General features: G+C 43.8%; 1 protein-coding gene, 2 long non-coding RNA genes and 1 pseudogene across 7 annotated transcripts in view; 2 read left to right on the top strand and 2 right to left on the bottom strand.

The window, feature by feature from the left end:
* Positions 1 to 12,896: 12,896 nt before the first annotated feature.
* On the top strand, positions 12,897 to 119,709 carry Hycc1 (hyccin PI4KA lipid kinase complex subunit 1). 3 transcript variants are annotated; one of them, XM_017592774.3, is made up of 11 exons: positions 12,897 to 13,188; positions 36,215 to 36,293; positions 45,603 to 45,704; positions 49,227 to 49,406; positions 50,048 to 50,128; positions 50,606 to 50,721; positions 51,008 to 51,103; positions 52,801 to 52,917; positions 56,663 to 56,750; positions 57,582 to 57,741; positions 119,446 to 119,709. In XM_017592774.3, exons 2-11 carry the CDS (start codon positions 36,243 to 36,245, stop codon positions 119,565 to 119,567), a joined length of 1,113 nt encoding a protein of 370 aa, XP_017448263.1. In that variant the 5' UTR covers positions 12,897 to 13,188; positions 36,215 to 36,242; the 3' UTR covers positions 119,568 to 119,709. The 3 variants fall into 3 exon arrangements, with proteins under 3 accessions (XP_017448263.1, XP_006236023.1, NP_001178898.1); XM_006235961.5 differs by lacking the exon at positions 119,446 to 119,709 and adding an exon at positions 71,192 to 71,489; NM_001191969.1 differs by lacking the exon at positions 119,446 to 119,709 and adding an exon at positions 72,228 to 72,802 and having other exon boundaries at positions 12,985 to 13,188.
* On the bottom strand, positions 43,546 to 44,300 carry Ube2i-ps6 (ubiquitin-conjugating enzyme E2I, pseudogene 6; annotated as a pseudogene).
* On the bottom strand, positions 57,250 to 69,476 carry LOC120102210 (uncharacterized). The gene is made up of 2 exons (XR_005503406.2): positions 69,256 to 69,476; positions 57,250 to 58,506 (listed from the first exon to the last, which is right to left on the bottom strand). It is a non-coding gene; the product is annotated as an uncharacterized LOC120102210 (long non-coding RNA).
* A 19,748-nt stretch (positions 119,710 to 139,457) lies between the features above and the next one.
* The window catches only part of LOC102555004 (uncharacterized), a 15,714-nt gene continuing 10,992 nt past the window's right edge, over positions 139,458 to 144,179 (top strand). The window contains exons 1-4 of one of the 3 annotated variants that reach the window (XR_010066061.1): positions 139,943 to 140,030; positions 140,638 to 140,782; positions 141,692 to 141,729; positions 143,486 to 143,631. This is a non-coding gene — a long non-coding RNA (uncharacterized LOC102555004). Of the gene's footprint in view, positions 140,031 to 140,637; positions 140,783 to 141,691; positions 141,730 to 143,485; positions 143,632 to 144,179 lie in introns of those variants that run through there. The other 2 variants (XR_010066063.1, XR_010066062.1) reach the window with 2 other exon arrangements.

Consider the following 144,179-nt stretch of genomic DNA (forward strand, 5'->3'; position numbering starts at 1 on the left):
GCTCCTGCTTTGATGCAACTGCCTGCTCCCACCTGCCCTTGTCAATGAGATCTGTGCCATGAGTCAGTGAAGCCAGGTGTCAGCGACTGCATGGAAACTTGCACAACACCACTTGTACTTCAAACTCCAAATCCATGAGCAAATGAACCCCAACTTCTGAATATCATGTCAGATATTCAGTCTGGTGCTACGAATCTCAGCAGCACAAGCCTAGACGGTACTCTTCGGTCCAGCTGGGGGCATCTGAAAAACGGACTCACCAAGATCGATCAATACGATTCCTTTAACTGTGCCCAGGGGCGCTGCCTGGCACTTTGAGTGGGTGCTTGGGGAAGCCAAAATGTTGGTTTTATGAGGGCTTGTCACAGCTCCGGCTGTCCAGGGGGGAGATCTTTAGGTTGGAGGCTGGCTTTAGGGGAAACTGAGGAATGGGTGATTTCTATGGGTGACTGTATGTTCATCTCCTTCCAACCTCCCTTTCTTCCCTTTCAGTCCATCTCTTCCTCAGCCCGGAGCCACCCTCCTTCCCCCTCACACTTTAGGCTGCCCTTGGCCCTCTGTCAAGATCTGCCTGTCTTTAGGGTTTCCTTTCCAGCGAGATTTCAGCAGTGAATCTGCTAAAGAGAGGTGTTCAGCCTGCCCCCTGACCCAGCATAACTGTAGCCATCTTGCTCCATGCCGGTCAGCTATTTCATATTGTGGCTGTAATGTGTCTGCCAGTCATTGACACAGAAAAATAACTAACTTGACTCAGAGCAGGGTCATGCTGACCACACGTACCCTGTTAATTTCTGTTATGTTCTGAGCTTTGTTAATCCTAAGGAACTCCACAAGGCTTTATGCAGGACCCATCAAACTAAAAGTCAATATGAACCGTTATGTCTAAAATGGTCAGAGCACCAGGCAGCACTTCCTGGACCTTTGTATGAGTTCACTGTGGTGTTTTGTTTTGTTTTGTTTTTCCTTTATAAGCTGACAGAGAAAGATGTTCAATGTTGTGGCTCAGCCTCTGTCTGAGCTATGGTCCTAATCAATGAGTCTTGGAGTACACGTTCAATAACCATCCCTGTCTGAGATTGGTGTCCGGGGGGTTTGTGGGGCCACTCATGGAGGTGTAGCTGACCGTTCACCTTTGCTTAGCATGCAGTTCCAAATGCTCTCCTCCATTCTCAGTCCCCGCTACTCTTACCACACTGACTCCATGTCAGTCTGGTCTTACATGGAATTGTCAGTCATACACTACGCTCAGTCAGGATTCGAAGCGGCACAGAGAGGCCCCACCAGATAGAGAGGTATCACTTTTCTATTGAGGTGCCCTGGAGGGAAATTCAGTGTTTTCAAAAACCACCACAAGCCTCTCACGGGCTTCCCCACCGTCTCCACGAAAAACTACTAGGTAGGATTCAAGACCAATTAACCACGCCTGGCTCTCAAAGTATGTCCTGTTACCAGGGGTTTGCCCATAATTTCGGAGAGCTTGTTCTGTCTGAGTCATTCACCATCAAGGGCTTCCTAGGCCACTCTCATTACCACCTATCCCAGTTCAACTCTCCCTCTTCTATGAGAACTGGTGTCCTTGGTAACACTGTTAGTTACCCTCCTGTGATGACACTTGCTAATTACACTCTCGTGTGTTCATGACTGACACTTGGACTTTTACAAACTGTCCCCCACTCTTTCAGAGCTGTAAGGTTTGAAAGTCCATCTCTTTGTCACTTCCCACACTCAATCCCATCCTGCCCTGCTGCCGTCCGTCACCCGTGCTCGGACGTTCTTCACTTGGAATCGCTTTCTACGCGATGTTCGTGATAATATACGGTTCAGCTAACCAAGACTGACAAGCAAGGAATAACCACCCAACCAAGAAGAAGCACTCAGAAGCATCACAGACAGCAGGCTCTAAACACAGGTAGACTGTGACTACCCACTGGGACTTAATAAACGATTGTTGCTTCTGAATCTAAATGCTGCCAAGCAGTAATTTGCAATAAAACGGACGTGCGGAGATAGTTTAAAACAGCATCGCCTGAAAAGGTAGAAGTTAGTCATCACGGAAATGCAAATTAAACCCACAATGAGATAGTGCTACACACGCCTACTTGGAGAGCTGGGGTTTAAAAGACTGATACTTCAAATATTGGCGAGAATGTGGAGCAGCTGTGGGTGTGTAAGAGGTACGAGTCCTTTGGAAAGCGATTTGGCAGAATCAGTAAAGAAGAGAGTGTGCCGCTCCTCCAGCCAACGTTCTCGCTCTTGGCTGTGTACCGAGAGGCGCATGCGCACGTGAACCAGAGGCGTGTGCAGGAATGCTCTCAGGGACACTCTCTGCCACGGTGCCTTCCCCAAGGTTGAGAAACCACGCAGATGTCCCCTCAGATGTCCAAGGAGCCAAAGCATAAGGAAGACACCATGCAGCGATAAATAAGAACAAACCCAAGCTCCAAGACACATGGAGTTTGCAAAAACGCTATCGAAAGACCAGGCCAGAGCGGAAAGTCTAGGTTCCATATGATTCCGCCACACGGGATTAAACCGGTAGAAGTGAGCTAAAGTGATCTTCCGGAGAGGAGAGTGGTGATGGCGGCTGGCAACAGATCCAGCCAGGATATTACTTGGTCAGCATGTTTCTTTTAAAGTTAGTTGCAGAGTATCCCCTGTGATAATGTTCAGTAAACTGTAGTTTTTGTTTTTCGCTTTTTTTTTTTTTTTTTACTTTTTAAATGTATACGTTGTACAGCAGTTCCCCTGCCTCACCTAAGGTTTTGTTTTCTAACTTTTCAGTTGCCCGTGGTCCATGGCATTATGGAAATATTAAATGGAGGATTCCAGAAATAAGTCACTAAGTTTTAAATGCTGAGCCACTCTGAACAGCATAGTGAAACCGTATGCTTGTCTGCTTGTGGTCCCCTAGACTGTGAAGTATCTATTTGTCCAACACCACATGTGCTGCCTGCCCATTGGCCCAAGTAGCTATCTCAGAATCTGGACTATCTCCGTGTCGCAGACTTGTTCAAGCACCCCTCACTTTATTTAATAACTCCCAGTGTATAAATATAGTGACGGTGGTAATAAAATTACAGCATATTGCTGTAATTATTCTTTTATTATTGTTGTTCCTCTCTCAGTTTGCCTAATTTATAAGTTAGACTTTATAGATGCACTATGTCGAGAGAAACCACGTATATATAGGGTTTGATACCGGGGTCATATATCCATTTTGCCTTGGCGTTGAAATACATCTTCTGTCACAGAGCAGGGTATTACCATATTTTGATATTATCTTAGTTTTTTAAAAGGTGTTTTTGTTGTTTTCATGTGTATGGGTGTTTTACTTGCAAGTCTGTGGACCACATTTTATGTTGTGCTTACAGAGGCCAGAAGAGGGCTTCAGATCTCTGAGAACTTGAGTTACAGAAGGTGTGAGCAGCCATGTGAGTGCTGGAACTCGAACCTGGGTCCTCTGAAAGAGCAGGCGGTGCTCTGGAGCTCTATGCCACATCTCCAGCCCCTGTGTTTCCCTTGTAGGAGGTTCCAACAGCAGAGCTGGTGGGACCGACCGAGCGGAGCTGGTGGGACTGACTGAGCCGAGCTGGTGGGACTGACCCTGCTCCGTACAGCCTGCCGCACCTCCGTCCTTCGTTTCCCCTGCTTTCTTTAATGGTCTCCCCATTCTTCACAATCTCGGGTCTTGTCTTCTTGTTCACAGTCTCCAGAGCTCTCTAGCCCTGTCCAGTACAGATTTCTACACTTTTCTTTCCAATATCCTTTCTCAGGGATAATCGGAGAATCTTCCAAAAGTTTTTGGCAGCTGATCTTGCTAAAATAAATAAATAAATAAATAAAAATCCAACGCTGCATCAAAAAAAAGCATTGGGTGACTTTAAGGCTTGTCGCCATGGTGCAGCCTAGAGGCATGGAGGTTTCAAGAATGACACCCTACAAATAACTGATACAGCATAGCAGGCTAGACCACGTCTCTACTGAGGTAAGAAGAGAAAGTGAAAGATTATGGGCTTTGCCAGCACAGAGGCTGAGAGACATGGAGTGATGATGAACTGGGTCGCTTTTACAGGCAGAAGGAGAAGCAGAAGCTGGCTTTTCTAACTGATTCTGTGGCCATGTTGTGCTCTGTTTTGGACACTTCCTTGGCATAAATATTAGGGCGTGGTAATGACTAAGCAGATGAGAACAAAATTAAATCATGGAAGTATTATTCATAGGATGGACTCCCGTGGCCTTTAAAACCCACAGCTGCTGTAGGGTGTGCCTCTCCTCACTATCCAGTTCATCCCTCTCTGGGCAGCTGGACTCATGACCTTCCTCCAGCGTTGGTGCTTATTCGGTTGTTTTGGGCATTGCGAAGAACTCGTCAAGACAACCAAAGAAGTGTGTTCTTGCTACTTCTGCATTCTAACAGAGAGATCAACCCATGGGAGTTAAGTATTTTGGAGGTATTTAAGGTGGCAGCCAATGAAATATGAAGGTGAACATAATTGCAATTCATCATTCTTGTGAACGGGGCACGTGGTGGGAAACAGGATCCCTCCCATTTCCCAGCACACACCCTGTGGCTGTAGAGAAGTGTGTAAATCTGAAAAGAAGCCACCAACTAAACTGAGGCAGGGGAAGAAAAGTTGCCATCATTTCATGTGCTCCTTTGTGTTTCTGAACTTCCTCTGTGGGCCAAGCATTTTAATCCTGCAGGGGACCCAAAGCAGACAAACCACAGTTCAACTTCCTCTCGGGCAGTCATTGTTTATTACATTCACCAGCACGGTTTCAGTCGCTTGGGTTCTCATCTGGAAGCGAACACTGATAGACAGGTTCGAGGTTCTATGCTGAACATTCCCTATCGAGGTCTTTTGCCTGCATCCATCAGTGAGAGCTTCTCTGTAGGATTCAGGAGTAACTTTGTTGGTTGGTGTCTCCTCTCCTCTCCTCTCCTCTCCTCTCCCCTCCTCTCCCCTCCTCTCCTCTCCCCTCCCCTCCCCTCCCCTCCTTTCCTTTCCTCTCCTCTCCTCTCCTCTTCCCTTCTGAGCCAGGGTTTCTCTGGAACTCACAGAGATCCTCCTGCCTCTGTCTCTACCTCCAGAATGCTGGAAGGAGTGTCTTTTAGAGAAGTTTGACCAATGCATTGGCTAAGAGTGAAAAAGGAAGAATGTTGAACGGAAGTTCACTTAGGTAGAATTAACAACCAGCAATGTACAGTCTGATTTTGCCTCATCTTAAAAAATAATTTGTACTTCCTCTTATTTTGTTATAAAGCTTAACACTGTGGGCTGGATCTGAGATGGCTCAGTGGTTAAGAATGCACACTGCTCTTTTAGAGGACCTGAGTTCTATTTCCCACACCCACAGGCTGCCCACAGCAACCTGTAACTCCAGCTTCAGGGCCATCCATGCCCCCATGGGCACCTGCATACACACATGCCCATACCCACCCACAGACACATACGTACATACATTCATACATACATACATGTATATACATAATTAAGAATAAAATAAATCTTATACAAGACATCTTTTAGAATATTTAGTAAAATGAAAACACACGAAGAACAAAGTTTATGATTTCTTCATGTTTGTACAATGCTGGCTTGTCTTCTTGTGAAACTATGACACTGTCACAGTTACTATAACCGATATAAAGTTGTTATAAAGCTTCACACCTTTCTAGCACGATGAAGAAAATAAAATGTCTCTTTACTAGATCACAAATATTTTCAAAAGGACAACTTACAGAAGAAACCTGATATTCTCCTTCAACAGTAATTCTCTTGGGAGACATTGGCTAATGTAACACCTTCAGAGATAACGTGGGTGTTTTCATTTTCAGTTATGTTAGAGAAGCAATTAGTCAATGGATTTCTCAGCCTTATCTTTATGGCTTACCAGTAAGTATAACCGAGGTGAACTCCTTTCCTAAAAGACAAGACGTTTCCCCTTTCAGATTCCTGTAATGACAGTTTAACTTAAGGCGCTTGCTGCTCTGGGGGTTTAACCCAGGGCTTTACACTCGCCAGACAAATGCTCTGCCACTGAGCTGGGCCCTAGCACAGGCCTGTTCTCTTCCCCTTAAGATTTGGGGGCTGGGGATTTAGCTCAGTGGTAGAGCACTTACCTAGGAAGCACAAGGCCCTGGGTTCGGTCCCCAGCTCCGAAAAAAAGAACCAAAAAAAAAAAAAAAGATTTGGCATTCAGGGGTTGGGGATTTAGTTCAGTGGTAGAGCGCTTGCCTAGGAAGCGCAAGGCCCTGGGTTCGGTCCCCAGCTCTGAAAAAAAAGAAAAGAAAAGAAAAAAAAAAAAAGATTTGGCATTCAATCCCTTCTTGCCAGGATATTATTTCTAGGAAAAATGTATAAGGAACCTTGAAGGGTAAATTCTCTTTGCAAGGAGATCCAACTGGCTGTTTTCAGTTTGACCTGTCTGAAGAGATGGAAACAACCCAGGTTCTCTTCCTACACACCCTCGACATGGATCATCCCCCAGGATCCCAAAGTGTGTGGGGATGTCTCCCTCCCCAGCAAGCCAGCAAACAGCTGCACAGCAAATGGCGGCTGAGTGTCTTCTAATACACTTCCTTTCTGACTTTCTTTTTCCCTACCCGGAGATAGTAATTGATCCAAACGCTGAGAGGCTCAGATACCAGGGGAAAAAATACAGGCCTCCAAAATTTCTGATCGTCAGACTTAAATTTGGAGCTCTCATAACCTCTTCCTAGGCTTGATTAATTCGCTTTTAAAGCCCCACAGAGCCTGGGGAAACATTAATATTACTATGCCTACTGGCTTCCCACAGATCTTTAAAGGCAAACAGAGAAGCAGGTAGACAGAGAGATTGCTCGAACCAGGACTGGGGGAGTCTCTAGATCAGGAGCCTCTGTGCCATGCATTTGGGTGCACTATGCTTTTGCATGAACATGAGTTCTCTCGGATTTCTGCGAGTCTCCGCACCTTCAGCTGTGCAGACTTTCCCGAAGCCTGCCCTTTTGGGTTTTCATGGGAGTCTGTTGCATAAGCAGGACTGAAGTATGGACAGGCATGTAGAAGTGTGACTAGACAGAAAGGCATGATCTAATGCTAACGGACAGAGGGGGAATCCCAGCAAAGCTTGTCTGTTCAGACTCTTCTTGGTGTCTCTGTGGTGTCTCTCAGGTGTATGACAGAACCCTTCTGAGGATCTATCAGTCAGGGAGTGTGAAAGTATATTCCTATGCCCAGCTCTAAGACTGAAAAACAGGGAGTGATTAGGGATCGTTTCTAATTTGTATGGCTGAACTTGGGGAGAAAAGGGAGCGGGTGAATGAAAGCTACGAGAAGGTTAGAAAGGCTTTGCGGAAGCCTGCATCTTAGTCCTAGGGAACCACACCGGCATGACAAGAGATAGTCCTTTATCCCTTTCATGTCATTTCAAAGTTACTTTAGAACCCAAATCAAAAGGGTGAACACCAGGACTATAAGAGTTCCTAGCCAGGAATGAAGACAAACCCCCAAATGTGTTCACATCACAGGCCACAGTTCTGGAAATCTACTTACTGCTTTCTCCAGAAGCGAAAGCAGCATGAGTTGAGTCGAATGCTATAGGTGACAGAGATGGGAATCTTAGGGGGCTGTGTGAACAGCTGCAGATGACTCTCCCAGATGTGCGGTGCAAAGATGGGGTAGGACTGCATGTGCACTGATCCGTAAGGCTACAGGAAACAAGACTCTCTCGGGGTTCCTGAATAAGTCTGATAGGTCCCCATCTCCACAACAGTGGCTTGCTGTCTGTCTTCTGCGCCCTCTGATGCACAGGCCCATCTCTCCCTCTCAGCACTGCTCTGCTCATTAACTTGTCCCTCTTCTGCGTTCTGAAGTCCTCACTCCCCACTGTGTGATTGATCTTTTTCCTTCCAATTGTCAACTCAAGTTCTTAAAAGGTGCCAGTCTAGAGTTACCTCTTAAGCTCAGCTGCCCCAGGATATATGTTCCACGAAGTGGGTCGTATGAGAATGGGGTCCAGCCTCTGACACTGCAAAGCCCCTGACTAACACTTTAGGCACACTAAGCTTTTAGACTGTACTATGTTTAACACACTATTGAAGCAAAACTTGGGCATAATCTTACTGTCTCTTGTCTGTTTGGTTGTTTCATCCAGTAGTTCACTTTGCCACCACCGCTGACCTGGTGGTACTCACTGTGTAGCCCACAGTGGCTCTGGCTTGTGGAGGTTCTCCTGCCCCTCCCCCTCCTGCTGAGGTAACACGTGTGCACCACCATGCCTGGCCTTCCCATGTTTTTCAAAATACAATTCTTTCTTTCCATTTTAAGGTCATGTTATTTTCTTGTTTCCAGGCAACTTTAATGGAAGTACATTTTAGATACCCCTTTTCTTGAAGTTCCTGGGATGTAATACCACAGGGAAATGTTCAACTGGCCTTCTCAGAGGTCTGCTGTCAGGATGGTAAAGCCATTTAATAGTCTTAACTTGTCCCCACAAACACCGGAGACTGGCAGAGATGGGCAGGAAGGGCCTGGAATATGATGACTTCTGTAAAGTGTAACCCATTTTTCCCCTTTAAAACATTAAAGCATTTCCCCCTTTAAAATAGAATGTTCTTTTAGGCTTCCTCCCCTCTGTTGTTTTGCTACTAAAATATAAATGGTTCTGTGTAACGGTTAACTTATTATTAGATTCTTATTATTAAAAATTAATGTGTACAAGTTGTGATGCAAAGTAGAAGCAAACAGAAGTTTGTTCTTTGGTTTGGTTTTGTCTCAGAGGAAGGTGTACATTGATTTTATATGAACTTATGACTGTAGAACAGAAGGAAGGCAGCATACTGTTTCCTGTCTTCCTGGAGGAAGACAACAAACTTATTTAAAGGACACTCAGACTTCAGTGTCCCTCCAGTCAACCCATCCACACAGTCTGAGTTTAGCATTAGGAAGATGTCCCAGTGATCCCTTGACCTTGTCCCCACTCCCCAGTTCTCTGATTGGGTTGGTTGAGCATTAGTATTTTGGGGAAACATCCAAAGTGATTCTAGTGAGTTGACAGAGACCAGAGAAAGAATATTATCTTCCAGAACTCTCGTACTTGTACCCAGGGTACAGTGTCCATAGCTGAGATGCCAGGTTGTGTCTTACTGCAGCCAGCGCCTGCCAGGCTGCGGCCACTCATGCTGCAGCTAGCGCCCTCCAAACACAGCTGTGCTGGTCCCCACGTTTCTTAAGTTTCCCAGGCTTATCAACCGTTTCCTCCTCAGACTCCCCGCCCCCTCCCTGATTCGAATTCCTCCCCCCGCCTTTTTTTTCAAGAACAGTCCAGCTGATAGCTCTTGCATAAGTCTCCCCTCATGTCTTTGACTAGAGGGCTTGCTCCTCTGCTGGCAGCAACGAACTGATTGTGTCATCTCACTGACTGTTGCATCTGTTGGTGAGGCTCATGTCTTCAACTATTGGAATTTTGCCCTGGTCCTGTCTTTCTTTCCTGCCACCAGACACCCTGGTTCCTCAAACCCGGGTGTCAGTGACCAGCATGGCCAATGGGTGGTAAAACTGATGGTGTGAGTGTCTTATCCATATCTTGTTTATCTGTTTTATGGCCTCGCTGAGTCTCTGGATTTCCTCTTCTCTCTGTCTTTCACACTTCCACCTCTACTCCCCACCCCCATTCCCCAGGTCTTGTCTCTTTATACCAGGGCAACAGAAATGATCGTGTCAGTTCTGCCACAGACTGGGTTGGTCTGTGAAGATTTCTGTTACAGGGAATAGACTTAACTGTCTCCAGATTACATTGGGGGGGGGTGGGGAGAACAGGGGAAAGATAGGATTTCTCTGTGCAGCCCCAGCTCTGCTGGAACTCACTCTGTAGATTAGGCTGGTCTTGAACTCAAGAGACCTATCTACCTATCTCTGCCTCCTGAGTGCTGGGATTAAACACATGCGCCACTATGCTTGGCCTAGATTCTTACCCTCTAAGCAACATTATATTAGCCACATTATTTAAAACTTCTGTTGGGCTGGACTGGGAAGTGGATTCCTGGAACAGGGCAGGAAGCAAGCTCAAGGCAACCCAGTGAAACTATGTTTCCAAAAGGCCTCAAGCAAATACCTCCAGCCGGCATTTAACGTAAACCTGAGGTGTTCAACAGGGCTGTTATTAAAATTTATTAAAACCAGAGTTCCTGGGCTGGCATCATGGCTTACTGGTTAAAGGCACTTGCCACGCAAGGCTGAAAACCTGAGTTCGATCTCTGGACTCATATAGAGATAGAAGGAGAGAAACAATTCTACAAAAATGAACTTCACACACATACCACAGCACATGCACACCCATGCACATGTATCACACACACATGCACACATAAACACATACAAATATATACATAAACACACATAAACACACATACACACATAAACACATACAAATATATACATAAACACACAATGCACACACATACATATATACACATACACACATATATACATATACATATATACACATACACAATATACACACATACACACATATACACATACACACACATATATACAATATACACACATATGCACACACATATAGATACACACACCAATAAAGTTTTAAAAATGTAGGAGTTAGATTACTTCGTCTTCCCAGTCCTATGCTCCCAGAAATAAGACTCAGACTCAAAATATTTACAAATACCTTGGTCAAATAGCTAGTTTCTTCTCTAACTAGATATAACTTAAATTAACCCATTTATTCTAATCTACATTCTGCCACGTGGTTGGTTACCTGTACCTGTACCATGTGTCCATCTCATCACATCTTCCAAGGTGAATCTCCCCTTTCTGTAAAAAGACAAATCTGTTTCTTTCCTGTCGCCCCTGCTCCTGGTGTGTGGACTCTGAGACTAATTGTTTATTTTTAGATGCCTTGGCCATTAGCTTTGGCTTGTTCTCTGACTAGCTCATAACTTATTTAGCCCATTAGAGCTATCCTATGTCTCCCTTCCGCATGGTTAGTTGCCGCCCCTTCAGTCCAGACCTGCTTCTTTCTTAGCATCTTCCTCCTCGTCTCCCTCGAATCTCTCCTGTTTCCCAGAATTCTCTTTCATCCCTACAGTGCTCCACCTATTTCCCATTTCCTGCCTCAACTCATTGGATATATATATGCTTTTTTATTGACAGGTGGTGCCTAGAAGAGATTCTGTCTACAAAGCAAAGCAAAACCCAAACCAAACGAGAACACACCCTACGTTACCCTAATCATACCATATCCCAAGTGCTCAATACCCAAATTTACCATTGTTACCGTTTTGGACAGTACAATAGAGAGACTACCAGCATTGCAGACATCACTGTGAATGGTAAACATCTTTATCAGGCCTTTAGGTTTTTCATAGACCCATCTCAACTTCTGCTGTAGGCTGGTTTGTGACTTCTCATCTTTTACCGTACTCATTCTTGTGCTTCCTGACCACTCTGGGCCCTTTCCTAAGTCTATGACTTGGGGCAGGCTGCTCTCTTTCAGAAATAGCCCTTAACTTAAAACATTTTTGGGGCGGTTACTAAATATTGAACTTGGGGCTTAGCATATACTAGCAGGTGGCTCATGGCCAACGTTTACCTTCTGCCCTTTTTAAAAATAACTTTGATGGGTTCTTACCAAGTTGTCCAGGCTACTGTCAAGCTTGTGATCCTTCTGACTCTACTTCTCTGGTAGCTGGGAGCAGAGGCTTGCCCCTTCATCTCAGATGTACCCATCTTCTCAGATGTACCCATCTTCTCAGATAGACTAAGACGTCTTCCCTGTCCAGCACTTGACTTTTCTTGCCTTGTGTTCTTTTTGCGCATTGAACATGGTTGTGTTGGCTTTAAAGCCATTGGTTTTGCAATGTGCTTAATGAAACCTAACATGGTTTGGTTGACTCATTGATTTTATATATATTCTTTGGCATGTTTTAAAAACTTGCTTAGTGCTTTGGGAGAAAGTTTGACATCTCTAGCATTCAGTTAGACTCTCTTCCTGTCTTTCAGATTGGAGTTTGCTTTTTCTTTTCTTTTTCTCTTTCTTTCATTTCTTCTAATTCAACCAGAGTTGAGTTGAGAGGGCTGTAATAGGGGGAGCTTGGAACGTATGCAGTACTGGTTCACAGTATACATAACATTATCTGTAGGATAAGTAGGAGTGGAAGGTGAAAAATGGCTTATGGAAAAAAGCGGAGAAATATATTTTAAAAGATTTATTTTTTTCTTTAGAAACTAAAGTCCTGATGTGGGTGTTGGGAACTGAGCCCCATTCATCTGCAAGATCAGCAAGTTCTCTTAAGCTCTGAGACAGTTCCCTCTTTCCCTCTTTGACTATTAAAATTCTTTTAATTTATGTATGTATGTGTTAGGTGTACGATTGCCCGGATGAGTGCAGGAGGGCAACTGATCCCCTGAGACTGAACTTATAGAGGTTGTGAACGCTACCACCAGCTTCCACATGGGTGCAAGAGCAGCAAGTATTTTTAACCCCTAAGTCGTCTTTTAAACCCCATATTTGAAAATTTTAAGGCTAAGGTCAAAAGCAATGAACATAAGAAAAGGAAGTATTTTTATCTCTATCTCCAAGCACACACATACACACACACACACACCCCAGAATCTGATCAAATTTTGATATACTTTTTGTGAAATGATTTGAGTTATTGAATATTAGCTTGCTTTTCTTTTCTGATTACGTTTTATAGCATCTGGTAACACTTAAGCTCTAAAGGTCTCCTGAGATCCTGAGACCTTCACAGATCATCTTAGTTCCACCACCACTCATCTCTCCTGGGCGTTCCCCGACCACGCCCATCGCTCAGACCACGCCCACTCGAATCGCCCCCTCCTCCAGTACCAGTAGCTGCAGATTCTCATTGGTGGAGAAGTTGTTCTGGTCCCACCCTAGGGGTCAGTGATAGGCTGGTGCAGCGTGGGGCGGTGGTGGTTGGCTGCTTGGGGACGGGTCCCTGGTGGTGCCTCTCAGAGCGGCTGGCGGCAGTGGCGGCTGTCCGGGCTGGGTTGTCAGTCAGAGAGAGGAGGGAAGATGGCTCGCCCGGACTCGTGCTGCTAGAAGGAGAGGGGCAGGTGGCTCAGCTGCCGGCGGAGCGCCGTCGCCGGGTCGCCGTAGTCGCAGTGGTCGCCGTGGTCGTGAGGGGAGGCCGCGGTGGGTTCCGGAGCTGCTCTGGTGAGTCTGCCCGGAACGGCACGCCGGCCCCTGGGGCGCCGAGAGACCGAGAACTTTCTTTGGTCTGGGAGGAGCGGGGCTGAAGCAGTTGCCGGCGGCGGATAGGACTTCGTCCTGGGGCGGCGGCCCGTTTCGGGTAACGGCTCCGGCGCGAGGCGCGGCCCGAGAGCCCGAAGTTGGCCGCGGCCGGCTGCCTGCTGTGGACGAGGCTCGGTTCCCGGTTGGGCAGTGAGCTGGGGGCGCCCCAGGGTCGGCCTAGCGCGGAGCCCACCGTAGCCTATGGCCGCTGCCCACCCGTTCGTGCCGCCCAGAGTCCGCCCCGTGGCCCACGCGGGCTCCGCAGACCCCGGTGTTCTTCAGAGCCGTGCTCGCCAGGGTCTTGAATCCCTTGGGGCGGGGGGGTTCAGAGTGCCAGCCGGGTCTGTCCATCACCAGAAGCTCCTCTTCTGCCTGTGCCGCGCTGGACCCCGGAGTTCTGCCTCTTCTGAGGCTGCTGTAACCGCCCTCGAGGATCGACAAGGCTTTCTTTCCACAGAACACAGGGTTTTGTTTTTTGTTTTGTAAGCTTTCTTTCTTTTTTTGCACGAAAACACCCCAGGTTTGCATGCTTCGGCAAAACTGGGTCCCTGCCCTGCAGCGTGCAGGCGTTTGCTTTGTACCTTTAGAGTTTAGAGGTTCCTGGAGGATTTAAATTTGGCCCTAGTGGTTTTGCACTGCACTGAACCGCTTCTGGGATAAAACGCTATCGCGCGCGGGCAGTGGCTCCGCTGCTCAGGTAGGGGGAGTGCTGCTACTACACAGAGACTGCTACTGGTTGCATGCCGGGTAACACTGGCTTTTTGTAAAGTGGATGTCCTTTGGGTAACAGTAGGTTTTGGAGGAGATGTAGCAGCCCTGTGGTTCATGCCACGCGTTGCAGTTTGAGGTTTACAGTTGTTACAACTTTATCTACATAAAGCCACAAAGATTAGGGTAACCTTGAAACAGTGCGATAGTTCTGGGAGGTGTGTTTTCCTAAGGCTCTGTTGCCAATAGCACCAGCCTCTCTCCCCACCCCCACCCCCTATCATTTGTGAGCACTTTCCCCCTTTTGGTGAATACATTTTAAGGTTTACAGGATGAATCTGTGTACCATGTTTTGAAGTACAGGGAAGGACAGAAAAGAAAAAAGGCTTCTTTGTCAGGAGTAGACTCAAAGTCAAGTATTCAGATAATAACACTTTAGTAGCAAGAGGGAAGCCCTGTATGTATTTAGAAAACAGATTCTACAATTGACTCATTTTACAGTCATTTGATTTATTAACATTATTTCCAGAAACAGACTAGAAATCCTATTAATAGTCGGTAGCAACAGTCGCTGGACATGAATGCTGCGTGGGGAATGGGTTGGGTCAGCTCACAGTTCCTGTTGTCTGTCCTTTCATCAGGCTTGGTGGCAAGTGCTCTTACCATTGGGCCAGATCAAACGACCCTGCTTTCCTTCTTGTTGTTTGTTTTGATTCCTATATTTTATAAAATCCCTTTTGGTTGCTTTTTTTTTTCTTTAAAGAATGGTGTAATTTTGACAATATGCTTAAATATATCTTCTAGTTCACTCTTATCCAGCATCCTGTTGCCTATTATTTATTTTGTAATCAGACCTAAGAACTCTTCCTAGGTGACTTTTAAGAGTGCAGCTCAGAAACCAGTCATCAGATAACTGGTGGCACTAAAGTAGAGACGTGTGAATAAGGCTTTTCAAGAAAACCACAGTAAAGAAAGGAGAAAATGCTGGCAATGGAACAGCACTTCTCTATCTTGGCCATACATATATAATCTTTTGCAGAACTTAACATTTTTTACTCTGAGAAGGAGCCTTCCCACCCTCTTTCCAATGAGGCAGGATAGGACCTACACAACAGCAATTATTTAAACAAGAACTTTCTGAAGTATAATTGGCATGTAATAAACCATACGTATTTCAGTTGTGCCATTTAATGCTTAATATGTTTATATTTATTACCATAATTAAAGTAACGAACCCATACGTTACCTCCTAAGATTTGTTTATATCCTTTGTTAATGTCTCCTTCTGGTTCTCAGGGAACACTTACTTTCTGTTGGTATAGGATGCTTGCCTGAAGATGTTTACATCTCTTGGAAATATTATTGATTTCCTACATATTTTAAATGTGTGAACATGATTGAAAAACCACTTGAAGCTGGAGAACTGGCCCAGCAATTAAGAGCACTTGTTCTTGCAGAGGACCCTGGTGTGGTTCCTAGCATTCACATGATTGCTATTCCCAGTGATTCTTAACTCCAGTTCCAGGAGATAAGATGCCTGCTTACCTTCAGAGGTATCAGGCGCTCACATATGCAGACAAAACACTCAAACTGTAAAATAAGTCTTCTATAAAAAGCCCACCACAGTAGAGCATAGGTTTAAAGAGTTTAAGGTTTGTTTGTACATGCATGAGGAAAGAGAGCAGAGTTGAGGTAAAACATTTGGGGGTGGGTATGAGGCAGTTAATACACACTGAGTCCTTGGGGGGCTGGAAAGAAAGTTGACCAGTAAGAGATGCATTTCTAACAGGGAACAAGCTGATAAAGACAGTGTAGTTCTTTGTTATAATTGTCAGTTACCAGCAGTACTAAGTTTGGTTTCCTAAATTGCCTTTTAAAGGTCCTCACAAAGGTTAAGAAGGCGTCCTAATATTGTGAGAACATCCTTCAGAAGAACACCTTCTGTGGAGCCTGACACCCGTAGCATCAATGTGTTGTGGGGGAGAGTGGGGGATTAGCAGTTTGTTGTTCTTTTTGAAATTCAAGTGCTGCCAGGCAGTCCTTTTAGTCTTCCAGAGTTGGGCTGCTTATCTGAATGGAGGAAGGACATTTAGTAATTGAAAATCCTGTTTAAATTGGCTATGGGGTGCTTAGCCCCAGCTAATGCATTTCAACACCTTCTGTACACCTATGGCTCAGAGGATGTCATGGAAAAGGGGGTGGAAAGATTGCTTGGAGTCAGAGGACAGAGCTGGAATGTCTGCTCTAAGTGTCTTCCATATATGACAGAAATCTTATGCATGCACCTGGAAATTGCAACAATATGGTTTCCTAAACCAGACCAAAAAAATAACTGTACCAATTGGCATGTCAAGTGTCATGAGTTTTTTTCCATGAAAGAAGAGCTACAGGCATTGGTAGGTGTTTGAGAGAGGAAGAATCAGTTTTCCCCAGGGATGAGCTCTGTGGTAGGCTAGATAATCCCAAGAAGTCAGCCCTAAGTGTACAAGAAACCTTTAGGGCTACACAGTCAGATGTTCGAAATTTTCACCTAAGATCTGTTTTTAAAATGCTCTTTTGGGGCTGGGGATTTAGCTCAGTGGTAGAGCGCTTACCTAGGAAGCGCAAGGCCCTGGGTTCGGTCCCCAGCTCCGAAAAAAAGAACCAAAAAAAAAAAAAATGCTCTTTTGTCTCTTTCTTTGTTTGAAGTGAGACATTAAATCTGGTCACATGCCCTCAGAATGTATGCTGAGATGCCCTTGTGTCTCTATTTTAACCTTTTGGTGGGTGGTTGTAGTAGACGTCTCAGTAGACTCCAGGGCTCTTCTGGGGATAAGACATCTTGATAGTAGTTTGTCTCCGAAGTGTATGAGAATGATCTATCTCATAGTGTACCATTTCCCCCCCACTATAAACTTTGTAGTGCATTGTTTCCTGAATACAAAGAGAAAGCTCGAGCAGAGGACTTGAAGGGACTTTTTTCTCTCTTCCTCGGCAGGTTTGAAGTAGTTTAGCTGAGTAAGTGTGTAGGTCTTCCTTGTAGCTTGTGGAGATCTCAAATTTGGCTTGTCTTTTTTTAAGTACTTTAAATTTAATTGTAAACTTTATGAAATAGGGAATTATCATTCCTATTTTACAGTCAAAAATGGAGACTCAGATGTTAAGTCTCAGCTAAAGTTAAGTATAGAGAGATGAAACCCAATTTTTGTCTCACAGCTTCTATTGTGTGTGTTGTATATGTTCCTGTAGGCTAGATGTCAGCATCAGTTGGCTTCTTCAGTCATCCTCTGTGTTATATTTTGAGTCAGGGTCTCTTGCTGAACCTGCAGCTGGTCAATTAGGCTAGACTAGCTGGCCAGCAAAGCCATCGAGGTCCTCCTATCTCCAGCACTGAGATCTCAGGCATGCCGGTCTTTACTTGGTGTGCAGGAGACAAACTCAGGTCCTCACCCTTGTGTAGTAAGCATTTGGCCCACTGAGCCATTTCCCCAATCCCTGTATTTTGCAGCAGTCCCCTAGCATGTTCCTGACTGGACACTTTTTGCTCTTCTTGTTACTGAGAAATAAATATAATCATTTATGTGAAATCTTACTGTTTTTCTTCTTTGTATAAATATATTTTTGTACCCCCATCATAATTATCCCTGGTCTCTTCTGTGTTAATGTTGTCTCTTCTGGTACTCTTAACGAGTACTGCCTAATAGTGATGGTAGTAGGTGACTCTGAAGTGGGTGAGGTGAGATGGGAAACTGAAGATTTGTGTAAGACATATACAACATGTTTAACAGTTTAAAACGCGTGCCCAGACAAAACTAAAGCTTAAGACCTAGGCTTGTTGGGTCCAAAGATTTATTTATACTCCCAAGTCCTGTGTGTATGTTGTCAAGAATGTTACTGTAAAAGTATTGTTCATAAGAGGTCTATGAGTTTGGAAAACAGTGCTTTTTCACTGTGGTCCAAATGTCTGTTCTCGTAGAGCTTTGTGTCAGCAGCATTCAGTAGTAAATGTTACGTTTGTTTCCCGTTTTCTTGAACAATGAATCTAAAGATTACTTGATGAACATTAATAGTTTCTCGTTCTATGCTAAGAATTTATTTAGCAATTTGTATTTGACTTAATAAACTGTGTATGAGTTCTTAAATTTATACTATGAAAATCATGTTGAGTTTCAGCTGTTGGAAGATTTATATTTATTTGTGTTTATGTCTAGTAAGAGCCAGGCACTATGACGAATGTCAGCTAGTCTGGAGGCTGAGATGGGAGCTAGTACCTAAGCCTATCAGACCAGCCTGGGCAATATACTGAAGCCCTGTTTTAAAACAAAAAGAATAGAATGATGTAATGTGTAGGCTAGGAAATTTAATAGAAGAATGTGAGCTTTAAAAGCGCTTAAGTTGGGCAAAAAATTAATGCGCTTTTTAAACTCTCCCTCGCCTTGAAATATAACTGAAGAGTTTAGAGCACTGGTTCTGATCAGTATCCATAGACTGTCTGTCCCTGTCTGCTATAGAAAGTGGCCATGCAGACATCTCTGAACTGCTAGATGTACTACTTACTCTTTTGACCTAAATGTCAAAGTTCACAGTGATTTGTTACTTGGTGGCTGTTGCAGACAGAGTGGTAGGCAGAGTGACAGCACTGTCCTCAAAGCAGCACACATAATTAGAAAAGGGGAGGGGGTTGGGGATTTAGCTCAGTGGTAGAGCGCTTGCCTAGGAAGCGCAAGGCCCTGGGTTCGGTCCCCAGCTCTGAAAAAAAAAAAAAAAGAAAGAAAGAAAAGGGGAGACCATTCTGGGAAATTACGAAGCATGAGGTTGATCTTGCTAAGGGAATGGAGAGGAAGGTAGCAGTGGTTTAGAATGAGTGGAGAACCTAAAACACACAAGTCAAACAGATGTGCATAGGAAACAGAAAACAGTCACATGGATGATAAAAACCAGAGCATTATCATCTGAGGTGGAGATAGAAGGTCAGTGTGGAAGAAGGGTGCTTGGGGCAAAGTTGCAGCATGAACCTGGAGGAAAAACTGCCTGACTTGCTATCTGTGAGGCCATGGAGAGCTTATTTTGGAAACCAAAGTTAGCTGGTACAGGGTTGATTACGGGAGCAACTGACAGCAAGCAGCTGGAGGCAGTAGATGAGGCTGCCGGTCAGATGTCAGTACAGAATGACTTAGGGTGGAAGTGGCACTGGGATTGGGAGACTTGGTCTTCTGACGCTGTAAAGTGTTGGACCACATTCTCAGTTGTCCAAATGGTAGATTTCATATTAGTTACCGTATAGACTCGCCTTTTCTTGAGCATCTACAGTGTGCCAGTTTATTAGTTAATGCTAGGTTGAGAAATTTTTGTTTGTTTGTTTGTTTGTTTTTTTGTTTGTTTTTAAAGGACCAGCCAAGAAAGGCTAAGAAAAACAAAAGTTTTTCTCCTTGTTGTTTTCTCCCTGAGGGCTACAAATGTGTTCTGCAGGATTAGGTCACTCCGTAGAAAGGTCAGCATCATCATGGAATAAGACTCAGCTGGCTGAAGAACAGTAATTGGAGCAGAAATTCTCCTTGCCATCATATTATAGACTTTCCAAGAATTAATTATAATATAATCTGATTTATTGAATTGGAATTCCACCAGCCACAAATTAATTATTGCTAAAAATTCAAGCAGGCTTTAAATTTTCTTTTTTTTAAAAAAAAAATCACTTCCTTCAGAAGCAACACATAGTTGAAAAAGAAATGCTTAAAATACTTCAGAGATTAACAGTCCTTAGAGAACTTTTAAGTACTTTGGGTGAAGCCAAGATAAAAACTTTTGTGGTGCCAACTTTAGCTTCCTATTCAGCCATAAGCAACATTTTATTATATTAGTGTAAAACTTAATATTATTGGAGACTATTTTTAAAATTATTTTATACAAGTGTCTACTAAACCAAATTCTGCTAGTCAGTGCAGTCACAGTGCTTTGATTACTGTGTAACTGTTAAGACAAACACCTGTCCTAATGAGACCCTCCACCATGTTTCTGATTTGAAAGATCCATTGTTTCCTGTCTTCCACTGACTGAATCTAGGATGAGGGCCTTTCACAAGCTAGCAGGTGCTGTACCCCTGAGGCAGCCTAGATCTGTTGCATTTTAAAAGTATGTCTCATTAGTAGGCATGCATGCCATTAACAATGTTTTCTTGCATTTTCTCATTGTATTGCCTTGTTACTCAACATTTTCCATTGAACATCTGGGCTCCACTGGCGAACTTCTCTAATGGTTAAATCCCATTCCAACTTACTAAAGGGCAGTGACTCACTCCAAAGCTTCAACCCACAAGTTAATCAGAATTTGGTTCTCTTGACATTTCCCTCTTGCTTTTGTCCCTAGCAGTAAAAACTGCCACTTAAAATGCAAAAAGCTTTAGGAAGGTAAAACAACTGTGCTTTGAAGACTGTATTTTTGTGTGCTGTTATGTTTGGGAAAGAGAAAGGATGGGGAGTGATAGCAAAATGATAGGAACATACTTGCTTTGTGGGGTTTTTTTTTCTATTCTTTTTTTTTTTTTTTTTTGGTTCTTTTTTTTCGGAGCTGGGGACTGAACCCAGGGCCTTGCGCTTCCTAGGCAAGTGCTGTACCACTGAGCTAAATCCCCAACTTTTTTCTATTCTTTTTTTTTTTTTTTTTTTTTTTTTTTTTGAGCTGAGGACCGAACCACTTTTTTCTATTCTTAAACCTATGTAATGAGTTTTTACTTTTATTGTCTAATTTCACTGAGTACACCCTGATTCATCTTGATTTATTTCAAAAGGGATAAGGAATACTTGCTTCTTGTCTCCACTAATAGACTGTGAATCCCTTAGGTCAGCTAGTGTGTCACATCCTTTTCTGTGGCAAGTAAGATAGAGTGGACAGTTAATAAATATGAGTAAGTGGAAGATATTTAAACATTAGTATAAGAAAAGAGCCAGGTTGATTGTTGGATCTTGGTTGATTGTAGCTTTGGTGCTATTATGGGCTGACTTGTGTCCCCTTCCAAAATATATGTCAATTCTCAACTAGCTCCTTCAATAAAACTGGTGATAGAATCTTTACAGAGGTAATTAACATGAAAATTAGGCCATTAAGGTGGGTACTAATCCAGGAAGACCAGAGTCCTTGAAAGAACTGGAACTTTGGACATGGCAGTTAAAGAGGGACAGGATGTGAAGATGGCAGCTACCTCCAGGCCAGAGAGAAAAGCTGAAGGCAGATCCCTGTTTCCTGGCTCTCAGCAGGAACCCACCTTGATCTCAGACTCTAGCCTGGAGCACCCTGGGAATGTACATTTCTGAGCTTAATTCACACAGTCTGTGCTGCTTCACTACACTGCTGTGTTAATACAGCTCTAAGAAATGTGCGTGGCTTAACCAGCAACATCTCAAAGCCCAGCACTTGCTTATTCCCAAGAACCCCCCCACCCCCAAACATTTCAAGTTTCCTCTAGGCGAGATATAACAGAGAAACGGACAGAGCTATTTACCTCCTCTGTCAGCTTCCCAGTACAGGACTACAGTGGCAAGTGGCTAAACTTTTAGTTTGATTGAATTTGTTGGATTTGACCAAGAGAAGGTGTTCATGAGCTTCTAGGTTTGTAAGGGCGCTGGAGCCGCAGACAGCAGACCTGGTTGGGTTTTCGAGGCAGGGCTATCTAGTATGATGTTAGTTCAGCTGACTGCATTACAGCTGCAGCTCACTCTTGTCTCTCTTCTGCCCGAGGTACACCCAGCCGAGAGCACAGTGTGTCTTTTGGTTCACGTCCATTTCCTTGATGATTTTGGTGCCCCCTGGTCACCAAGCATACTAAGTTACCACAGCCATGTATCAGTTTTTCATTCATGCTTTAGCTATACGCTATGTAAAGCTGTGTAAATTTTTTTTTACCATTTCTTTAAATTAAGTTATATCAAATAGTGCTGTGTTTAGTCAGATTTTACAGATTCCTTGCTGAAAACCTAGTTTTGAATATGTACAAAAGAGTTCTTTCATCATGTGAGGCTTCAGAAAGTAAATGTGATTTACTACAGAATGGAATAAAAGTCTTGGTCCCCAAGGGAGCACTTTTGTTTGTCATTCAACAAAGAAAAAGCAACAACTCTGACAGGTGAGAAAGTAAGACTTCTTACTTGATGTTGACATAAACTTGTCACAGCCTGTGCGTCTATGGAGCATCCTTACTGTTGATATGTGAGCACCCTGGTAAGCAGTGATGCATTGTAGTGTTTATTTTCTGATGCTAGAATTGATCCTGTATCTAAGCTCATAGAAGCAACGTGCTCCTAACTAATGGTGCAGCTTCCATAGGCCCTTTCCTTTCTTTTGTTACAACTGAAGAAAATACTGAAACCAGGGCTTTCCCCCAAATCAGATGCAGGTAAGTGGCAGGTCTGAGTCTTAGCTGAAGACCTTCCCTCCAGTTCTCTACCATGTCCTTTCTGTGGTCCTCTCTTGTTCTTCACTTGGCTAGGTCTCTCTACCCCCTGGCCTCCCTCCCTCCCTCTCTCCCTCTCTCCCTCTCTCCCTCCCTCCCTCCCTTCCTCCCTCCCTTCCTAGTGAAAACAAAATAATCGTGTCAGTAGGGATACTGAGGCAGGAAAACTGTTAATTTTCGTTTTAGCCTGGGCTATGTAGAGGCAGCAACTGAGAGAGAAATAAATCAAGCCGAGCTGGGCATATTGCTTATGCCTGAACACTCAGCACTCAGGAGGCTGAGGCAAGGGCTTTGCCGTGAGTTTAAGGCCAGCCTGAATTTTATAGAGAATCGGAAGCCACTAGGACTCCACAGCAATCAGAAGTGTCTATGAGGATCCAACTGTTCAGCCAAAGCATTAAAGAAGTTTGTAGATATGTGAGGCAGTGCTGCCCATCTCAGTAGGGTTTTTGTTTTATATTGACATGGGACAGGCGTAACATTTTATCTTTAAATGAGCACTTAAGATCTTAAAATATGCTTTTAAAATTAAATATCATAAACATTAATATAAAAGTAAGTATAACTGCCTAGAGTTTTCAATAAGCTTTTTTAAAGGCATTGGTGAAGGCCAACAGTTTTTTGTGTTTTAAATAGTGTCCTCTTGTCAAGTGCTGGGATTACAGGTGTATACTAGCATGCCAGACACACGGACACACGCACGCTCATACACACAGATCAACATTTGATAACTGCTGCTAAGCACTTGTAATCAGCCCACCACAAAATGGCCAGTACCCCATCGATTGATGTCTTTCCTCATGTACTGCCCTCCCTTCCTTAGCCACCTGCCTTAGCCACAGAAAGCAGACCTTAGGGTCTTTTTGCCAATAGGGCAAAGTAATGGAAATCCTTGCGTTGTACTCTATAAGCAATCAAGGACTTGTTGAATTATTATGTTGCAATTTCAATATATAGTAATATTGACTTTTTGCAAGTATAAAAATATTACATCCCTCCTTAAGAGAATCCCCCCTGGCTGTCTGTTTTTGCCTATTCATAGCCTCTTTCTTTGTTTCTACTCTGGTGCTGCCACCCTGTAGTCTGCATAGATTGTATGAACTGGACAGGGGTTGAATGACTGAAGTGTCAGCCTGAGGCTCTGGTCTAGTCAGTATGTGAAAAGCATTCCTAACGACTGTGCATCAACACAACAGTCATGGCAGCCAGTGCTCTTCAGGTAATGTTTGTAGCCCACTTTGTTCAGCAACCTCATTTTTAGCCTCCTGTCAGCAGCCTTTAAGATTTCTGTGTCTTCATCATTAGAGCTGGGTGAGGTGCGTTTGACTGAGTCAGTACTTGAGTACCCAACATGTACAACAATTCTATTTTATGACAGCTGATATAGATATTTTAGAAAAAAATCTTAATTCCTCCAATAATTGCTCTTGTAGATGTCTACCTAAAGTATACTCGAAAATGTTATTTATGGTTTCTTATATTTAATGAAGTACATAATTTTATTTCTAATAAGAGATCTTCTAAGTGGTTACACATGTCAATCAGTCTCTGTTGCCTTTGAGTGAGGCATTGGAGGCCCACAGATTCAGTGCCATGACACTGCCCTAACATTTTCCCTTGCACACACACACACCTCATCAGCATGAACCCTGAGTTCTTTCTGGACAGACTGTAAAAAGCTGACAAGCAAAAGGGAGGCAGAGCAGAGAGAAGTGTCACACAGAGGCCACAGTGGATGAGGGGAGTAAAGAGAAGTAGACAGACGATGCCTGTTTCGTGGGGTGAGTTTGATGTGGAGGGCCGGAGATATGGTGGTCGCATCTGAGATAGCATGACGCTTCAGCAAGATCAACATGGCAGCAAGTGTATGGTGCACTGCACAGGGAGGAGTCCAGAACAGGAGTGCTGCATGAGCAGCTGTGCAGACAGTGCAGTGCAGGCTCTCTGTTGCTGTGGAGATGGGAAGCAGATGGCAGATTTGACAAGCGTCCCTGTGCTGGGTGGGATCTACTCCTTCATTCAGCAGATATTTATTAGATACTGTATGCATTTGTGCTATTAATATCTGAACCTAGTTTTCTATAATTACTAACATAATTTTAAGCTCTAAAATTGTTGCATAATTTTATATTTTTTATTTATGTTTTTATTTTATTGTGCTGTTGGAGACAGAACCAGGGCTTGTGCACATCAAGCAAGCAGTCTCCTAACTGAGCTATATCTCATACCCAAAATGATTACATAATTTGTATTTGAAGACATATTACATTAGCTTAATGGGGGTGGGGGGGCACACTTTCAAGATGTGGAGGCAGGTGGATCTCTGAGTTTGATGCCAGCCTGGCCCACTATAGCAAGTTCCAGGTCAGTTGAGGCTACATAGTGAGACCCTGTCTCATCTACCCACCAAAGCAACAACAACTAGAAGTAAAATATTACTAAAATAATAAAATTATGAATTGGGCATGGTGATGCTCACTTGTAGTCCTGTAATACCAGCCCTTGGAAGGCTGAGGCAACAGAATCACCATGAGCTCCAGGCTAGCCTGGGCTACATGAGACCCTGTCTTTAAAAAAGCTGAAATTAAATACATAATAAAGTAAAATGACGAATAATTCACTCTGGTACTAGAATTTTTGGTATGTACTTTTGTGGAGATGTGTGCTTTTAGATGAATGTTCTAGGTCCTTCAAAAATGAAGAGCAAGGCCCAGAGAAATGGCCAGCAGTTGAGAATGAGTGCTGCTCTTCCAGAGACCTTAATTTGGTTGCCAGCGTGCACATTCATTACAGCCACCTATAAGTCCAATTCGGGGAACCTGATGCCCTTTTCTCACTCTGAGAGCAACCTTTCCAACATATACAGAAATAAATATTTAAAAAGAAAAGTAAAACATTTTTCTCCAAATATTTAATAGTCTATTCGATTAGCAAATGGGAAGGCAGCTACTTAATCAGATAAGAAGTCTTCTGTCAAGAACAAAAAAGGAAAGAAAAAAAGGAAGGAAGTTCTTTACTGGAGAGTAGAACTTAAAACTTAAGCAGTACTTCAAGCTGTGGGATAGTTTAAAAAAAAACAAAACTAAGAAGTCCTTTTAAATTTAAAGTAATTTTCTCTGCTTAGAGCCAATAACAAAAAAAAAATGTATGAGGCCACTTAATGGTGTTAGCCATTTTTATAAAATAGGGTTTTCCTTAAGTAAATGTTGATTCATATATAATCATTACATGCTGGGTACATAGGACCTAATGGGGCCGAGAAGTTATGAACCTCGTTGTTTATTAGTTTGTTGATGAGAAAGTTAAATGGGAACATTTTACTACAAAAACAGTACCTTCTTCTTACCGTCTGTGGTGGTTTGAATGAGAATGGTTCCCATATAGGTTCATATGATCAAATACTTGGTCCCTTGTTGTTGGAACTGTTTGGGAAGGATTAGGAGGTGGGGCCTTGTTGAATTTCAAAAGACTGAATTGATTCCCAGTGTCTCTGCTTCCTGTTTGTGATTCTGCTGCCATGTTCCCTGCCATGATAGTGATGGACTGCCATTTCTCTGTAACCATAAGACCAAAACAAACCTTTCCTTTTATAAGTTGTCTTGGTTATAGTGTTTTATCACAGCAACAGAAAAGTAGCTAATAAACTTTCATAGTTGTAAATGTGTTTCCAACTTACTTTCTTTAAATTTTCCCTCCATTAGAGCTCAGTGAGAACCTGGCTTCCACTGACTCCATCCCAATGACATTGTTCTAGTGTATGCTCTCAGGCCATCACTGTAATCAATGTCATCTTCTGTAATCAGTCCTCACAGTTAATGCTTTCCCCCTTGACATTGTTCCTATTTCCTCATTCAGAGATTTCTATTTCATTGTCTTATCTGGATCTATCATCAGCATAAACCCTATACCATTTCTATATTACTATACTGAGACACAGATTTTTGACATGAACACTTACTTAGTTTGACACTTCCTATTCTCAGATTACACCCAGTTTGGATAAATCATTTGCTGGCATTACACTAACACTTATTGTTGGATGACTTGATGTGTCTCCAATTATGATCCCTACTTTTTCTTTAGCATGAAATTCCTGTGCTGGTAGCTGGTAATAGGGCTCAGTAGGATAAAAAACCATTAAGCCTAATGACCTCAGTTAGATCTCCTGAACCCCCATAGTGGAAGGAGAGAACCGACTCTACCAAGTTGTTTTCTGACTGTCATATACATATATTGCAGGTGTAGGTGTGTGTGTGTGTGTGTGTGTGTGTGTGTGTGTGTGTGTGTGTGTAGACACTTTCTTTTTCTAGGATGACTTTTTATTGCATGCAATGATGTCACCTATCTTGGGATGGTTAATTAATGAAGTAAATGTACTATTAAAACTGAGAATGGGGCTGGGAATATGGTTCATTTGGAAGAGTGTGTTCTGAGCATGCATGAAGCCCTGGGCTTGTTCCCCAGCACAACATAAACCAGATAAAGTTGCTTGAGTCCATAATCCCACCACTTGGGAGGCAGAGGCAGAAGACCAGAGTTGGAGGCTAGCCTGAAACCAGAATCCATGCCCCAAACTAGTAAAAACAATATATGTTTATATAAGTATTCATCCATGAAATAAGTATTTGCATACCTATTATGTGTGAGCCAATGTCAAGGCTATCTTGTAACTTAAATGTTAAAAATATGACTAGGTAAGTACAAGAAAATAGTGAGCTGTTTGGCTGCTCTTTGTTTTGCTTTTTTGAAGACTTCGAGGTTTTACCAATTCCAAGCCTAATGTGAACTCTTTCTGTGAAACATTGGTTGCTAAGGAAAGTTAATAAAATTTTAGGTTTCCTTGATAGAAGTATTGTATCTTGTTAGATTTTTTCGTTATTATATTTACACAAATACTAGATATGTTTACCATTTCTATACTTTAAAGGACTCTTCTAAACAAACTTTTATCTACTCAAGTCTTTACCTTGATCTCAACTTTTGGATCATAGTTAAACATCTGTTCCAGGGAGCTAGTCTCTGTGATAGCAAGGAGCTGGATTCAGGCTGAATATAAGGAAATTAGAGTTTCAGAATTAGGAAATTGAGACACATAGGTTTGATGTAGAAGAATCGCACTTTAGTTAGGAAGCCAGTGAGCAAATAACACAGCAAAATAACAAGGACTGACAGCAGACGAGCGGGTCTGCCCTCTAACTTTTATGTCAGTCCAGTTTCCTCAAGAGGACTGTTCCGCACTTCTGTTCCTTGTGTGTCCGTCAGATTCCCTGCAGGCATTCTCTCTGAGAGAGCGCCCAAGCAGCCTTTCTGGAACTACTTCCATTTCTTGACCAATTCTTTTAAGAGTCACACAGATGTTGAAATGAGCACTTCTTGTTACTATGAGAATAGCTTATGCCTCAGGGGTTTAGCATTTGTTCTAAAAAGCATTCTAGGGCTGGGAGCATAGCTTAGATGCTAGAGTGTCTGCACAGCATGTACAGAGTTCTGGGTCTGTACAGAACTAAAAGAATCCTGGCATGATGGTGCATACTTGCAGTCTTAGCACTTGAGAGGTGGAGACAGGAGGTTCATTCCCAGCTATATGGGAAGTTTGCCAGCAGCTTGGACTACGTGGAACTCTGTCTCAACATTAACACCCCAAGCATCTGCTTCATACTGTGAGGTTGATGTTTCCTGGTGGCAGAAAACCATATTTTTTTTTTGTGGTAGTTTTATTATATAGTTTCCAAATCTGTTGAGATTATCTTTTTTAAGTCTCAAAATTCATACTTTTAATTTAAAGATATTATGTAAAATTGTGCACTGGGTTCTGTCATCAAAATTAATTACCCCTTGGGAAAGTATTAACATGTGAGAACTATCTGTATATTCATCTTTTAAGATAGTATGGGTTGAGATATGGATTTTATAGTCTTTCACATATGTCTTTTACTGAAACATTAAGATGTTAAAAATTAACAATGTCTAGACAATGTAATGAATTTTTGCATTATACATTTTATGTAGCTCATTCTAATGATACACTAAGAATATGAAGACACTAAGAACATCTTTTATTACCTGTTTTTTTTTTATTGTTTTTTTTTTCCGGAGCTGGGGACCGAACCCAGGGCCTTGCGCTTCCTAGGCAAGCGCTCTACCACTGAGCTAAATCCCCAACCCCTATTACCTGTTTTTTATTAGTTATACTTAGTCAATCCTAGACAGATGATAAATCTATCACTGTATTGTAGGGGAACCTTGTGAACTTTTCCTCCAAATTACCATTTAAATATTATTATTATTATTATCATCATCATTATTATTATTCTCTGTCTCTGTCTCTCTGCTGCGTGCGCATGTGCGCGCGCGCGCGCGTGTGTGTGTGTGTGTGTGTGTGTGTGAGAGAGAGAGAGAGAGAGAGAGACAGACAGACAGACAGACAGACGGATGGACGGACGGACGCCTGGGTACCTGTGGAGGGTAGTAGATGGTGTTAGTGCCCTGGGAGCTGGAGTTACAGGCAATTGTAAGCCCTCTCACATGGGTGCTGGGAACTGAACTTAGGGTCCTCTGGAAAGCAAGTGCTCTTAACTGCTGAGTCATCTCTAGCCTTCTAATGCCCATTTTATACTGAAAACCATAGTAATCATGATTTTTAATTACTCTATGAACCCTGACCTTTTAAAAGTCTGTTGGGGGGCTCCTGTACAGGGATGGTGTGTTCTAAGTGTTTTAGCTAGGTGTGATGTCAGACACCTGTGATCTCAGCATTTGGGAGGCAGGGACAGAAGGTTTGCCAATTTGAGGCCAGCCAGCCTGAGCTGCATAGTGAGACAGAAGACAAAAGAGAGGAATGGGGGTCGGGAGCTGTGAGGGTAGAGACACAGAGAGGGGATAGTGTTTTGTGGATCTGTTGGTCCCTGTCAAACCACCATCCAGTTCAGTGGCTTAGCCCAGCAGGACTTCTGTGTGTAGGCTTCACATGGCAAGGGCATCTAAGATTGGCAGGAGTCTCATGACTGCAGCTCTGTAGGGCTCCAGTTCTTTCCCACACAACCTTCCTGGTGGTTTGGGCTTCATTAACTGTGCGGTCTGAGTTGCAGGAGGAGGAACCATAAGTGCAGTCTTTTGGTGGCGTGCTTAGCACGCTCGCTGTGTTGGTTTGGTCAAAGCAGCTATAGGACTAGTTCAGATATAAGCATGGTTGTTGATAAATACTTCTTACTTCTCATTTAGACTTCATATCAGATATTCTCTTCCTGGACAAGGTATTTTTCTGAAGTCCTGGAGGATTTGAAAAGAATAGGAGATGGAAATGAGAGGCAGGCTCGCCATATCTCCTTCTATTGTCCTGTCTTCCCACAGCACCCTTAGGGCTGGTTGCCATAGCACGCTGACTTTCCAACAAGTTCTTATTTGTCCTTGGATTAGGCAAATGATGTTTGATTCAAACATACTTCCTTGAGTTATAAAAAAAAAAAAAACGCTCAAATTTCAGTAACCAGATAGGTAATTTGTGACTTATAGGGAAACCAGGCTTACACAATGGATGCTTGGAGTCCCACAGTCTCCTTCTGCTGTTCCTTAGGTGTTGAGCAGTTCCTTTATGGGCAGCCAGCCCCACTGCATCCTCTGCTTCTTTATACATTTTATTCAGACTCTTAGCTGTAAAATCCAGAGATGGAGTCAGTTTTGTTCTGTGACATAATTTGAACAGTTACCTCTGCTTTGTTTTCCTGAATTTCACCTTGTAACTGTGAGAACATTCTGACAGCACTTAATTAGCTGTCACAATGGGTCCTTTGAACAGGGAAGAAGTTTAAACTTTAATGGCATGGGGCTGGTGAGGTGGCTCAGTGGGTAAGGTGTTTGCTTCCAAGCCTGACACCTGTAGCTTAATCCCTGCAACCCACAAGGTTGATGGAGAGAACCGACTCCTGCAGGTGTCCATTCACCTTCACATGTACCCACACCCCAGTAAATGAATAAACTTAAAAAGTCATGATGTATCACTGCCCGTGAATAGAAACTCGATTGTCAAAATCATAAGATGAATATATATACACATACATACATACATACATACATACATATATACATAAACATTTTGTTTCACTTTGTAATGAGTACCTCATGATGAAGGGGGTTGTATAAAATTATATAGTATATATAGAGTAGTAATGAAGAAAATATTAGCTTCATAGTTCAAGTTTTTTGTATTCTTCAGTTGACTGATGATAAAACCAATGAACCAGCCTGCTTCCATCCTAGGCTTGAACGCTATCTTACAGTAAAAAGAAAGTAGGTTCATTCCTGTTTAAGATTAAATCTCTGCTTCTCAGGACTTGGCTGTGCCCCGCCTGTAACCTTAGCTACAGATGATTCCGTACGGCCTGTCCAGGAACTGCAGCCGTGTCTGTTTAAAAGGTTGTTATAACCATCTTGCAACCCTCCCTTTGTTTCAAAAAGTTGTTAGGACTACTTGGTTATACTTCTCCTGTAACCCCACCTCCCAAATCCCCATTTAGATGTTCCCGGGTCCTTGTATGAACGAACGTCTTGCTCTTGTTCAATGCTGACTTGAAGGGAGGGGGAGGCAGCCTGTGTACACAAGTTTAAAAAACAGCTTACTTTAATTAATTTGGCCACGATGATTTGGTTGGTGGTCTTTTTCCTCACACCTTTGGGATTAACAAAAACAATTATAATGCTGTATGTCTTTGGAAACAACACTTTTAAATGATGAATTTTAGTCAGAGTGTGAGAACGGAATACAATGATATATTTGGGAAGGTTTTATTATGTTAGAATATATAGCAATTAATTTCATAGACTACACTTGTTAAATGCTACTTAGAATCTTACTGAACTGTCTAGTATAATTTTAACTACTGTGCTCCAGAACATATTAGAGAAAAATAGGAAGTTAGTTACCCAGCAGGGAATTTGTATTTTAATTTTGTTCCTTTCACCTTTGAAAAGAATGAAGCATTTAAAAAATATAAGAGTATATTTTGAATACTTCTTGATATAACCAGTTTGTAGGAAGCCAACAGTTACATAATCAAGGCTTTGCTGTGGTGTTAATAGGTTCCATATTCAGTAGGCATGCAAGGGTGGATAGAGTAGCGACTATGGAAAGTCTCTTGCTGCTGGTGATAGACAGAAAGTCTCTAAGTTGTTGTTTTATTCTGTGGTCACTTTCCATTTTTCCCTACATAGTCTTTAGTGATGCTTTTAATTGTAACTGTGGCTCATCTTGGAGCTGGGCCTGTTTAAAACAATGAGATAATGTTATGAATGTGGGATACAGACAAGGAAGAGCTTCAGTCAGTCAGCCAACACTGATGACTTTTCTTCTTCAGTTCTTTATCTAGCCTGTTCTTATAGAATCTTTTCTATAAAATATATTAATTATTCAGATCTCCTTTTTAGTATTAATATTCCTTTTTTCTTATGAATTTTGTTGTTGTTGAGACAGAGTTTTTCTGTGTAGCATGGTTGTCCTGGAACTTGCTTTGTAAACCAGGCTGGCCTCAAACTCAGAGATCTGCCTTGCCTCCCCAGTGCTGGGATTAAAGGTGTGCACCACCATTATGATGAAAAATTTTAAAAGATCACTTTGATACAAATAGGAAAGGAGAAGTCAAAGTATCTCTATTTGAATATATGGTTTTATACACAAAATCCCCTAAAAAGAAATCCACCAGGAAAATTCTACAGCTGATAAATACTTTCAGCAAAGGAGCAGGATACAAAACTAACACACAAAGGTCACTAGCCTTCTCATATGCAAATGACAAACAGACTGAGAAAGAAGTCAGATACTTTTCACAATAGCCTGAAAAAATATCGTGGGATAACTAACCAACCAAGTGAAAGACTTGTAGAATAAAAACTTTTAAGACATTAAAGAAAGAAATTGAAGACATAGGGAGCTGGAAAGATGGCTCATGATTCTTGGATTGGCAGGATTAATAGAGTGAAAATGGGCATCCTGTCAAAAACAGTCTGCAGTTTTAATGCAGTCCCATCCAAATCCCAGCACAGTCTTCACAGAGATGGAAAGGACAGTTTCAGCTAGGTAGCCAGGGTAGTTAAACCTTCCTGAGGGATAAAAGGACTTCTGGAGGCATCACCGTTTTCTATCTCACACTGTATTACAGAACTATATACTAAAACCGATATGTTATTAGCATTAAAACAGACATGTTGATCAATTCATTCAAGTTGCATACCCAGACATAAGGCCAATGAACACCTGATTGTTGACAAAGAAGCAAAAAAAAAAAAAAAAAAAAAAAAAAACCTAACTGGAGGAAAACCGGAACCTTCTTTAGGAGGACGGAAGGAGGAAGGTGGGAGGAGGATAAGAGTGATCCCAAAGGATGCTCTTTAGGGAGGTGAAGTGACACAAAAGAGGGCAAAATAGCAATAAGGGTGTCTGAAACAGCTACGCAGAAACCTATCATTAACTATTCATCTGGAAAAATCCATATTACATGTAGTTGTGCATATTAGTATCATCTATAATTTTAATGAACTTTTCTTACACGGGTTAATGGTGCTCCCTCTAAGAGTCAAAGACCACCTAACAAATACCAGCCATGAAAAACACTCCTGTGAGTTGTTGGCCAGAGCTGTCCAAGACACTCATAAAATACACAACCTATTGTTGTCTTTGACTGCTCCCCAGAGACGGAATGTAAGTTCTTGTGCTGAAGACATCATGTACTTCAGAAACGGCCCAGAGACCCTTGAACTGAGCTGACCTAGATCCCTCCTTTCTGAGGACTACCTTTCATGGAGCCAGTAGGCACCATGTACTACATAGTCACTAACAACAATTTTTAAGTGTTTATCTTTATACTCACAGTAAGTGTAGTCCTCACCTCTCCTCAAGGAAACTTCTCTTTGCCAGACATGGAGATCACTACAGAAAACCACACCAATCAGTGTGCAGGATTGTGGAGCCTAGTCCCAATGGATACATCTACAAAACACTCCCAACCCAAGGCTTGCAGAACTTGCAGAAGGGGTAGAAAGATTTTAAGAGCAAGAGGATCAGGAAGTTTGCTGTGAGATGTGTCTCCTGATAATATCAGAAGCTGCATCCATATAAGTCTTGACTTCCCAACATGATCCAAGCAAGAGTGACACCAGAGGACATGCCGAAGTGGGCAGGGAAAAGTCGCCCAGGTCTCACTCAACCTTACTGAGGCAGCAGAGGAAAGCTGAGAATTGTAGAGATGATCTTTCTTAGGGAAGAGCACAGCAATTGGTTGTCCAGTGTGAAAGGGTGAACCCTGAAAATGTACATACAAGTAACATTATACAGACTAAGCATGCTATATTTAGGAGTGTATCTCTTTATCAATATCCATGTCTATATCTAATCTATCTATATCTCTGTATCTATCTGTCTCTGTCTCTGTCTATGCATGCATGCAAGAACTAATGAAAGAAGAGTCCATGAATTTGAAGAAGAGTGGGAAGGGATGTAGGGGAGGGTCTGGAGGAAAGAAAGTAAAAGAAATGTTAGAATGAAAATCTCAAAAATTTTCAAAAAGTTAAAAATAATCACCTTGAAAGGATTTTTATTTTTAACCATGTATACATTGGTTCCTTCAAAGCTTCACTAAGCTGCAGTTCACAAATAAAGTTTGTGTATGTTGTACTCAGGGGGTAGAGGCAGCTAGATTAGGACTTTGAGGCCAGTCTGGGCCAGACCCTGTCTCAAAAAAAAAAAGATGTATATGTTTATTATGTATACCATGTTTCTGACTTTTGCTCACTTGTTTTTTTTCCCTGTTTTTGAGAAAAGATCTTCCTATGTAGCCTAGACTTTAAATTCGCTATGCAACCCAGGCTGGCCTTGAATTTTCCTATCTCAGCCTCCCAAGTGCTGGTATTACAGAGTTGACCAACATAACATTTTGATATATGTCCACATTGTAAAGTGATGAAATGGAACAGAGCAAGGCTTGCATCACTTGTTTTGTATGTGTGGTGAGAACCTTTCACACCTACTCTTGATGGTTTTCATGTATGCCTAGTCGAAAGCTGGGATGCACTCTCCTCTCCAGCATCCTCATTGGTCATTGCCATACTACTCTGTTTCTGTGTTTCAGGTTGCTTATTTCTTACATAGTATCCTCTAGCTACTGGATTGACTTTGTAATTTAAAGCTGCTATGGGTTCTGAGTGTTATCATGCACACCTGTAATCTCAGCACCTGGGAAACTGAGGAAAGAGAATGGCTAAGAGTTTGATGTCAGTCTGTGTTACATAATAGTTTAAATCCAGTCTGAGCTACAGAGCAAGACACTGCCTCAAAGAAATAAACAGCAAAGGGTTTCCCCTTTGCTTATAGAAGCTTATAGAGGGAAGGGTCGTTTGTGGTTTATGGTTCCAGACATAAAGGAGTCGTATCACTGTCATGGTGGGAAACATGGCAGTAGGCAGTCATGGCACTGGAGCAATAGATGAGAGTTCACATCTCACTCCATAAACCAGAAGAATAGAGAGTCAACTTAAAATGGCAGGAATCTTCCCTCATCAAATCACACCTTAGTCCCCCCCAAAACAGACACAAACTGGAGATCAAGTATTCAAATGCCAGCGATTTATAGGAGACATCTTATTCATACTGTCTCACTGGTATCATCAGTCTTTCGTTCTAGTTATGTTGGTGGGGGGAGGGGAGAAGGGGGTGAGAATGAATGTGTGACGCTTGATCACACACTATCACTGACTTCCTTGATGACTAGCAAAGTTGAATGTTCCCTTGTCATTTGTTAAGTTTCTGTCTGTTTAACTGGGTCTTGTTTTCCTACTGGGTTTTCTGCCTTTTTCTTAAATTGATCTTTATATATTCTGGACTTGAGAGTTTTGGTTGTGTATGTACATTATGAGTTGAGCTGACAACAATTTCTTTTACTCTATAAGATTGCCTGAGCCTTTTAGTGATATCTTTTGAGGAATAAATAATTCATTTGTTTGGTTTTTTGTTTGTTTGTTTGTTTGTTTGAGATAGGGTTTCTCTGTGTAGCCCTGGCTGTTCTGAACTCACTCTGTAGACCAGGCTGGCATCAAACTTTGAGATCTACCTGCCTCTGCCTCCCAAGTGTTGGGTAAGATTTTAACATAATTCCAAACCTTGTTTATCTAAACAATTCTATAAAATAAAAGGCACAGTACAAATGTGTGTTTTTCTGATAATCTTGGCTTGATAATGGACTTTGTTTTTATTAAAAAATAAGCCATATATCACTCAAGTCACCATGCATTAATATATGTGTTGGCAAGAACATGTGTTTTTCATTTAGGTTTGTCTGTAGACTTTGAAAGACAGTGGGACCCAGGTTATGTGAGTTTGTGGTGTTCTATATTACTGAGTGAGAACAGTATTGCCCGGCACCATAATGAGTGCTTTTAGTTGCACTATAAAATTTAATCCAAGAAACAGTCCTTGTAATAGAATGCATAGTTAACACATCTTTTCAAGTATTTTTCACAACTTTAAGATGATCTTTTTTAAATTATACAATTTAAAGTAAAGATTGTTTGAATGTTTTACAACTGGCATTCCTGAAAGCTGAATGAAAATTGTAGAGGCAAGTTTTTATTATTTTATGATATTGATACTTTTGTTAGAATCTTGCCTTAAGGTTTGCCTGTGGACATTGGTTTTAAATGAATGTATAATTTATGTTTGCAGCTAATTTCCCAAGTAAGGAGTAACTAGCTGTAGGAGCACCTCTGAATAAAGTATTAAGGCTGAAATAAAATTAATTCAAATATCTCACACTACTCTGTGTTCATTTTCAGGTTGAAGGTTTGGAACAAATGTGGAAAAATGTTCACCTCAGAGATAGGGGTTGTAGAAGAATGGCTGTCAGAATTTAAGGTAATAACAACTCTTCTAATACAGAAATTTTATCCTAAACAAACTTTGTCTGGGTTGAAATTCTAGTGGTGTTTTATATTTTATGTGACTACCGTATCATCTGTGGGAAAAGAATGCTGGACTGGATCGTAGTAGGAGCTATTTCTGCACAGTGATCTTTTGTGGAAGAGCAGTTCCTTTCCCCCCAAGTCACTCAAAGGGCTTATTCATCTGCTTATTCTCTTCCTTCCATGTGACATTACCATGGCCTTGAATGTTGATGTCACTCCCCGTGGCCATCAGTGACCTGTTGTCAGACATGGGGGAGTAGTGGAACGCATGACAGATAGAAGAAGGCAGCAAGGTATTTCCTAATCTCCACCAAGAGGTCTTCTAGAAGGCTGGCATAGGAGCTGTGCTAGTAGAGCTGACTTAGGCTTTGTGGTCTCACGAATGCTTCTCTGTGATAGCTAAACTGTATTCCTTAAACCTGCCAACCCTTTCCTCCTCTCCCCGAGGAGCACTTCATCATCCTCAATCACTGACAGGAACCCAGACATGGGGACAGACTTACAGTACAGTATCACCAGTTTCCCTGGCTTGCTGGGGGAAGGAAACCGTTGCCCAACAACAGTGACGTCACCAAACAAAGGAAAAGATAAGGTTTGGATAGCATTTGGAGGAAAGGCATTTTAGGTGAAATTTAAATGAAGCCATTTTTGATAGGTTCATATCAAAGCAGGTCTGTGTGTAATATATATAACTAGTTTTCAGTCTAGCCTGGACTTGAAACTGAACTCAGGATCCTGCTATCTTGGTCTGAAGCCTTCATCTGTGATGGAAACCAAGGCTTCTCCTCCTTGACAGTAATTTAGACTCTCCAGGCAAGAGGGGTGTGTGCCATTCTTATTGGCGATACATGTTCAGATGACAGAGTTTGGATGATCTGTGGTTTCAGGCAGGGATTCTCAGAAAGGGTACAGTAGTAGTCACTCAGAGGAGTTGTGCCTATACGCCAGTTGCTAAGCAATCATTAGAAAAGCCACATATGTGTCCTGCTAACCTGCTGGCTTTACTTGATTCTTTATTCTAATCCTCATGAGCAGCGGACAGGCTGTGTTACTGTGTTAGTACCTATTGCCACCAATTGAGTGTGCGAAGGTTTCTTCATTCACCATGAAGCAGTGTGGAGTGCAGAAAAGTACACTGTTTGACACTTTTTGCAGATTCTAATATTTGGATTAAATTTTATATGTGCTTCGCACTCGTTAGCTTTATAATGGTCCTTAGGAGTTTTTAAGCTCTTCTCGGCTTCAAAGGTATTTATTTATATGTTTTGCTATACATTGTCATGATTTTGGAGTGAGGGCCAGTTGATAGAACTTTGCTGATTTAACTATTGAGTACCATTTTTTTTTGTCAAATGTGGGAAAGCCAACATAGCCAGTTACTGATTCCTTAAAAGGGAAGTGTGCAGAGAAGTATGTTAACTATTGGCCATTGGGGAGGGGGATGATTACGACCAATGTTTAAGATCATAGTGCCTGTGTTAGCCCTGTGTAGGCCACCTTGACACAAGTGTAGTTACCTGAGAGGAGGAAAGCTTGGTTGAGAAAATGCCTTCATGAGATCAGCTGTGGAGCCAGGCCTGGTGGCCCACGCCTTTAATCCCAGCACTCAGAAGGCAGAGGCAGGCAGATCTCTGTGAGTTCAAAGCCAGCCTGGTCTACACAGTGGGTTCCAGGATACCCAGGGTTACATAGAGAAACCCTGTCTCAAAAACCAAAAGCCAAAACAAAACAAAACATTGGCTTGTGGTTCAGACTATAGAGAATTTTCTTCTTTAGTGATTGATTGGGGAGAGCCCAGCCTATTGTGAGTGGTGCCATCTCTGGGCCGAACGTCTTGAGGTCTATAAGAAAACAGGCCAAGCAAGCCATGTGGAGAAAGCCATGCTTCCACAACCTCTGCATCAGCTCCCGCCTCCATTTGGAAGTGTAAGCCAAATAAATACTTTCCTCCCCAACTTGCTTTGGGTCATGGTATTTATCACGGAGATAGAAACCCTAAGATAATGCCTATCTGCTAATTCTTTCCCATTCCTTCCATAAAGTTCAGATACCCAGGGAGTGCAGTAGCGAGGATAGAGAGGGCAGGCAGAAGTATTGGCAATAGTGTGTTCCGGTGTCTGAGGGGAGAGGAAAGTTATCTGGTTAGCAAGAAGATGCAAAGAGGACTTGTGCAAGAGCTAGCTGGAGAGGCTGTGTTGGCAGATTAGTGCCATTGGGTAAATAAACATATATTAAGGATACAGGGATTCGATTTCACTCTGTCTGAGAAAGGCATTGCAAACCTGGAATGGAGATTGTCGTCGATAAGAAATCAGGGAGTGGAGTTAGACCAGAGTTGGAAGACGGGGTGTGAAGTGTGGGTTCTCAGGTGCGTCAGATACGTCCTGCACTTGTACATTTTTCTTGGTGCTGTGCCTAGAGGACCTGTGCGTAGTGGCACCCTCTCCCACAGCAATGTAACAAGCACCAAATCTTGCTTTCTAAATACCGTTGCTCTGAAAGCAACCAAGAGTATGAAAGCATAAGTATCCTCTAAGTCATGCTTTGTCATTAAGATGCATTGCTATGGCTTACAACATTTTGTGACATTTAAAAAATTTAATATAAAGATAAGGAAACTTTTCCATTGAGAGAGGGAGTGACAGAATCATAGGCCACACGAAACAAAAAGTAATGGTAATTCCTTTCTCCCTGTTCAAATTAAATTTACCAAGCAAAACTCCAATCGATTTGTCTCTGTGATGCTGCGATGTTTGGATGCTCTCAGATTTATGTTATTACCAATTCAAGGGGTTTCCCATCCCTTGTCCCACCCCTTGTCCCACCCCTTGTCCCACCCCTTGGTTACTTTGGTGAGCGTTCTCCAGTATGTTAATGTGTGTTGCACTCAGCTGTTGGTTTGATAATGAAAGCAAGATTATCAGCAGTAAACCAAGTAACTCTAGGTAGAAGAATGCTTGGGAACAAATATGTTAAGTGACATTGGAATGAGACCACCTTTTCCAATTATTTGTGATGCGAGACTATGTGTCTTAGTAAAACATTTTAAGAAAGGAAATTTGTTTTGATTTTTAATTTCTGTATACATTATATATACATATATATATGCAAAAAAAAGCTTCTTATACCTTGGAGGTGACTGTGCCACTGATGGGCCCTGGAACTCACATGTGGATTCTGGGGTTCAAACTCTGGTCCTCTAGAGAATAGCAAGAACTCTTGATTTCTGGGCTGTCTTTCCAGCTCCCACTCTTCCTCTTTTACTTTTTGTTTAAAAACCATTAAAGAAAATCCCATTATTGGCCTTTTGGGTTTGTTGTTTGTTTGTTTGTTTGTTTGTTTGTTTGTTTGTTTGTGTAGCACAACTGTGCACCATTATTGTAGTTGACTGGGTGGGCTGAGTGAGCACGGGGCTGACTGGATCCCAGCGGCAGGGGTAGTTTACTGAGTAACCATTGCAGCTCAATGAGTAGCATCAGGGTTGCTGCAGTGCTGTCCCTGCTCACAGTTTGAACTCCTCCTTTCACAGTCAGACTCAGCAGAGACAATAGAGTTTGCTTCCTGTAAAGCTCAATCCAAAAACTTACACGCCATATAAACTCCTGTAAATTATTTTCTAGTGGACTGGATAGCTTGGGGTAGGGTGAGGTTAGGAGAAAAGGTACTTGCCACCAAATTTGATGACCTGAGTTATAGCCTGGAATCCACAGAGAGAACTGATGACTCCCACTGATTGTTCTCTGACTACACACTAAATAATAAAAAATAAATGTAAAAGTTTAAAATAAAATATCATGCTTGTAGAAAAGCAGTGTCTGTACTAGCTAACATATTGTAGTAGTCTCTAGGTAGATACTCGGTCTCTGTAATAGCTAAGGTGTTGGGAGTAGTCTCTAGGTAGACTGACAACGTGACTAAATAAACTAGGGTCTCATGAATATTAAATATTTTCAATGACTTATTCATAAAAGTTTCAGATTGCTTTGTATTTTTCTTAAAGCTCTCTATATATTATAGAACAGATTCTAGGCTCCTACGTTTTTCAGTTTTCTGATACTCAATGTGTGCTTAAAAATCCATTTTCATGTATGGAGCTGTTGATGGAGTTTGCCTGTTTATTGGATCTTCACCCATCCGCCTGTCTTCATTAATTCTGTTCCATCCAGTCCATGCCACTCCTTACATTTTGAAGCCATCTGCCAAATGGTACTTTAGTAGGAAGCGTCTGTTTTCTTTAAAAATGTGCCAAGAATAATTTCAATTTTTTTAATTTTCATCTCCATTCTGTGTTCTACAGTATGAGAAATCTGATAATTGAAAAGGCCAACAGTTCTTGAGTTCATGGAGTCCTTTAAGATCAGTTCTTCAAAGCACCATTTGTTTATTTTCATGGTTATGTATTTACCATATGCATATGGGTGTTTTGTCTGCATACATGTCTGTGTACTGAGTGCATGTCTGGTACCTGCAAGATCCAGGAGAGGAGGTGTGACCCTTGGGACTAGAGAGAGAGCTGTGAGTCCTTACGTAGGTGCTGAGAGTAGGAACCGTGCCAGGTCTCCCGTGTTCCTGATGCTGAACAGTCTCTCTGTCCCCAGCCTAACGCACCATGAGCGCAGTAGTTAGACTCTCTCCCTCTGTAGGACAGTGACTGTCCTCATCCAGACTGTGAGATACTGATGGCATTTTGAGCTGTGTCTGGTTTTAAAGGCATTCTTTTTCTCATTTGTTAACAGAAGCTCCAGGACTCTATGCTTAACAGAGTTTGAGATTTTAGGAAAAAGATGTCCTTTTATCTCTGGCTATTTCTTTTTCTCTTTTAAAAATATTTTATTTAGTAATATTTATATATGCATGTGTGTTTTGATCAAATCCTTCCCCAGTTCTCTCCCCTGCAGTTCCTCTCCTATCCTTCTCTCTTACTTTGTGTCCTAATTTCATGTTTTTACCTTTAAAAATTAAATACCCACTGGGTCATTTAGCCCTGCCTGTATGTGTATGGATGTGGGACCATCTACTGGAGCATGGGCAGCCTCAGGATCAGCATGCCTGAAGAGAATTGACTTTCTCACACCCCTGCAGCCATCAATAGCTAATAGCTCCTCAGATGGGGGCAGGGCCTCAGGCCCCTCCCTCTCCCTGCTAGGACTTTGGCTGCCTGATCTTGTGCAAATCTTGTGCTGTCTCAGATGCTGTGAGTTCACATGTCAACTGAGCCGTCATGTCTGACAAATGCTGTTTCATGCTGACATCCCGTCTCTCTGGCTCGTACAGTCACTGTTGCAGGTTCATTGTTCACAAGTAAACTATTGATGACTTTCCCCCCCCAGAGCATAAAGCCTTCCTGCACCTTGAGAGCTAGGAAGTAAAGAAACATCCAGGATGTACAAGCTTGGCTTTTTCATAGCTTATTACGTAGATATGTGGTATCTTTAACAGTTGAGTTTTACCCTAAGTTCTGGAGGGTAAACAAGAGCAATGGCAACAAAACAAGACAACAACAAACAACAAACAAAAACAAACAAAAAACCACACACACAAACCACCAAAAAACAACAAAAACCCAAGAAAACAAAAAAATAACCCTGGAATTTGGAGAGTGTTGTCTTTGTGACCCTATTAAATAACAGCTCAGAAGGGCATGGCGCATAGCCTGTATTGGGCTTTTTACTAGATAGCCGTGGCTCTCTAGGGGTGTCACTGTCCCCATTAGAAGGTAGCTCATTTTATATATGGCTATGGATACATTTTAGGAGACTTCTATGGTAGGTTTCCTTAGGACATTTCAAAGGCCTTTAGTGTTGAGAAATAGGGTGAGGGGTAGGAGGACAGGGGAAAGAGGGAGTGTGGGGAAGGATAAGTAACCCTGGAGCCTCTGGCTGACCCACAGAAAACACTCTATGTGCTCCTATAGACTGCACAGTGTGCTTCATTTGTTCTAGGGACAAAACAGTGTGCTTTATACATGTCTTTAAGCTTGTTTTAATGAGATTAGAAGTCTGATGCCTTTATATAAATTTTTCCAGCGTTAGGTTACTCTTGATTACATGACAGAGATGGAATGTTGTCTGGAGGTCTTTTGTTACTTGCCTTTGAAATACTGAAGAATGCCCTAATCTCTGCTGTATGGAGCAGTGCATGGAAACTGCTTTTGTTGAGGCGGCTGTTGGAGCTGTTGTTCTGGAGAATGGTGGAGGTTCCCAGATGGTTCACATTGACTTACCATGCTGGTAAACAAAACTTTCTTATTAAATTAGGAAATCCTAGTCACTGATGTGTCTTCAGGCAAAATATGACCTGTTTTTAAAGAATCTTCCTGAGAACAGACAATGGTAGTTCATTTCCTTCTGCCCTCAGTGCTCTCCCAGCAGAGGTTTGCATCTGAGGCTTTTTGTGCAGTGATGGGGATGGAGAGGGGAAAGGACAGCTTTCCCTCAGGGAGGAAGAAAAGTAAGAACGAATCAAATAGCCTTGCTGTAAGAAGCCATGCAGCTTAACTTTCTATGCATACTTGCACACACCTAAAGCTGTGCGTTCCAGCCACAGCCATGTTAGATCAGGAAATACTGGGCTATGGGGCATGTGGAGAGTGCATAGCGTGACTGTTAGGAGTGTTAGTGGTGCTGTGTCTGCTGTGGGAATGAGTGAAGGGACCTGAGTGAGCAGTGACTTGGGGGACAAGCACTGCTAATGAGAGAGGGTTTAGAGGGTCCTTTTTATTTTTGTTACGGTAAATTTTCTCTTCAGTTTTTTCTGCCACTTTTTCACCCACAGTTATATGAGTTACTACTGAGAGTGTCCCTCTTTCTTTTTTTTTTTTTATATAGACAGTTGATTTACTCTAAACAGCAACACAGACAAAACGCCATATAAACACAAAGGAAGTGGTGCAGAATGCAGATGCTGGCCAACTTTGGATCTGAGGCTCATAAGCAACAGCCCAGGTTTCTGAGAAAGATGAGGGTAGGGAAGGAAGGAGGGACAGTGTGGTTCTGTCATACAGCCAGCTGGAGGCCAGAGCTCTGAACGATGGGAACCATGCCTGCATCCGAGCGTGACGCAAAGAAACTAGCTCCTAGGGGCTTACCAAGTACAAAAGTTTATCATTTTACAGCAGTTGAAATACTGACATCAGTATTAAAATAAAAGCAAGTTTTACTCAATAATCAAAAATACAAAAGACTGAATATGCCAGCGGCGGAAATGGAAAATGGCGCCCGCTTAACCCTCCCAGGCTACTAGTAGCTGTACAGAGTGACTTAGATCTGCAAAAGGTTGTAAACAAGTTCTTGCCAAGCCAATCCCTTTCTCGTCATGGAGCCCGGGGCCACTGCTTATGAGGGGGCAAACTTCTTCGCTTGTGCTTGAACCCTTTTCTCATATTCCACTCTGTTTTGGCAGTAAATTGTATAGGCCTCTGCTTGAGCTGGGTCTTGAATATTTGGTTCGTTTAGAAGGTCTTGTATTCCTAATAAGACCTGTTTGATCATGATAGCTGGCCGCCAGTCCCTGTCTGCCTCCAGGATGGACAGGCATACTGTGCCAGAAGGATACACGTTTGGATGAAACGGTGGTGGCTCAAATTTACATTTTGGTGGTGAGGACAGATAGTCATCTTTGAAAAGCATCCATAGCTTGAACAAGGCTCCTTCCCACGGAGTCTCCTTCTTTCCAGGGATAGCGCACTCCCAGTTCATCAGGTTCATTGTGCCATCAGGGTTCTTTGTTGGGACAGCCACAAAGCCAAAAGGATGGTCCTACCTCCAGGCTTTCCTCTCCTGCGCAAGTCGGTTGAGGGCAGTCCCCGACATATTCAAAGTCCCTGGGCGACTACAGCCTGGACCGTCGCGGCGGCAGAGGCCCCCTCTTTCTATTCCTCTCTCTGGGGTGTAGGGTCCCTGTGTGAAGAAGTAGTGCTAGCAGGCTATGGTTGATGGTCTGTGTGATGCTTTGTGTATGTTGGACCCAGGGAGTGGCACTATTTGGAGGTGTGGCCTTGTTGGAGTAGGTGTGTCACTGTGGGGTGGGCTTGGAGACCCTCCTCCTAGCTGTCTGAGGATGCTCAGTCTGTTCCTGGCTTCCTTCAGATGAAGATGTGGAACTCAGCTCCTCCTGCACCATGCCTGCCTGGATGCTGCCATGCTCCCGCCTTGATAATGGACTAAACCTCTGAACCTATAAGCCAGCCCCAAGTAAATGTTGTCCTTGGTCAGTGTCTGTTCACATGGGGAAAACTCTAAGACTGTCTGTATTATATCTGGCAGATTTAATTTGTTGTACTACAGTTCCGAGTTCTCAAGTTCTGAGGAGTCTAGGTATTCTGCCCAATCCACAGTGTAGACTCAGTACTGACAGTAGCATGGAACTCAGGGGTATTTGGATCAGCTGGACTGTGGTGTACAGGTTAGACACATTATCAGATCCTCATAGACCTAAGGAGATCCATCACTCCTGATGCTTTGAAGACAGAACTCTGTTTTTACATGTCGTTCAATTTTGTTTCTAATCTAAAACGCAGTTAAAGGTGAAGGTTTTTTCATTTGTTTATAAATGTGTGGGCTTGCATGCATGTGTTCCTGGGTGTTTGCATGTGTGTGGGTACACTTGCACATGTGGGAGTGCATGTGTAGGTCCACAGTTGAGACTAGGTATCTTCTTTGATAGCTTTGCACTTAACTAATGAGAGGCAGAGTCTCTGGTTGAACACAGAGCACACCATTTGGCTTTCCCTGGTAGTGCCCCGTCTGGGCTCCACCTACAGAACACTGGGGTTACAGTCAGCAGCATGCCTGCCCAGCGTGGCTGCCCAGAGTGCCTGCCCAGCGTGGCTGCAAGTAGGAGCTGGAGATGCTAATTCCGGTCTTCACGTTTGTGCAGCAAGTGCGTCACGCCTGAGCATTGCCCTGGTCCCAGTGTGAGTTCTGATGGTGATATACCCTGTTGGTAATAAGAGAATAAAACTATATTTTAACTTGTTGTTTAGTTATAATTTATTTCACATAAAATTCACTGTCTTAAGTAAGGATGCAGGGTTGATTTTATTTTATTTATTTGTGTTCTTGTTCTTTGGATATTTTTATAAAGTTACACCAAATGCCAGCATGGAATTCTGGAAATACTGTGTCTTTTAGGCAGTGTTTCTTAGTTTCCCTCTCCCTGCTCTAGGCTGTGTTAATGACCCATCTATATTCTTTTCTTTTATATGAATTTGTCTGATTTAAAATTTCATAAAAATAAAAGTTTTTTTCAATTTGTTTAGACACTCCCAGAAACATCTTTGCCAAATTATGCCACAAATTTGAAAGACAAGAGTTCTTTAGTTTCATCTCTCTATAAAGTTATCCAGGAGCCACAGAGTGAGGTAAGTACATTCCAGTTTGTATGAATTCAATTGATTATTTTTGTTTAATTATGAAATATAACACACATATGTAAGAAAATGTATATATCTGCAAAACAAAAATAAAATGAATTTCAGTGTATCATTGTCCAGAACAAAAACTAGAATCCTTACTTACTGTATCGCCAAATCCATCTTTCTCTGTTTTCCTTCTCTGTGTGTCTGACTCTCCATCGTCTTGAAATATCTAAGTAACTTCAAACAGTCTTTTTTCTTCAGCAAATATTTATGTGCCTGCTGTAAGCCATCACTGTGGTGGGCATTTGGGGCTCAGAAAGCAGCGATCTTCCTCCTGAGAGAGAGAAGCGAGGCTGAACAGCCATGCAGGACAGAGTCTCGGTGGTTTACATGCTTGTTCCCTCTAACGGTCATCTGGGAACATACTTACCACTGTCACAGATATTAAGAGAGGGCCTGGGATAGGTTTCAGTGGGAGAGGTCATGCCTAGCACACACTAGGTCCTGGGTTCAGTTCTTAACGTAAAGAGCAGGAGAAAACCCTGGGACAAATATGGGGTTGGTGCTGTTCACAAGGTGAGCTGGTACCTTAGCTTTCTTACCCATCTGTCTTGTTGTGAGGTGATGCAGAAAGACGCTTGGTCTTGGACTACCTAGTTTGCAGAGCTGGGAAGGAATGCATTCTTTATAAGTTACCAGGTATCATAGCAACAACAACAATAAAAAAAAAAAAGAGAAAACAGAAACAGAGAGAGCAGACCATGGACAAATACAGACAAGTGACCCAAACACTCCTGGCAGCAGGGAGGTTAAGGAGGTGCGGAGGTGCAAAGCATTCAGTGACCGCTGCAGTTTGGTCTGCTCGTGCCTTTCCTTTCTGGGACTAGAGGGAGACAGCACTGGAATAGAGGGAAAGGGAACGAGTTGCATAATTCCTTTTGTTTTGAGTTTAGGAAAAGATGGGGCAGGTTTACACTCAATCACAGTCTCTCTGTCTCTCTGTGTCTGTCATCTGTCTCTGTGTCTCTCTTTGTCTCTCTGTGTGTCTGTCTCTCATGCCTGCCCTCCTCTCTCAGCAGGGTCTCACTTTTTAGCCCTGACTGTCCTAGAACTCACTGTGTAGACTAGGCGGGCCTCAAATTCATGGAGACCCATTACCCCTGCCTCCTAAGCCTTGACATTGCTGGCCTGCTGCTAATCTCTTACTCAGTGGTAGATAACACGCCACATGGATCCACGGGCCTTGCAGCAAGACTGTACGATGCAGGAGATGCTGTCTTCTGAGTAATTACTTTGTGTTGGAGGGAGTACAGAGTAGCCTAGATTCCACTTAGTAGGCTGTGGAATCCACTGCAAATGCGACGCTAGCAGGCGTAGGGATTTTCCTGACAAGCCCAGTCTTCATCTGGGGTAATTTAATCAGTTACGTTTGCCCGCTCTCTCCTCACCACAAAGCATCTCCTCTTTTCTCTTGTTGCCCAGGCCTCCTTTACATGCCGCCCTCCACTGCCAAGGAGTTTGTGCTATGTTTCCATAGGGAGATACAGTACAGACTGCCACTGGGCCATTAGCAACCCAACACGTGCAGTTGCCACCTTACAATACAGTCATGTTATCTATACCTGCATTTCTCACATTGTATATTGTTGTTTTCCGACATTTATAAAAGTCAGATCTCTCTCCTTTCTGGCTCTTGTGAGTGTGTGCTGTCCATCATGGTATGTAGCCTTTCTGTCTCCATTTCCTTGTATGAAGAAATGTGGCTAGTCATAGTCTACTTACAGTAGAGTGGGATTGATCGTGTTTCTGTGTAAATAGTCTTTTGCAAGCTGTAAAACAGCAAACAGATGTTGGCATTTATCTGTATTGACTTCAAATGCGTAATTTTAATGTTTTTGCAAGATGGTTTTTTTCTTTTCTTTAAATCTGTCTTCACTTAATCATGCTTTCATTAGGCAAATTTTTTTTTAATTTGGGATTTAAAACTGGTCATAAAGACTTTGAGTGTATTTTGATTAAAGATGATTATGTGTTCTTTCAGAGTGTCTTGAATGAATTTTCTAGCAAGGTTTATAATTGAAAATGCTTGTTAAACTTACCAAGCTTCCTGGATTGAGACAATTAAAGCTTGCTTGGGGATTTGGAAATGAGAGTGTTGGAGCACAGGGCAGTCACTTTGGGCTTTCCTTCCGTGTGAGATGGTCTCAGCCTTGCTTTCTAACCACCGTTGTGGTGTGTAAAATATCTTCATGAGTAAGTAGCTGACAAAAGGTGGATAATAAGGAAAATATCCTCATGAGTAAGTAGCTGACAGAAGGTGGATAGTTTGTTGGTTTTTTTTGTTTGTTTGTTTGTTTGGTTTTTTTTTTTTTTTTTTTTTTTGAGACAGGGTTTCTCTGTGGCCTTCATTGTCCTAAAACTCACACTGACTGGCCTCGAACTCACAGAAATTAACCTGCCTCTGCTTTCCCCACCCTCTACCTCGCTGAGTGCTGGGATTAGAGGCATGTACAACCTTTATAAAGTCTGCTTGTCTGGTTTTGCTTTTTTTGTTTTGTTGGTTGGTTTCGCCTTTGTTGTTGTTGTTGTTTTGGTTTGGGTTTGTTTTGTTTTGTTTTGTTTTGGCACTGAGAATGGAACCCACAGCCCTGGGTACGCTGGGTGACACTCTGCCTGAGCCGCATTCCCAGCCTTGATTTTAGGAGAGGCTGGTTTGACTATTCCTTACCTTATTTGTTTAGTGTATTTGAAATAAAAAATGTCTACTCTTCGTTGGTTTCTCTTTGCTGTAACGATTGGTAATAGAAGTCTGCCTGGTGTCTTGGTTTAATCTATTTGGTAACGAAATAGATAGTTTGTTCAGGTTTCCGTGAAAAGCAGTGCCTGTGAGTCTCCTGACACATTTGACCATGTTTGCTCTCAGTGCACGACTTAAAGGAGCAGTTGAGAGATATGGGAGTCTTTTAACTTGCTTCTCTGGTCTTTAAGAGTCTTTAATAAAGATATAGTTATCGCTACTAACATAATTTAATTGGTAGTGTAGTGGGAAAGAAAAAGGCGGTAGATGATTCTTATCTGTGTATAAAAGGACAGTAACCATGGCTTCAGCAGTGGTTTGGTGTAATGGCTCTGTAACTGCCCTGCTACACACTAGCCATTGCACACATGGGAGCAAGCTGTGGGCCAGGATTCCTGTTTTAGTTCCTTCTGCCCTGCGCACAGACCGTTATGTGTTGACTTACTAAGAAGAAAGGCATTAAAGAAGAGGCTTCCACAGCTTGGCCAAGAGGTAAAACTGCTGCAGACCTGAGTAACAGCAGTTGCTAAGAGCAGTAGAGCGTATTGCTGACGTGTTATGGTGTCCCGTCACTAGAATCTAAACTTTCTGAAATAGCTGGCCAGTGACTAGGTTTGCTTCAAGATTAAAACATTTGTATATTTCAGACTTAACTGCTCTGAGAAACCTTCTATAATGCATACAATGATGTCATTCACACACATGTTCACCATGTCATCTTCTTCCAGTTACTAGAGCCTGTGTGTCACCAGCTCTTTGAGTTCTACCGCAGTGGGGAGGAACAGCTGCTGCGGTTCACTCTGCAGTTTCTCCCCGAGCTGATCTGGTGCTACCTTGCCGTGTCAGCCAGCAGAAATGTGCACAGCAGCGGCTGCATTGAGGCCCTTCTTCTGGGGGTTTACAACCTGGTCTGTATTTCACAGATAACAAAATGCTTCTCATTTTAGTAAAACTACTATTCATTTAACATAAAAAGAACCTAGGGGTATTGGGGCACTCTATAATTAAAGAAGTTTTTATGGGTTGAAATGAAAGCTGAAACTTTCATAGAGATAATAATTTAATAATAGTAATAATAATAATAATAATAATAATAATAATCATTATTATTATTATTCCACCACGAGTGGGGTTTTATTTTATTTTGTTTTGAGACAGGGTCTTGCAATGTAGCTCTCACTTGGCCTGGAGTTTGTTACGTAGAATAGGCTGGCTTCAAACTCACGTAGATCGGCCTGTCTTTCAAGTGCTATGCAGGACGGAAGGCTTGTGCTGCCGTGCCTAGTTACTACTATTGCTGAGTTTTCATGTTTAGTATCTGTTTAAGTGTATTTGTAAGCTGGTTTTTGCCTTCACTAAATAAATAAATAAAGCCAGTAGAAAGACCTACTCTGAGATTCACTAGTCACTAGAAGAGGGAGAGATGTTGTAATTAATATTATAACCTCAAAAAATTAAACCTGGACAAATTGTCCTAGTAACTTAATTTTATTTTTAAAATGTTACGTGTAAAGGGTGACCTTTAAGATATTTCCTTTTCCTTTTGTAGGAAATAGTTGACAAACATGGACATAGTAAAGTACTGAGTTTTACAATTCCGTCTTTATCCAAACCATCTGTATACCATGAAGTAAGTAGCTTCTTATCAAAGGGTATTTGCTGGGTCCTAAGCTCCAATAGTCCCACAAGTTAGGTGCAGTTACCTGTGCACAGAAGTGAATTATTAGTACCTCAAAAGGTACTGATTATCACCACAGAGTGTTTACCCCTTCAAAAATTAAGTCAGAATCACTACAGTATCGAACTGAGATCTGATAGTGAGAGCCTTGTTGGAGGCATTTTGTATCTTTGTATAATGGGTAAGGCTCATCTTAATTTGTGTCTGGGTGGGGGCATGGTGGATAATTGTGTACTCCATGATGGAATTTTGGTAATTAAGCATTTTAATTTTCACTTGTGGTTTAGTTTTTAACTTTTTATTAAATCTTGGAGTAGGAATGTGATAGGCAGTCTGACTATCCCTACGCTATATGGTGTGCTAGTAGGCAGTCTTCATGCTTTGTGCATTCTCAATATCACTTTCAACAAAACAGCCTCTTTGCTCTAGCCTTCCAGCATTGGGTCTATGGCACTGACCGAGAGTGCACTCTCCCAGCATGGCTTATCAAAAGTCGTGTACAGTGGCCCCCATCCTCAACGGGAGATGCTGACAGCACAGAACAGGTATACTGCAAAGGCACAATTCTAGTATGCTAAGTTGTTTAAAAATTGTTTCAGTAAATGTATAATGATTAGTGAGCTAAATGTGGATATCAAGTCATTTTATAAAAGAATCAGACCTACCTAGACGTACCCCTGGGCTTTGCTACAGGCATTATCTGGAGTTTTGAGGATGCATGACTGTTACTTGCAGACTTCTTTTTCCTTTGAGTTTCCTTACTGTATCTGTAATGTGTAAGCCTAGTTCTGCTGTTCCAGGCCGGCTAACACTCCTCTGGTCTGTCTTCAGGTTTGAAGTGCTGACATTCCTTCTGCTGTGTTACAACGCTGCCTTAACCTACATGCCCAGTGTTTCTCTCCAGTCACTGTGTCAGATCTGTTCAAGGTAAACCACATTTCCTAGATTTCTAATACTGCAGCATATGAATGTAGGACTGTTAGTCTGTTGCATACCTAAGTTATTTTTGTGTGATTGTTGGTTTAAAACATTACATAAGTCACCCTACCAAGCACAGAGAAGGTGGCTTAGAAATAGTAGCTACCAAAAACCACATGATGAATGTCCAACTGAGTAGTGTTTGGGTGGAATATTAAATCAGAAGGAGTTATATTACTTTTAAAAAATGGCATGGTCATAACCTTTTAATTTGTGGAATATGATTGGGCATTTCTTTTTATCTTGTTTGCTTTTATTTCTATTGCTATATTTACATAATTGGTAAGGGAGTCAGTGTGTTGTAATCACGTCTTACTTTAGTAACAGGTGTTAGAAGAATGGAAGCGGGCACTGGCGATCAGAGTCCTCTGAGCAGAGGCTCAAGCGCCCGTGAATCCCCGCCCCAACTTTGGGCACTTGGTATGAGAAGTCAAAGGGCAGAGACAGAACATGACTGAGAGTCCAAAGACCCTGGAGGGTTATATTTTGGACCTATGAATGGACAGGGCTATTGCCAGCTCTGTTAAGGCCAGATGTTTGGTGGCATCCCAGCCTGGCCTCGGGGCTTTTCTTTCTCTTTCTAGGCTTTGGCCTTTGCTTTGCTCTTAGGGGTGTGGGCCTGTCACATGGATGGTCTCCTGGTCCTAGCATTGTACCACCTTCCCTGGCGAGCCTCTGCGCGCTCAGGCCCTGGGACTTGCTCACGAGCTTGAGTTTGCGGTTGGCTCCCCGTCCCTTCTTCCGAGGTGCAGGGCACCCTGTATCAGATGCTCTGGGTCTCGGCCCAGGGGTGCCCATGCAGACAGCTGTGCTGCAGTCTTGGCAGCCTGAGGTGTAGGACCTCCACGTCCATTCGACTCACATATTCTCAGTGGAGCTGAGTGTCAGGAGGCTAAGAAGGGCTAGAAGGACGAGGCCTCTGAGCTGCGCCTCACTTGTCGCCTGCACCACTTCTCATCGTGAAAGTTTTGTTTGCCTTAATTTTTACATTATTTGCTTTGGACATGTTTAGATCCATTGTAAACAGTATAAAACGGCCTGTATTTTATTTATTGTATGTTTTTCAGCATCTTTATTATTGTTGTTTTAGCTTTTTCAAGACAGGGTTTCGCTATGTAACCTTGTCTGTCCAGGAACTCACTCTGTAGACCAGGCCGACTCTGAACTCACAGAGACCCACCTGCCTCTGCCTCCCAGGTGCCAGGATTAAAGGTGTGCATCCCTACGTCTAGGAAGAGCATTAAAATTTTTTATATGTCTGAAATTTTTAATGGATATTACATGAAGCTTGAGTCTAGGTTATAGTACTTTTTCTCATCCTGAAATTTGTACCAAGAATTTAGTCAGGAATTGAAGATTACACTAAGGGTCTGTTAATGGTAAGTTCCATGGAATGTCCCCAGAGTATTGATAATCGAATTGATCAAAATCAGTAAACCAGCCAGTGAGCATGTGACTACCAGCTACAGACACTGCCTGCCTTGGGCTTTACAGTCTTTTCCCACTATAGCAGTCAGGGAAATGTTACGGGCCTCTGTTCGGGAGAGTGGTTTCTAGTGGTTACTAGATTTGTAATTTGTATTGTTGGTTCATAAATTTTAGAACATCATCTGTACTTAACAAGTACGTTTCCTTCCGTCTTCCAGAATCTGTGTGTGTGGATATCCCCGACAACACGTAAGAAAGTACGGAGGTGCAAGCAGCAGGATACCGATCTCATCTGGCTTCATGGTACAGATGCTAACAGGCGTGTATTTTGCCATGTAAGTGTGTCATATACACAGCACACTGTTGACCTTTGGCATATTATAGCTTGTCAGGCTGTTCCTATAACAGCATGATCTCAATAGATAATCATATTTATAAATGAAAAGGAATCAAGTTCTTAATAGTTTGATCATTTAAAATACATATTTTAAAGTTGTGCAGAATTTCAGACTGACTAAAACACTTCATTGTTTTTAAAATTCAGGGTCAGAATGAAGATGGGTAAAATGTGAACGTACTCAGTTATTCTATACGTGGATTTTTTAAAAAATTCCAATAACTTATTTTTTCCGTTTCTAAAAATTCTAGCTCTTAAAAAGCACATTGGAGAATCTTCTGTCAGAAATAATCCATTTCGTAGTGACTTAGGACAGTGTGTATTTGCATCCTGTCTTGCCCTTTGTAATCCACACATGACACAAATGACAAGGCACTTGCTTTACAGCCACCTGATACTTTTACTCTCTCTGGTGGATAGTGAGCCTCTAGACTGAGGGAAGAACGTGTGGCCTAGTCTCCTGTCCCTCATAAAGTTTTACTGAGGACAGTTGGGTTCATGAGTGTGCACACTGGCTGTTGCTGCCTCCCTGTTGTAATGGCAGTGCTGTGTAGTTCTGATAGAGGGCGTGTCCCACAGCCTAAAGCATGGGAGTGGGGGAGAGCGTTGGTTGTTGTTGCTAGAGGCAGCATGTCCTTAAACTGATGCTACAGCTTCTTCCTCAGAAGCTTGGAGTTAGAGATGGGGGCCTGGCTCTAAAATACTTGTTTACTGGCCTTTAAAGAGAGCTCTCCTGAGCTTCCTGTTCCATTGTTTAGTACTGCCCACGGGGCTTGGGAGTAATGGTTTCTTCTCCTCACCTCAGTGTGCCTCCCTCCATCTGTCTTCATGCCTAACTTACCTTCATTCACTCCGTAGACTTGATCTGCAGTTGTCCAGAACAGATCTCTCCTGACATCTCAATTTACTTGTGCATGCTCCAGTCTTTTCACCAGAGCATTTGAAATAGTGGTTATAGTAACTTAAGTTACCCTGATAGCTTCAATATTTGGGTCACCCTGGAGTTAGTTTTCTTTTTTCTTTTATTTACTGATTTTTTTTTTTTTTTTGTGGTATGGGGGTTGAACCTAGTGTTTCATGTGAGTACTACTTTATCTTTGGCCCTGGGCTTAGTTCAGTTAATCACCTCATTCGTCGACAGCGTTCTTTCCTCTCGTTATATATTCTATGTCTTATAATTCTTGATGTTCACGATCTCACTCAGAAGTAGGGCAGTAGAGACGTAGGTAAATATGATTTATGCCTGAAAACCAGAATGGTTCCTTATCTAGCATACTGAGGAAACTTCGCTGGTGGTGCTACAAAGTTGTTAGTGCCTAGGGCTCCAGCAGCCTTAACAGAAATAGTGAAAAGCAGGACAAAGGAGTTCTACTCAGTGTAGCCATATTGAGAGAGGAAGACATTACGGAAGACAAGAGGGATATATGGCCGCAGTCCGCCTCTCGAAGATCCGTCATTGTCCTGACAAGTCGTCAGACTGTCGACTTGAGTTCCTGGAAGGCAAGCTTCAGCCCCAGTCCTTCTCTGCCAGCAAGAGACTCTTGGGGAAATTGTAGTTCCCCAAGAGCTTCAGTGGGCTACAGCTAAAGGGAAGGACACGGGTGTCTCTCTTTGCTCTTGTTAGCATGGTGGCAGGAGGGTTGTGATACTGTTGCCATAGTTACATTCTGGGTGACCTCTACAAATCTCACTACTTTTACCTAGAATTTTGGGTAGGAGCTGGATTGCTGATGAGTTTTCCTCCTTCAGGTCTCTCTGTGTGCCTGTCCCTCAGAGAGGGTCTCTTCTCCCTTTTTTTAGGCCCTCCTTCAGCAACAGAATGTTGTTCCTAGCTGGCCCACCCTTCACCTGCTGCAGCACTTGGGGGAGCAGGTCCTGTGTCTCACCTGGGTGGCACAGTAGAACTGGCCCTGGTTGGGGCAAGGGGCATGGGTGAGCCAGCCTGGAGGGTCTGAGCACAGGAGAGCTAGCTCCACCCTTCTGGCTGTGGCACTTGAAGAACTAGCCAAGGCATTGCTGGAGAGCTGGCCCTGATCTAGGACTCTGTGTTGGCCACCCCAACATCTACCCCACCTATGAACTGCTGGAGTGCATAATGGGGCTGGTCCTACAGATCCAAAGCTGCTGGATCCCCATGACACAGAACAGCAGCAAGATATCTGAGAGGAGCCTTGGTGAGGAGCCTGTATTGATAGTGTAGGAGAAGCCAGAGACATTGAAACAGAGCAATGGCTTGCTGTAATAAACGTTTGCAAGAGAAGGCTGGATAAAAGCATAAAAAGGTGTATGGTGGACGCACTAAAGCTTCTCAGTGAGATAGAGGGGGTTTGTTTCTTTGGTTTTTTGGTGGTTTTGGGTTTTTTGGGGGGGTGGAGAAGATTGCAAGGGCAGATTCAAAGGGATGGAGAGATGAATGGGATTGGAGTGCATGATGTGAAACTCAAAAACAACCAGAAAGTTAAAAAGAAAAGAAAGTTTTTTCTTATTCTCAGTGTCCATTAGCCTGTGATGGGCTGAAATGTCAAGTGTTCTTTCTCTGTTGTCCTGATCCCTGTCAGTTCTAGACAGAGTCCTTGTCCCTAGTGGTGTGTGCTGAGGGGGAAGGGTCCTCACTGTTCTTGCCTCTCTTTGAGAAGTAGAGAACTCCTAGTTATCTCAGTATAGACGGAAGTTTATATCTGTTTACCCTCAAAGCCACAATTCTTCAGCTATGCCTTGGGGATAATAGGGTGCTAGGATTGGCTGTTCTCTCCCCAAAAGCTAAAGAGCTGTTCATATGAAAAAGTACCTGGCAGGCCTGTGCTTTTCCCATGGTAGCGGCCACTCTGCTCCTCCAAGACTGCACCACCCAGGGCCACCTTTTCCCACTCCCACTTCCCATGTTTCTTGCAGCATGGGGGAGGCACGGGGGAAGCCCGTGAGACAATATGAACAGTCCGTGTATATGTTCCAGAGGTTTGTATGCCCTGCTACCTGCAGAACCAGCTTTGCACTGTGCTAGAACCTGTCAGAACACTGAGTTACTTCTCATTGATGCTTATGGCCTCCCTCCCTTGGGCTCAGAATTATATGTCTGTTGACTTGGATCACTCAGTTGACTTTTAGGAAGGGTTTGATATATCATTGAAAGTTGAACACATGTAATACACACATACCGATGTAATACACACATACCGATGTAATACACACATACCGAATTTCTCATCTCTTGTGTTTGCAACATGCATTCTGTTCCTTTCTAAATGGCCTTCAGAATGCAAAGGAACAGCTATGTAGGAAAGTGGGTAGGGCTGTGTTCTCAGTAAAACCATGGGAACTACATGGTAATTTGACCATAATTGTTCAGAGAATTATTCTACAGTATATAATTTATTATGCTCTGAGTTACTTTGACAGTGTAAGATGCCTGAAATTGCATTAGCTCTTTGATTTCTGTTCTATAAATAGTCATGTTCCTTAGAGAAGAAATGTACATGTATAAAATTTTCCTTGCTATTAATAGGCTTTCAGATAATAGGGACTCAATGACTTAAAAATATTCTTAAGAAGAATAGAATGTAAGCAGTGTGCTAATGTGGTCTGCGGCTTTCTTTAGAAGAGAGAAATAGTTCCTCATTAAGTTTTGTCTTGTTATATAGGATAAACTAAAAGTAATGCTTTGTTTAACTCCCATGTTTTTGCAGATACAATGGAGAATGGGATCTAGCTCAGAAAGCACTGGATGACATTATATACAGAGCCCAGCTAGAACTATACCCAGAGCCACTGCTGGTAGGTGCTGTACTTACTTAGTCATGCAAATTCTTAACTTACAACTTTTTAGTTTAGAACTATGCATTGAAAAGTAATGCATGGCATATGAAAATGTCTATAATACTCAGAGCTTTGTTGTACTGGGAAATATTACATTTAAAAGTGTTTATATGGGGCCGAAGAGATGGCTCAGCAGTTAAGAGCACTAGCTACTCTTGCAGAGGTCCTGAGTTCAATTCCCAGCAACCACATGGTGGCTCACAACCATCTGTAATGGGATCCGATGCCCTCTTCTGGTGTGTCTGAAGACAGAGCGTGTGTGTGTGTGTGTGTGTGTGTGTGTGTGTGTGTGTGTGTGTGTAAGCTGGTGGTGGTGAACACCTTTAATCCCAACCCTTGGAAGGTAGAAGCAAGCCTCTGAGTTTGGGGCCAGCCTGTTCTACAGAGCAAGTTCCAGGACAGCCATGACTACACAGAGAAACCCTGTCTGGAAAAACAAAAACAAACAAACAAAAAGTACTTGTATAAAAATTGGAGATTTAATTTAACTAAGTACTTTCTTCTGCTCCTAAGAATTTCAGCGCACTAAGTACATTTTCAGTTAGCATTTGAAGCTGAGAAAGAAACCTAGTTCGATATTTACCAACCACAAACCTTCACATTGTTCTGAGGTGTAAGCATCCCTCTGTCCCTCCTACTCTCTCTTTTGGAGGGTTTATGTGTCATCATATTAATATACCTTGGGGAGAAAACTCTTCTTATGAATTTGGTAAAGCTTAGCCTTATATTTCATCTAAAAGTAAGTAGTGTATCTGCTTACCAGTCTTCAACTTCATTATTTCCTTTTAGGTTGCTAATGCAATAAAGGCTTCATTGCCTCCGGGTGCCATGAAATCTAGTAAGGAAGGTACACGGTGTATTCAAGTGGAGATCACACCAACGTCCTCCAGAATATCAAGGAATGCAGTTACCAGCATGTCAATAAGAGGTCACAGGTGGAAAAGACATGGTGAGCACTCCTCGGTCTGAGCTCTGCTGGCTCTCTGACATGGCTCTCTGCAGCTGTGGTGTTAGAACTTGTGATCTTAGGAAATAAAGACCCCAGGTTCCCATGCAGGGCACAGACAATGGGAGGGTGACACTTCTCATGTTGGCCATATGAGTGAAGTAAACTGTTCAAAGTTGACTGGGTGCAGTAGGGCAGGAGAGCAGAAAGCGCAGGGCAGCTGCTCATGTGCTTAGGTGGCTGGCGTGGGCCGTGTGCAGCTGCTGATAGCCTCGTGCTCGGGTCTCAGGCATTTAGCTTGCAGGGTTTTTCATGTTGCAGTAGACCTGCCCACCAGTGACCTACCATTCTGTTGGGACTCCCTGGGAAGAGTGTTATGCTGTTGATACACCAGACGTTTCTATTTTACAAATTCATTTTCATTCCAGATTATATTAGTTTTCTTCCTTATCTGCTTCATGTTACTATTTTAAAGTGTTGCTGGAAGTTAATTCCGTTCGCCATGCTCCCCGTGCTTTGCCACTTCCCTCTCCGCTCCTTGATCTCCTCCTTTCTCCATCCCTTCTTCTTGGTAGACTTTTTTCCCTGGCAGAGATGGGCACGAGCCAGACAAGTAAGGTCAGCCTTCCCAAAAGAGACCTTCACTGCTTCTGTGCCCCACGAGTGCGTGGATCACGTGTGTTAAGAGGACCTACTCTGCTCTCTTCCTCCTCTCCTCGGAAGTGAAAATAGCAGCTCAGTCTGGGAGACTGTGTCATAGCCGTGCCCCTGCAGTTCAAAGAGAGAAGGGAAGGAAAGGGTGAGTGACAGGGCATACATAACACAGAGAGCTGGTCCTGCCTGAGAAGGCTTGTTGTCACCTCAGACACACACACACACACACACACACACACACACACAGGAGAGGGGGGGCGGGAGGCTGTGCCAAAAGAGAAAGGGGGGTACTACAGTTTAACCAATGGTGGTTGTTGCTCATTTTAAAGTTACTCTAGAAGTCCTGACGGTCCAACAGGGAGGCACAAACGAGTTTGTGATGTTTGCTATTAGACAACTACAAAATGCATACAACTCCAAACATACTTCTGTTTCTTCAGTGAAGTAATACCTCACCATGTGAAAGCAAGTGCAGTTACGACAAGCTGGTCACTGTGCACACACTGACTCCCAAACCACTGCTGCAGAGGCGGGCGACAGCGGGTTCTCATGGCTTTCCTCCCGTCCTTCTCACTGTGTGTGTGTGTGTGTGTGTGTGTGTGTGTGTGTGTGTGTGTGTGTGTGTACACAGGTGTGGCTTTACGAGAAACAGATACATATCCTGCAACAAGATGGAAGTTATTTTTCAGAAACATTTTATAGGACAAAAATGACCAAAACGGGATAAAACAATCTACAATTATTGTATCTGGGATGCCTTTATGGATCTAGGTGACATTTTGGCTGCCGCTTGCAGACTCTCCCTGGGTACAACATCATTAAAGTAGCCCTTTTATTACCTGTTCCTTTATGTTTATTCAGCCCTCACTGCACTTGAGCACCTCTTGTTTATGATAGCAAAAGTGTCATAATTGAGGATATAAAAGAGAATGGACTATAAAATAGAGAGAGGTACACCCATGAGCAGATAGTGTAAGGGCTGGCCTCAGTTGTCACTCTCTGAGTGTGACTGTCTCTCCTTCACTGAACTATAATAAATGATATTTCCTTAGTCTCTCTAGAGGTAGGCGGCAGCATCCTTCTCAAGTGTAGTTAGTCTAGATTTTCCTTTGGGCTTCCTGTGTTTCTATTGTAGGAACAAAATACCCTAAACACCTCCCACTGGGCCCTCTTGCAAAGGATTCCCTACCTCTCATGCTGCCATATGGGGAGCCTACCTGGCATCCAGCATGCAAGCCGTATGGAAACACAACTTCCCAGAGACGCCTTGGTCATGAAGTTACCATGTTTTGCTTAGCTCAGCCCTTTTCTGTGTCCTTTCCTTATGTCAGTGATTTCTGCCTGGACCTTATTGTTTGGCTTTCAAATAAGCAGTAGCTTCTTGTGGAGAGGGTGGCTATTGTTTTATATTTCTTTTTTTTTTTTTTTTTTTTGGTTCTTTTTTTCAGAGCTGGGGACTGAACCCAGGGCCTTGTGCTTCCTAGGCAAGCGCTCTACCACTGAGCTAAATCCCCAACCCCTATTTTATATTTCTTAACTATATAGACAATCCTTGATTTAAAAATAGATTTGAAATTTTCTTCATATGTAAAATTTTACGTATTGTATTTTCTGTAACAAAATCTAAGTAAAACATTTCTTTAGAAACAGTATGAAGGGGCATGTAGATCCCAGAGTGACCCGCAGTGGCCTTTCTGTATTTCTGAAGCATAGTACTGTGGGGGTCACTTCAGGTCATGGTGATGTGGACTTCAAGAGCTCCTGTGTTTGAGGGGATCCTGGGTCAGCTGTCTGTTCAGCTCACCTACCCACTCTTCCCACAGCTGTCCCCATGGGAAGGCATGTTCTTTGTAAACCCTTCACTCGTGACAGGACTAGGGCTTTGTAACGATATACTAGTGGGGCTGGAGCCGTGGGAGGAAAGAAGAAAAAGGAGCATCCATTTTAAGGAATAGTTTGCTTTTTCTTCTCCACTCCTTTGTTTTCCACTTGTGACAAAGACTAAAGCATATCTTTTCTGTTGAGCCTTTTCTTAGTTCTTCTTGTTGCTGGGAGGAGATACTACCATGATGAAGGTAATTTATGGAAGACAGTTTACTGGGGTCAGGAAGCTCCAGAAGGTTAGAGTCCATGGTCTTCGTGGGGATCATGGCAGCGGTTAGGCAGGCAACGTGCTGGGGTAGTAGTGAGAGCCCCCACCTGATCCCCAAGCAGGAGCATGCAAACACTCCCCAGGGACTCGCCTCAAACAAGGCCACACCTCATGACCCCAAACCTCCCCCAACTGGGGACCAAGCGTTCAAACATATGAACCGATTGGAGCCATTCTTTTTATTCTTTAACTTTTTATTGGTTCTTTGTGAGTTCACATCATGCATCTCAATCCCACTTCACTCCCTTTCCATTCTTAGCCACCCTTCCAACCTTGCCACCCCCCAAAGGAAACAAAATAATGACTAAAACAAAAATTAAAACAAAAACCTCACATCTCACCAATTCAAAACACCGCAGTTGCCGTGGCAAAATACCCTGAAAACTTTAGAAGGAAAAAGGGGTTTCTTTTGGCTCACAGTTGGAGGTGTGGTCATTACACGGCCCTGAGGCAGCAGACTGCAGGCAAGGCAGTAGGAGGAAGACCAGTGGATAGGCTCGGTCACCTCTGCTTTCCACCAGCTCGTCTCCGTCCAGGGCGAGCTGCGACCAGTGGGTGGGTTTCCACCTCAGCAGCCTGAAGATGATCCCCCATGAGGCAGGCCAGTGCCCGGTGATTCTCAGGCTCGTCAGATTGACCGTTGTGACTGACCATCAAAGGCCTTTTCCCTTTTCTCCTGTACATATTTGTCCTTACTGGTTTTTATCCTCCCTCCTCCTTCTATACAGATTAGAAGAAGGAGTTGGGGGGTGAGCCTCTCCCACTGGAGCAAGCAGGCAGGCAGGACTTTACAACCTTTCTTCTTTGTTAATCATTCAGTTAAGCGGTGTAGGCATAGTGGTGTGTATGTGTATCTGAGTCATCAAAGAGTACACAAGCAAACATACATTCAATTTTAGCAATTGATCACATTGATTCTTTTCTATTAATAGTACAAATGATTCCTTTTTTTTTTTTTTTTTTTTTTTTGGTTCTTTTTTTCAGAGCTGGGGACCGAACCCAGGGCCTTGCACTTCCTAGGCAAGCGCTCTACCACTGAGCTAAATCCCCAACCCCCAAATGATTCTTTTAGTCCAAACTTATGGTCTGTTTTTTATTATTAATTTTGGACCATTTCAGTTACCTGTAGCAGTTACTTCTGAGTTGTCCTGCAAGGTATCTCAGGATGCTCTGAAATGAGCGTGGCATTCTTTTCTTTAAGAATCTCCCACCGCTTATGTTGCAATGGGAAAATCGTAAAGAAGGTGAAACTACTTTTATCTCAGCATTTGCTAACATTCCAGGACCCAGATGTCTGCCATCACCCACTGCCACCAGGGCCACTGTCAGCCCTGGGCTCACACTCTGATAAAATCCCTCCAGATTTCAACGCAGTGGAGTGATAACAGAATTCTTTTTAGAGAGATCTGGTACATAACTAATTGCATGCTGACCTGCTCTCCACAGTCTCACTTGACTCTTTTAATATTGTAGTGAAGCAGCTTTGTTCCCTGTTGTGTCTTTCAAGTTCTTCAAGGCTCTGGGGAAGTTGTAACGACTCTGTCTGTGTCTGCGCTTAACTTTGAAATGGGGTCAGAGTATACAGTCCCTGCTTTGACCTTTTATAACCTCATGATTAACGCCTTACTTATAAGATGATAATTTAACTTTCCAAGACAGTTGTTTCCTTGATTCTGTAGTGGGGGATAATTCAAGGCAAAGGTGTTTTTTTTAATATAGATTTTAAGCACTTTTATGTTGAGGGCTATATAGAAAACAAAAGACAAGTAGAAAAAGAAAAGAGTACATTTAAAGAAAAGAACTTTAAGATAAATAGCTTGTAATGATAGAAATAGTCAAAAAATGAAAATCCCAGGAAGAAGGATAGACTAAGATATTTATAAAAAGAAGTAGCATTATTTTAAAACAAATAAGGGCAATTTTACTTAAATATTTTCTTGAAAAAACAAAACTAAGAAGAGAAGGAAGCACAGCTTGTCTTTGCCCCTCATTCCGTGATTGTGAGGATGTCTGTGACTGTGACGCTAGCAACCTCTGCCTGCAGCGGTGGGACTCCCACCTTGACTCCCAGAGCTGCAGGCACTGAGATTCCCCTCACGGTCTTCTCCACCCAGGTTCCCTTCTACCTCTTCCAGAGCAAACGTAACTCCTATTTTTGTTTGTTTACCACAACCAACACCGTTGTGACTCATTCTTCCTCCACTTTAGAAAAAACTACCTACGTGGGAACAACATAAGCTATTTTCCATTCCTTGAAAGTGGTTACTGGAATCACACTTCCATTTTATATAAGTCGCCTAATTAAGTTACAGGCGACATATGGTTGCAATAATGAGCATGGAAAACCTTGCCAGTAGCTTCTAAAACTCCACCAAACCCCCAAGTCTTCATCTCTGTCTCCTTCCCTCTGTCTATTTGTCCAGTGATGGGAGCAGTAAGTCAAAGCATTTCCCCTACTTTGGAATGCTCATAAAGGCTGGTTTTAAATCGGCAGAAGGCTGACTAGTTCTTTAAGAGCCGCTTTGTTGGCTATTCAGTAATTGTGTTCTTGGTAAATTTACATTAGATAATTTGCCATTCAAATAATAGTCCCTTCTTAAAACTTAAATTTTGAATGTTCTCAATTTGAAATAAATGTGCTTAGTTTGAGAGGACTAACAAGCATAAAAGAAGGCCATGACTGCCGACAGAGTCTGTGTTAGCTGTTGCTCCTGCGGAGGAACCCACTCGTACTTGACAGGCCATTATCAGAACAAGCTTTTTTTAAATGTTTAATACCTAGTATCTTACTTCATTAGTTAATGTCAAAATAGGAAATAGATCCTACTTGGCTTCTTAGTTATGTACAGTTACAGCCGTTTGCCAACAGGCAAGGGTGGGTAATAAAAAAATAATGAAAATCGTATTTCCAAACTGGGTCCTTTGAGCATCACCCTGCTTTTGGCTCTAGCACATGCTAAATGCTTAATGCTAACACAGTTTTCCTTTCTAGCACATGCTAATGCTTACTGCTAACAACACATGCTAATGCTTAATGCTAACACAGTTCCCGTTTTCCTCTCAGAGGTAGGAGGGATTGAATCCAGGCTCTCTTGTGCTAATCCCTAACCTTTGGGTTTCTGAGGTGGAACCTCTGTATGTAGCCCCAGTTGGCCTCAAACTCAGAAACCCCCTTCTTCAGCCTCTTAGGTACCAACATGTGTTGATTCTTTATTAGAACTACCTCTTAATTATTTTGACATACAATTTAGAGGATTACAAGCTTTTAAGGTAGTGAAAAGGAATTATAAATAAGAAGTATGTATTTTAAGTTTTCTAACATAAAGACCAACAGCAAATACCTTGGGAATATTAGAGAATCAAATTGATACAGTTTAAATATATTGAGCAGTTGCCAAAGAAAGTGCAGTTGCCAGGTTACGACAGCAAGCAGTTTGATTACAATTTTGGCTTAGCTAAGTGAGATAACATAGTTCAAAGAGACTTGTAATTATGTTAGAAAATTATCAGAAAAAGTAGTCTGTCATAATTTGCTCAGTGACTAAGTACTTGGTATTAGGTGAATTTTTTTTAAAAAAGGAATGATAAAAGGATTCAGAGGCTGGGTAATCAGTCGCTCATTAGGTAAAATGCTAGCAGGCAAGCTGAAGGGGCCGAGTGCAGACCTCAGCGTCCATATTGAGGCTGGCTGGTGCAGGCCTGGATGCAGTGTGGGACCTGGCTGTTGAAGACGGGGCCCTGGAGCTTGCTAGCCAACCAGTTTTGGTGATTCGCTGAGCTGCACTCTTCAAAACAAGGTGAAGAAGCAAATGGAAGAAACCTGATTGAATGTCTGACCTTCATACACATGTGCACACACGGAACATACAGCAAATGCCACACATAAGTGCAAAAGATACTACTAGTGTATAAAATTATTTATTTTAGCCAAATGTGGCGGGCACATCTTTAATCCCAGCGCTTAGGAAGCAGAGGAAAATGAACCCTTTGTGAGTTAGAGGCCAGCTTGGTCTACAGAATAAGTTCCAGGACAGGCAGGGCTACACAGACAAATCCTGTCTTGAAAATTAAATAATAATAATAATAATAATAATATTATTATTATTATTATTATTATTTTTAAGTGATCAGTGATTTAGAGGATGTTAATAAGTTTCTATTGTATAATGTTGATGAAGCAAGAAAGCAGGAATTTTCTAACCATTGAAGAGATTTAAAATCAGAAATGAATTTCCATAAAAGTATTTTTAAAATAATTGTTTATAAGCATTTCAAACCATTAAAGATTGTCTTTCTAGATACTGGAGAAGATACACTTAAAGATCTTGAAATGGAATGTTTATTTTGTGTCTGATTTTATGACAATGAGAAAGGGCTTAATTAGAAGAAAATTAAAGTTAATAAGAGTCTTTAAAACATTTTTTAAAATAGTGGTAATTTTAAACTCAAAAGTAGCAAACTTTGGGAATTGGTTATTAGACTCTTTTGTGAGATGGCTCAGCACTCTCACTCTTTTGTGAGCACTGGCTGTTCTTCCAGGAGTCCTGAGTTCAATTCTCAGCAACCACATGGTGGCTCATGACCATCTCTAATGGTGTCCCATCCCCTCTTCTGGTGTGTCTGAAGACAACCATAATGTATTCAGATATATCAAAATAAATAAATCCAAAAAAATTGAGAACTGTAAGCCAGGCTAGTGGCCTGTGGATCCTGAGCTGAGGCGGGGTCGCATGGAGCCCACTGAGTCGCCCGCCCACAGCGTCTGCTTCTGACTGCAGGTGCCTGCCTGTTCCATCCTCCCTCAGCTTTGCGCAGGGTGAGGCCCTTAGCTCCCAGGCCTGTGTGGTACTTCCTCTGCCCCTTTCTTTTTCTTTCTTTTTTTTTTCTTTCTTGCACTTGCTAGGCAAGAGCTCTACCACTGAGCTAAATCCCCAATCCCCCTCTGCCTCTTTCTAACTTGGGCTGTACTTTGTGTTCAGTGTTTTGTGTTAAGCAGTGTGACTTCTGTTGGTTGAAGAAGGCTAAGGAGGTAGGTAGGTGGTCGATCCATGAGCCTGTCAGTGGCTGCCTTTGCAGTCTGAAACGTCGGTTCCACGAGTCTTACTGCTGAGACCTCACTTAGCGAGCATGTCCACTGTGACTCACTCGTCCTTCCTTCCAACCCTGGGACACTCAGGCATTTCTGCCTTAGGGCCTTTGACTAGCTCTTTGAGATGTGTGGTTGAAATTTGGATAGCAAGAAGGCATCACCAATTTGCACTCTTCCTTCTTCTACATTGTTATGTAGCTGGCACCTCTTCATCATTCAAGTCTCAGCTTCCACAAAGCAGCCTCCCAAACCAGCCATCTGAAGTAGCCTTGCCCCGTTACCTCCTTACTGATTGCACTTTTTTTTTAAAGATTTATTTATTTATTTTGTATATGAGTACACTGTAGCTGTCTTCAGACACATCAGAAGAGGGCATCGGATTCCATTACGGGTGGTTGTGAGCCACCATGTGGTTGCTGGGATTTGAACTCAGGACCTTTGGAAGAGCAGTCGGTGCTCTTAACCACTGAGCCACCTCTCCAGCCCCTGATTGCACTTTTTTATCCACATTTTCTTGCTGTTCAATTTTGCTTTTCTTAATTCCTGCATAGTAGGAAGGTCTGGTATCTGTTATGTTTGCCATTGACTTCTCAGCCTAAAACAATGGCTTACACATTCTAGGTGCTTAGTATATCCATGGATGAAAAGGTCTAGGGGGAGTGGTTTGTCCCTTTTCTGACTGTGTGATGGAAACGAGAAGGCTGATGTGTAGGGTGATATTCGCTCTGTAATCGAGTCAGTGGTTAGAGTTTTCAGTCTATGCTTTCAGATGTGTATATAGTTTTCACAATTGTACTTCATTTTAAATGTTTGCTGCTTTGGTTTTGTTTAACATTGTAAATGTTTTTCTAAGTTCTGGTGATCCTGCTGTAGTTATTTTAATGGCTACATAATAACGTATATGCTACATTGAGTTGATAACGTGTCATTTACTTACCTGTGCCCATATATTGAAGAATTTGCTTCTAATTTTTCCTGTTATAAGTAATACTTTAGAGTACAACCTAGTAAATACATACAGAATTTCACCATTGGATAGAATAAATTATAATCATTAAAAGATGGTGTAGAGAGTAGGGGTTGCTCAGGCTCCTTGTACCATTTTTCCGTGCGTGTGCAGAAGGATCTGTACCAGGACTGTAAAGGACGTGTAGGGCTCTTTGGAGTTTAAAGTTCTTGTCACTTTGCTGTCAGGCTTTGTGACTCAGTGTGTTCTGTACACTGCGCCTTATTACTTCACACGGAAGTTTCAGGAGCCTCATATCACACCATACTTTAGCTCAGAAGAGGGTGTGGTGTAAAATGTGTAAGTCCTACTAATAATTAAGTTGTCTTTATTAAAATTGTCACCTTTAATAAACAGAACAACTATAAGGCAAATAAGAACAGAACCTAAGATTATTTCATGGATGCAGGTAGAATAGATAGTTCAGTTTATGAAATTATGTTTGACAGAAATCAAAGCTTTTCACAATTAGTTTTTGGAATGTCTGTAATTAGTTCACCTTTTTTCAAAATCAGAAGACATGTTTGAGACAAAATCATTTGAGTTGCCTTTGAGAACAAAATTGGAATTGTCTATTAAAAGTGTTGACAGCCAAGAATGGTCTGTAACTCCAGCTACCCTAGAGGCTGAAGCAGGAGAATCATAGGTTTGAGGCCAGCCTGGGCTATGCAGCAAGATTCTGTCTTAAAACAGACACGCCAACAAAGAAAAACCTAACTATTCTTACATTTTCAGTGTCTACAAAGTGTGTGTGTGTGTGTGTGTGTGTGTGTGTGTGTGTGCACGTGTGCGTAGGGAAGGGGAACTTCTGTGCCATGGTGCATGTATGGAGGCCAGGGGACAGTTTGTAGAGTTGGCTGTCCCACCTTTGCCTGGGTCTGGGTTCCAGGCTCAGGTCTCAGGCCTGCATGGCAGCTTTACCCATGCATGGCAGCTTTACCCATGCATGGCAGCTTTACCCATGCATGGCAGCTTTACCCATGCATGGCAGCTTGCTAACCCTCAGGAAGCATTCGCTAACTCTCCTCATCTCCGTCATGAGAAGTGCTTATGTGCACAGACACTGGAAAATAAAGCAGGCTCAGGGAATTTTTGTTTTGGGTATTTTAATTTTTCTCAACTTACTTGAAGTCAAATATAAATATTTCTTTTTATGGGTATAAATTAATCACAATTCCTTTTATATATTTTTTTTTTAGTTCCAAGGAAAAGCAACTCTTTTGTTATATAATTTATATTCCCTTAAAACATCTTCTATGTAATTTTCTTAAAGAAAAGATTATCTCTCTTTACTTATATATGCCATTTTTGAATAAGATAATAAAAAAACTAGTTTATAAAAGATTTTTTTTTTTGGTTCTTTTTTTCGGAGCTGGGGACCGAACCCAGGGCCTTGTGCTTCCTAGGTAAGCGCCCTACCACTGAGCTAAATCCCCAGCCCCTATAAAAGATTTTTGATGTTACTAAGCATTATGATAAACCTACATTTAGAAATGCCTACTTCATTTTTCTGAAACAAAGAACTTATGCTCTTCCTTACCACCTAGAAATATTTATTATCTTAAGCTATGTATTACTCGTGTGGTTTAAGGGGAAAAGAGAACATTTTCCGAACTTCCCTTGTTCATGCTCTGCATTTTCACCTTTATTTATTACCTGATAATAGACATTCATTCAGTTCACTAAACGCACATTTACTAGGGCTCAGTGGTTGGGGGCACCGTCTGCACTTCCAGAGGACTCAGGTTCAGTTCCCAGTAGCCACAAGAAAGCTCACAACCATTTCTAATTCCAGTTGGAGGGGATTGGAGGCCCTGTTCTAGCCCACACGACACTAGGCACAAAAGTAGTGCATACACATGCATGCATGCCAAAAACCTGTACATACAGAATAAACATTTTAAAAATTAAAAAAAGACACTAACCAGAAATATTGTCCCCTAACCTTCTGCAGTATTAGGTCTCTAACAGTGAGTGGTCTGTATAGAATATACAGCTAGATAGGCAAGGCGCCTGTAGCTTGTTATAAGTAGTTTTTAAAAAGAAACAGAAGAGAAGAGAGGGCATATGAAATAACGGATGTTGAGACTTTTGATGGGTGACGAGGCAGTCTCCATCGAAAAGCTTCTGAGAAAGTAAGATGCGGCTTTCAGCTGTTGGGGAAACCCAGGAGGCCAGCCCAACGTGCTGGGGAACAAGGGACTGTCGCAGGAGTTTCACGGTAGAAAATGCCAGAGACATAAAGGAAAGGATCATGTAATAGGTACTTGGTTATGTAATGATGTTTCTCTACTGTCTGACTTCCCCAAGAGTAATCCTTTCTTTCTTGCTGTGTCCAGAATAACATATTTGTCTTTTTATGAGTTTACGGAGTACTCAGTTCCCTTTAGAGCAGAGTTTATTGTTCCATTTAATGATTTTTCTATGGGCTCAGCCCCCGACCGCTGCTCTAAGTGTGCCTAACAGTCCACCTGCCAGCCCGGCTTCAGACACACCCTTCTCGACGTTTCTGTTTCCCTGCAGACTTCCATCGGTGAAAATCGACACTTTTAAACCATTAACTTCCATCAGCATATTTTCACAAATAAAACCAATTACAAATAAAAGCAAACTGACCTTGAGGATAAATTCCTCAGGTGTTCTTCTCCAGTGTATTTGCTGTGACTCTCGGTTCAGCCAGTCATTTGCCTTCTTTAAATGACCAAGAATCTAAACAGATAAACATTGTTGGGAGATGTTAGAGGACATTCGAGTCAGTTGGTTCTGACAAATTGAGTTGGAATTCCCTGTGTGTAGATGGACGTTTGAAACCAGAAGTCTCGCTTCTTAACCTTGTGCCCTACACACTTCCATACTTTCTGAGCTTCAGTTTCCCTTAGCAAAGGGGGTTAGACGCCTGCTGCAGTCTCTGTCATGTCGTTTTGAGATCATAGAGTAAGAGTGTGCTAAAAAACAGTGTCATTGAGTATCCCTTTTTCTGTTAGAACACACACACAGACACACACACACACACATATAACTTTTAAATTTTTTATAAAAATTGGGTTTTTTTATACCCAGGTAACTGCCAACCTTTTTTATTTGCCGTCTGGACTGAAGGTCTTTGTACTTTTCCTTTCTGAAATGGTTTCTACAGTATAAGCGAAAAAGTCTTGACTGCCACCCAGCAGTGCTGTGGTGACTTTACTCTGTTGCTCTGACCTCTGCCACATGCCATGATAAGGACTGATTAGCCCTTGCTTTTGAACGTTAGCAACTAGGAATAGGCTTGGCTGCTTCCACACAGAACGGCAGGCTTCCAAGGCCCACCAGCCTCAGCCGGCCGGAGAATGAGCAACTGGGCGGGTGAGGCCCCAGTTAAGGAGAAAAGACTTTATGAGGATGAGGTTACGACCATGGATGCAGGACAACAGGAGCTTTCGAGTGTTCCTTGTGGCTAGATGTGGTGGTCAGGGCACCTGTGGGAATCCATTTCCAAGCTGTGAAGGACTCAGAGCAGACCAGAGGTTTCTGACCAGCTGCATGCCAGTCACCTGGGAGCTGTGTAGTGCCCAAGCTGCTTCATCCTGTGGGTGGGTCAGGTGGCCGTGTGAAAATGGCACCTGTAAGGCTCCAGGATGGCCAGGTCACCCTGGGTAGATGCAGCCTCTGCTCTTTCACTGTACGATGCTGTTCAACAGACTTGAGCACAGGTCATAAGGCTTGATGATTCCAGGGCTGGAACAAAGTCGGTTTCTCCACAGGTTTGTGTGCTGTATTTAATGAGTATACACTGTTCTTGGTTCTGCTTGTTTTGTCTTAAGGAGTTTAAATTTCACCACTGGTCCATTCTTTACTTATTTATGATATTTTTACTACTACAGATATTTACTTAAGAACTTTAAAATCTTTTGTATTTTCAGCACAGAATAAATTTATCTGTATAGATAGATATTCATTAGCTACGAGTTTTGTTCATTTGTTTGAATTACAGAGGTTGTTTTCAGAATAAACTACTGAGAACCAGTCTGCTTTTCATATCGGTTTTCATTTTTCTCCATCGTAGTACTGGGCTGTTCCAAGCACATCAAAATGTATAGACTCGGTGGGAGCCTGGAGAAATGGACTGTTCCTTAACTACCGGGGTTGACTAAGTCAGGCTGGATGTAGTCTGATAAAAAATAAGATTTGAAGTGTACAAAGGGGACTTTCTAAGTGCTTTGCTTATCATTGTTGACAAAAGGCAGCATTTTTGCCTTTATATTTTGGAGCATTTACCTAAAGTTTACATAAATTAAGTTGGTCACAATATTTTTAAAAGGCATTCAGTTTTCATTTGTGAAAAAAAAATGTGTTTCCTGTTCCGTGTAAAATGTGTGTGAAAATACAGACGTGAACTGCTGCTCGCTGAACTCTTACAGAGCCTGAATGAAGGAAGTGACAGCGTCCTACCGTGTTTGTTAAGTTATCTCATTCAATCATCCGGTTTTGTTCTCTGGCTTTTTGTTGTGTTGTTTTGCATTTTCTTTTGTTTTGTCCTGAGCCATCATTGTCTGATCGTCTTCAATCCTAGAGCAACCTGAGAGCAGCACGGCTGCTGCGGAAGCAGGCGTCCTTGTCATCCCTGAGATTAGTGTCACTCATGTGTCCGGAGAGAGGCCCGGGAATGGGGAGAAAGGCAGAGCGCTAGGAGACACTGACGCCCAGCAGCATATGCAGGGTGTGCAGGAGACAGCCACAGACCCTAGGAGTGAGAGCAGAGGCTTGCCCGAACTCAGGAGGCAAAAGTCTGTGAGAAAAATGATGGAGGATGGAATGTCCACAGCTGGCAGAGTGCAGTTTTAGCTGACGCTTTAGAGCCGCAGCCCAAGGTACCCTGAGGCAAGGGCACTGTGCATGCGTGTGCCACGGTTGCACACTCACAGGCGATCTGCATGGCATCTGATAAAGTGCATGAATTAGGCATCCTAACTTCTCAGTGACCTTTAATGCTCTTCAGAACGATCACCTTGTGTGCTCGCAGGAACTTGTTAGAGAAACTGAGGCAGAAAATTGCTTCTGAAGTAATTTTCTGCTTAAGTTTTGGAACTAAAATGATTTTTCCTTAAATATGAAGGGTAATATATATAGACTTTAACAAGTTTTGAGCTTCTGATATTTATAGTGTATATATGTACATAATGTTTTTAATTCTAAGAGTTTCTAGAATGGAGAACACAACCTTTTAAAAATTTCTTTGTATATACTTCTGCTTTAACAAGTCTATTGATAGGAGCTACGATACAGATGTCATCACCACCGTTTAATGTCTGACCTTTCTAATTGCTTCTGCTCTTTGCATGCATATAGGAGAACTCTTCATGAAACTAGTGGGGGTAGTTTACAGCATGCTTGTGATTTAATATATTCTAAATCACTATCATTAATTACAATGAATGTGTTTTGACACTTATAAAATAATTCAATTTATCCTTTGATTTTTGTTCTGTAATCTGTTGCTTTAAGAAATTCTGCTAAGGTATTGATTGAAATGTAATTGATTTGGTATTACTCTTTTAAGGTACATGAGCTACTTCATGTTAATTGATCTTTGTCATTTCTTTGTTTAGGAGATACAGAGTTAACAGGTCAAGAAGAACTGACGGAGATAACTGAAGTTGACGAGGGATTTTATTCCAGGGCTGCGTCTAGCACCAGCCAGTCGGGTCTATCAATCAGTAGTCACAATTGTAGTCACAAGACAAGTGTAGGAAAGAACCAGAGACGGTCGGGAGGAAGCAAAGCTGGAGCAAAGGAGAGAGAAACTGCAGGGGAATCTTGCAGAGATCACTTTGCTCGCAAACAAACCCAGAGAGCCCAGAGCGAGAACCTTGAGCTTCTCTCTCTGAAGAGACTGACCTTGACCTCCAGCCAGTCCCTGCCCAAGCCCAGCAGCCACGGCTTGGCTCAGACTGCGGCCACTGTATTTAGTAAATCCTTTGAACAAGTGAGTGGGGTCCCAGGCCCACGTAGCCCTTCTCCTGCCATTGGCTGTGTTGCTGGGGCAGATGCCCATAGATTTTCTGCTTGTAGTCTCCAAGAAGAGAAGCTTATTTACGGGTCAGAAAGGATTGACCTTCCACTGAAGTGTCAAGCAGGCCAGCGGGGGCCTCCTAGTGTTAGCATCACTCTGTCTGCAGATTAACATGTAACTTATTCTCTCCTTTAACCAGTGAAGTGGAACAATGGCTTTGCTCCCTCATGAAAGTACTGAGCCCTTCATGCCCAGTCCTGGCAGGAGCCTGGTGTCTTGAGTTCTGAAGGCTCTCTTTTGACTGTGAAGGGGATAATGTCTAGTGTGCAGGAAGCTGAGATATGGTCTTGTTATTTCCTGGGTACTCTTCTCCCCTTGGTTTAAGTTCTTTATTCTTTTATTCTCCTTTGCTGTTACTTGTTATTGTTGGTTCATCCTCAGTGAGGTTATTTTTTTTTTTGAGGTTTTTTTGAGGTTATTTTTAATACCTCGGTTTTTAGTGGTTGTGTATTTGCCCTGGGAAGTCAAAGAGTGTCTCTGTGTGAGGGGACTGAGCTGTAGAGCCCAGGTAGAGGAGTGAGACCATGAAGCCATGCTGCTAAGCAGGCACGTGAGAAAACAAAGCCACAAGAGCAGCCGGAATGCTAAGTACTGTGACCACATCATGCTTAAGATGGGGACGGTGTCCTCCACACCACAAGTTGCCTGACAGGACCATTGCAAGGAGAAGCTGGGAGAATTTCTGTCGCAGTCCTTAGAACATTAAACAGCAAAAGTGAGACTGCTGACAGATGATGTTCAAAAGCGTTTGATCTGGATCACAGGGTGAGAGTGGAACAGCTGCCGGACTGTGCTGCTCAACTTTGGAAATCCTAGTCAGTTTGCATTGCAGTGGTCAAGGCACACATCACAGAAGACTTCCGGAAACTCCTGTAACTCTTGTGGTACAGCTCCCAAGATACCAGTGTGAAACGTTGAATAGTGAGTTGTCTGTGAATGAAGGAAGCCAGGTCATCCTTCATCTACAAAATGGGATGGGAGAAAATGCAGTAGATGTGAGCAGAGGGCATTTGTGCATTAGCTTAGGGTTGCTTGTGTGCGTTCTTAATTTAACCTAAGAAAAAGAGTACTTCTTGTTTGTGACCTTTACGTGTTCTTGTTATGATGTAGAAAGAATTCAGCTACCACCCACTCCTGCAACCGAGCACTGAGAAATGTGGTAAGGCAGAAGCTAAACTCTGCGTCCTCTAGATGGACACACAGGCTTGGTGCCTGGGGTCTGCTCAGTTGGCTGACACTCCTTTGAGGTGTGTGTGCTGTGGTGCTAACTGGGACTGAGAGGAGCAGAGTCAGTGGGGAGGCCTGGGACACTGTCTACTTCTTGGCTTTATTGATTTAGCACACCAAGGTCTCCTCACTGTGGTCCCTCACAGAACATGCTAGTGCCCCCTCTCAACCTCATGGGTCCTGCTTGTGTGGATGAGAAAGCTGCATGTGTGGCAGAGTCAAAGCATTTACAATTGAGATACAGTTTTAAATGCTTACCTCCCAGCTTAAACCTGACTACCCAAGGCCCGTGCTTTTTAGCATAAATGACTTTAACATGGGGCTGGGGATTTAGCTCAGTGGTAGAGCGCTTACCTAGGAAGTGCAAGGCCCTGGGTTCGGTCCCCAGCTCCGAAAAAAAGAACCAAAAAAAAAAAAAAAATGACTTTAACATTTTAGTTTCAGTAACAGAATGAACTGCTGGCTTAAATTGTCCTCAACAATTTCAAGGTAACTAGTCAGTAAAATTGATAATTGGAATAATTTAATAGTAATCTTGTATACAGTTGAAATGTTTGTAAAATGTCACTGTGAATTTCTTGTTGTTTTTTTGTAATTCCTTAAGAACTTTTGATAAACATAGTTACTAACAGTATTGCTATTATTAAGAAGAAATTTAAAAGTTTATCATTAGGCAAGTTGAGGTGCTTGCTTAAGCATAGAGTAAGTTTAAAGAAACATTAACTGGCACAAACAAGAGATTGGAATAATGTTCAGCTACCATAATGAAACCTCATTTTGATATTGTTGTAGACATTTGCTACTTGTGTGATCCAAAGGCCATTGGTGTCACCTGGTATCTTAGTAAAACTTCAGCATTTCAAGGGCAGACCTAGTAAATCAAAGCTGGCATTTTATCAAGGTCCCCCGTTGTGCTCCTGTGCATTCGCCTGTGTGAGGGCGTTTCAGAGCGCTAATTACTTGTCTAATAGGTAGGGTCCTCAGTGGTCTCACAGCCCTCAAGCACAGGAACTGGACACGAGATCATTATAATCATCATAGTTTCTGATAACTAAGTAGCTTTTTAATAACATTGACATGTGACTTCTTACAGGCTCTCATTCTAAATTTCCATTTCTCACTTGTTTCTGTTATAAAAATGTAGCATCTTCTGCTTCTCTCTGGTCATGAATGAACCCAGAGCTGCAGATGCTGCAGTTTGAGTAGGAAGCCCCTGCCCTGTTCTTGAGCTGTCACATGAGACACAGCACAGCTGTACACACATCCATCCTCTTTTACAACATGGGCAACAGCTTACACAGTGGATGAGTCTGAAGTTTTGCTCCAAACCAATTGATTTTCTGAAGTGTGTAGTTATGTTGACAATAAAACTCTTTTATACTACTTTTGATAGTGTTCCACATGAGGATTCTGTGCATGGAAGGTCTCATCCCAGCTGTGGAAGCGGCTGCTGTTAATGGTAGCAACAGTTGTTCTGACCGCTCTTCCTACTCACCTTCCAAATGTGAGACATTGTGTGGCTTTGTAAGTCACTTTTTTATAGAGATGCTAATAACGTAGGCATCTCACGGACCCAGATGAATAGCTTTTACCAAGAGGATTCCACACAAAACTGGGGTCTGGCACCCCATAGTTAGATCTAGATAGGACTTTTTGAATTGACCCAACCCTGTGTTCCCGTGAAGCAGTGCCTGGCATGAACCTCTGCTGTCCAACTGAAGAGAAAAGCAGAGTAGACCTTTCCAAGGATCCCGCTGCCCAAGTGCTACCTTCTGCTTCCGGGAGCCTCAGGAAATCACCTTGAAATGGCGGGACACTGCCTGAACTCTTAAGTCCATCTCTGTAGCACTGAAGAGCAGGGATTCCAGACTTACTTGTTCTGAAAAAGTAGTGTTTTGTTGCCCTCTCAATTTTAAAACAACAACTCTGCAAATACCACTCAGTTGTAGAAAGTTGAATTAAAGGGAAATATGTCTTTATATCAAAATAGATTTTAAAAAAATCCCAGTTTAAAGGGATTTTCACAGATTTTGAACTATCATAGTTAAAGTGTTGAATGGTAAATTATGGAGGAAAGTATACTCTAAAACATGATTTTAAGCAAAGAGTTAGAATAAGACAGCTAAATGTTTAATTCTGCAGGCACATTAAACCTCCATAAAGGAAAGCACACTAAGGAAGCATATGTTCTGTATTGTAACTGAGAAATAATAACACATAAAGTGTTGGGAACTAAGGCATTGTAGATAGGAATTAGTGTACAGTAGTGTCTTCCCAGCCCCTGAGTGAAAGGCTGAAGCCCAGTCCTTTAGTGAGCACGGGTTACCCTTGCACCTTTGCTGCTGGGTGCTGGCACACTGGGTAATTGAGCTGTGTTTAATACTGCTCACGTCTTCCCCAGAGCACTCATGGGCTACCTTCTATACTTTGTAACTTGCACATATCCAAAAAGACTGAGCGTGAACAGTTTGAAGATGTTTTGTGTTTTGCAGTAGAGTGCTAGTGGACACAGGCCTCAATTATTGTATTTTTGGGCCCCACACTGTCTCTCTTGTTAGAACTGACCGTGTGCCTCTGACTTTTGCTTCTGATCGATCATGTGGTAATGCTAAACTCTTCTCACAAATATACTTGTTTGTCATTGTATGCCTAGCGTTTACATTCCCAAGAATGAACTTTTGGATATTTTTATGTGCTCTTTATGTTTTTGAGGTATGAAATAAACTGGAGTTGAGTTCTTTGAAGTTTTGTACATTTGCATAAATGTTCTCCATATGCTGTACTTTATACATCAAGTGTTTCCTCTTGTTGAAATAAAAACTAAAAAAAAAAAGTTTTTCTACATCATTTTATTCCCTAAAACCTGCTATAAACATTTATGAGCTTTGCAGTGGGGCAGAAGTAAGCAAGCTGTGAGCAGAGCCCAGGGGAGCTGTTGGGTTGGCCTGCCGATGACCCTCACTCCTGCCTTGACCTCATTAGCATCCATCCAAAGCTGAGCTCCAGCCGCCTTGACCTGGTAGCTGGTTTGCTAAACCAGAAGCATGGGCAACGTGGACAGGCAAGAGCACAGGCCTTCAGGGCAGGGCATGGAGACAGGGAACAAGTTGCATTGCTGCTAGTTTCCAGAGAAGGGATACATCACAGTATTTTACTTCTTAGCTACAGAAGGTCACAGTGGTATCCCTATCTGCACGTGTTTACTGAAACCAACTCCATTAGAAAGGGACAGTTCTCATGGGCAGTTGATTATATGTGTAAGTAATTCCAGCTGATTTAAGGAGTAAGTTAGGAAATACTTTCAGAGCTACTCTTCACAGACGATGTGTAGAAACCAACACCTGACGACTTAAAGCTTATGCCTGTGAACTGGGCACTCCTAGTGACTGCAGAGTCGCTGACATAGCTGGCTCCCCTAGGACAGTCTGACTTCTAATATCTGAAGCACATGTTACAATCATTAATCAGGACTATAACTAGTCACCCCATAATTTCTCTTAGATTATTACTGTAGGCCTTATACAGAGGCTGATTTGTGACAAACTAAGCATTCGAAACGATCTTTAGAAGGGAACAACAGCAGCCTATCTTACACAAGAGGAAACTGAAAACGCTCAGGGAGCGGGTGGCCATGATCGCCAAACGCTGGGGACCATACCCTGAACACAGGCCTTACAGCTCTGTGAGTTAGTCAAATGGGATTCTAAGGACCGTCACGTGAGCATGTTTTTCAAATTCATCTATCCCATCTCTTAGGGTTAAAAGTTAAAGTAAAATGCAATTTTCATGAAACTAAATGATGCTATGTTTTGTAGACTATGAGTGCTTGGGGATACCGAAGTGGCAGGTCTAGAAGATGAGTGTGGGAGTTTGGAAGCTAGAGGTATGATTGGACTTCTAAAAATGGGCACACAGTGTAAAAGCAATTGCAACATAAATGCTAGCTAGGCACAGGCCCATTGTGAAAGAGGCTCTTAAGCATGCAATCAGGATGAGGGTGGGTGGTGGTGTCAGTAAAGCTCTTTGGTATCCCTGTTTGATCAGCAGATACAAAGTACGAAGGAAGACTGCTGGCTACGCTGGATCAAGGCTATGCACAGATATCAGCAAGATGGGCCCCCTTCCATCAGTACGACCTTGGCAAGGAGAGACATATGTCTGTCCTCCCAAAACATGTTTGATTACACAGAGTCTGGATTCCGGTTTGCCTTCCCCAAATGTCATGTTCCTATGTGCAACACCTGATACTGTATTTGCCATCTTGGTTCTCTCCAAAGATTCCTGAGGAACCTCACCTTAAGATGTAAAGAAAGAGAGTTCCATTTTTAGCAACAGCTCCACAGGCAGTCGTACTTCTTGTTGCTGTGACAAAACACCTGAAAAGGCCAGCTTGAGCCAAGAAGGGCTCTCGGCTGTGCAGCAGGAATGTAAAGTCACATCGCATCTGCAGCCAGGAAGGAGAAAGATGGGCGCTGGTGCTCGGCTCGATGCTCTCTCTTACTGAGTCTGAGCCCCATGCAGGCTGGGCCTTCCCTCATCAGGCGTCTTCACAGAAACACCCTCATAGATACACTCACAGGTCTATTTCTGTGGTGAATCTTAATCCTGACAGTGGGAATTAGCCATCACAGTAATTAACATCAAATCTTAATAATAAATAAAGACTAATAATAGACAAATAATAAACAAAGACTCAGGGAAGACTTTGTACATTTGCTTACTGTGCATGGGGCACGAACTCTTGTGGAGGTCAAAGGGGTTGACCTCAGAGCTCAGAGGTTGACTTTCTTCCACCACATGAGTCCTGGGGATGGAATCCGGGTCTGACTTGTCGGCACATGCCGTTGCCCATTCATATCTCCCTGGCCCCACAAAAACTTCTGGAAGAAGGGGATGCTGGCTGGTGTGAGAAGAAACGCAACATGTAAGCTTACTGCTGCTCTTCTTATTGACCTAGGAACCTAAAGATTGGATGACAGTGCTGCCACGTCAGGAGGGACACCTGAGAAAATGCTTGTGCCTTAGGTTAGGTCAGCAGTTCTCAACCTGTGAGTAATTTATCAGATATCCTGTATAGCAGATACTTACATTACGATTATAATGGTAGCAGATTTATAAGTAGCAACAAAAGAATTTTAAGGTTGGGGACCACCACAGCGTGAGTACCTGTATTAAAGGGTTGCAGCATGGGCTGGAGAGATGGCTCAGTGTTTGAGAGCACTGACTGCTCTTCCAGAGGTCCTGAGTTCAGTTCCCAGCAAACACATGGTGGCTCACAGCCATCTGTATGGGATCCGATGCCCTCTTCTGGTGTGTCTGAAGACAGCGACAGTGTACTCGCATGTATAAAATAAATTAATCTAAAAATATAAATAAATAAATCTTTAAAGGGGGGGGGCTGTGTCACAGCATTTGAAGGTTGAAAACCATTGGCCTAGGGCCTTAAACATCTCCACCATAGGAGTAAACCTGAAGTAAAATTAAAACTCTCCCACAGACAGACAGAAAACTCAGGAAACCTTCAGTCATCCCAGTCCCAGGGGAGGTGTGTGCTGCTGTCTTGAGAGGTTGAAGCAGGAGGACCTAGAGTTCACAATCCACAACGGCAGCATACATCGCAGGACTGTCTCAGTCCCCTCCCCAGATCGTCTCAGTTTCTGAAACCATGTCCAACTACTCCTCTAGCTGCCTGGTAAAACACATCTGCTCCAGAGGATAAAGCAGTTAATCATTGTGTAGAGGTTTACAGAGCTCAAAAACAATGCTTAGCAGGAAGGAAACTAACCTGAGGCTCAGCAAACATAACACTAGGAAAAATACCACTGCCTCGGAAAAATACCACTGCCTCCAAAAAATACCACTGCCTTGGAAAAAATACCACTGCCTCGGAAAATACCACTGCCTCAGAAAATACCACTGCCTCGGAAAAATACCACTGCTATAATTACTTGAAACCCAGATGTGAAGCTATTGAACTTTTAAGTTGGGCTTTGGCTCTGGTCTGGGAACTTAGCTTTATAAAAGACTCCTGCCTTCCCTATCTTGTGCAAACTGCTTATACTTGGCCGTGCAGTTTGCACTGAATGCTACCTTTGGGCATTCAATACAGCCCCGTTATATAGTATGATGGCGCACAAGTCGTAACAGGAGCTTTGGGCAGTAAGTGGTTAATGAGCACCCCTAGCTGGGCATGGTACTGGCTGAATCAAGCACAGGGGTGTGTCCTCTCCATCTCACCCAGTGCATCCCTTTGTTGTTCCTTCCTTTGACCTTGCTCTCTGTTGTTTTGCTGTAATAACACAGCACCATGAACACAACTGCAGGCTGAGCCCCTGGAATCCCATGTGAGATGTGGGGGTCTGCCAGTACAGAGGATAATCTGAGGAAGGGGCACATGTTCCGTGGCTATTTCTTCCACTTGGGTTGCTGGGGTTTAGCACAAATTAGGGCAAAGTGTCCCTAAAAAGAGCTACTGCTAAATATCAGAGAAGCAAGCATACTAGGGCAACGTCACAAGGAATTAGAAACAAATGAAAGGCCACCAAACCAGCCGGTACTTGAGAAAGCCAAGATTCCAGTAAAGGAAAGACTCAGAGAAGTGAGTCTGGCCTTGATAGTTGTACCTTTGACAGGCTTGAGTGGATGTGCTGCTGTATTCATCAACTGCTCAGAGGAGAGAGGAGAGAGAAGCAGAGAGATACAGAGACAGAGAGGTTGAAAACCAGGCTCCTGATGCTGAATGGATAGAAAGAGGAAAAGGTCTGTATTTAAGGACCCTTCAAGAAGAAAAGACAAGTCTATATCTCAGAGGCTCACTTACACTCAGAGTTGGGATGGGGCACGGTGCTAAGGCACGGGTCCAGCGTGTGCAAAGCCCTGGGTTTGATGCCCCACACCAGAAGACCATAACAAAGCCACAGAAAAACCTAGAACACCAAAGAGCTTTACCCTAGAAACTGACGGGTCAGAATAAATCAAGCCTTATAAAGTTGCTGGATCGAATCAACTGAATTATTGATTAATGTAATCTACACTTCCCCCACTATCTTCTCACTAGGACATACCATGGTCCCTCTTTGTAAAATGTGTCATACACAATTCTAGAATTATGTGAGAATTACAAATCCTGAGAATCACTGTAGTAAAAATGGAATTAGAACAGATTCACGAAGCCAGGTGTGGTGGTGCATGCCTGAAGTCCCAGAATTTGGGAAGTCGAGGCAAGAGAATCAAGAGTTCCAGGCCAGGCTCAGCTGCATGACAAGGTCCAGGCCACTCTGAGCATTATAGCCAGACCCTGTCTCAAAACAAAACCAGAAAGAAGCTGACCCTCAGGTAACCCAGCTCTTTGTCTTGTGGGATTTGAGTGATGTCACATGGAGAATTTTAGGAGAGTATGATTTTCTGAATGTGCTTTTTTAAAGGCATCTGGGGGCTAGAGATGGCTCAGAGGTTAAGAGTACACGTTGCCCTTAACTGACTGGAGCTTAGTTCCCAGCACCTACATTAAGAGGCTCACAACCACTTGTAACTCTGGTTCTGGGGGATCCAATGCCCTCTTCTGGCCTCTGTGGATACCTACAGATTTGGGTGTGCATGTACACACATGTGTGCACAAACACACACTTACACACATGCACCTACCTTAAGAAAATAAGTCATTTGGAGCAAGACATTTTGCACAACTGTAGTCCCAGCACTCAGGAAGATACAGAGTTGAGGTGTGATCTGAGCTACATAGTGACTTCCATATTGAGACCCTGTCACAAATCCAAAACAAAACTGGTGCAGCCACAATGGAAATCAGTGTGATGGATCCATCCCTAGAAGGCTAAAACAGCAATGTGAGCCAGCTTTACAACTCCTGGACATATTTCCCAAGCTCTGTACCCTACTTCAAAGACAGCTGCATATACATGTTTACTGAGGCTCCATTCACTATCCAGGAACAAGCCTCGTTGTCCATCAGTGATAGTGACATATGTTCCAGAGAACTTTATTCAATAAACAAGAATAACATTATGAAAGTTGAAGAAAAATAGATGGGTCTGGAAAACATTATACTGAGTGGGTAGCCCAGCTCCAGAAAGGCAAATGCTGCATGTTTCCTTTATAGGAAGGTCCTAGCTACAAGCTAAACAGTGATTACTAGTGAAGATCTGAAAGGCAGAAAGGAGCCAATAAAGTGATGGAGGGGTACAGTAGACTGCATAAGACATGAGAGGGAGGACAGAACACTGTGGGCAGAAGGGTCTAAGCAGGGAAGGGTGGGGAGATGGAAAGGAGGAAGAGGTAACTGAAAGTAAGAATGTGTGGAAAAGCTATGGACAAACCTGCTATTTTATGGCATTTAAAAAATATAATCTAAAGATAAAAAGTTGGGTCCACAGATAAACCATTAGTGTTATAAGAGGTGGACTTAAAACTGATTGATGAGTTGTGAAAACCAGAACTGTGTGTGTGCATGTGTGTGTGCACACACGTAAGCTATGGACAAACCTGCTATTTTATGGCATTTAAAAAATATAATCTAAAGATAAAAAGTTGGGTCCACAGATAAACCATTAGTGTTATAAGAGATGGACTTAAAACTGATTGATGAGTTGTGGAAACCAGAACTGTGTGTGTGCATGTGTGTGTGCACACACGTGCACATGCACGTGGATATGCTATGCTATATGCATGTTCATTTTATATGTGTGTGTGTGTGTGTGCGTGCGCACGCGCGCGCACACGCGCATTGTGGAGGCCCAGAAGATGACTTCAGGTATCTCTTTTTTTTTTTTTTTTTTAGTTTTTTTTATTAACTTGAGTATTTTTTATATACATTTCGAGTGTGACTTCAGGTATCTCTTTTTTTTTTAGTTTTTTTTATTAACTTGAGTATTTTTTATATACATTTCGAGTGTGACTTCAGGTATCTCTTATTGTTCTCCAACTTATGTTTTGAGGTAGAGTCTCTCACTGAACCTAGAGCTCACCATTTGGCTGAACTAACTGGCCAGCGAGCTCCAAGGCTCCCATTTTACCCTGCCACCTTAGGGTGGCTGGAATAGGAATGTCTCCATAGACTCATGTGTCTGAATGCTGATCCCTGAGAGCCACATGATACAAGGAGAGAAATGACTCTGGCCCTTCACATATCAGCCATGGTGCAAGGCATGTGCACACACACTCATGCACACATGCATAAACAATAATCCGCAAAATGAAATGTTATTACAGAGAGACACCTAATCAATGATGGAGGTGTAATGGTGAAGATCCAGGTCGATGTCTTATGAGAAAATGGCAGTTATAGAACATGTTGCACCTCACACCAGAGTCTCAAAATGTGTGAGGTAAACGCTGACAGAATGGCAGGGAGAAAGCTGCAAGTCGGTGGCAGCGTTCAATAGTTCACTCAGTGGTGGCTATACTACGGTCATGGGAGAGCAATGTGTACTCCAGAGGGCAGAAGGTCTGGCTTTAGTCCCTGGAGGGGTTGTGACAGGTCACAAACTCTTCGGCTTAAAACAACACAGCCTATGTTCCCACAGTTCTTACAGCCTGGAATCGGAGTGTGGTGCGGCCCATGTACCTGCAGGAGGTTCTAAAGTCTTGATACCTAGTGGCTCCCTCAAGCATTGACTTACGGCTCCTCCCATGGTCAGGTGCGGCTCTCCAGGGCTCCTGCAGTTCTCAGGGCTTACACTTGATGTCCGCGCGGCATTTCTTTTCCTATACCCTTGCTTTCGACTTGACTGTTTTGTCTTTGCATCTGAAACACAGCACATCAAGATCATATAGTTGGATGTTACATTTCTAGGCTGCCAGTCTCTGCCTCTGGTGAGTCAGTAATTTATATTTAATGTTGTTATCATTGCTGTTGGACTTAACCATTGGCAGCCATTTCTATGTCTCCATTTCTATGTCTCACGCCTTTTGTAAAAAATTGTCCCTCGTTACTTCCATGTTCAGATAAATGGTGTCTGGGGCTGGAGAGGTGGCTCTGTGGTTAAGAGCATTGGCTGCTCTTCCCGAGGGCCCAAGTTCAATCCCCAGTTCCTACATAGTGACCCACACCATCTGTAACTCTACTTCTAGGGGAGCCTATGCTCTCACTAGCCTCTAGGGGCACTACACACACACACACACACACACGCACGCACACACGCACACACACACACATACACACACACGCACACACACGCACACACACATACACACACGCACACACGCACACACATGCACACACGCACACACATACACACACGCACACACACATACACACACGCACACACACATGCACACACACGCACACACACGCACACACACGCACACACATGCACACACGCACACACACATACACACACGCACACACACATACACACACGCACACACACACGCACACACATACACACGCACACACACATGCACACACACATACACACACATACACACACACGCACACACACACACGCACACACACACACACAACCTATAACAAAAAATAAATAAATCTTAAAAAAGGCAAAAAATGGAACATTGCCTGTCATCATTTTTTTGTTTGTTTGTTCTTTTTTTTGGAGCTGGGGACCGAACCCAGGGCCTTGTGCTTCCTAGGTAAGCGCTCTACCACTGAGCTAAATCCCCAGCCCCGCCTGTCATCATTTTTAAACTTACCTAAAAATAGTTTCCATGTGGGCTTTTGTCTTTGTCTCAGTGATTGACCAAAGTTCACTGTATACATTTAACCCATCAGGGTCATCATCAGATGTAAACGAACATAATTCCTCTGAAAGGGACACAGCTCCTACATTCTCTGTCTTCTGTCTCCGCGTTGTTGTTGTATATACTGTACCAAAGCCAAGAAAACATTGACGTAATTGTTAGTTTCTGTGTGTGTGTGCTACTGATAAAAATCATGTCTATAAGGTATGTATTTATATTTAATGTTTCCTGTATTTACTTTCTTGTCGTTCTTGTGCTTTTTGCTCGTTCTCATGAATTGGAGTTTCTATCTGTGTCATTTCTCCATGACCATATTCTAATCTAAACTGTCTGCTTTGTGTTGTGTAGTATTTAAAGTTTTAATAAATCCTGGAGCAGGGTTCCTTCTTGCCTTAGACCATTTATGTTCCCAGATAAAAGACACACGCACACACGCACGCACACACACACGCACACATACACATGCACACACACACACACGCATGCACACACACACGCACGCACGCACACACGCACACACACACACCACAGTCTTTATATTTTAATATGCCTTATGCAGCGGGCAGCTGCCTAATCTCCATGCTGTTAGAATCTACTTCTGCCCGTAACTCCAAGTTACTGCTTACTAATTTCTATGCTCCATCTTGGCTGCTCTTAACTCCAATTACTTAGCCCTCTGGGCTACATTTTCTTGGCCCAGGGCCCAGGGCACCCTCTATGCTTCTCTACCCCATGGTGGCTCTTGTCTCTGTCCTTCACACTCTTAAGGCATGGTATCTCTCTGTCCTTCTCTTCCTCGAGGTCCCAAGCCCAGGAAACCTAAAACCCTGCCTCTTTTCTTCCCAGGTATTGGCCGCTGGCATCTTTATTTACCAATCAGAGTTAACTGAGGGAACGTTTCCAGAAGCTATGTGCAGGTCCTCTCATGCAAACAGTTTTGGGGACTCAATTAGCATTAGAGTACAAGAAGCTACATTTCCCCCTGTTTGTCCAATTAAAAAGGCTCTTCTCAGATATCCATTAAAAATAATTATAATAATTATGCAAATTGTAAGGTATAATATATTATACCTTATATAATATAGTATATATTATACTTATAACATCCAGTCTACCATATTGGAAATTTAGATAAAGTATTCTATCTATCCTAACTTAAAGAGCTTACAATTCTGTACCTCAATTAGGTTTGATTTTAACTTGTATCATCATCTGAAAACCATCCTTTCAAATCTGGAACATCTTCTTTAATGCTAAACAATTTAAGTTTGATTATGAGACTATAACAAATTTTCAACACCATCAGAGATCTGAGAAGGAATTAAATATTACCTGAATATGCAGGACCTGAAAATTGTATAGTTTCCAAAACTTACACAATTTGCAGAGACAACTGAATGCCTGGACAGTCTCTGATAACCCTTATTCAGCCTTCTGGCCCAGAACCATCTGCCAGACCTTAAGTGAAGCAGGAATTATAAAGGCCTAACTTACTTTGACTTAGCAGAGATTAGTATTCAACTATCCTGCATCTGTTTGTCCTTTCTGAACAGTATTCTGTCTGCCGATAAAATGAGGGCATTTCTACCCAGCGGCTACCTTGCCAAAATTGGAGCAACTGCACATGGAGGTATTGATGCTTGTTTCCTTCCCTGAAGTGGGAAGGGAGTACTGTCAGGAGCAGACATGCCTCCTCGTCAACAGACTTACCAGTAACGATTCTAAATGCCATATTCTGAGGATCTCCGGTGCTTTCGAAGACCATCTATCTACATATAGTCTAACCGAATTGTTAAACACTGATTATTCTCAGCTATTTACTATTTGAATAATCTTGAAAACACTTTACTGTAATTAAGTCAGAATCTAATATGATCGTGAGTTTACTATCTATTAACTTGTATTATTTAAACACCCATATTGCTTTGTAAAAGCAGTTAATAGGAGGGCTGGGTCTAAACCTTGTATTGTTAAATGAGTTGTACAGACACAATGCCTATCTAAAGAGTAACAAAATTAAGTTTAAAATTTCTATCAATATACAAAGATTTATGTCAAAGAAAACAACCTATATCAATATATATATATATTCTATACTAATTTAAGAAAATATAACTTTAATGCTTCATAAAAATATAAAGATTTCTACCAGTATAGGATTATGACTATAAATGCTTTATTTAAGAGTAAATTTAGTGGGTTGAGGATTTAACTCAGTGGTAGAGCGCTTGCCTAGAAAGCGCAAGGCCCTGGGTTCGGTCCCCAGCTCCGAGAAAAAAAAAAAAGAGTAAATTTAGTAATCCCTTCCCATATATCTAATTTCTTATAATATTACTCTATCTGCATTTTTTCAATCCCCTTCCATTTACCTAAGAAAGGAAAAGGTAGAGGAAAGGAAAGATAGAAATCCCAGAGTCTAAGCACTCTAGTTTCCTTCCTGTCCAAAATTATAACCATTTCCAAATTATCCCTTAATATGACAAAAATCTATAATTTATACAAATAACCATAACCAGACAGGACAGTGACTCTCCATAACTTCTTCCTGCTGAATTGGGGTGAAGGATTCCTTTTTGAAGGGGCAGAGAGGAGCAGGAAAGTTAGAAAACTGGTTATACTTAAGAAAGCTAGCTTTAGCGTTTGTTATCCAGTCTCTGTAGCTTAGAAAGTTGAAGGCTTAACTGAAGTCCGATTGGAACCGTCGGAAGGGCTGGATGAACCAAGGCCATCAGGGACCAGCAGCTGCTCCCGAGGATGTTCTGGAGGCAAGCCTCTGGAAACAGCATCAGGTAAGGCAGGATCAGGCAGGGAACTGGAACAGTGGGTCACTTCATCATCCCCAAGAGTTAATCTTGTCAGGGCCACATCTTGGTTTTTCATTCTGTAATATATGAATCTTGTAACCAAACTTTTAGTTCTATAAAGATAATTGTATGGATTATGCAAGGTGCACAGATCAATTAAGGATGAATTTTTGCTTCTTGTTTGAGCAGGTGAAAGGCAATTGTCTTTTCTTATGAGTTAGTTCGATCTATAACAGAATATAACCAACAAGATTTACTGACTAATTTTAGCTGAATTTTTGGCTAGAGGCATTTAATTCCTAAGCCAGTGTTATTGTAAAATATAAAAGATAAAATGCTGTCAAGTTGCTATCCCCCAACTTGATCCGTTTCCGCAGCGCCCCAAGATATCTGGTAGATATCCCAATTCCGTGGCAGCCCAGTGTCTCTAGCCACCGCACAGTTTCTTACACTTAAATCGCTACACATGAAAGAACGCACGACACAGTAATCTCTGATCTGATGAGATATAATTGCCCACCTAAACATACAAAGTCCAGTGCACATCCATCCCTTAAGAACATCCATAACAACCTGTAAAGGTACAGCGTGAAATCTTAACGTCAGCCTCCATGTTCTCTCTGCTACTGCTCACCATCTCCTCCTCCCTCCCACTCCTGCCTCCTCCTCGTCCTTCAAACTCTTCTCCCACCCATCCTTCCTTCTCACCAGTGACAGGCCTCCTTCTATCTTGTACCTGCCTCACCTGTGACATCATCCCACAAGCCTATTCCCATAGAAGAAGGATCAGCAATTCATGTTACCCGTCCTGTTTGGTCTTCTTGAATTTTTCTTTCCTGTCTGTAGCCAAGATCTTCAAGGAGGCTTCCTCTATCATGTCTGATCCATATCACTTTGGAAGGGGGTCTAAAGCCTTTTCCCCTCTCCTGTTAACACAAATACAGAGCCCTTCTCCCAAAATAGTGTGCCCTTGGCCCCGTAACCTGAAATCACTTGAATCAATTCAGAAGCCTATTTTTGTTATGCTGGTCTACTCTGACCTCTCTCCCAGAGGATTAGTGATATCATTAACACCAGAAAACTTATAACCACCTTCATTTTGATAATTAAGACAGCTAAAGACAATTAAAACAATTTTAAACAATTATTATTACTTGTTCAGATAGGGTTTTCCTTTGTTTCGTACAGTTGAGATCAAAGGCCTGGATTTCTTTATTCTTCCATGCATACTTAAAACACTTTAACAATTAACACTATTTCTCCCTTAAAACAATGCAATTTTCCTTCAGTTCTCCCTTCTAAAGAGATTAGTATCTGTAGGTAGCTAATTATATCCCCTTCTCTTTATAAAACGAATTAACAACTTTTCCTATGTATTCAACTTCCATTAAATTCCCTTCTATTTTCTGTATGAGCCTATTTTTAGACCAATCTATTGGATCAAAATCAATCATCAATTCCAGAATTCCTGTGGAACCTATGTTCAAAGAATCCAGTTGTTTACAAAGCAAAGACCTCTTAAATTTCCATTAATTTTTCTATTCCTATCTTATTTAGGCCTTCTCTCTACATAGCCTGCCTTATCCCAGCAAGAGCTGTCTGAATCCACCGCTTAAGCTCTCCGAAGCAACTTAGAAGCCTTTTGAGGAAGCCTCAAAAGCCACCCAGTGTGCCTGGGTCCATTTGGGGTGCAGGTGTCTTAGTTTTAAGCCACGAACCCCAGAATTATGTGTTCCAAAAATACCACGAGTTTTGTTCTAGTCCTGAATCTACACAGGTTGGGTTGAAACTGCACTGGATAAGAAACCAATTCTCCCTGCTCCTCAATCTTAAAGGGACAGCATGTCTTTTCCATTCGGGAACCTCTAATTTTTAAAGGTGAGCTTTTGCCCAACATTCAGTACCTCATGTGGTATAAGATTTTAATAAATCCAGGAGTAGGGTTTCTTCCACCTTAGATCACGTATGCTCCCAGATAAAAGACGCACACACACGCACACACACGCACACACACACACACACACACACACACACGTCTTTATATTTAATATACCCTCCATGCTCTTAGAATCTACCTCCCACTGATAATTCTGAGTTTCTGCTTACTAATTTCTATGCTCCATCTTGGCTGCTCTTAACTCCAATTACTTAGCCCTCTGGGCCACGTTTTCTTGGCCCAGGGCCCAGGGCATCGCCTTGTTCTCTACCCCATGGTGGCTCTTGTCTCTATCCTTCACACTCTTTTTTTTTTTCTTTTCTTTTTTTCAGAGCTGGGGACCGAACCCAGGGCCTTGCGCTTGCTAGGCAAGTGCTCTACCACTGAGCTAAATCCCCAACCCCTCCATTTTTATTAAACTGCGTATTTCTTATTTACATTTCAAATGTTATTCCCTTTCCCAGTTTTCAGGCCAACATTCCCCTAGCCCCTCCCCCTCCCCTTCTATATGGGTGTTCCTCTCCCCATCCTCCCCCCATTACCACCCTCCCCCCAACAATCCCATTCACTGGTGGTTCAGTCTTGGCAGGACCAAGGGCTTCCCCTTCCGCTGGTGCCCTTGCTAGGCTATTCATTGCTACCTATGTGGTTGGAGCCCAGGGTCAGTCCATGTATTGGGTAGTGGTTTAGTTCCTGGGAGCTCTGGTTGGTTGGCATTGTTGTTCTTATGGGGTTTTTAAGCCCCTTCAGCTCCTTCAATCCTTTCTCTAATTCCTCCAATAGGGATCCTGTTATCAGTTCAATGGTTCACTGCTGGCATTCACCTCTGTATTTGACATGCTCTGGCTGTGTCTCTCAGGAGACATCTATATCTGGTTCCTGTCAGCATACACTTCTTAGCTTCATCCATCTTATCTAGTTTGGTGGCTGTATAAATATGGGCCACATGTGGGGCAGGCTCTGAATGGCTGTTGCTTCAGTCTCTGCTCTAAACTTTACCTCCATATTCCCTCTTATGAATATTTTTGTTCCCCCTTTTAAGAAGGAGTGAAGCACCCACACTTTGGTCGTCCTTATTCTTGAGCTTCCAACTCTTGAGATTCCCTACTTCAGCCTCCCAAGTGCTGGACTGGAGCCTGAGCTCACTCATCTGTGCTGAATAAACAAGTTAAGTCAGAGTCCAGGGGATTAACTACAAGTGCTCTGCGTCTGGGGTCTTTTTGTAAAGACAAAGAGAATGGCCTCGCTTGTAGGGTCTACCTGTCAGAGCCGGGGATTAGTAGGGCTACTACCTTTAAGGACATCTCACATTTTTTCCAAAGATATATTTATTTTTAAAAACAAAAATCAGGTAAGCTTTCCGTGGTCGAGGAACAAGCCAGAATTTGGCTTCCAGCCTATCAGAAAGGTTGAACAACAGTCATTTCACACAGAAGTTATCTCTCCCTGCAGGAGACAGAAAACACTCTGCTTGGCTGCACACACTTAATTCTCTAAATCTGGTTTGTACTTCTGTCATCATTTTATTCCAGCCCAGGCGTCTGGCATGCCAGAGGATCCATCTCTAAATTGTTTCCAAACTGAGATGTGCGGTTGTTGGTCTTGAGTTGGGGTTCAGAACCAATTCGATCATTAATTATTTGTTCCAGGCTCTTGGGGTCACTGCTGAGCCCAGCAGCTCCTTCTCCATGGCTGGTTCCTTCACCTTCCACATCCTCCTTCCACTTCTTATGGCCTCCAGGTCCTTTCGAATGCTCTCACACTGCTCAGCATCATCGAGCTTGAGCTCCAGGCTTCCAGGTCCTTTCGAATGCTCTCACACTGCTCAGCATCATCGAGCTTGAGCTCCAGGCTTCCAGGTCCTTTCGAATGCTCTCACACTGCTCAGTAGCATCCAGCTTGAGCTCCAGGCAAGTTGGTTTTCAGCATAGCACATTGAAGCCATCCAGGACCTCAGAGGAGCCAGACCCAGTGAGCTACGGGCTGTTAAAATGGCAGGAGAGGAAAAGCTGAGAGTGCTAAGTCTCAGCTACAAACAGATGAATCTCTTTTCAGGCCTCTGAAGCTTCCCAAAACCTCAACTCCTACCATGACTCCATTGCTGGGCAGCCCAAACTACAAAGCAATTTAATGTCACAAGTTAGCACAGTTTTGCCAAGAGACAAGTCAGCTGCCCTGTGTTTCATTGGTTTTAAAATTTTGTACAGATAAACCATTTAATACTATTTTGTTCTTGCAGCTACAATACATTGTCCGTTTCCAGTTTGTGATTTCAGTTACCAGATAGTAGTCTCACAGCTTACCTAGAAGGAATGTTTTTCTTGATCGTAATGTTGTTCCAAGTCTGCTTTCTTTTTCTAGTGAAATTAGCCTGCGACACATAAACGTTCTCAGAGCTCTATTTGCAGCTCTTATACTACAGAGGGCCTGAGATTTATATAAATTTAAGAGCTCTATAAAATCGTTGATTTGTTTCCACAGCATTACTACATGAGAGTACATCTTCATGTTAATCTGCAGAAAATCTCAATAGGCTGTGTCATAGTGACAGGAAAAGGCATACCAGCAGCGAGAAGCAATCCTGGGATGAAGTCTCTGGGGACTCACCCACCACAGGCCACGCAAAGTGGTAGGCCATCTCCAGTAAACTCATTTGCATGCCTTTGTCTTTCCTAGATGGCTTCTGACACTTCCCAGTGCCCTAACCCTTTAATTTCAGTTCCTTATGTTGCGGTGGCCACCACTAGAAAACTGTTTCATTGCTGTCGTATTTCTGTAATTTTGCTACTGTAATGAAATCATAATATAAATATCTAATATGCAGAATAACTGGTACACAACCCCCAAAGGGGGCAAGACCTACAGGTTGAGAACCAGTAGTCTAAGTACTTTAGTAGTTTTTACTAACTGTACTCTTCAGAGAAGGGGGTCCTCAGAATTCCTCATGCTGTCACCCCAGGAGAAGCATCGTCATCTGAGCTTAGAAGAAAAACTGCCATCAACTCTGGGCTTGAGAATGGCCAATAGCCTTCTCCTGTGAGACCAACAGATGTCCCTCTTTGACACTATTGCTACATATCCAGTCTTCAAATGCTATCTGAACCTCCTTTCGGGAAAGAACAAATTAAACGATGGAGATGTGACTGCTTTGCTGAAATGGGGCTGTGTAACCAGAAACATTTAGTTAGGATAGGCTTAAGGGCATAGTGCTGGGACCTGAAGCATTCCAGGCAGTTAGGGTTGAAGGCAGATATGAGAACAGTAAGTGGTTTTAATGGTGGATGATCTTGTTGCCAAAGCCATTGCTAAAGTTTGTGTCTGAAGCATAAAGAATGCCTGCAATAAAAACAAAACAAGACTGGTCCCAGCATGCCAGCTCATGACTAACAGTAAACAAATGAGCCAAACACTAACAAATAAAACTCCACGTTCTCAGCACTGCTTTCTAGTACACGATCTCTTGTTGCCTTCCCAGGTTAAGGCCTCTGAGCAACCACCAAATTGTTGGCAATCACTAAGATCTGGGCTCAGTAGCTGCTTACAGAGGCTGTCATACAAAAATGTGTCATGGATGTCTGCCTCTCAGCTCATGAAATCAAAATGGCCATAAACAGGCACTTTATACACCAGCTACTTACTTTACTCCTATTATGAAATGTTGTTGTCTGTGGGCATCATTAGAAAAAAAAACTCAGGGGTTGGGGATTTAGCTCAGTGGTAGAGCGCTTGCCTAGGAAGCGCAAGGCCCTGGGTTCGGTCCCCAGCTCCGAAAAAAAGAACAAAAAAAAAAAAAAAAAGAAAAAAGAAAAAAAAACTCAAGTACTCAAAATAGAGATGGCCAGAAAGACAAGTGAGCTGTGCCAACATAATAAATACATTAGCACAAAATAATGAAAGCATTGTCATTTCTGTAAGTTTTGTTGGTTGGTTGGTGACAAGTGCTTTAGAAGCATTTAAACCAAGCATGGTGGCTTATCCATTTGTTACTTCAGCACTCAGGATGCTAGAGCAGGTGTCTTGACATGAGTTTGGGCCTAGTCTGTACTATATAGTAAGTCCCAGCCAGACCAGGCTACAATGTGAGACTCTTGTAAAAGTAACTTTTATTCACCAAGTGTATTGTCCTCTCAGACGCTTAGTGCTGAATAAGCTCACCCTTCCTAGTTCTTTCTGAACTCTGGCTGGCTGGTTTAACTCAGCTGTTCTGACGCAAACTCCTCTCCAAGCTGACTGATCCAAACTGGCTTTTCTCAGCTTCTGACTGAATTGCTCTACTTGGGAAAACTGCCTCTGAATTCCACAAACTGAATGAACTGAATGGAACTGAAAGGAACTGAACAGAACTGAATGAACTGCACTGAACTGCACTGAAATGACCTCACCTGAAGTCCACTGCCTTGCCTGAAGTCAACTGCACTCACTGAACTGCCCTCCACTCCTGACTCACTCTGTGCTGCTTGTAAGTCTCTTTCCTGTCTGTTCTTATGAGAGTTGGGCATATCCTGTCTCTGATTTATTCTGTCAAATCTTTCTCAGATTCATACTTTGTCTGCCCCTCAATCGGACATCACTTTCAAACATGGGTGCTTCCTTCTACAAACTAATCTTACCTTCATTTTTTGGGGTTAAAGGGTGTGCTAAAGGCATGTCTGTAATTCCAGGCAGATGTATTAAAGATGTGTCCTTCCAGACAGATTACACAGATCTACGTGATCTTTGGATGTGACCCTTTGCCAGAGAAGCCACGTTGCTGGATAAAGCTTCCTCTTTAGACTATTTCAAAAGAAAAAGAAAAAAGCCTGCTCTTGAAGTATTTTCTTTTAGAAAATTGCAACTATAAGTGAACTAAAATTAATTGGCTGAAAACGGGAAACTGTAATGATGCATTTTCTTGCTAAAATTAATTGGACAGATACAAAAATCTGCATGTGAACATAAATATGGAAATTTAACTCCTTTTAGTAACATGTTCATGTCATATTTTAACATTCTGAACCTTGTACTTATACATGTGCCTCGTTGGTAACTAGTTTTTACTGTATCTGTCTGTTGAGATCCTTCATATACAGAGAAGGTTTACTTTTTCAGATGAGAGAAAGCAACAGTTAATGGGGGTACATTGTGTTGTTGTTGTTGTTGTTGTTGTTGTTGTTGTTGTCGTCTAAAGACGCTATATTCTCTTGGCTGGCCTAGAACTTGCTATGTGAATCAGACTGGCCTTGTGTAATGAGAACTCACAAAAGACATGGAACCAGTGACAGGAGGATCATGGAGAAGACACAGAAGGAGGAGCTGTGGAATGGAGTCTGGGGGCAGGAAAGACCTTGGTGTTACAGAGTCTCAGTGCAGAGTGAGAGCCCCAAGACCAACTTCAGGTTCAGTACGTCACTAGGACTCCAGGCCCTTCACACTCACAGTTGTGGTTTGTTCCAGCACAAGGATACACTAAAACCCAGCCAGTGGAAGGGACACAGAGTCTAGAAGTCCCCGTGTGAAGCCTCCTTTCTCCTATGGGTCAACTCAACTCACAGCCCACGTGTCCTACAATGTTGAGATAAGACGAAGACTTGTCCAGCAGGACAGCCCACTCAAACTGAGCACACAGAGTTTTTACCACAGTCAGTTGCAGAGCAATTGTGGACTATCCGCATAGCTGACCTTTAAACTCTGGCATGTCTGGAGGGCGGACCAACACTGCATGGTCAAAACCACATGATTGGAGGGATTAGGGGTCACCTCTCAGGAGCTAAGGACAAGGGCCTGACCTTTCTTTGGGGATAATTAATCAATTCTTCGCATCCATGTGCAAAGGTTCTGACTACGTAGAAGCTGGAAGGTGCTGAGGCCCAGATGAAAACACTGTGGGCTGACAAATGAGAAAGGGGGTTGCCACTGAGGGAGCCATAGTTCAAAAGTATGCATGAAACTAGCACATGGGTTTGGGCAGAGTGGCTTTATCATTGTTTCCCTTAGTAAGTCACCAGGAGGGGGGGAATAAAACCAAAATCATAAGAGAAGGGGGTTGGTGAAGAAGGAGGAGGAAGACTCACCCTAGTGGACCATGTAGTGGAATAGGTGGCCTAGTGTATCACACCAGTGCCAGACCGGAACATGTAGCCAATGAATACTTCTTAAATTGAAGGAATAACGGAAGTGGGAGTTTCAAGAAAACTATAGAAAACTTATAATTACTGTTGTCATAATAAGTGATGTCATAATCCTGACGGTGGGTTTGCTGCCTGCCTCAATGGCTTATGTCCCCAAATGAAAGACACACACACACACACACACACACACACACACACACACACACACGGCCTTTATATTTTAATATGCTTTAAGCAGCACGATAGCAGGGCCACTGCCTAACCTCCATGGTGTTATTCCTGAGTTTACTTACTAATTCTAGCTGGGGATTTAGCTCAGTGGTAGAGCGCTTGCCTAGGAAGCGCAAGGCCCTGGGTTCGGTCCCCAGTTCTGAAAAAAAAAAAAAAAAAAAAAGAACTAATTCTATATTCCATCGTGGCCACTCAGACCCACCCATGACACTCTCTGGGCCATGCTTTCTTTGCCCAGAACCCAGGGTGCCCTCCTTGCTCTTCTGTCCCATTGTAGCCTCCGTGTCATCCCTCTGTCCACACTCTCCACCAGCAATCGCGGATCTTCTCCTTCGTGCTCCCGGTCCCTAAGCCCAGGAATCCTACGATCCTGCCTCTGTCACTCCTCCCCAGCTACCAGCTATTGGCACCTTTATTTACCAGTCAGAACCAGCTGGGGGCAGGTGCCCAGAAGCTACGTGCAGATACTTGTGCAAACAGTTTTTTGAGGAACATAATTAGCATTTGTAATACAAGCAGCTACACCAGGAGTCATTGTATGTTCTGATAATCCTAGCTCTCAGAAGACAGGATGATTCCAAGTTTGAGGTCATAGGCTATGGTATACATAGAAGGACTGTTGCAAATGAAACAAACAGCTGAGTACTGGTCAATACCTGAAATCCCAATATTAGGGAGCTGGAGGAAAGAGAATCGGGAGTTCAAGGTCAGCATCAGCTACATAGTGAGTTCAAGGCAAGCCTAAGACATATAAGACCCTGTCTCTCATTATCTATTTATCCTTCCTTCCTTCCTTTCTTCCTTCCTTCCTCTGTCTCTCTCTGTCTCTCTGTCTCTGTCTCTGTCTCTGTCTCTTTCCCTCTCTCTCTCTCTCTCTCTCTCTCTCTCTCTCTTTCCCTTTCTCTCTTTCTGTTTAGACATAGCTAAAGATAGAGATAAAATCTATAGATCTAAAGAAATATTCAAGTTGGTGAGTTGGCTTAGTAGCAAAGGCCTTTGTCATTAAAGTTTGGTTAACTCTGTGTGTGTGTGTGTGTGTGTGTGTGTGTGTTGAGAAATAAAAGAAAAAAAGAATCCAGCTAATGAACCATGGGCGGGGCCTCTGAATAGCTAATAGAACAGCTGAAGACTCCCAATAGACCTCAATATGTCTCCACTGGAGCTACGCTTTATGAAATTTGCATAGCCCCGCAACACATGTACTGTGATTCCAGTCCCGCCAAACTGTACTTCCAAACCTTGGGCTTTATTATTTTAAACATAGTTTAATAGATTTAATAGATGTGTAATAGTACCACAGGTTGTGGATTTATTGAAGACTCTCCACAAGTTTACCCATTTTACATTTTGGAAACTAATGTCTGTAAATCGGTAGGAGTCTGTCTACACTGACAATAAGTATGTCAACTATAGGATAAATATATATGTATATGAATATATATATACATATATATATATATGCTTCCTTATCAGTAATTCATTGTGAATTTCTGCCCCTTTCGTTACTGTTCTTTGGATAATTTATACTAGCACACATCTTTCATGTATTATGCATTTCTGAAAATGGCCTCTTTTTATTATGTATCATCATTTTTCAATAGCTGAAATAAATGCATACCACTCTGTTTCTCCTAATTTTGGCAATAGTTTTTAGTGATTAATGTTACCTGTTAAAGGTTTCTTTCTGAGTGAATCCGATTTTTGCTTGCTTGTTTGCTTATTTGTTTGTTTTTGAGCAGGAGCTCATGCTGTAGTCCAGACTGCCCTGCAGTTCACTGTCTAGGCTTCTACTGTCATCACTATTCCTGCCTCAACCCCTCATGTACCAAGACCGTGGGCATGACCCACGTGTGTGCCTTGATCCATCAGATGTGACGCCGTAGCGTGTACTCCATCTTTCCTCTTGTGTTCTTCCTGCTTTCACTTAACTGCCCACATAGGCGTGTTAGAGGCCCTGTGCTTGGAAAGGAGGCAGAAACGGATGTGGGGCTGTGAGCGTCACGCCACTGTGGGTTAAAATGTTGACAATTCATGTCTATTGATATTACTCATCCTTGCCACCACCCCCACCTTTAACCCCATCACCACAATCATTGCCACCACCACCACCACCACCACCACCACCATCACCACCACCACCAGTATTAGCAGCACCAGCTCTGGATAAAAGTTTTTGCTTAGTCTTACTGAAAACGGGGGCACTATGAGTGTTGTCAAGAAGTGGGCACGTTTCTTGAAGCGTCACATTTAATGAAATTAGTGAACATGATATATCTTACATAGTTTTCTGTATAAGAAAGGGGCATTTGTCTTTAGGAGTTAATTTCTCCCTCCTGTTCAATTTGTATTTTCCTGTTCATAAACACTTTCTGGTTTTTGTTTTTTTGTTTTTTTGTTTTTTTGGTTCTTTTTTTCGGAGCTGGGGACCGAACCCAGGGCCTTGCGCTTCCTAGGCAAGCGCTCTGCCACTGAGCCAAATCCCCAACCCCAACACTTTCTGTTAAAATGTAAAATTACTCTTCCTTTTTTCTTTCTTTCTTTCCTTTCTTTCTTCCTTCCTTTCTTTTTTTCTTTCTTTCTGAAACAATGCCCTGCTATGTAACCCAGGCTGGTGTGGTATTCACAATCCTCCTGAGTACTGGTGTCATAGCTGTAGACCACTACTCTAGGCCAATTCTGACCTTATTGATCATACTAAGAAATAGTCAAGTTGGTGAGATGTCTTGATGGTTAAGACCCAAGGTTCAGTACCTTGAGTTAGAGCTTCAAAATCTAAATAGAGGTGAATGGAGAAAACTGACCCCACACTCATGGGCTGTGGAATGGGCACACATGTTCAGGTAGACACACATGCACACATGCACACATGCACACATGCACACACACACACACACACACACACACACACACACACCCCAAACAAATAAAAAGAAAACAATAAAATAAAAACCAAAATACAAAATAAAGACAAAAACCCAAGAGTTTGGAGAGATGGCTCAATGGTTAAGAAAATTCTTACATGTTGCTCTTACAGAGGATCTGGATTTGATTCCCAGCCCTTACATGGTGTCTCACTGTAACTCCAGTTCTAAGGGATCCAATACCCTTTTCTGAACTTCATGAGCACCAAGCATACATGTGTTGCACATAAATACATGCAGGTGAAACACTCATGCACATAAGAAAACGATAAAAAGGAAGGAAGGAAGGAAGGAAGGAAGGAAGGAAGGAAGGAAGGAAGGAAGGAAGGAAGGGAAAAAGGAAAAAGAAAGGAAAAGCACTCCTCGGAGGCTGTCGATTGTGGATCAGCGATAGACTGCTTGCACAGCATTGCAAAGCGATGATTCAGTGCCCAGTGGCACTAAAAACAAACAACCCCTCTATATTAATATACTTTATGTTTAATAATAGACATAAACATTTGATATATTTTATTAGAAAGAATCCAAAATGCTTGATGTCACATACAAATGTCTGTATCTGGGGAAAGAGGGCGGAGAAGTGCTTACAGCACGTGACTGGGCATGGTGGCATTTGTCTTCCTTCCCACACTTGGGAGATAGACGCAGGCAGATCTCCATGATGTTGAGACTAGTATAGTTTACATAGAGAATTCCAGGCCAGCCAGGGCTACATGGTGAGTCCGTGTCTCAAAAACCAATGAACAGGTAAATAAATGACTTTATAACTTTTCAGAATTTTCTATCCTAGAGTGCCTTGTCACACAAAAGTGACCAAATCTCACTTAGGGAGAAAAGGCTTTACTTCATCTTATAGGTCAGAGGTCATTCTCAAGGGAAGCAAAGGGAAGAATTCAAGGCAGGAACCTGGAAGCAGGAACCATTAGGTGTGGCCTTGTTGGAGGAAGGGTGTCACTGGGTGTGGGCTTTGAGGTTTCAAACACTCAAGCTAGGGACAGTGTCTTCTCTCTTTTCCTGCTGCCTTCTGATCTGGATATGGTACTCTCAGCTACCCTCCAACACCATGTCTGTCTCCCTTCTCCCACCTCCCCCTTCTCCCCTCCCCCTCTCCTCCCTTCCCCTCTCTCCGTCTCCTCTCCTCCCTTCTTCCCCTTCTCCCCTTTTCCCTCTCCCTTCTCCCTCCTCCCCCTCCTCCCCTCACCCTCTCTCCTGTCCCCGCTCCCTTCTCTCCTCTCCATCTCTCCTTCTGCCTGCTGATCTAGACTAGAACTCTCAGCTCTCCCCCCAGCGCCATGTCTGCCTGCACACTGCCACGCTTCCACCATGATGACCACAGGCTAAAGCTCTGAGGCTGTAAGCGAGTCCCAGTTGAAGTTGTCCTTGTAAGGGTTGCTGTGGTCATAATGTTGCCTCACAGCAGTGAAGACCCCAATGCAGACAGCATGTACCTGTGATTTCAGCACTGTGAAAACTCAGGAAAGACGTCGAGGCCGATAGGCTGTGCATGCAACCCTGACTCAAAATAAGCAAACAAAAATAAGTGACAATGAGGAGGTTGGATAAAGGTAAAGATGAGCTGGTTAGACAAAAACAAAAAACAAAACAGAAACAAAAAACAAAACACACACAAAAAAACAAAAACAAATCAAACAAAACCACACAAACAAAACGAAACACACACACACACACACACACACACACACACACACACACACACACACAAAACAAACAAAACAAAAACCAAAAAAGCCCAAACCAAAAAAACCATACACACCAACAAAAGCAGAATAAAAAACAAAACAAGCAGAGCACAGTGCTTTTTAAGACGAGGCCTTTTCCACGCAGAACTGCAACAAGCGCTTTCTGTTTGCTTTTCAGGAATAAGAATTTAAAAGACAAATGCGTGGTATAATTACTACCGTTCCTTTAGGATGTGACAATCTTTACGCTTTATTTATTGGTTTTGGTTTTAGTTCTGCTTTTGGTTTTTCGAGACAGGCTTTCTCTGTAACAGCCCTGTTTGTCCTGGAACTCTCACTGTAGACCAGGGTGGCTCAAACTCACAGAGATCTGCCTGCCTCTGCCTCCCGAGTGCTGAAGTTAAAGGCGTGTCATAGTGCCTGGCTTAACTTTTATACTTTCTATCTTCCCGGCCTTATCATGCTATCTAACTTATCTGACCAGCTTTAATAAGATATTCACGGTTGTCCTTATAGCTGTCTACATCTAGGTAGAAATTAAAAATCTATTCGAATCTAAGGAAATTATAATCCTCCCATTTTTCCCTTCAACATCTTATAATAAAGTAAAGCCCTTCCAGCACGGAAGAGTAATGGTTCCTGTGTCTATACCTTCACTCAGTCTGGCTCCCTCCCGCCTTCCTGTCAGCTCCCACATTGTGAACTATCCCCCAGGAGAGGAAACCCGCAGCTCCTGAAGGGCATCTCTATGTGAGGCCTCTGTAAGGATCTGCAAGTTTCAATCTAAGTATGAAGGTTGGTGTTTCCACGTTTACTTTCTGAAGGATTCCACAGGCAATCAATGGTCTTTGTTCCTTGGCTGGCGAATTCACCATGAAGCCATGTGGCCTTGAGTTCACTGTGTGATGGTGCAGGCACTTGTATGTGGCTCTAACTTGGACTTTTAAAATTCTCAGGATCAGTTGTTCATGCTTTCTCACCCTTTTCTTGATCACCCAGTCGGGAGTTTGTCAGTTTTGTGTTGTTTCTATTTGGGGGCAACCACAAATGCCATGGGCATTTCGTGCCGGTTGTTTGTACATAGACAAGCATTCTCATCTGTCCTGGCGCGTGCCCAGGAGTGGGGCGGAACTGCTGGGCTCTGTGTAACTTCTTTCTGCGGAGTCTTGGACTGCTCTCTGGTGTCCATGCACTAGCCGCAGGCCATGGCGGCCCCTCCACCCGCCGGCTAAGCCAGCGCTGACACTTCTGCTCCTGAGGCCCCAGCGTGTTGCACTCGGTTTTGCTGTGCACAGCACTTTGCTGTGGTGAGGAGCTGTATGTCCCCCATGACAGTTGCACTGAACATCTTTCAGCCCTTACCCAATGACTCTCCTTCCTTTGGCAGTTAAAATCTAACCATCTTGTTCTTCCCATTGACTTTGATATATTTTTGTGTTTTCACCTAAGAAACTGTTTAATCTCTGGTAACTGTGTTTCCATCTAGAAGTTTTATAGAAGTTGTATAAAATTCAACTTAATTTTGTATGTGATTTTGGGAATCAGTGATTAATAAACCCCCTCCCCAATAAATAACAAGCACCTTCTGTTGAAAGGTTACTTTGCCTCTTAATGTTTAAGTGGCTTGACATTAAAAATAAATTTAACTGACACTGTGCGGGGCTCTAACTAACTGACCTTTTTCTGGGATCTCCGCTCTAGCAGTCCCTGTGTCAATCTTTCACCAATGCTAACTTGTGCTCAGCGTCTAAAGTCACATCCAGCTTAAGACTGAGAAAGAGAGACAGAGTCCAGATATCTTTTGATCTCAAGGCTTCCCACTACAATGACAAGCATCAGTCTACAGCACGCGAATGGGGTAGCTGACTCTGAAGCAGGTGGCAGAGAGGTTCCCAGGCAAGGCTCTCAATCTGTCCCTCACTCAGGGTGTCTCAGGTGGCAGCTCCTTCCTCTAGATCCTCTTATCTCGATGCAGCAAGGATGTCAGTCAGTTGTCCTCTGGACGAGAGCAAGACAGCATGACAGTCTTCACTGTCACAGTGTCAAGGTCTCTGCCTGCCTGCTGCAAGCCTCTGCTTTCATTTAGCTACAAGGGGCGGCCACACTAGCATTACATCATCACACTAGCATTACATCATCACACACTAGCATTACATCATCACACTAGCATTACATCATCACACACTAGCATTACATCATCACACTAGCATTACATCATCACACACTAGCATTGCATCATCACACACTAGCATTGCATCATTACATACTAGCATTACATCATCACACACTAGCATTGCATCATCACACACTAGCATTGCATCATTACATAGTATTTTATTCTTATCTGCTACTCACAGAGCTGACACAAACTGGCTGCTCCTCACTGTAACATCGTCCGAGTCCTGTTCTTACTTCTTATTTCTATGTTCTCTACATTCCATCCCCTGAGCCCTCTTGGCACTCAGGGTCATGAGGATTCACAAGGGCATGCAGGCCAGGGGTACCAGAGTCACACAGCACAATTTCTGTAATAATCAGTTTTGCAAAGCTTGGATGGTGGCTTAATCTTAAAGTTAGCCTCTCCAGTCTTGGTGGTAGGTTACACCTTTTGCACTTGTTAAATTGTGACTGGGGAGGAGGGTTCTGTGTAATATAAGCATTACGTTGAAACGGGCTTTCCTCTAAAAATGGGTTTATCAATCGTCTAGTGCAATATGCTTCTAATGCTTTTGGATCATGGGGTGCAATGGGAGATTTTGCTCTATACCCATCTCCGTGGAGCAAGGCTTTTACAGATTCACCATCAGGTTTGATAAGAGCTTAGCATAGATGATGATGTCTGCCTTTGTTTATGGAGGCAGCAAACATGGAGGCCATGCAGTGGATCACCTGTCTAACTGGGTACATAGTGGGTATCTGACCATCGGCAAGTGGAAGCCACCCGTATTGATGTTTTGCTCAGTTATGTGTTATACTGAGGGTCTGTGTCCTTGCAATGTTACCCTCTCCTCCCACCGGGTAGCCCTTGTGTGCTGTAGTGCTATGCGTGCAAGACTGTAGTTTTTTCCCTGGGGTCGCTATTATCATCCACAGTTGTGGTAAGAGGTCAGTAAGCACTAATGGCTGTCTGTAATGTTGTATACCCAACGCCATTGTTTCCACCCTTGCTTTAGGTCTGGGAACTTTTCAGTTTTAATTCCATAGTCCCAGGGTGGTGCCCTGTATGGCAATAGGTTGCTATGCCATGGTAGATTAGGGAACTGTACTACGGATAGCCAATTTGTTATCTTCCGTTCCTGTCTTGAAAGCTTCATCTAGTTTTGCCTTTGAGGAATCAGGGCATCTGCTCCCCTCTGGCTTGGGCAAAGGTGGCATCCCTGACCGTAGGGGCCAGAGTGGAACAGGTATACTGGGCAGTGCGTCCTAATTCATCAGTTTGCATGAATCTGTTGTGGCTGAGGTGGATGTGGGTTGTGTGGTTGACTTTACGTTGCAGAGTCCTCATCTGCCTCCTCTTCATCGTCATGCTCACAAATCTGTCCTTCCTGTGCTAGAGCTCAATGATTACACCGATAACCCGTTTCCTCCCGCCCATCTTTGGTTACGGGTGCAAAGTACAAGTGTAAGCGTGTGGAGCCGATGGCCGCATCATAGTCAAAGGCTGCTTCTGCTTCTGTGCCTGTAAACGTGGTTGGATGACTGACGTTTTCTAGGGGTCACATCTTAGCTGGGAGGGTTACTGAGCACCGCTCTAGCACCGGAAGCATTGCTGTCCAATTCATTGTGATGGCATTTTAGTGCACTTTGCTCATAGATGTCAGTATGGCTTCTGTCTGCATTGTCTAACATGTAGGTCTTAAGGGGATATCTGGTTTGGTTGCTACTCTGAATTGGTCAGATCCTTTAAAACCATCCATAAGTTAAACAATAAGCCTATTCCTGCCAAACGGAGTGGGTGCTACCGATGAACCATGTCTGGTATCTCTCATCTGTCCAATAACCTGGTAAGTCTTTATCTGGTCCTGCAATGGTGGGGTGGCTGGTGGTATTTCTTGGAGGGTGGTGTTGCAGTATTTGGTGCTGTGATGGCTCCCTCGCCTGAACCTGTGGCTGTAGGTACGGTGCTGGTGGCTCCTGTGTTTGTTGGCGCACTGGTTGCAGTGCTGCTGGTTCTATCACTGCCTGGTATTCTCGGACATAATCCCCAGGCAGGCAGAGCCACAAGAATAAGGGTGCTAATACACTTGCAGCCGTAATCAGCTGCGGGGAGGCCATTCCTGCTATCGCTGTCAGGAGCACATACAGGACAGGCGTGCTGAGATGTATCAATTAGTACTGCTGTTATCCAGTGCGATGCTTGTGATGTCAATACCAACACCAAGAGGGCTGCCAGGGTACCTTAACTTGTGTGGCAATGCTGGAACCCGGTCCAGCAAATAGTCCAACTGGCGAATTTTATTCCTGCCAGCTTCGTGTTGATTATGTTTGTCCCTTGACTCGTTTGGTTGCACAGTGTGCTGGAAAATTCGCCACCGGCACTGCAGCATGAACAAAGATAACTATTGCTAGGCATGTGTAATAGAAGCCTTTGCATCAAGTCCTATGAACACACATGATGTATCATTCAATATCTTCCAGTCTGGACAGTTTTGGAGGGCTTTACCTTGTGTAAGCCAGTTTCCCCTGACCTTGGGTAACCACTTCTGCTGCTTCAAGTGTCTGATCCTCCTTATTCCTATGAATAATTTACCGTCCCTAACTAGTACTTTATCCTGCTCCACTGGGTAACCTATGTCTGTGCTTTATTTTGTGGCCTCTTGTACCCAGGATACCCTATTTAATCTTGGTCTGATGTTTACTTCACGTGTGTCCTTCATTAGGACCAGGGAGCTGCTTTTCTCTGTTGAGTTAGCTTAGTGCTGAGCAGGAATTAAGTCTTCTAATGGCTCCCGCTGCTGTTGGCTGATAAGTCATGTGATATTCCCATTGTACATTCATAACCTTACACAAAAATTAACATCGCTCCATGTGAAATGCGTTCCTTGACCAGAGGGTATAAAATTTGGGGTCCCATAATGGGAAATCCAGTCCCATACTGCGAGTATGGTTAAAGTTGATTTGAGTTGGTCTGGTTTTGGTAGATCCTAATCCGGTGCATATGTCTACTCAGGTGTATGCATATGCTCCTGCCCACTGACGTAAGGGTTCTATAAAGCCTAATTGTATGACTGAAACTCAGCCTATGCCCCACGCTTCCCTTGTAATTGTGTGTGAATCCGTTTTATCTCTTGGACGATGTTTGCATTGGTTTATTGCACCCTTGATCCTTTTCCATGTTGCCTTAAAATTTCTGCCTGCAAACCAATGGACTGTGGCATATGTTTCTGCATGCCCAGGGTCTCATGTATTTTTAACATTTCCTCAGTGGCGATCTGTAAGCCTCTAGTTGGTATCGGCTTCCATTCTGCATCAAGCGTTAACTTGTTGGATCCTATCTATTCTGCCCTTCCAATTTAATTTTAATCTATCTACCTGCTAGGCTGGCTAATTTATCCACTGTATCAATATGTCTGTATTGGTCACCTTCTTTATTAGTATGGGCATGCACATGTTATACATATGCCTTAACTTCTCTGGCTATATTATATAATTCTATCCAACATTCCTTGAACCATATATCTCTGCCATTAATCGTCCAATCGTTCAAATTCCGTCTTCCTGACCACGGGATATACCATTGACTATGCTCCATGAGTCAGTAAACAAACGTAGTAGCTTTTGTTTTTCTTTGAGGCGTTCTTTGTCTTGCTCCTAGTGTGGCTGCTACTACTTCTGCGGGTCGTGCAGACTAGCTGTTCCTTATTCTGTAATCACCGCTCCATCCCCCGTCTATAGGCCGCCTTCCACAAGACCATGTTCTGTTTACCGACTTCGGAGCCATCTGTAAATCAGGCATTAACCAGGGAAGGCCGATAGTCTCCTGTCCCCCAGTGCCCTGGTGGTAGCTGTTTCTGGGGAGGGGTGGCATTTGGGATGATTGCTCATCCCTGTGGAGTCATGGGGCAGTCGGTCTGAAGCACCGACCCCTTTGCAGACAGGGCACCAGAGCGAAGGAGCTCCACTGAGTACATTTCCACGGTAGTACTTTCCCTTCCGTGGGTAGACCGGCCCATGCTTCCTCTGGTGTCTAGATCCAATCTAGGATTGGGATGGTGATTCTGAATCTTCATTGTTCCGCAGCATGCTGTGGTAAGGTTTAAGGCCTCATGTGCTGTCTAAATTGTTTTCTCAAATAGAATTTGTTTACCAACCACAGGAAGTGTTTACAATAGAAGCCTACTGGCCATTCTCTACCATTTCAAAAGGCAAAAATATTCCAGTTTCCATACTGTTTTAGGTACAGTATGTCTGAATATATGGTAGAATCTGGTTGGATGTTTTACAGCTTAGAATATCCCTTTATATATTCTAGCACTGTTTTCACAGCTTGTCCTTGGGGTTCATCCCAAATAAAATCATTTGCTTTCCTTGTAATACTATACAAGGGTTGTGAAATAACTTGTAAATATTTATGTGTTGTCTTCAATATCCAGATAATTCTATAAAATATTATACCTCTGTTTCATTGGCTGGTGCTTTAAGCTGTTCTAATTTACTCATGACTTCTGTATAGTTTGGGTCCTATAGTGGACCACATTATCCCCAAGAATTCGACTGTAGTATCTGGTCCTGATACCTTAGCATTATTGATGGCCCAACATTATCTCTCAATACTTGTGTGGTTTGATTTACTGTTTCTTGGGGTGTTGTTGTTGTTGTTGTTGTTGTTGTTGTTGTTGTTGTGTGTGTGTGTGTGTGTGTGAGAGAGAGAGAGAGAGAGAGAGAGAGAGAGAGAGAGAGAGAGATTATCCAAAGGTCATCAACATATGAATACAGTTAGTGCTGGCATGACCTTATCCAGTGGCCATCTTAGAATGCTGTGGGTGATCATTGGGCTGTTTATGTACCCCTGTGGTAGTCTTAGAAATGGATACTGTCTTCCTTGTCTAGTGAATGTGGCTTTTCTCTGCTTGGTGGGTGCAGTGATTTGCCAAAGAACATGTCTGACAAATCTATAGTTGCCAGCCACTTTGATGCTGCTTTCTTTATCCCCGTGAAAACATCTCCTACATCTGGTAATTGTCCTGGCAGTTTAGGGGACAGTTCACTAATTCGCCTATAATCCACCATCATTGGTCATTTACCTCTGGATATGAAACTGGCCGAATTGGACTGGTGAAATCGAAGCTTTGGGTTAGCTCCATTACTCGTTCCTCAGTTTGGCTTAATGGTTTCAGTTATCTCCTTACCTCCTTAAGTGGGTATTGTGACATAAATAAGGGTCTACTGTTGGTGGCCTTATACACTCTATTTTTACTTCTGCTTGGTTACATTTTACCTCGGCAATCTTTTTAAAACTTAGAAAATCGGAAAATTTTCAAAATCTTTGGGAAACCTAAAATATTTTCTGGTGCACTGAAACCTGCCAACTCCATAGGAATTATTTCGTCATATACCATTAATTCTAACGTACATACAGGGACTATGGATTCTCCTGCCACTCCCTGTACAATGTCTGGGGGTCCTGTATATATATTAACAGCACTGCCTGTGTGCATTGCTATCCAGCATTCATCTCATTCTTAATTCTTATGGGCAACGTAATATATGGTCTTCCTGGTGTCTGTCTTGATTCCTGTTGAACGGTAATACCTGTTTGCCTTCTTATAACGGGGCACTGATACTCCCTTTGTGCTGGCCTTCTGCTCCCTAAAAGGGACTTAGGTTTGTTCCTTCAAAAAAGAATCCTATTTTGTGTACCCCTCTGTGGGGTTCTCTTTACAAATGGAAACTCCAGGTTTACTGCCAAAGACTCTAATGCTTGCAAATGGTCTGAAAAATCCATGTCCTTTTTAATTTCAATGGCTTTCTTTTTATATTTAATGTCACTACTTTTTCTTGGTCTAACTCCCTGTGTCTTTTACAGAAAACAATTACCTCAGAAACAATTCTGCAATTTAGAAGCAGCCCTGCCAAATTAATTCTGTGTGGTGGCGCCCCTTAATTAAAATTCTTCTGAATTGGGGCATAAATGGAGCAGCCTGTGGTGCAGCTACTCTATCATGTATGGAAAGCCACACGACTCCCAGTTTTCTCCACAGCTGAGCGGCCTCTTGGAAAGTGCTCCATTTTGCTGCTGCTTTACATTGAGTAAGGTCTAAAGATGTCCACCTCCAGGCTGAGGTGTACATCCAGCCCAGGAGACGGTCCGCATCACCTCGAGCAGTGTCTACGGCTTGCTCTGATGCTTTATACACTGCTGGGGTCTCTACCATGTTCTTAATTTTCCTCATCTCTGATTCTGACAGCAGGACTGTGTGCCCCTTTCCCCAGAGCTTTATCAGAAAGGATCAGCCTTCATCCCATTCTGGCCGTGCTCTTGTCTCAACTGACCTAGTTCTTGAGGAGTGCGTGGCCTCACTGTTACCAAACCATGTGAATTATCTCCTGGGTGTATTTACCTTGGAAGATGATGTCACTGGAAGGATATGACTGCCTTGCCCAGGGTTAGGATAGCATCTTTAAAGGGGTTGTTGACCCTGCCCCCATTTCTTAGTTATATTAGTGGCTGGCCTTTTGCCCATTAGTCGGTCTTTATCTCTGCCCACCACAGTTTTCATCAGTGTTGCAGGATCTTCCTCACTAGCTGGAGCCATGGCTCTGCGCCTTGCGGATTGGTTAGAGGCAGCTCAACCTTCTCTTCTTTCAACCCAGCTTTCCTTTTGGCCTTGCTCTTCGTTCCAAGCCATTTCCTCTCTGTGGGATCTTGGCATGCGGACTCACTCCCATGGCTTTGGTGACACTACTCAGTTTCTTCACTCTGGTGTTCTCTGCGCTAGGGACTATAGAACATTAATTTTTTTATATAACATCCAAAGTTAGTTTAGGGTGGGTTTCTTATTACTTTTCCCAAGAATCTATCTGCCCTTCTCACCAGGCATGGCCAGCCAGTCTCTCGTGGGGTTTCCTGCACCTTCCGCTCCTCCTACTCCGTAGGCATCAGTTGGCATCAGTTGTTCGTGGGTAATCCGCTAGTGATGAGGTCCCCACCACTGACTCTTCCTACCACCAAGACAGTGCTTGGCTTTGGGGTGACGCTCCCCTCTCTCACCACCTCCCATAGAGCTCTGGCTAGTTCTGCACCTGGGCTGTAGTTAATTTTGTACGACTACAGACTTATTGCCAGTTTGGTGAAATAAAGAATAATTAGGACTGCTACGGTCCTTAGAGGGTTCAGTTTCCCTCCCAGGATCCCATGTGGAAGGTGGAATCCTGCCGACATGCCAACTGTCACGAGTTTAAGGCTGGGAAGGGGAGACAGAGTCTAGATCTCAGGGGTGACTCACTACAATGACAAGCATCAGTTCACCACACACACATGGGGTAACCGTCTCCAAAGCAGGTGGCAGAGAGGCTCACAAGCAAGGCTCACAATCTGTCTGTTGTCTGTGCGTCTCAGACAGCAGCTCCTTACTCTGTATCCTCTTATCTCAGTGCAGCCAGGGCCGCAGTTAACTGTGTTTGTCCGTGTTCCCTGCCCACTGCTGGGCATGGCTGAGGTGAAAACACAGAGCGCATGACTACGCTTATTCCAAGTCGGGTGCCGGGCTTCTGGGAAGCTCGGAGACAAGGAGACGACCTCTGGGAGGGTGAAGATGCAGTCTGAGATGTGCGAAGCCCAAGCTGGTATTTCCTGACCCCCAGACATCTAGTTGCCGCTAGAGTGCCACACGGAGGAGTTGGAATGAGGGATTCAGGGTCCACAGCCCTTGGTGAGGGAGAGGTGGGCGGGGGAGGCCTTAGCTTAGCTCATTGGTGAAGGTAGTGCAGGTTATGGAAGCAGAGAGAGGCCTTCTACCGGAAGCTTAAGCTGCAGCTCTATAGGCGAAGGCCTTCCCCGTGCTCCCCACAGGGGTGGTAGATGAAGGAGACAGTCCTTGGTTCCGGACTGTTTATTGGTCGTTCACCGTGGAAAATGGGTGCATAGCAACTTCTCAGGGTGGACCAGAGATTATACAGCTTTTTGCAGGGAGGAATGTCTGGGAAGAGAAGTCCTCTGGGCCCCTAGGTACCTCATTAGCATGGAGAGCTCTGTTTTGGGCCTGTGTGACCACAGGACACATTTCCTTATTTAGGGAGTGTGGTATGTGTTCCAGGCCAGGAATTTGGCAAGGAGCAGGGAGCTGCCGACCAGTGTGTACCCCGAGTTTCCGGGTACTTAGACCCACTCAACTTTACCGAGTTACCTGGCAAGGTCCACTGTCCCACAAGTTGTCCTCTGCTTAGGGGGCACTAAGTTCTTCACTGTCACAGCACCGAGGTCTCTGCCTGCGGCTGCACGCCTGTGCTTTTATTAGCTACAAGCTAGCATGACATCATCACATAGTACTCCTCTTGTTTGCTACACGCGGGGCTGACCTGAGCTGCTCCTCCAAATAACATCCAGCTCAGTCCTGTTCTTATTTCTTACTTACACGCTATCTACACGTAGGGAGTCTCTGCTTTGGCTTTCACAGACCTTGGCGATTGCTGCTTCTAACCTCTCTTTACTGACTTCTATTCTAGTTGCTTTTATCCCCTCCCTTCTGCTTGCTTTGGGCTTACTTTTCCCATACTTTCAAAGCTTACAGTAGAATGATGGTGGCCTTATAGCCTTTCTGACGGGGGCATTTGAAGCTCTCTGGGCTGGCTAGCTAGTCATCTGAGAGGAGGGCACCTCAACTGATAATATGCCTGCACTGAGCGGCAGGCAGGCCTGTAGGGCATTTTCTTAATTAGTAATTGATGGGGGGGGGGATCAACCATTGTGGGTGGGGCAATCCTTGGGCTAATGGTTTTGGGTCCCTTAAGAAAGCAGGTTGAGCAAGCCATAGGGAGCAAGCCAGTAAGCAGCACTCCTCCATGGCCTCTGCATCAGTCCCTGCCTCAGGTTCCTGCCCTGTGTGAGTTCCTACCCATTGATAATGAACTGTGATATGGAACTGTCAGTGAAATAAACCCTCTCCTCCCCAAGTTGCTTTTGGTCATAGTGTTTCACCACAACAATGGTGGCCCTGCCTAGGGCACTGCCCGTTGCTCTCCAGGCTTTGCCTGGTCTGCATCCCACATAATCTTCCGTGTTGGATGCTTAACACTCTGAACAAAGCAATTTTTCAAGTCCCTTCTAATTTTTCTTTTAATTTCTAGATATTTAAGATTCCTGGATATCTTTTAAGAAAAAAAATGATTTCTATCTTAATTCTTTTTTTCTTCTCAGTGCTAGGACTCAAACCTTGAACACTTTGATCAGATAAATAACGTGGCCGGCAGTGCCATCAAAGGTCTTAGGATCTGTGTTATAGTTTAATAAATGTTCTATCTTGGCGAATGTATGTATATCTAAAGAGAATATTTATGCAGTTACTAGATGAAACACTAAATATGATTATCTTAGTGTGGTTCTTAGTACTACTCAAAGCCCGTCTTTGCTGAGATTTTCTGCCTCACAAGCCCCACACATCTGCACTGCAGCGCCCGCCGTTGTACCATAACGCCCGTGGGGAGCAACGGCGTTGCTGGGTTTTCAACCTCAGCGTGTTTTAACATTAACATATTTTGCTCAGATGTTCCCTAACTGCTGCTTGATTTTTATATGTGGTAGTTATCTTTTTAAATGTTTAAAATGTGTGTGTGTGTGTGTGTGTGTGTGTGTGTTGTCCCCAAGTGTGTGGAAATCAGAGGTCAACTCTGGGTATCTTCCTCAATCTTTCTCCGCCTTAATTTTTTCTGGAGGGGTTGTTGCTGTTGTTGTGTGCTGATGTGTAGATCAGTCTGGCCTTGAACTCTCAGAGGTCTTCCTGCTTTTGCCTCTTGATAATACTGTGTGCCACCAAACTTGGCCTCCACCTTATATTTTGAGAAAAGGTTCTTGCTGGCTCATCATTCTCATCTAGAGGGCTATCCATTAACCCCAGGGATACTCTTTCTCAGCCTCCCAACACTGGAGTGACTATCAGTCACTGACAGCATGGGGTCACTGACAGTTACTGAGAGCACGGGGTGACTGACAGTTACTGACAGCATGGGGTGACTGACAGTTACTGACAGCATGGGGGTGACTGACAGTTACTGACAGCACGGGGTGACTATCAGTCACTGACAGCACTGGGGTGACTGACAGTTACTGACAACACTGGGGTGACAGTTACTGATAACACTGTGGTAACAGTAACTGAGAGCACAAGGGTGACTGACGGTTACTGAGAGCATGGGGGTGACTGACAGTTACTGAGAGCACAGGGGTGACTGACAGTTACTGACAGCACGGGGTGACTGACAGTTACTGAGAGCACAGGGGTGACTGACAGTTACTGACAGCACGGGGTGACTGACAGTTACTGACAGCACAGGGGTGACTGACAGTTACTGACAGCACGGGGTGACTGACAGTTACTGAGAGCACAGGGGTGACTGACAGTTACTGAGAGCACAGGGGTGACTGACAGTTACTGACAGCACAGGGGTGACTGACAGTTACTGACAGCACAGGGGTGACTATCAGTCACTGACAGCACTGGAGTGACTGACAGTTACTGACAACACTGGGGTGACAGTTACTGATAACACTGTGGTAACAGTAACTGAGAGCACAGGGGTGACTGACGGTTACTGAGAGCATGGGGGTGACTGACAGTTACTGAGAGCACGGGGTGACTGACAGTTACTGAGAGCATGGGGGTGACTGACAGTTACTGAGAGCAAGGGGTGACTGACAGTTACTGACAGCACGGGGTGACTGACAGTTACTGACAGCATGGGGGTGACTGACAGTAACTGAGAGCACTGGGGTGACTGACAGTTACTGACAGCACGGGGGTGACTGACGGTTACTGACAACACTGGGGTGACTGACAGTTACTGAGAGCACTGGGTGACTGACAGTTACTGAGAGCATGGGGGTGACTGACAGTTACTGACAGCATGGGGGTGACTGACAGTTACTGAGAGCACAGGGGTGACTGACAGTAACTGACAGCATGGGGGTGACTGACAGTTACTCAGAGGACAGGGTGACTGACAGTTACTGAGAGCACGGGGTGACTGACAGTTACTGACAGCATGGGGGTGACTATCTCACCCTTGTTTACATGAGGACTCGTGACATGAGCACAGGCCCTCACGCTTGCACAGCAAGTCTTTACTACCAGAAACATCTGCCCAGGCACCATTCTTTTCCATGAACTGAAATGAATTTTGGAGACTGGGGCACTTGATATTCTTGCAAAGGGCCCAGCTATAGCTCCCTGAGTCCACATGGCAGCCCACAGCCATCTATAACTCCAATTTCAGGGGATCTGACATCTTCTGACCTCCTCAGGCACCAGGAATACACTTGGTACACAGACACACACACACATATATGTTCATACGTATGTATACACACACACACACACACACACATACGTATACACAGGTAAACATAAAATAAACCTAAAAACATTGTTTTTCCATGATATTGTGCAAGAAATTAGTTTAGTTTTATTTTAGCAGATCAGAATTTCTCCCAATAAAGTCAATTGGCTGTTTAAGAAAGAGTACAATTCTCAATAAAAGCCCAGCAATGAAAGGGTTAAAAAACCCAAACCCTTAAAACCAAGAGCACCCTGGATATCTTTGACTCAATGCATTTTACTGAAGTATGAATAATGCTTTGGGAAAATATCCTTTGCCAGAAAAGGGTTGACATTGGCAAGTTTAATTAAATCTGAGTTGCTCGGCCCTGTGTAAACAGCCCTGTGATTTGGAAAACACACTCCCTACTTTGTCATCTAATAAAAGCTGCGGCTCTTTAATTCTGCTGATTGAATTACAAACTCTCTGGGGCATAGACTGCCTTTTTATCATGTCGACAGCTTGCATATGCGTCGGGGTAGGCTGCTTAGCTTTATGATTTACAGTGTAATAAACCATGCACAGTACACATCTTCATGACTTTCTGCAGCCTTCCAACGAGCTGGTGTGAGGGAGAAGTCCACCCTTTATGGGTCAAGGAGCTGACAGAACTAGTGGCTACAGGAAAATACCTCAGGTTCCCAATTCTTCATTGGTAGGGCTGAGTCTAGTAGTCAGTGCAGGTTCCTCTGGGTCCCGGGCTTCAGAGGTCCCCTAGAGTGGGACCGTGAGCAGCCTACACACCGGATTTCCTGCCAACGTGTACTTCCCAGATGACATGGGAAGGTCAGATGGGAAAATCATTTGGTGTGTGTCAGGACCTAAGGAAACTCGTTTCCTCAAATCCGGGCAGTTAGACAAAAGGCAGCATTCCTCGGGAATTTGTGAAGCCAAGTTCCTCTCTACCAAAGGACCCATTTCTTTTTTTCACTGGAGGGAGAGGAAGGGAAGAGACAGATGGCTATCTGTGATGTCTGCCTGTTAGCATACCAGAGTGCATGCTGGCCTCCAGGCTCCCTGAGCACCACAAGACCAACTTCACATTTTGGAGCACACACTGATATCCTGGTGCTCCCCTCCTCAAGTACATGAGCTCCTCCCTCCCCCAGTTACCCATTTTCCCTGATAACCCTGCTATTCTGCTGTGAGCTCTCCCTCTCTTGGTGTTCTCTCTCTCTCTCTCTCTCTCTCTCTCTCTCTCTCTCTCTCTCTCTCTCTCTCTCCCTCACTTCCTCTCTTCTTCCCTCCCTCTTACCCATGGCCATATGCTGTCGACCAGTTTCTAATTCTACTCTAGACCCTCCCAGATGTCAGTAGCTGTGCATGCCCTCATATGCACAATAAAAACTTTCCCCTTGGGGTTGGGGATTTAGCTCAGGGGTAGAGTGCTTGCCTAGCAAGCGCAAGGCCCTGGGTTCGGTCCCCAGCTCCGAAAAAAAGAAAAAAAAAAAACTTTCCCCTTAGCCATTCTATGGAGCAGCCATGGCCTCAGTTGATATACACGGTGCAGGACTGTGTCATCTACCACCCCAGCACAGGCCCTCCTGCACTGTGTTCACACACTGTGCACGACTGTCTCATCTGCAACCCCAGCGCAGGCCCTCCTGCACTGTGTTCACACACTGTGCACGACTGTCTCATCTGCAACCCCAGCACAGGCCCTCCTGCGCTGTGTTCACACACTGTGCACGACTGTCTCATCTGCAACCCCAGCACAGGCCCTCCTGCGCTGTGTGTTCCAGTTATTCCCCTTTATACTGGCAGTTGCCTCCTGGAGTGGGTACTGCATCAATCCTGTAATACAACTTCTGGCAAATGGCAGGATTTACAGTCACAGGACACAGGTCTTCACAATGCTCTGGGGACATTTTGTTTCTTTATTTTTCATTGTTTGAGTTGAAGTTTTCTTGTGTTTTCCCGGGATGGCCTCAAATTCACTAACAGAGCCCCCAAAAGGCCTCCAACTTACAATCCTCCTGTTTCAGCCTCTGAAGTAGTGGACTACAGCTGTGCACTACCATGCTCAGGTGCTCCATACACTCTCCACATTTCTGACCAAACAATCTTCCTGTATGCTCTGTGGCCCTTGAGGAAATGTTTGGATGTGACCAAGGGGCATTTGGAATCCTTTTGACACAGTGTGCGGTGCAGAAACAGACGAGAAACTCCAGACAAGCCAACCTGTCGATCTCCTCAGCTTTCTGGAGGAGGGGGTGGAGAAGAGAAGGACAGAAACCATGTTTTCTGAGTTAGGCTGGCATGGAGGTCAGCCACACGGCAGACGAGTGCCCACACAGAGTGGAGGGGCCATGAGAAAAAGAATGATGGAGCCCAACATACCAGGAAAAGCATACTTAGGTGCTGGCCATCAACCAGGAAGCAGATAAAAAAGAGAAAGAAAAAGCTTTCTATTTCTGAGCCAAGTCTCAGGAAGGGAGGCAAATCTAACAGAGCCTTATAGTCAGTGCACCAGGGATGGGGATGCTGGGAGAGCACAGCACTTCACTGAGGCGATAACTAGTCCGCCTGTGTAGCTGGGAGAGCACAGCACTTCACTGAGGCGATAACTAGTCTGCCTGTGTAGCTGGACTTTGGCTGCTTGGTGCTTTCTTCTTTCTTCCATCCTTTCCCCACGTTTTCAACCCCCTAACACCAGATAGAAAAGAAAAGAAGGATGGGAAAGGGGCGACGATATTATTAGGCTGCTTCCGGCTGATTAGGGAAGCCAAGTTCCTTGGGGCAAATTTGATCTTGGTTGTCAGGATTTCTTCTTGTACTTAACAAACCATGACCAACAACAACCAGAATTCCAAATGCGTCACACAGTCACACAGTGGCTGGCAAAATCACACCCCTGCTAGAGCACAAGGCAAACCATAGTCAGCTGCTGTGGACAATCTGACGCCACCCCATATCCCACACCTGGGAAACATAATATTTCTGTGTTTTTTAAAGAAACCAAAATTCCAAATTGCCACTACACACCTGTCTCTTTACCGTGGCTTAAGGTGAGATTGCCTTCTTGGGAGTGGTCCTATTTTCCTGACCGATGGTTTCTTGGCCAGGTGATTGGCCCAACTAGATTGATCATGTGTAGTTAGGTGTCCACCCAGGGTTTCATCCTGTTCACCAGTTTCCCTTAATGGGTCTTTACTGCTGCTGGGTCATGGTGGCCAAAGGTTAGAGAAAAGGTCTATACCAGGCAGAAGAATCACATCCACATAATAACCACAAGGGTAAACTGCTCCCAGAGTCCCTGCTAGACAGAGTAAGTCATTTCTACCACTGTAGTGAGCGTCAGAAAGACACCAGGAAGTTCCTCTGCTGAAATCCTCCCATTGTCTGGGGCTGTAGCCGTGGCTCAGTGCTAAGAGTACTGTTGCTCTTCCAGAGGTTCTGAGATCGTTTGTTCACTTCCCAGCATCCATGCTAGGTAGTTCACAGCCACTTTAACTCCAGCTCCAGGGCATCCCATACCCTTTTCCCATCACTGATTATACCCTCAAGACCCATGTGGCCCAGTAGGACTCACATTCCCTGGCCTCATAGACATATCTGACCTTATCTACTCTGCCTACTCTGTCACACCAACCATGCTGTCTCACTGTCTTTGTGGAACAGAAAGAACTTGTTCTTACCTTGCTGTCCCTTCTTCAGACAGAACTCCCTTTCCTCATTTGGTGTCTGACTGACCCTCCTATCCTGGAGAATTTTCCTTTCCCACCAAGCCAAACCAAGCCTTCCTTCATTCTCCTTCCTTGGCTCTGCCTTCCGTGTAACAGCACTTGGTGCTGTGCGGTAAGACAGGCCTTTTTGTTATGCTGTGTATTGTTTCTCTCTGATGAGAATTCGGTGCATGAAGTATTCAAGTATCCATCCTTTAGCAAACTCCTTGGCAGATACAAGCTTCATAAGTATCTGCTGAATACATGTGGTTTAGAGAAGTGAGACCAGAGTTCAGAGATAACAAGGGGTAGATTTATATTCTGAACGCCCAGCCAGAGATGGCGGAGTATGCGAATACAAAATAAGAACGAGGTAAGGTCTTTTCCTGTGTCCGGAAGTGCCCAGTAGAACGCCTCTCTTCTCCTCCCCTCCCCTCCCCTCCCCTCCCCTCCCCTCCCCTCCCCTCCCCTCTATTGGTTCCTATTATTTTAAAAATTGTGCAACAACCAAAAAGAATTGTACAAAACATGTCTAAGGCACAGACCCCTGGACAAGGTGGGAAGCTGTAAGGAAACTGGATCCAAAGTCCACTTTTCGTCCTGGGCTTTCTAGATGCCAAAAAGATCTGTGGTGAAGCCCTTTGTAGTGACAAGTTTTGAGAACTCTAGAATCATGGGTTCTTTTAAAAAAAAATATATATATATATGTATATATATATATATATATTCTAAGAATGTTTTGTTTTTATCCCCGGTGTGGGTGTATGGGCTGCTTTGGACTGTCCACAGCAGCTGACTGTGATTTACCTCGTGCTCTAGCAGAGGCGTGGTTTTTCCAGCTGCAGTCCGTTCTGCGATTGTGTGACATTTGGAATCTGGGGACTATTCAGAGGGTGTAGCATGCCAGAGCCCTGGGAGGCAGGGTAGGAGGCAGGGTAGGTGGTTGTTGGTTGTTCAGGGATACTGGTTATGGTCTGTTAGCAGTTGTGCTCAAAGAAGAAACAAGAAGAAAGAAATTAGATTCGAGAATTTCAATATCTCCCCCCTCCCCCTCCCCTTCCCTTCTCCTCCCCCCTCCCCTCCCCTCCCCTTTCCCCTCTCTATCCTTTTCTCCTATCTAGTGATTCAAGGTGAAAATGTTTGGGAGGGGGGTGAAGTTAAGGGTGGGAAAAAGAATCCAGAAAGTAGCAAAGACAAGCAAAGAAGAAACAAGAAGAAATTAGATTCAAGAATCTCAATATCTCCCCCCTCCCCCTTCCCCCCTCCCCTCCCCTTCCCCCCTCACCCCTCCCTTCCCCTTTCCCCTCTCTATCCTTTTCTCCTATCTAGTGATTCAAGGTGAAAAGGTTTGGGAGGGGGGTGAAGTTAAGGGTGGGAAAAAGAATCCAGAAAGTAGCAAAGACAAGCAAAGAAGAAACAAGAAGAAACGAGACTCATAGATCTCTCTCTCTCTCTCTCTCTCTCTCTCTCTCTCTCTCTCTCTCTCTCCTTTCTCTCCTACCTATCGATATGGGGTGAAAGCAGAGGGTGTGGATAAAGGGTGAGGAAAAGAAGGACCCACAAAGTAGCTAAGTCCAGCTGCAGCCCTTGCTGCCTTGCTGTCGGATGCCACAGGAAAGGGCTCCATGCCGCTGGGTGTGTCCTGCTGACTTCAGAAAGCTCTGTTGGAAGCGTTTTCAAAAAACGCAGTCCCAGGTTAGCTGACAAATGACTGAAGGATCCGGAGCAGCCCCAGTTGCAGTCTGTATGCTCTGCCCATCGCTCTAGAGTCTCATTAGAGTCTCACTCGAACTCCGCTGCTGTGTGCTTTATCCCTGTCTCCTCTGCACCACCATCTCAGGGAATGGGGTTAGCTGTATGCTGAATGCTTACACAGTTTTCAAAGTTGCAATTATGAAAATGGCTTCTCTTTTTGGCTAGGAGGAAACAAGAGCAGTCGGCAGAGCCGGCCCAGCCTGGATACGGACACAATCTCCTGCTGGAATTTGCAGAGCCGGTTTAAATATGATCATAGTGTCCAGAAGTCTGTTTCTAAAATATAGAAAAGCAAGATGACAGCTCTGGAAAGGCCAATTTTGAAGCACTTGGAATCTTTTCGTTTTGCATTAAACCTCGGGCTCATCTAGCTGGGTTTCATGGTGTGCACAAGAGAAAGAAACAGTAATAAAAATGGCTGTCTTGACATTTTTATTGACGTTTACTGACATCTGTGACCCACATCAGGTCTCTTATGTTGTTGGCTAGAAAACCAGCCCAGTCGGTGAGAGGGGAGGGGGATTAAGCCATGATCGATAGGAAGGTGGTGACTAGTGCTTTTCACCACCTGAAGTAGGAGGAGTTTCTATCTGAAAACAACGATTCTAAAATCTTCCAAGGTTGTTTACCTCCATCCCAGGGGCAAATAAGGTTGATTTAAGGACAAAATTGGGAAAGGCTGGAAGCCATGTAGAGAAGTTGTAAGAGCCTCATCACAAACCTGTAAGGAAAACTTCTAGCACACAGCAGCCTGGAATCCCAGGCCTGAGACCCAAAGGAGCACCCAAGTTTTCAGCACACATTGGTCCTCCCCAGGACTGTGTGCATAACACTCACAGTTCTGTACCTTTTTATGCATCTGGGAGTCTTTTTGTGGGATAGCATTTATATGTAAGCACCTGAAACAGACTTAAATCTTAACAAAGCCTGATCCTGCTGGGATGAAAACTAGGAAGAAAGAAAGTCGCATCCTCATGTGATTTCTGCCTTAGCTCTTTCTGCTGTTGCTAAGAACAGTCTTAGTCGCTGTGTAAACTTGTTGCTGTTGTAACAGAATACCTGTCAGAGACAACTTCCTGGAGAAATGCTAGGTTCATGGCTTCAGAGGTCTCTGACCATCATGTTGGGGACAGTATGGCAGAGCCTGGCAACCCACGCCTAAGTGACCAGAACACCGAAGCCGGCAAGCTTTTCCCTCTTCACCCTACCTGGGCCCTTGCCTCAGAGGGACCCTGCTCACACGTAGGGTGAGTCTTTCACACCAATTTTATTCTTTTTCAAAACTCACAGAAGCACCCAAAGTCACGCTTTGCTGATCTCCTAGGCCCTTTTCAGTCCAGCGTCAACCTGATGAACAAGCCACTTCATTACACCCCTGACCTCAAAGTGCAAGGTCCATCTCAAATTCTCCTGGAACTTGACGTCCATCTGACTTCAGATGTGTCCCCATCACCTTGAACAACCCCACCCTGTTCAAAAGCCCAGGTTCAAATATCCTCTGAGACTCAAGACTGTTTAACCTTGACATCGTGCATGCGTGGGTGCGTGCGTGGGTGCGTGCGTGGGTGCGTGCGTGGGTGCGTGCGTGGGTGCGTGCGTGGGTGCGTGCGTGGGTGCGTGCGTGGGTGCGTGCGTGGGTGCGTGCGTGCGTGCGTGCGTGCATGCGTGCGTGCATGCGTGCGTCCATGTTTGGGTCGGGTACATATTTCTAATACACAGGCACAAAGTAAGCACCCCCATTCTAAAAAGGATGGACAGTAGGGTAGAGAAGGGTGAGATGGGACCAAAGCGAGACTGAAACTGGGTGGGACAGAAGTTAAACCCTCTGCTTCTCATGGAACCCTGGGAACAAAGCCATGATGGTGTGCCCTCCAGCTTCTCGTCAGACATGGCACGGCGCCATAATGTGAGCTTTATATTTGGTCCTTGCCTAATGAAGTAGTCCACTGAAGTAGTCCACTTTCCTGGACTCTGAAGTCAATACTGTGTCACTTCTGAAGGGCTACCTGAAAGGATCCTGACCCAGCCACATACTCCCTGACCTCTACGGGCTCTTTTTGAATAGAAGCCTCTGTGGCTATAAAACTAGCAGCACTCAGATGCCCAGTTCTGTCATCAGCCTGAGCAATCCTTGGGCCCCTCAGGTAGTGCTGCAGTGGCCTCTGAGGGCCTGAATGGAGAATAGGGTGGAGGGATTGCATATACTTTCCCAAGGGGTCCAGTGCAATCAGGGTTCCCCAGCACTCTCTCCTCCATGGAGTCCTCCAAATGAGCCAAAATGTTTAGCCCCTTGAGCCAGGCATGTTGGCACACCTCTATTCTCAGCACTCACTGGCATGCTGATGCAGGAAATCGTCATGAATAAGGCTAACTTTCATAGTTCTGGGCCAACCTGGGCTACATAGTGAGCCCTTGTCTCAGTCCCCTCCACAGAGACTAAACAACCCAACCACAACAGAAACCTTTCACAATGTAAAACCTGTCATGGTGGGGTCCAGCTAACCCCACAGATGCCTTCAAGGCCTCTTTCCTGTCCTGAATCCTCAGCAGCCACACTTGCTTTGGCCCCAACTGTCCCTGCCTCTCCTTCCTTGGAAGCCTGTAGTTTCCACACCTTTCATGTTGTGCACTATTCTCACCGTGAACTTGGCTGAATGCAATCAACAAAACTCCAAACCATAGCCTGGATGCTGGGCCACCTTCAGGGCTGCTTTGCCAGGTTAATTATTCCAGTACCTTTCTTTTTTTTTTTTTAACATTTATTTATTTATTATGTATACATCATACAGCTTTCTGCCCGCATGTAATGCACCTGTAGGCCAGAAGAGGGCACCAGACCTGATTATAGATGGTTGTGAGCCACCATGTGGTTGCTGGGGTTTGAACTCAGGACCTCTGGAAGAGCAGACAGTGCTCTTAACCTCTGAGCCATCTCTCCAGTACCTTTCAACGCAGACTCCAACCATCTCAAGACACCAGCACAATGTAGACAAATTCTTCGCCAGAATGTAATACCACTGGCCTCTCAATCCAATTCCTAACTGAGTTTTCATTTCTATCTGAAACCTCACCAAGCGTAGACATTGCATTTTGGTCTCCTTAACTCCCATCATAATAAACCATGAAATTGAGTATACGGTGTTCTCCATGGCTTGGCCAGCATGCTTCTCAGGACTTTCCCAAACTTCTCTCACAAGTTGATTTCAGGGCCTCTGAGCCACAGTGAGGTCTAGTCACACAGCAGCAGTACTTCTGTGTGAATGTGCATTGTAAGTCAGACTCTCTCCCACTGTGGCTCTCAGCTTCAGAGGTCTCAGTCCATCTTGGCTGAGAGGGTGTGGAGGAATAGAACAGCTATTACAGTGGACAGGAAGCAGAGAAGAGGGGGCAGAGGGGGCGGGTGGGCAGAGTGGGCTGGGCCGGGTCTGGTGGGCGGAGTCGGGTGGGCGGAGACTGCCTACACAAATAGGCTTCCCCATCCCTTTTTGCTTTATCTGAGTATCCTAACCCATAGGATGGTTCTCATCTATACCCTCTTGGTTAATCCTCTCAGAAAACTCACAGACTCACTCAAAGGAGTTCTTCCTAATCTCCATCTAAGTCCATCAATACCAGCTATTACATTAGTGAAAAATAAAGTATATTCCCAAAGGAATTACTTCATTAAAATGCATACATGCAAAAGTAGACTTTTAAAAAATGAAATTTAGGGTTGGGGATTTAGCTCAGTGGTAGAGCGCTTGCCTAGGAAGCACAAGGCCCTGGGTTCGGTCCCCAGCTCCGAAAAAAAAAAAAAAAGAACCAAAAAAAAAAAAAGAAATTTAATTTCAATAGCTCATCTCTTTCCATTTAAACAGAGCAAATTTGAATCAGTCCACTGTTATCTCTAACATGAATTAATATAATTATAAAGATTTATCAGAAAGTGAACATATGTATACTAGCAGTCTACACAGAACAGTTTTAAGAATTTCAACCCAACACAGATTTAGGGGCTTAGAGTACTTCTGCCAAAGTATACAAATATTCTAGCTTCAACTCACTGTGAACTCAGTTCACATTAAAAATAACTCACAGCCTGTAGTCTGCTCTGTCTTTATGAATCATGGGCATATGGCGACTTTATTCCACGGTTCTTCCTCTCAAGTTTTAAGGTTGAAAAGAAAAATTAGACAAAGTCATGGAACTGCTGGTGCCAGCAAGGCACTTGGCGGAGATCTGAAGGGCCTCAGAAAACAACAACAACAACAACAACAACATGTGACTTAAAATACCCCAATCCTCTCACCTGCGTGCCATTAAAACCTTCATTTCTACCAGGTATGGTACATGCCTGTACTCACTAGGGAGACAGGAGACAGAGACAGCAAAATGGCAAAATTGTAGGTAGCATAGGCTATGCCACCAGACCCTGTCTCAAAAACAAAACTATTCATGTTTTTAATTTCAACCTTCAGGAGACAAAACCAGGTGAAAATGAGTTCAAGGTCAGCCTGGTCAACACTGCAAGTTCCATGGTGGCCAAGGCTTCATAGTGAGGCTATGTCTCAAAGAAAAACAAAACAAAATAAAAACAAGCAAACAAACAAACGAACTACCAAACCAGTTTCCTCCAAGAACTCTCTAGAACAAATTATGTTACTCCCTTGGAGACTATGAGGTAAAGAACCGACCAGGTCTTTCTTTAAGAGGTTGAATGCAGTTGGCATTGAATACAAGACGCAGAATGTGAGTTAGAGACAAAGGGGTTGACCTTGGCATCCCCAAGGGCTTAGCACCAAAGTATGCCTGAAGACAGAGGAGTCTGTGAGTACCCCATGTCTTACCTACTGCAGTTCAAAGGTGGTGCTGGTTTAAATCCAAAGGTTTACCCTCTGCCCAGGTCTTGAAGGCTCTGTCCCCTGTACAGCAGTGCTAAGAGGTGGGGTGTTTGGAAGGCGACTGGCAAGTTGGAGGTCTGAAATCATCGGTGGCTTCGCAGTTTTAGGGACTGCGGAAGCAGCGCAGACTTGAAATGGTGGTAACTCTCTGGAGAAAGTCTGGGTGGGAATGTGCCCTGGATGGGTCTGACTGCGCCTGGATCCTTTGGTCTTTCTTTTGCTTCTCGGTTGTCAGGAGGTGATTGGCTTTCAGCCACCATGATGTATTACCTCATCACAGGTCAAAGGTCACCAGGCCAAGTGTCTGTGGGCTGAGACTTCTGAGGCTTGAGCTAAAACAAATCCTGCATGTTGTAGCTGCTGCTGTTGTACGTTGCAGATCTCGGGCGCTCCGTCGCGGTGACCCGAAGCTAACGGGATGGTAGAGGGAAGAAGGAAGTTTCGGTGACCCTTCCTCCTCACAGCCTTCACAGTCAACCTTTCCCCACACTCAGGCTCATTGTTTGCAGTAATGACTGCTCACATTAGTGAGACAAAATTCCTGACAAAAGCAGCAAGAGTTTGGGGCCACAGCAGCAGGAGAATGAGGCAGCTACTGCTCCCCGCCCTCGCCCTGCCCCCCCACCCCCGGCCACTGAGCACATGGTCTTCCCACTTGATTTAAAGGATTCTAGACACCCCTCACAGGGGTTTGTCTTGTAGCCAGTTCCAGATCTGGTCAGGTTGACGGTATTAATGATTGGGTTGGGGATTTAGCTCAGTGGTAGAGCGTTTGCCTAGCAAGCGCAAGGCCCTGGGTTCGGTCCCCAGCTCCGGAAAAAAAAGAAAAAAAAATTTAAAAAATGATCACAGACCTGGTTCCACTCTCTCCCAGTTACTGGTGGAAGAGAACCCCCTTTTTGCTATCAGTCATCGTGCTTTGTATGGTCTAAAAGCAATGATAAAAACTAAAAACAAGAATGAAAAGGTTACAGTTATTTTCCTCCTCTGATGACTAAGGAAGCAAACTTCCAACGGCTTTATCAGAATTCTTCAACAGCACATAGATACTTTTGGTGATGGGAGGGCAGCAAGAGAGAGTCTCTGTAATGCACATACCCCACAGGGAGGCAGCATTGATGACTACAACTTTAGAGGTTCTCCGACCATTTTCTTTAATATCCCCACCACTGCACATAGTAGGTGCTCACTAAATGCTGGACAAAAGACCGAGTACACCCTTTTTGGGCACTCAGACCCCTTCCTTCTATCACATACTTCTCAGATCTGTTCTCTAAAACCCTTCAACAAACACCCCAACTGCATTACTTTTTTTTTCTTTTTTTCGGAGCTGGAGACCAAACCCAGGGCCTTGCTAGGCAAGCACTCTACCACTGAGCTAAATTCCCAACCCCCAACTGCATTACTTAATCTGGGAATATATCAAAGTACCCTGACTCTTGGAATGTAAAAGAGGCCCATATCCTATTGAGTACTCTGTACGAGTTAGGAGAATGAAGTCAGACAGACTCTGAACAAACCCCATGTTGTGAGAGGCACGTCCTGTAGTGCAAAGTGTCTCCCTGGGGCTATGAGCTCTTGCCCACCGACACAACTTTCTTGGTTCCGATTTTTAGAAAACATTGGTTTTTCTCTGTCTCAAAACCCAAAACAGGGATTAGCGTAGCTGTGCGGGAATCTAGAAGCACGACCTCTCATCAGTAGATCAGGAAGTTGAAGCTCAGAGCACTTAACGAGGAGCTTGTGGTCTTTCCATTTAGAGCTGGTAAAACCAAACAGTAGCTCGCAGTCTGAGGGAAGCAAGGAGCCATGCCAGCCATCATGATGAGGGGTAAGAGACACGCAGGAAAGACTCCATGAGGTAGAACTGTTTGTAAGCAGTCACTTGGAAACCTCTCCAGAGCTGCTGAGTGACATTCCAAAGCAGTGTGGAAGCTGAATTACTTACGATGTACGTGGTGCATATTCCTCTCTGGACGGGGCATGGAAGGATGGACCTAGGTTCAGGATGGTGGCCAAAGAACTCTCCCTCATCTATGTCATTCGAGTATTCATAAGGTGGCCCTGCACACATATGGCGTAAGTATTAAGCTCAGATGTTAAGACGATATTGTGTATGTCCCATGCCTCACGAGTGGCTTTGTTCCCGTCACCGTGGTCCTGCTCCGTGGAGCTCATCCTGTTGTCTATATTAATCCCTCGTCTTTGGGGCCTGACAGACAGGAAGGAACAAAGACTGAGTCATAACCTTACCTTTCTGACTCATTGCCACACCCCCTTCACACTGACTGCCCTTTGATGCTTTGAACACAATGGTGATGATGGTGGTGATGGTGACAATGGTGATGATGATGGTGGTGGTTATGGTGATGGTGACAACAATAATGATGGTGGTGATAATGATGATGATGGTGATGACAATGGTGGTAGTAGTGATAATGATGGATGATGGTGGTGGTGATGATGACAATGATGATGGTGGTGATAATGATGATGATGGTGATGCTGATGACAATGGTGATGATGATGGTGGTGGTGGTGGTGATGGTGATGATGGTGGTGATGACTAAATATCTCCTACTAATACACATTATACCCTAAGCTCTTTCAAGCATTAACTCCACCAGACACCATCTTCCCATCTGCTCTGCAGCACCGTTCCTGAGGTAAGCACCATTAACATATCCATTTTAGAGTTGAAAAACCAAGGCTTAAAGAAGCCAGCCAAGCTGAGTGTGGCTGTGTGCATTGTGGGTAGAGAAGCTTGGGTCTGAACGCACTCTGATTCCAGCATGGGCCCAGACGAGGGCCTTCCTTAGAGCAGGGCCAACTGTCGGTCTCTGCAAGGGGAGCACACATATACACTGGGAGACAGACGCAGACTGGGAAAGACAGGGCTCTGGGGAACCCCACAGTCTGATCTGTGTCCCGCTGTGCGTCCTTGGGCACCTTTAACTTAAGTTTCCATTGCTCCTGGGTTCCTAAGTCAAGGGCACCGTTCTATCAATCAGTGTGCATGGGGAGGAATTTTTTAATTATTTATTTGTTTATTTATTTATCTACATCCCCAAATACGGGTCCCCTCCTGGTCCCTCCTTGCAGATCTCCCCTCCCCTTCACCTCTGAGAAGGTACTTCCCATATATCCCCCAACCCTTATGCATCAAGTTTCTGCAGGATTAGGCCATTCCTGTCTCCCAGTGAGGCCAGACATAGCAGCCCACTGCTACGTATGTGCCAGGGGGCCTCGGGCCAGCCCATGCATGCTCTTTGGTTGGTGGCTCAGTCAGTCTCTGGGAACTCTCAGGGATCCAGGTTGTTGATGCTGTTGGTTTTTCCTATGGGGTTGCCATCTCCTTGAGGGCCATCGATCCTTCCTCTAACTCTTCCATAGGGGTCCCTGACCTCTGTCCAATATTAGTCTGTGGGTATCTGCATCTGTCTCAGTCAGCTGCTGGGTGCAGCCTCTCAGAGGACTGCTATGCAGGCTGCCCCAGGCGGACCAGCTGGGATGATGGGGCAGGATGTTAACTAGGTAGTAAAGCCTGTCTACTGCCACAAGCAGGAGTTTCTGCAGCACCGGTTTACTTCATGTAAGACGATGACAGTGAACACCCTTTAATGCACGCGGGGCTGGCCCGCCTGGAGCCAATGAATAGCTTCCTTTTTTCTTTTGATTTCAGATGGGATGTCAGTTTTGCTTCTTAGTGCTTATGCTTAGGAAAGCATAAGGTAGTGTGCTTGGAAATGATTCCTATGTCTTCCTGTTCTGCAGGAAGCTGGTCATCTCACACTAAGTTCTATCTTCCTCTTTGTTCTATCTCTATTCATATTTGGGGATTTATTTATTATTTCTATGGTCATAGTCAAAGCATCCATGTCTAAAATTTTGAGTTAGATGACAGGTATCAGAATTTAAGAATACTTCCATACACTTATGTACATATGCACATAACACATACATTTTCCTCTATGTATGTTTCTATAACAAATCTACCGATAAGAGAAAAATCCCAAGATGTCTCCAACCAGAGGAAGGATGCGAGGACAGATAAAGGAGGTTAATCAGCTCCCCGCTGTCAGAGAACCAACCAGGACCGTTCTATATCCTGAGTGTATTAATGTCCTGAACTGTGATTTTTCTGGAGAGTCAAACATCAGGGGCCATGTCTTAGCTTATTTTCCTGTTGCTGTGATAAGATACTAACAAAAGCAGATTAAAGAAGGAAGTGTTTACTTTGTCTCATACTCAAAATGGAGTTCATCGTGGTGTAAAAGTCAGGGTAGCAGGAGCTTGAAGCAGACGGTCTCTCCGAGTTCACAGTGAGGAAACAAGGTGATGAATGTCTGCAAGTGCCCTTTGCTTTCTCCCTTTTATGCAATCCAGAATTCTCTGCTTAGGGAATGATCCTACCCACAATTATGATGGGTCTTTCCCACTTTTGCTGAAGACACCACATACTTAAGTCATAGAGCCTGGAAGTATCAATCTGGTATTGGCCTGGAAGGTTCACCCCTACTGGATAGCTCTTTTATAGTGCTGGAAGGTGCTATGTATGCTACATGGGAGAAAAGCAATCATCAGTGTTACCCAGCCGTGAACCCTGTGAGCTACAATAACAACTGTCTGACAAGATATGCCAACTGTTCAAATAATGGCATGGATGTTATGGGAGCAACCAAACACTTCCTGGTTAGGTGTAAGGGCCACTCCACAAGACAGAGCTCAAGCCTGGCACCATTGACAGAGCCAACCTGAGGCTAGATAGTAGAGGAAAACCCCCACTATTATTCTTCTAAATACACATAGTGTTAAACAGACTGCTAAAGACATAACATTATAACCAGAGATAAGTGAAGCTCTCAGGCCTCATCAGAGAACCTTCTAGTGACAGTAGCAGGTAAGAGAATGAGAGATTGTGGAGCCATCAGCCCAAAATGGAACATTCATATGGTACTCCCTCCTCCTAGGTAAGGCTCAGGGATCAACGTGGAAGATGGCTCAAAAGAATTTTAAGAGCCAGAGCCAGACCCAGAAGCAGAGCTAGAGGCAGAGCCAGAACCAGAAGCAGAGCTAGAGGCAGAGCCAGAACCAGAGCCAGAGGCAGTGGATGACTAACAAAACCCAGCATTTTCTTGACACAACTTGGAAGCTGTACATATAAACTGACAACAGATGTGACTGTGTGCACAGGACAGGCCTGCACGAGATCAAGGCAGACAAAATACCTTCACAGATGTGGGGGACGGTCAGGAAATCCCACCCTAGCTGAGGCACTATGGACAACTGGTGGCTGTTGAGACAGGGAGAGCCCATTTTCTTCAGGGAACTGTCCTGGGAGAGCTCCAACAGACGCTCTGCACGTGCACTCACTGGCAGTGCTAAGTGGACTCCATGGGTTAAAGGATAAAAAAGGGAACATATGAGATTGGGAGAGGATGGAGGAGGAGGGGAAATGGAAGAACTGGAGTTGAGGGAGTGAGGGGTGGACTTGAGCAAAGCATGTTATATGCATGCATAGACTTCTCATGAAGGAGAAAAGAATGGGTCTTTACCCATTAATTAATGTGCTCAAGAATCTCCCACAAGAATACCACAGGACCAGCTGCCAAGGTGATTCTAGATGTCAGGCTGAAAATTGACACAACCATCACACACTGCCATGCCAGCAATAAATAAGTACGCTGGGTTATTAGTCCTAATCAACTGTGCAGCTGCAAAGGGCTTCACTGCCCTGCCCCTTTGCGCTGTCTTACCTATAGCCAGTGCAGTCTCAGTGCAAGCCCTTCATATTTCCTCCCTCAAGTTTCCATCATGAAAACACTGGTGGGTCTTGGGTCAAGCAAACATATTACTGCTACTGTGCCTTCTTGCTGGGAGCTAAGCAACTTGTCCCAGGACCACATGGTCTTTTTCTGACTATTATCTATACAATAAAGCTCATTTTATTCTCAAGAACCCCTCCCCCAGGTCTCCAGAGTTTTAGTCAATGCTATTTTGAAGGCACATATATGTGCATATATTTTTAACTGGGAACATTTGATTAACTTGGGAACCATTCAATAAGATACATAATAATATGTAAATATATGTATAATATAATGACTCCATGTGTGTACAGTCACTCTTTAGTTAATAATGGGGGCATATTGTAATAAATGTATTAGGTCATTTTACTATGAGAACTCATACAAACTATAGCTATGGCTAAGATACCATTAGGCAGTAAGTAGAGATCAGCGCAAGCTATGGAAGGACTTACCATCATATATTCAGTCTACCATTGGCTGAAACACTATTAGCAATGCATCACTACCTATGTATACATATACACACTATATGCATATTGTATACACATATGTATATAATATACATATTGGCATAAACAATGTACTTTATTTTTAATTGGGAAAATAAACATTAAATCAGAGCCCTATGATAACACTCTTTTCGAGTCTCACATTACCTGCATGCACTCTAACTTTTGTCTAGAGTACTAAATTGGCATCTTAAAAAATTATGTATGTATCAATTTGTCTTGATCATATCTATTCCCCTTCTCTCCCCTGATATGTTGCCTCCCTTCATGTCCTTCTCTACTCTTTTTTTTTATAACCCACTGAGTGTACTTGGCATTGTCCTTACGTTTGTGGTGAAACATGTGGTGGAACATGGGGGCCACAGTGGCTACACCCCCAAAGAGAACTGGCTTCCTCTCCCTCCTCTCCCACTGTCAAAAGCGCCATCAGAGGCCCTCCCCCCATCGGTGCTAGAATGTTGACTGGCTTGAGCACCTTCAGGTCCTTCCTGAGTAATCACACCTGCTGTGAGCTCCTGAGGGCAACATTGTTTCACAGGCTTCCACCCCACATCCCACCCCCAGCCTTCACACACACATCCTGCTCTGTCTCGGCTCTGGGTGGTTGATATAGAGGCTCCATTAAGGGCTGAGCACTAATTCTCAGAATTTTGACTAGCTGTGAGTCTCTTCATTAGCCATTACAAATTGCAGGAAAAAAAAAAAAACCTCTCTGTCTGAGACTGAGAACAGATCAGAATAGTATAATAGTCAGAACATAAATATTCAAAACCAAGTTTAACCGTGGCCATTTAGCAAAACGATAGTAAATTTTCCTGTAAGGCCCTCTGGACCCAGGCCTTTGATGGAGTTGGTTGTATATTCCTGTGGAACAAGCCTACATTCCACTCAGAAATTGTTGTCTGTCCTCACAACAAGGCAAGGCATGTCGCCATGGCACAGTGGGCTATAGTTTTCCATCCATTTTCCTATGAAACTCAGAATTTCATTTTTCTTTACAGCTGAATACAACATCATTGTGTTGTGTAGCACGTTTTATGACCCATCAGTTGGCAGACATCTAAGCTGGGTTCATTTCCTCCATGCTGTGAGCACAGATGTGCTGTAGGAGAAGGGGAGTGCATTGGGTGTGTGCCCCTGCGTGCACTCTCTAGCTTTCTGAGACACCGCCTCACGGACCCCCACAGGGAGTGCACTAACTTACACTCTCACTAGCAGGCAATTTCCATCTTCCCATGCTCTCCTCAGTATTTCATTGTCATTTTTTAAACTAGACTTATTTTTAATTAAAATATAATTACATCACTTCCCCCTTTCTTTTTCCTACCTTCAGACACTTCTATATCCCTTCCACCTAGCCCCCCATACCCCCATCTCACTCTTAAATCAACAGCCTCTTTTCCTTTATCATTGTTACACATGTGTGTATATACACATATATATTTATGTATATATACACATATGTATATATATATATACACGCACACACATATATACAATATGCCTTTAATGATAGGAGACATAGACTCTCAAAGCAGTTTCAATTTGCATTTTCCTGTTGACTAATTATGTTAAACACCTTTAAAAATGTTTATTGGCGTTTGTATTTCTTCTTTTGTAAACTGGCCATTTCCAACTCCTGCCTAATTCTGTGTGGGGAGACCCACGTTGCTGCAGTGCCGCACTGACATCTCCATACACCGTGCCAGCGTTTTTTCTGGGTGGAGCAATTCCACTTCCTCCTCTTCCCTTCCCTGTAATGGTGCATGTGCGTTCCTCAAAGACAAAGCTGGAACATGGTCTTCTTAGCTACCTCTCCCCCAAGTCACTCTTAAACACAACAGATGGGGCCCCTACTCTCTGTCCGGCTGAGGTCTAAGTTGGGGGTATATAGTGACTAAGAGCCGCACCACAGTGGGAGTTTATGTTTTCCCCTTATCAGCCTGCAAGACTCTCCTCTCCCTCCCACTCAGCTCCCCAGTCACCAGGACTACAGCGCTTCTAAATTGGAGAGTTTTGGCAAATGCATGCTACTTATTTCTAAAAATAAAACCATTTATGTTAGGCTGAAATGTTTGCAGCAAAAGCTAAATACTGTGTCTTTAATGTGTTAAACACAGTCTCATTTCTTCGTAAGTGTTGGGGCCCAGGAATTAACTCACAAACCACATGATTTCAGTTAGACAGGGTTTGTTTATTGAATGTATGACCCAAGACTGATAGACCAGGGCTACAGTTCAAATTCAAGAACTGAACTGTGACCCTGAGTTAATGTCCTACGGGGCTTTTTAGGCCTGAGATCTATGAACACCTGTGCCAAGTTACTTCACCAATCAGGACTTAGGGATAGGGGATTTCCTTAGGAACAGGTCTTTGTTGTACATTTATTCTGTTCTCATTGGTTGGGGTATTCGACTGTGGCAGGGGACTTCCCTTGTCTAACATTCATGCCTTAATTTGTATACCAGGATGAGACTTGTCTAGCATTCATGTCAACTCGCCAACCAGGATGTCAGTAACCAACAGACAAGTCTCTTTCTGACATGAAGAATGCCAGTTCCCAGGGAGAACTTAAACTTTACTCGACCCCTACTCAAAATGGAAGTCTTATTCCAAATAACTTCTTATGTTGGTGGGAGTGTCTCTCACGTTGGGGTCTATCCCAGGGGCAACGTATACTATAAAAGCTTACACACGGGTACAGGAAGTGCTGTTGGGTGGTTGGTTCGCGTCTGAGTTTATTGTGGGTAACTATACAAAACAGTTCATTGACTTCTGCCATGATTGGTTTCCAAGAACATAGAACATAAGAGAATCAGAGATCGATCTTGGCATTAGAGAGGTTCCTAGTAACGGCATGAGAACGTTTTCCTTATAATGGCAGGCTAGCCAGGTCACAGCTACCTCGGCCTTAGCATTTTACACAGGTCCAAACAGTAAGGATATTTATGATATGAAAACTTGGTTATTTTAAATGTCTCAACTAGCTCTCCATTAGTTGCAAACAGAATGTGCAGACCAAGCCCTCCCGAGGCAGTCTCGGGAGTGTGCTCCTGCCTGAAGGAACTATCTTAGGTAATTACTGAAATGAATCAAGGCATCCCAGTACTCAATACTGAATGCTAGGAATAGTACAGACATTTTTAATTGAGCTCCAGCTGTTATGAAATACTCCCCGTCCTATTGTGACCCAAAGATCTGGAGACAGTTTGTGGTTTGAATCTAAAGCCCCAGTGGTTTCCATGTTTTCTCCTGCTGACGATGCTTTTTGTGGAAGCCCAGGAAACCTTTAGGAAGCATCAATGGTGGAAGGAGTTAATCAGGACAGGCCTTTGAACGCTCTACCCACCTCTTGGTCCTGGTCTCCTCCTCTGCTTCCTGGCCTCCGTGACGTGAACAGCACCTGCTGTACACTCTGAGCCATGCCTTGCCTACTGCCATATTGGACTAAAACCTCCTGAAACTATAGGCCAAAAAAAAAGAGCCGTCCCTGCCCTTTAGTTGACTTTGTCAGGTCACAGCAATGTAAAAGTAACCACCACATCCTCTACCCCCCGTCTCCCCCAAAATACTGTGCTATGAGTAAATATAGATAAATACCAGCTCCTGAAGTCCCAGTTTTAAACTGGAACTCCTTAGCTTAGGTTGGCCCCACTCTGCCCATGGAGAACCAGCTCAAAGCCTGTGACTACTGCCTTGTAGTGGGGTTCACCTGCCCAGGGCAGCCTGCACAGTTGACTTAGGGGTGAGTCCCAGCATTTACAGTCTGCGGTTTCAGAAATGGGTGGGGGAGGAGTGTTAGGGGTTCTGGACTGCTGCGGCTCTCAGGAGGCAGTCACTAAGCATGGCAGAGGTCTTGTGACATGCTGTCTGCCCTCTTGGCTCTACCAAGGACCAGCTATTTGCTTCTAAGAAATCTCTGACATATTTCCAGCAAACAATAGGCTTTTCTTTTTAAGAGTCTATCCAAGTTTTATAAGACCAGAACATTTGAGCATGGCCTTGCCTGAGCGACCAGGATTAGCTAAGCCTCAGGCATCCTTGTAGTCCACGGAGCTGTAGGCCCAGAAGGACCCCTGCCACCGCGTATTATGCTGGGCAGTCAAGGGAGGCAGAGACCGCTGGCCTGTCTTTCCACAGCCCACAGGACACATGCACCTCCAGCGCTTTCCATACAAAGCGGTGCATAGTCCCTGTGTGGTTTCGAACCGTGTGTGGTTTAGAAGCCACGCACAGAGCACTCTTCTGCCTGTGCATTTGGTGTTCTGGTGAGAGACCTGAGCCCTAATGCTGTCTGCGTTCGGATAGCAAATGCCTCAGTGTTCATCTAACTTAGAAATAAAGCTGGCGTTAGCATAAGCAAGCATGGTCTTCTTGTGGACAAATGCTAAGGGAAAAGAAGCTTTTATTTATAACTTTCATTAGTTATGACTCGCTGGCCTCCATACATTTACCCTGCTAGAAATTTAAAGTTGGGAAAAAAAATAACCTGCTAAAGAAGGATAAATTACACAGACTGTAAATTCTGGTTTGGATGCTGATGTAGAGAACTTGGTCTGAATCTATCTTTAACCTTTGTGTATGTGTTCATTTAATTTAATAAAATTAAATTAAGTTAATCTCCTGAGTCTCTCATTACTGCTGAATGAATGTTCCCCCAAATAATAGGCCTTGAGCATTAATAATTAATAATAACAATAAACGGCTATGATCTTATTTGTGTGTAATAAAGCCCTCATAATGGATCACACAGTTAACCCTACAGTGACACGAGGGCAATTTTAATTGATGTAACGGAATCTAGTCGGAATTAATTAAGCAGTCTCCATCGTCCAGTGCGCAGCCGTATCGTGGTCACTGGAATGCACTTCTCGTATTTGAAACCTGTTTTCTCTTAGCATCTAATTATGGTGGGAAGTTGACCAACACTGACAATTCCAGAAATGAGGAAAAACCATCTAAAACCTCAGACAGCAGGCATGTGAAGGCAGAGATGAGTGGTGGAGGTAAGTCCTGGTTTGCCGTAGCATCCATAAAGGGACAACTATGACTCTGTGTGGACCACACTGCCACACTCATGTCTGTCCAGGCTGCAGTCGCTCTGAACACAGCAGCTGGGACTATGCAAAAAGGAAAGGCTAAAACACAAGCAAAGATAATCAAATAACATTTGTCCTTTTATGTAAGACTACTCTAAACAAATCGTATTTGCTTTTACTAATTTAAATATCACAGCACAATTAGCTTTGTTTTTCCACCTCTTCCAAAGTTTGGGCTAATTCTACTTTTTAATTATATTCATAAACAGCGCTTATTTTCTTGTACATAATTAGCGGTATAATTACCCCCAGCACGGCATTCATCATCGTCTGGTCCTGTCCTCGTGTCGCTGTTGGGAATTGTAGCTTGCAGCAGTGTGATCAGGAAGGAGCCCACGCTCAGGGGGCCACCCAGCACTGCCTTAGGCATGTAAGGTGCTTTCTGTGGCTGTCAGTGCGTCCTTCAGAGCATGCACTCAAAGCAGTGCATGCCACCCTTCCAAGCCTGAACTCGTTCAGCGCACTCTGGAGATCGGTTACAGCCGCCTTCACTCCAACCCTCTCATAAATTGTCTTTGGTCTTCACAGGGGTTCTTGGAGCCTCAAAAGCCATCTTGCACTGGGAAGAGACTTTAACCTCACTAGAAATAGTGGATTTTCCTTTTCCCCTTAGAAGAAAGGGTGACAATTTCCCAGGTCCCATTTGTCTCATTACGTGACAAATCTCTCCAGCCACAAAACCGCAATGAAGGAAATTGAATATGGGCAGGTTCCCAAATGGTGTCAAAGAATTATTAATTATTTGCAGAGGAGAAACAAGTATTGTGGGTTTGAAGGGAAACGTTCTTATCAGGAAACGACCGCTGAGGGAGTAAAGCACCGAGTCACCTCCAACCTATTTCCCACATTCAGAATGCAAAGGTGGCGCTGAAAGGCCTTTGTGTGCAAGCCTGACGCCCTGAGTCCAACTGCTGAGACCCATGGAGAGGGAGGAGGAGAGAACTGGTTCTCCAAAGTCATCGTCTGGCCTCAACATGCACTACGGACATCTCTCCCTGTGTGTGTGTGTGTGTGTGTGTGTCTGTGTGTGTGTCTGTGTGTCTGTGTGTGTGTCTGTGTGTATGTGTCTGTGTGTATGTGTCTGTGTGTGTGTCTGTGTGTCTGTGTGTGTGTCTGTGTGTATGTGTCTGTGTGTGTCTGTCTGTCTCCTCTGCCTCTGCCTCTATCTCTCTCTCACACACACACACAAACAACGACAATAATATAACAAGATAGGTAAAATGCAAATGTTCACATAAAGCTAATAGGGGAAATATTAGAAATAGCTGAATCTGGATCCTGGGTGTGTGGACAGTCCCTGAAGCGGTAACTAGAGATCTGCACGCCGGTTTGGAAGTGCTGTGGCCACACAGAGCACAGCAGACACTAGCTTAAATTTGAAGGACAATTTCAATAGTCAGTTTGGGCATGGTGGCACATGCGTGTCTGCAATCCAGCACACTGTGAGTTTGAATCCATCCTGCCTTACAAGGTGAGATCCTGCCCAGACAAAGAGAGGAAGGCATGGGGGTGGGGAGGGAGGGAGGTTGGTTGGTTTAGCAGCATGGCGATGCCAGCGGGGTCTACCCATTTGTCCGGGTATCCTCAGCAGACTGGCCTCAGACAGCCATGGCTCCACGGCAGCGGCTGGGCTAGAGGCACTGGCCACAGCTGAGGACAGGATGTGGCAGGGTGGAGTGAAGAAAATGTTCCTCTTGCTCCTGAAAGCGCACATTCCCCCAGAAGCCCCAGCCTGCGTGCCCTCAGAGGCCAGAGCAATCTATAGCAGACCTCAGCTCGGGGCAGTCTGAAATTAGACTCGTCTAGGAAGACTGAGTCCATTGTGAGTCAACGCCTCTGGCACGGCTGCATCGTCCTGTGCACATTCTGGTCCCCATTACAACAGAAAAGGGGGGAAAGGTGGCAATTTGTCACTTCCTGAACTGAATAGGTGCCCCTTGTCTTAGAAAGGAAATGGTGTTGGTTCACTAGATAGTAAAGTGGTGTTAAATGAAACCAACCTAAACTCATTATGCACAGCGTCCCTGTCGATGCCTGACTACAGATAACAGAGGCTCAGAAGACTTGGATTTCTAACTGTGTGTGGTCTCTTGATCCTAACTAAACAGAAACTGACCCTCCGCAGGAACTACCTTTGTGTCAATTCAGTTGGAAATCCATTTCCGAATGCAGTGAACTTTTAAAGTCTGTTCTCACTGTCATAGACTCTCCGAACAGAATGGAGTCTGTTCGTTCAGAGTGGAAAGTATTCCTGGCCTCATCGTTAGCCACAGTTGGTCAAGTGTCCTCTAAGACAAGGTACTGTATTAGGCATCGTGCGTTCCTTCGTTTATACAAGAAACCCTAAACCGAATCTGAGTAATTTCTTTAACAAAGAAAGAGAAAAATGAAAGTTTCACTGACCATTCTAATCTCCCGCTCCTTCCCAAGTAACCTTACAACTGGAACCTCAGGTCACCTGGAATTAACCGTTTAATTATTTGTGTCTCTGTGTGTGCATGTGCGCGTGTGCCTGTCAGAGTGTGTCTGTGTGAGTTCCTGTGTGGCGTGTGCATATGTGGAAGCCCTTGAAGGGTGAAGAAGAGGGTGTTGGATACGCTGGAACTGCAGTTGCTGGCAGCTGTGAGCCCTGACGTGGGTGCTGGAAATTGAACCGAGGTCCTTTGCAAAAGTCCCAAGTACCCGTAACGGCTGAGGCAGACTTCCAACCCCATCTGGGCTGTCTGTTGACCATAACAAGAGTCACAGCTAGGTCTTTTCTAGATCTGCCCAATGTCCCCTTACCTTAATTCATTTTGCTAAAAGGTGCGATGCCCTCATTGTACAGGGGCAGGGATGAATTATCAGAGTGGTAATAAGCACATAACCATCAGGGGGGAGAGGGGGCTGTGGGTTTGGTAGGGTGCAGTGGAAACGGTCTTGTGGAACAGGCAGATGGCCTTTGTCAGCCAGCTTTTTGCCTGATGGTCTAGTGTGCAGGGTTCACCTGAAGTCTGTCCATCTGTAGCTGAGCACTGTATGAAGTGCTGTGCTCTTCTCTGGAAGCAACAAAGAAAAGCAGCCGAGAGGACTCCAGGCTGTTCCTGCCCTGCGGCCATTTGTTGTCTGAATTACACGTAAGAAAAACAGTAGACCAAGGCTGGCTGCGCAAGTCTTAAAAGAGTCAGACCCCAGAGGCCAGGGTAGCGTGTTCATCATGGAGAAAGTGTGAGAAAGGATAAACACATCGCAGCAAGGGGCTGGAAGAAAGTAAGACCAGCCAGGCATGAGGGGAGCTTTAGAGGGAGTTAGCCGAGGGCCGACTTGGGTCACAACAGAGTGTACAGGTCTTCTCATAGTTTGTTCATTCACTAAACAAATTCTCCTTAAAGTATAGGCCGTGTGCCAGAATCTGTCCTACGTGCTGAGAACTTGTCTATGGTCTTTTCCCCTTGGGGAGCTTACCTTGTAGCAGGAAGAAGAAATTACAAATATGACACAGAACTAAATTACATAGTATAGTGTGGTGTAGAATAGTGTGGTGAAATGTGGGATATATAGGATCATGTAGTGTATTCCTGACAGATGGTAAGGAATTACTAGCAAAGGAGACAGCAAGTGTGTAGGTGCTGAAGTTAGAACACAGAGGTTCTGTTAAAACGAAAAATTCAAGCTAAGCGCAGCAGTGCACACCTTTATCCCAGCAGTCAGGAGGCAGAGGCGGACACGTCTCTGAGTTTGAGGCCAGCCTACTGTACGATGAATTTCAGGATAGCCAGGGCTACACAGACAAATCCTGTCTTGAAAGAAGAGAGAGACTGGGGCGGGGGGGGGGGGAGGGGGGCAGACAGACAGACACAGAGAAGGTCAAGGCTGGTGCGGTCTCTCAGTGGGGGTAAAGGCACTTGTCCTATAGCTAATGGCAGGAGTTGGATCTCTGGAACCCACGTAAAACTGGAAAGACAAAACTGACTGCACAGGTTGTCTGTCCTCCTACCTCCACATGAGCTCCATGGCAAGTTCATAGGATAAAACAGGAAGTTCAGCTCCTTTTTTTTTTTTTTCTTTTCTTTTTTTTCGGAGCTGGGAACCGAACCCAGGGCCTTGCACTTGCTAGGCAAGCGCTCTACCACTGAGCTAAATCCCCAACCCCAGAAGTTCAGCTCCTTATCACACCTCATTTCCTGTTCTCAGCAGCCACACAGTGCTTCTGCAGCAGTCAACAGGGCCACGTTCCTTCCGTTCCAGAAAGTTCCACTGGTTGGTATTTGCGGGATGATGTCACAGGTGAAGGCAGGTACAAGATAGAAGGAGGCCTGTCATTGGACAAGAAGGAAGGATGGGCGGGAGAAAAGTTTGAAGGAGGAGGAGGAGACTGGAACAGAAAGGAGGAAGAGACAGGAGGGAGAGGGAGAGAAGCCGTGCAGGACAATATGGCGGGTGATGTTAAGATTCCACGCTGTACCTTTACAGGTTGTTACAAATGTTTTTAAGGGATGGATGTGTATTGGGCTTTGTATGTGTAGGTGGGCAATTATATCTTATCAATTAGATCAAAGGTTATTGTGCTGTGTGTTCTTTCATGTAGCGATTTAAGTGTAAGAAAGTGTGAGACGGCTGGTCTGGGCCGCCACAGAGTCGGGATGTGTGTTTCTGGCATGGAAACCTGCCTTGGGAACTAGATAGGTAGAGAGGTTGCTGCCAGGCTCAGAGAGAGGCCTTTGGCAGTGTGATATGGGATGGACGGAGCGGGTGAGAGGCTTTGCTGACTGAGAATTAAGATATCCAGCAGAAATCTTGGGGCACTGCAGTGCAGGACCTAGCGGGATAAAAGACGATACTTTTTTTTTTTTTTATAATTTTAAAACAAGGTATTGGTGTAAAAAATATTTTCCCTTTCCTCCTCCTCCTCCTCCTCCTCCTCCTCCTCCTCCTCCTCCTCCTCCTCCTCCTCCTCCTCCTCCTCCTCCTCCTCCTCCTCCTCCTCCTCCTCCTCCTCCTCCTCCTCCTCCTCCTCCTCCTCCTCTTCTTCTTCTTCTTCTTCTTCTTCCCCCACCCACCCCCCCACCCCCGTATGCAGCTTAGGTTGATCTCAAACTAGTAGACAAATGATTTTCCTGCCTCCGGCTCCCAAGTAGAACTGACCAGGGCCTCTGTGCCGGGTTCCCACATACGCCTTTCAGCCTGGGTGGTTGACGATGAGTTACTGGGAAGATGACCTGGAGGTAAGGACTTGAAGGGCTTAGAGGCTCATGGAGGCTGCCGCTGGGATGAGCAAAGAGTCAGAAACGAAACATTTTCAACTATTGTGAGGACTTCAGGTTTTTCCTGGGTAAGATGTAAATGTTGGAGGCTTGAGGGGGGCGGGGAGAGTTCCGTAGCCTGCTTCCCGCCACCCTGGCTGCTGTGATGGAGCCAAACCAAAGTATGCTGCAGTGAAGCGAGGATGAGGTAGGGACCTCTGCTCTCTTCCCAGAGAGAGACAAGGGCGCCCCCTTCTGTTTCCCTGTGACTTCTTCCTTTCTTCCTTGGGCAAGCCTTCTGCCTCAGCCCCCTGGGTGTGGGGATTCCAGAGAGAGCACCGCACCAGTTCCTCACCATCCATAATTTGCACTTCATTCCCTAACCTCGAGATTCTCTTGAGCCTCTGTCTCCAGACCTTTGCAGCACCGTCCTCCCCACCCAGAGAGCGCGGTCTGCCCCAGTCCTGCTCCTAGCACAACTCCTACTTGTTCTCTGAACTGTTCAGGAGTAATGTCCGCCGAAGGTGCCCGTCCTACCTCCCCAGATAGGGCTGGCTGAGGCTACAAAACTTTTCTATTATCCAACAGGCCACGTCTTTTAAAGTATGGAGTATCTGTCTCTCTGCACTTGAAAAGGGGGACATAGCTGAATATTTCCCCACTCAGAACGAGAGAGGACTACTTTAAGCCATTGGGGGAAAAATCAGGATTATTCCCTAATTTGTATATATTGCATGTATTTTCTGTTGCCTGCATTTTTATTTAGCCTAGGCTTTTCTGAAAGTATGTTGATGCTAAGCCACACGACTTTCTCAGTTACTGGAGAATTTGCTTTGAATATATGTTCATTTTGAATTTAATAAACATAATGATTTTATGTCTATGTTTTAGGAGCAACTTTGATCTACTTCATGAGCCCAAGATTTTAGGTAAGCTGTGCCTTATCAATACGGGTAAGATGAAATTATAAAATTAATGTTTTGTACTGTTAGGAAAACTAACATTAAAGATGTTGGACTGTCCCAACATAATGGATGCGAAATACAGGTGTTTGTTCTAAGTGAGACAGGCATAGTGGTGCACACTGATAATCTCAACATTTGGGGGGCAGAGGCAGGAGGATCTCTGAGAGCTTGAGGCCAGCCTGGACTACAGAGTGAGTTCTAGAACAGCCAGTGCTGTTACACAGAAGAAACCTGTCTGGAAAAAAAAAAAGACAACAAAAACAAACAAACAAAGAAAAAGAGAAGAGAGAAACTGTTCAATGACCAACTATAGAATGAATAGAAGAAAAAGTAGGCAATGTAGAAAGAACTCCAGGGAATAAGGGTAAACCAAGCCATCGCTCAGGGACCATTCTCAGCCACCCCATCCACACCCTCGAGGACTAGCTGTGAACCCCAGGGCACCCGTCCTTGCTATCTTTCGTTTCTGGTTTTTCTTTTCTCCAGTGTCTCTGCCGTGGACAATCCTCAGTGGCGTGGTCGGTTAGCCTTTGAAGTTCATGTAGATGGACTCCGCCAGTGTTTATCCTTGCTCCCTCGCTCATGATCATGTTCATGACAATTACATTGTCAGAAGCAGCCCTGAAACACCTCACTACTATGTACATTTCCTGTCTAATGTAGCGTAATCACTTTATCGGCGTTTCCCAAAAGCCCGCTTTGGCTCCATTGGGTTTTAGAATTCATTTATTTTTAATATTTTATTAATTCTTTGAGACCGTCATGGCCCGTGTTTTGCTACTTGCCACCAGATGTCCCCTTAACCCCTCCCAGACCCACCGCCCGCCTCACAGCTGTGTGTCTTCATTTCCGTTAACACCCTCAGTTGACCTCACTTGGCATTTGAACTCTTGTTCATAGATACAAGGAGGCTTGGAATTTGTGTGGTTCTCCAGTGAACCCGGCATTCATCAGTATAAGGGAGTCCCTTTGTCCCTTTGTCTCTGGTGTGCATTTAGTGATGTGGGCTTCATGTTACATCATTACTCATCCAGGTACTTCTGTGTTTTTCCTAGGTTTTTTAGAAATCTTCTTTTCAACTTTAAATAGGATATAATTGTATTTTAAAACCCAGCTCGTCAGTCTTACCCTTTATCTGGAATAATTCGTTCACCCGTTGCTAACCTGGTTTTGTGTGGTCTTTGCACGTCTTTCTTTGCTGTCACTTAGAATTCATCTGTGATTTCCCTGCCTTCTATGCCGGGATATCTTTGACTGTGCTGGAAACTGTGTTTGGAAATCCTGGCTAGAGTACTGGGAAGCCTATCCTAATGGCTTTTCCATTGCAGAGGCCTGTGTTGGGCTCAGGAATTACCTCACACGAATGTCGATCTCAGCCAAATCGTGACAGCTTATTCAACACACATCCCAAGATCAGGGTCACAGCCTAGACTCGAGACTTAAGTCTGGACCTCGAGCATTCCTCAGAGCCATACTTCTCAGAGCCACTAAAAGAAACAACAGGGAGCTCATACTCAGGTGCAGGAAGTGGTTGGCTCTGACTCATGCTATTTGGGCTAGCTAGACAGAACGGTTGTAACTGACCTTTATTATGATTGGCCCTAAGTGGAGCTTATGGCGTGGAATTCCTTAAGATTAACCAACCTCAGAGCGTACAAAGTGTAACAGGTTATGTGGTCATCATGAACCGGCTCTGAGTCAAGCTCTTTTTCTTCGTCAGTGACTGTCGGGCATGGAACAAAATGGCAACAGCTATACTAGCAGGGCAGGCATCAACAGCCTGGAGCTGCCTTCTCTCCATGTGAAGGGGGCCAGCTGTGTGCCTCTGACTTGAGGCTGCTGTTGCTGCTGGGAATGATAAATCTGGTAAGTACGATCACCCCAGGGCTAAGGACAGAGACGTCCTGGACCATGCAGATATGGGACAGCTGACCCTGAGCCCACGTAAGGGTTACTTTGCCTTGCGTTTGCCCTCTTTGCCCTGAGACTGTGGTTCCAAGGATTCTGGGCTCTGTAAAAGTGCTCAGACTGATAGTCTGAGGCAAACAAGGCTCCAGGGCTGGTCCAGCCATTGCTTTTGACCAGCAGCGGTTCTTAGGGTGTCCTTGTGGCATTGGTCTCACGTTCTTCTAGGTGTTTGATAATTTCTCATTTGTTCTTTTATGCTTTTAATTTTAAAAAAATTTTTAAGGTCGCAAGTACATAGCATAAGATCAAGTCACAGTCATTCTCCATAAACATGCTTTTGACATCCTGTTTTTAAAGTTGGCGTGCCCTTTGAGTCAGTTGCGTTGTTCTAGAGTTCATTTTCTTCTACCTGCCTTAGTGATTAAAGATTTGCCTATTCTGCCTTGCGGGGCAGAACTGGATGTTTGCCATGTCTGTGTTCCTAATAGAGCTATGTAAGCGTTTGG

The sequence above is a fragment of the Rattus norvegicus genome, chromosome 4, assembly GCF_036323735.1.
Source record: "Rattus norvegicus strain BN/NHsdMcwi chromosome 4, GRCr8, whole genome shotgun sequence".
Lineage (NCBI taxonomy): Eukaryota > Metazoa > Chordata > Mammalia > Rodentia > Muridae > Rattus > Rattus norvegicus.

Bases quoted from the DNA above. Each gene is read 5' to 3' on its own strand.
- Hycc1 (NM_001191969.1), top strand. From the start codon at position 36,243: ATGTTCACCTCAGAGATAGGGGTTGTAGAAGAATGGCTGTCAGAATTT. The intron at 50,129-50,605 runs GTAAGTAGCTTC...TCTTTGCTCTAG, and splicing joins AACCATCTGTATACCATGAA to CCTTCCAGCATTGGGTCTAT. The intron at 50,722-51,007 runs GTATACTGCAAA...GTCTGTCTTCAG, and splicing joins ATGCTGACAGCACAGAACAG to GTTTGAAGTGCTGACATTCC.